The following is a 140,284-nucleotide window of genomic DNA, read 5'->3' as shown; positions in this document are numbered from 1 at the left end:
TGCATTGACTCTCCCTGTCCTCCATGCCCCAGCAGGGAGAAGCCAGGCTGCTATCTGCCTGCTAAAGACAGACAGTGTGGAATGGGAAAGCACAGCTCTGTTGAAGCTCAATCAGCATATAATATTCAGACATCCCAGCTCCCCCAGGGAATGGCCATATCATATTTCCCTGCCATCCTGAACGAAGCCAGAGGGATTGGTCTGAGCCCAACAAGCCAAACACAGCTCTTCTGTCACCTGAGGCACATTCTGCCCATGACAGCATCCCTGGCACAAGCCACAGAAGTGCCTGGGCAGACAGTGCTGGGGCTGTTCTTCAGCAGGGAAACAACCAGACCTCACCACCCTCCAGGGCCTCGGGAAGCCCATCTCTTCACCTGGCTCTCCCAAAACAGCATTGGAGTAGCCTGTGCACTGCTGCAATGAGAGCAGCTATTTATGCAGACAGCTAGCTCTGCTTATGGTGTGGCTTGACTGGATGGTCACTGAGGGCTCTCGTATTTATTAGCATGTTTTAAAAGACTATTCACTGTGCTCAGCTTGTTGGAGGGGTTTCAATCCTACTGTTCCTAAAGCAAAAGACAGTCCCCCTTAAAAGCAAGACTGAAGGCATAATTGATGCTACTAGTATCCCCATTACTCTAATTCCAAAAGAGTAACTGTGCTTTTGTTAATTTATTAGCCAGTGCCATTAACTACCATTAGTTAATTATCACACATTAATTGTAACTGGGATTTCAGATGATTTATAGTTTTGATTGCTTATTTTCTTGTCAGTGGTTTCAAAATCTCATCCAACCAGAAGTGAAAAAGTTTACATGTTATACCAGGGATGGCTGGATCACTTTGGCACCGGTAAGTGAAGGTAATGAGGAAGAGTCACTGATTATTTCAAAAACAAAGAACAGATGTTCCACATATTAAAGAGCTATTATGCTAAGTGTCATTCCAGTGACTTGTGGGAGTGGCACACTCATTTGACTAAGATTAGCTGTTCCAACAAGGTCATTTATGCTTTAATGTAATTAGTTATGCCAGTATTGATAAAGAAGAAAAAATACAACCTGGCAATGAAGCATCATTACCTCATCACAAGACTATCTCCTTGAGTTCAAGCTTTCTCAAAAATCCCAGTAGAGTTCAGCTCACATATAACACAAGATTTTCTTCCTTCCTTTTCTGTGCTGCAGGACAAACGGGGATGTGTCTGTTGAACCCAAGATCCCAATAAGAAACCAGAGGGCTTCAGAAAAAATGTCCTGGGAAGCAGCAGAACGCCTAGAGAGCCCAAGAGATCCTTACCCAAAACAGCATCTGGGAGAAACAGCTCCATGCACTTAATGACTGAAATTATATTGACTCCAATTACCCCTACTGTAACTTGGTTAACTTTTCCTTGGGCTGATGCACCAGGCGGGACTTTGGTCCAGTAACTAAAAAATAAAGCCTCATCAGATTTGGCACTGGTTTTCTGGGCTCGACCCAATACAGCTGTCACGATCAAGGGGCCTAGTGTTCCTGGGAGCTGCTGAAAGGACACAGATTTTTTTCTACATGCGTATTACTAAGGTTGAACCAGAAGCCGTGCCAGCCTACGCTCTAGAGGCACGTTTTTGTTGGTGTCACCGTAAGAAACACCGATGCAAAGTCTCAACACCTGCAGACCGTGCAGCCAGGCAGCTGCCGAGCGCGGCCTCCCCCGCAGCGTGCTGCGGCAGCCTCACCCCCTCTTCGCCCCTTCTCAGCCTCTGCCCTGCAGCAGCACCCCGAGCAGCAGAGCCAGGAAGCCTATGACTGTCCCGCCCCGGTCTGCACAGAGCCAGCGGCCTCTGGGCTGCCACCCTGGAAAGCCTTTCCCTTCTACGAGCGGGCGAGACGAAAGCCCCGGGCCTTCTGCCCGCGGCGGGAAGAGTCAGCCCGGTACGCCGGCGCAGCAAAGGGCAGGCGGGACCTCACCGGCGGTGAGGCAGCCCAGCCCCGCAGGCGGGCAACCGCCGGACAGACGGAGCCACCGGGAGGAGCGCGGCCGGCCCGGAGCGGCCCCCCCCCCGCGCCCTCCAGCCGTCCTCCGCCTGCCGCCGCCTGCCACCCGCGCCCCTCGGCGGCGCGCCCACCGCCCCGCCGAGCGCCGGTTTCCGGCCCCGCCGCCGGCCGCAAGCGGGGAGGCGGCGAGGAGCGGCAGAGCTCCCGGCCCGGGGCTCTTGGCCGGGCGGTGCCAGCGCCAGGGCCGGCCGCCCCCTCGCGGGCCGCGCCTCCTTCCTCGCCTGCTCCAGGAGCGCAAGGTAACGGACAGCAGGAACGGGACTTGTGCATCCGCGCGTGCAAATGGCTCGTGCGACCTGCAGGAAACCCGTTCTAAAAGCTTGCAACGTATTCAAATAGCCTAGCAGTAAGTATTCAAACAAACAGCTGTTTCAAGAAACCCGGCTCCGAATCCACCCGCTCTTCTCCCCAACGCGTGTCAAATCTCCATCAAATGCTTGCCACCTGTTTCCACTTCACAAGCAACCAATCCTTGTTCATCAAAGTAACAAAGCTGTTTTCAATTTGAAAGCAACAAATCAAAGTTTAATTATTTTGTCCTTCAGAGCTTTATGCTATCTTTCACGAAAGCTTTTTCAGATACGAAGAACTATCATTGGCTGGCTTAAAAAGGGAATAATTGACTGACAGCTGAAAAAACACTTCTAAGGACAATAGTATTTGTCAGTCTGGTATTTTTCACTCTAAAGACAAAACGCATTTTATCAACACCCTGAAATTATTTTGTCAACAAAATTCATTTTGTAGCATTACCTTCATCTGTCAAGCTGACAGAACATTCTCCAGAGTGTTTTAAAAACCATTTTTCTAACACAATTAATTTCTGCAAAATTAAGTTTTGCCTTTTAATCATATGTGGGGGAAGGTGTTGCAATACATGCACAGGAAGGTGTGAACAGCAGCGCCATTACCTCATGCACAACCAGAAAGAGGCCGTGTGTACAAAATACTTGCCAGTAAAAGATTACACCAGCCCAACACAAGTTGAAAAGAGGTGCAACAAACCAGCTAGCTACATGTAGACAAGAATCCCGCTTGAGTCAATCACGCTTTTACAAGTCACTTGATCTCACTGAAAACGTTTCAAGGAGCTTTATGTAGAATACTGCACAACAATTAGAGAAAGGAGTGTGTGCATACACAAAACAAAGCATTATCACCCTAAAACAAGTAGCATCTACGAGATGGTTCTATCACCCCATGGCAAGGGTGACATGGAAGATGTACCAGTACCCCACACAACGGCAATACGTGCAGCTAATGGAGAAGGACCTTTTATACACTTGATACATTAATGCTGGTAGCAAACAAGCGCTGTGGTTCTATGCCATATAGGGGATTTTCAACAGGAATTTTTCCAAATGCCTCCCTGTCACTCAGACACCAAATTCTGAAATATTTTCTATGTTTCCTCTCAGAATATCTTGACTGCCTTTCTACTCGAATTTAGACTTCTAGCAGATGTAAGTGGACAATTTTCCTTGTGCCCATTTTGTTTTTTGAGAAAATGATCCACAAAGAGGTCAAATAACTTTCCCAAGGCCATGCATTCAATCAGCACCCAGTAACGGAATAAAACCTAAGCTCCCTGCCTTGCAGTGCATCCCCCTAGGCAACAGTATGAGGGAAAGTTACTCACGCATTGCCAGAATTACACATGTGTGTGCCTAGATGAATAATGAATAAGCTCAGATGTTCTCAAACACCATTATGTCTGCATTTGTAGGGACAGAAAGCATCCCCTTCTTCACAGATCACACATGTTGCATTTTGAAACACTGAAAATGTTAAAGGAAAAGTAATTTCTGAAGCTTTAGAAATGAATTTATGGGTGACTGAAATACATTTCCCCAGAGCTGTATGACTGTGAGACATTCTCTGAAATCAGCTGGTAACTGGAGAAAAGGCTTGAACTGAAATGTAGGTCTCCCCAGCCTTCTAGCCCTCTATTCAGGAGTGCAAACCCACAGATGCTCACAGGTATAAATATGAGAGTTGATCAAAAAAGTCAGATGTGAATTTATACTATATGCTAAGAAATGCTGATAGCTGTTATTCCTGGAAACACAACGTTCCATCAAAAGTCTCTCTTTAACGTTGTTTCTACATCTTTTACCAGTTCCAATCATAAGCCTCAGTCTCAAAAGGTGAACTCAGGGTGTAAGCTTCTGCCTCACACCTTGGTTTCATTTTTCTAATGTTCTGCAAAGCACTTTCTGAATTCCTGGACATGGATCCAGGCTGAAGAAAGGAAAAGCTGCTCAGCTTCAGTAAGGAAAAGCCAGAACACCTGCACAGGTTTCAGAGCAAACACAAATTCTTTCCAGGTGTGGCAGTGTCTGTGCAGTTCCTTCTTTATGACTTGCTGCTGCTGTTGTATTGGGTTTACGTGGCAAGGTTTTGGTAGTGGAGGGGCTGCAGGGGTGGCCTCGATGAGAAGAGACCAGGAGCTGCCCCCGCGTTGGACAGAGCCACTTCCAGCTGGCTCCGAGACAGACCCGCCCAAAGCTGAGCTCATCAGTGACAGTGGTAGTGCCTCTGTGATAACATATTTAAGAAGGGGTAAAAACTGCTGTGCAACAGCAGCCAGGAGAGATGAGTGAGAAAATGTGAGAGAAACAACTCTGCAGACCCCAAGGTCAGTGAAGAAGGAGGGGGAGGCAGTGCTCCGTGGTGAAGACCATGGTAAGGGAGGCTGTCCCCCTGCAGCCCATGGAGGTCCACACTGGAGCAGATGTCCACCTGCAGCCCATGGAGGACCCCACACAGGAGCACGGGGATGTGCTTGAGGGAAGCTGTGTCCCTTGGAGAGCCCATGCTGGAACAGGCTCCTGGCAGGACCTGGGGCTATGGGGGACCCACACTGGAGCAGGTTTGCTGTTCCTGAAGGACTGTCTCTCATGGGAGGAACCCCATGCTGGAGCCGGGGAAGAGTGTGAGGAGGAAGGAGCAGCAGAGACAACGTGATGAACTGACCGCAACCCCCATTCCCCGTCGCCCTACACCACTTGGAGGGAGGAGAGAGAGGAGTTAGGAGAGAGAGGAGTTGGGAGTGAAGGAGTGAAGTTGAGCCTGGGAAAAAGGGAGGGCAGGAGGGAGGTGTTTTCAGTGTTGTTTTTCTTTCTCACTATCTTATTCTATTTTTAATTCACAATAAATTAAATTAACCTTCCCCAAGTCAAGTCTGTTTTGCCTGTGATGGTACTTGGTGAGTGATCTTCCTGTCCTTATCTTCACACAGGAGCTTTTTCATCTTATTTTCTCCCCCTGTCTTGCTGAGAAGGGGGAGTGAGAGAGCAGCTTGGGGGGCACCTAGCAGCCAGCCAGGGTTAACTCACCACAACTGTTAATGGCTGAGCTGGAAAACTGGAACCTCAACCCAGTGGATGATACAGCTGCTTCTCTCTTACCTCTGTGCTGCCTGCTGCGTGCCCCAAGAACTCAGACCTTCAATGCCCACTCACTGTCATGGAGTTAAAATCTGATACATCCCTTCCCTGTCCTGTCTGCGCTGGGGTTTTGTAATCACTGCCACTCAGCCCCTCTCCCATCGCTGTCTTCTTACCAGCTCCCGACGCTGCTAAGGTTTTTACAGTCACAGTCACATGAGTTAAATAGACTTGCTGCCTTTGGGCTCCTTTTTGACACTGAATCATTAATTCATTAATCTGTTTTTCATATTTCTAAATAGAAACAGACATGACTAGTGTGCATGATCAATACTGTGTTCTCTCATTCCTCTCAATTCCCATCATTTTGGAATCTTCTCTGCTTTTAATCTTAGGTGTTTTTAATAGGAATTGGTTTTGTGAAGAATTTGACACTTCATTATGGCAACTGCATGCTAATAGACTTAATAATTCAGATCTGCATTGGTCACTTTTAACTGATATTACACATTTCAGGGCTGCTTCATGACTATGTTCTTGTGAACCAGTAACAGCTTTGGCCTTCCCCGGTGATCTCCCATTGTATTACCAACACCCAGGGACTGCATCTGTCAAGACTCCAAATGTGGCCTGGAAAAAGAGTGAAGATCTCCTTACACTGATCTTGAGAGCATTAGAAAACACACTGTAGGTAAAGAGTGAAATCCAACAGTCTGCTAGAGCAAGACGTAACAGACCTACCAACACAATCAAGCAATAAAGCGCACAGACATGTCAGGAGCACACATAGTGCTGTGCCAGAGCAGCATAGCTACGACGCATCTACTGAGTCCTTAGAAATGTTCAGCATGGCACACTGAGGGGCCTTCTGCTGAAAAAACAACAGTAATCCTGACAGTAGCTCATCGCGGCAGAAGAGGCAAATGCAAGTCCCACCCTCAGAACAGACTGCACAGGCTATATTCTGACTGAGTTCATAATTGTTAACAGCATCTTTATCAAATCGTTACTATTATTTGATTTGTATAACATTTTCTGCAAGTCTGACGGCCTTTACAGCATTACTGTTGGTGCGGGATCACTTTACCCACATCTGAAACAGGAAGAAGCGGCTGTACGCAGCTAGTAGATTAGGGAAGCACTGAGAAGGGATATCCTATCCATCAAAACTACAGTAGAGCTTCAGACAGAATGTAAAGCACTGTCTTGGCACCCAGCCTGGACACCACACTTCACAGCCTGACTCGTCTAGAAAGTGAACCAAGAAGCCCTAATGGCTGTGACTGGTCAGCATTTTGCAAATTGGCTCCATCCAGAGCCTGGAGCTTCTGCTGCTGCAATGCACACACAAGGAGCACTAGCGGGGTTTCTGATCACAGATCTCCACTGGGTAAGTGTATCCAGCTGTCCAGCTTGTGAGGTCAGAGCAATTGCAGAGCTAAGGCAACAAAGCCCCAAGCTGCCAGTGCTGTAGACGGAGTGCCCTTGCACATGCTAAGAGCATATGCCAGCATGGCACTCAAATAGCAATGGCCAGTGCTTTATCAGGGAAGGAGATGCACTTTCATGTTGTATGAGAAATTTGGATATCAACTCTCAGGTGGACTTGAATTAACGGCGCAATTCAAAGGGGTCCCAGTGGTCCTCAAGAAATAAGGACATCCATGTATGATCAAGGACAAGAATGAGAGCACTGGGTGTTGTTTGCATCTCAGGTATAGCATTTCCACAAAGACAAACCATCACATGGTACTTTACAAGTTGTTCTTCAGCACCTCTCCATAGTCTCTGAAACCCCAAAAGGCAAAGAGGCCCAAAGGCTACAGAGGAATGAGATGGAGAGCTCTGAGGCTGCCAAGAACCCTGTCCCACTTGACAAAGAGACTCCTGATGCCAAGAGGAGGATTCAGTGGAATTAGGCAACAAGCATACCAAAACACAGATACAAGATTAAAAGCAATAGCATTAAGAGAAAATAGCTTCAACGGCTGCACAGCATTAATTAGTCCAAAGGCAAAAACTACAGAAGGCCACAGAACTCAATACATGTCTGTGGGGTGGCTCACTCCACGGGCTTTGGGGGTTTTCCCAGTGACAATTCTGGCCACATTGAATGCACACATCAATAGCACAAGAAGCCACCAGAGTCCAGAGTGCTTTCTCTCGTGATCTGTTTGTTCATTTTGCAAGTCAGTCTTGTGTTTTTGTGTGTTACCACTACAAGCCCTGTTAGGTCTGTGAGATGAGAGCAGGCTGGGAATGAAGCCCAAAGGGGTGTCTGAACCTCAGAGGTCAGAAGTATGGACTGCACTGGGTGTCAGCAGATGTGCTCAGCAGTGCTGACCTGCCCAGGTGCTGGCTGGCCGAACCGACACCATCAAAGAGAAAAGGGACTTAAAAACCATTGAGAGCCTGAAGCCCCATCACTGCTCTCTCTGGGCACACACACACTGTAACCTTATAGCACCTCTGCACTCCAAAATCTTTGATCACAGAGGACACATCAGGAGAGAAGCACAGAGACACCCCTCTTGGAGCAGGAAAAGAAGGCACCAAGCTCTCAGAAATTGAGTGCCAATCTAGACCCTTCCTTTACTGTGAAGATTCATCTGAGCCAGCACCACTTCCATTACTGCCATGCAGGGCCCAGATGTGCACACAATTCATCATGGGCACAGGTATGCAAAGGGCTTAGGTCTGTTACTAGGGCTGTGAAGTTCTCCACACTTACCCAGGGGTAGCCCAGGTCTGCTAGCCCAGCAGCGTAACGCGCTTGCCCCAGCCAAAAAACCCATATTAAAGCCTGCTTACCACAAGCACCTGCAGTGTGCTGTATAATTAACTTTATGAAAGCTCCTACATGCCAGGCATAGCAGGGTGGAAACGGTTCAGAGACTGGAGCAGAGTCACTTGAATGCATAAAAGCAGCAGGAAATGGTGAGATGACATGCTGGAATGAGGCTCAGAGTCCCTGTCTTTGAGGTGAAACCCCATGCCTTCATAAGGGAGGCATCTTTTCCTGGAAGGCAGCCTAACTCTTGCGCAGATCCTCAGCACAACAGCTCCCAGTTTTACCCCTTGTAAGTGTAGAGAGCTCTGTTTTACCCCTGAACTCTGTGATTTCTCTTGAAACCAATTGTCCTTTCTGTTAGCATCATGTGCCTTGGGGCAGGGCTTCTAGTAGAAAATAGTTTGTGTTATTTAAAACATGGAAGTTCACAAAATTGACTTCAAACAGCCCAGAGAAAAAAGGCAAATGACATATTTGCTGCAAATTCCAAAGAGAGAAAACCACATCTCCTGCTTTTATGGTAACAGGAAAACCTGAAAGAGACATTAACAGCTCCTTTAATCATGATTACAGAAGATGTCATTCTCTTTTCCTGTAATGAATGAACACATTGGTAGTTGGCCCTCAAACCCTCCTTAGCTGAATTACAATTGCTCTATACTGGATTTCAAACCAGAATGTACAAAGCCTGCGTTTCCTTTTTGTTGTTGCTATAGTAAAAGTCTAATGACCAGGGCTGCTCCTCTTGGCACAGGAATTTGCTCTGTGTAAGAGGTTATAAACCAGCCCAGGTTCAGCGCACCCAAAGAAAAAGCTGCAAAAGATGAGCTAGACAGCCCTACCCTGCACCTCTCACTCTGTCCTGAGGGGAATATACTGTAACTTAAGAAGTCTTTCCCAGCTTTTACTTTGGTGGCTTTGGAAAGGGAATATTTTACCCTGAGTCACAAAGAACCTACTCCATTTCTCTAAGTAAAATGGCAGAACATTATACCAACTTCTGTTTACCCACTCCTGCCTGTGTTTTCAGGGAGTACAAGTCACCCCAGACTCTGCACCACTACCTTTGCAGTGTAACAAGTTCCCAACAGTACCATGCGAAGACAAAGGTAGTGAACCAGGGGTGGCACGCAGAGTTGCTACACCCAGCAGGGATTTCTGGGTGTGAGCCAGAGGCTGAGAGGAAGCAGCACCCACCTCCCTGGCACTGAAGGGCATATGCCTTCCTGCAGCATGACACTGTGGTGTGTTGACCTTGGCTGGCCACCAGGTGCCCACCCAGCCGCTCCATCACTCCCCCTCCTCAACAGAAACAGGGCAGAAAATATGACTAAAGGCTGATGGATCAAGATAAGGACGGGGAGATCACTCAGCAATTACCATCACAGGCAAAACAGATTCCACTTGGGGAAGATTAATTTAATTTAATTTATTGCCAATCAAAATAAAAGTAGGATAATGAGAAATAAGACCAAATCTTAAAACACCTTCCCCCCACCCCACCCTTCTTCCTGGGCACAGCTTCACTCCCAGATTCTCTACCTTACCCGCTCAGTGGTGCAGGGGGATGGGGAATGGGGATTACAATCAGTTCGTCACACGTTGTCTCTGCCGCTCCTTCCTCCTCAGGGCCAGGAGTCCTCACCCTCTTCCCCTGCTCCAGTGTGGGATCCCTCCTACAGGAGACAGTCCTCCACGAACTTCTCCAATGTGAGTCCTTCCCATGGGCTGCAGTTCTTCACTAATTGCTCCAGTGTGGGTCCCTTCCATGGGCTGCAGTCCTTCAGGAACAGGCTGCTCCAGCGTGGGTCCCCCTCAGGGTCACAAGTCCTGCCAGCAAACCAGCTCCAGCGTGGGCTCCTCTCTCCACGGATCCGCAGGTCCTGCCAGGAGCCTGCTCCAGCGCAGGCTTCCCCTGGGGTCACAGCCTCCTTTGGGCATCCACCTGCTCCGGCATGGGGTCCTTCACGGGCTGCAGGTGGACATCTGCTCCACCATGGACCTCCATGGGCTGCAGGGGGACAGCCTGCCTCACCATGGTCTTCACCACAGGCTGCAGGGGAATCTCTGCTCCGGCGCCTGGACCACTGCGTCCCCCTCCTTCTTCACTGACCTTGGGGTCTGCAGAGTTGTTTCTCTCACTCATCTCTCCTGGCTGCTGTTGCACAGCAGTTTTTAGCCCTTCTTAAATAGGTTATCACAGAGGCACTACCACTGTCACCGATGGGCTCAGCTTTGGGCAGTAGCGGGTCTGTCTTGGAGCCAGCTGGAACTGTCTCTGTTCAACACGGGAGCAGCTTCTGGCATCTTCTCACAGAAGCCACCCTCACAGCCACCCCGCTACCAAAACCTTGCCACGTAAACCCAATACAGATACCAACAGAGCAGCATGGCCCCAGCATCACTCCTTTGCTCCTTTTGGCCCCTGCTCCCTCCATGGCAGATCATGGAGAATACGAGACCCACCAGGTAAGTAAAGGGGCTGAGAGGTGGATCACACAGGATAAGTGCCTCTAACTGATACACACACCTCTGGCACTAGCTCCCTTGTCATCTAACTCCAGGAAGTATTTATTAATGAAACTCTCCTGATTGTTGATTCATTTGATTGTTAAAGCTTGTGGAACTCGTACTGTTATTACTCATTGTTATTAATGTTCACAGCTCAGCCTCTCTCTTTCCAATATGCTCCGCAGAGGAAATCGAAGGCTGAAGCCAATTGTTACAGTAAATGAATGATGGAGCCGCTTGAGGATAGGAGTAAGCCTGCTGCTCTGGGACTGTTGCAGGTTATTGGGAGTAAGTTAATCTTCACACACAAGGACTGCAAAATGAGAGGCTGTTTCAGGTGGGTTCTCTGGTCTATGCACTGCTTCCTCAGTCAAGTCATCAGTGAGCATCAGCCTAACAAAGCTGTCTGTGCGCAGGGCCAGTACAAAACCAGGCCCAGTTTTGATCTACATGCAGAAACAGGTCTGAGTTCAGCAGGAGCATGGCCCCTGCCAGATAGGTTCAACACAAAGACTCAGACAGATGCTACAGGCAACTCAGCACAGCCTTGCAGAAAACACATCTCCATATGACTGCACATACAGAAGAAAAGCAGAGTTGGCTATCCTCAGAAAGTTTTCTCCTCTCCTCTCTGCAACTGCTCAATCCTCCTAGAAGGCCTAGGACAACACGAGCAGGGCACAGCAGGTGGTAGACCAGAGCTCAGGAGTGCTGAACATGCTGTGTAGAGGGGGAACAGCACACTGCTTGCTCCAGTACTCTCCCTCTCTTCCCCTTCTCCAAGCCTCCTCCACCTCTACACAGCCTCTTTGCTACATGATGTTTGCCAATTCTTGCACCACATATAAATTCCCCAGGCCAAAATGGTGTCTGGTAGTTGAGATGCTTCTAAATCCTCAGTAGCGTTCTTATGCCAGCTTTCCAGAACAATATGTTTGTCCATGTTATATCTTCGGAGTCTACAGAGCCGTCACATACCATATTCGACCTATTATTCATCTCAAACAGAGAATTCTGCAAAGCAAGAGGAAATAAAAGAGACCTTAATACAGCTTTACTAAAATGGAATTTGCCAAAGACTCATAGAAAAATGGATTTAATTAGGGCTGCTAATGGGGAACAGTTTGTTCCTGTGATTTAAAGCAGAAGTTAGATAGTGTCTATAATTTCAACATTTTAAATTATATATAGGGGGTTATTTCTCCTTTCTACCTTAATTATAAAAATCCATCTTTATGAATCACAATTTTGAGGCAAATAAAGCAAAGGCAGCAAAAATGATGTTTTATTTAATAAAACTTGTAAGAACTCACAAAAGAAGCAAAAGACACTTCAGTATGGATAAAATAGACTTACTATAGCAAATAATAGTTGCAGACAGTCCTCTGCGCACTACTGAAGGACAGCACAACAAGGTTAATTTTTTACTTGGGAAAAGGTGTGTATAGGAAGGTGTGTTCTGTTATAAAAAATGAAACTGGGTATGGCTTTTATGCAATAACGGGAATGTCCTCCATTTAATTTTGCAGCTAAGCAGTCTATTAGAGTTGCAGGCATTAATGGGCCTAACGTGCTACAGCTAATAGTCCCATATTCTAGAAGTCTCTGCTACCCCTTCTTACATTGATTACTGTCAGAATCTCTGAATTGCCTGAAAATTGTTTCTCCAGATAAAAGGGCCAATAGATCTTGTTAGAACCACTCCTCCCGAGCCTCCTCTGTCGCCTTTGATTTTATTTAAAACTAACAAATGTCGCGTTTGTGAAATTCCTCCTGTTAGCTGGCTCTGACCAGATGACCTAAGTAAATGAGTCTCAGAATTGTAAAGCACTGATTAATTTAATAACAAATAGCCCAGACAACTGACTAGCAAGCTAGGCCTAGCTGCCGTCACTGCTGCAGATTCTGCACTCACCATAATGCATTTTAATACTGCACCTCGGATCAGAACGGAATCAATGAGTGAAGTTCAAATGTGGCACATTTCCTATTTCCCTGACAGCTTATTTCATGGATCACAGGGACCAAAGTACAGCTGCTTATTCAACAGAGGAAAGAATGAATCAATTTTCATTCTTTAATATACTGTGTGACCTATTCTCTGATGCTCTATCCTTTACAATGGCTCTAGCCTTTTCAAGGCCTTCAGTTTTGTCAGATAGAGAAAATTTAAAACAATGACAAAATACCCTGCCCTAGGTCTGCTTCCAACTGACTAACTGCTCTGCTGGTAATAAGTCCAAATGAAAGATATTATGTCACTCAGGTTGAATTAAACAAACTATAATCCTATATCATTAAAAATGAACCAGTCTCCTGGAAGATTTCTGTGATTTCACTCCAAGTTCCCCACGAAAGGTGCTGGACGCCACAAAGATTTTGATCCTCATCTGCTCCAGTTTTTTCCCCTGCTACAAAACATGAAGGAATAATGTGACAAAATGGCAGCCACAGCAGCAGCAGCTGGCTGAAAGAGCAGGCACTGTGCTGGGGAAATCCTGCACCCGTCTGCTCCCTTCCTGCCTGCACAGACAGCTCAGGCCCCGTGCTGTCGCTCAGGGCCCGACGCAATGAGCTGCAGGCCAGCAGGGAAGCCAGACGCAGAAATGCAGCACCTCCTCCCCACCCGTGGTCCCAAAGACCAAGCCACGCCAAATGGGGAGACCAACGTTCTGTTGCTCTGCTTACCCCACCAGACTCCCTGAAGCTAGCAGGTAATGTCAGCAGTTCTTTAGGCACTGCTAATTTGGGCAGAATTAATATACTGAGATGCATCATTTTGCAATTTCAGTGTGAAGATAATTTTTTTCATTTAGAAATATCCCTAGGTATTGTGGTTTTAATTACCCTCTGTGCGCCTTGTGTCTTGCCTTATTATTTATCCCCAGTTCACAGGTGATACTCATATTGTTCTTGTCATTGATAACTTGGTTCCAGCCTGGGCTTTCTTACTGTAATAATTTTTCAAAGAAGGAAGGTCAGATTCTGCAAAGGAGAACAGAGCACAAGGGCGAGTGCTGTAGCCACCCTGGGCAGCCATGGGCACCACGACCTGGAGATGCTGGCACCCCAGAGCCAAGGCAGCAGGGCCCACTGCAGCCATGCCAAAGGCGGTGTGCATGAGCCTGGCACCAGGACAGAGAGGGACAGCTGAATTGCCAGCTAACTGATGAACTGGACAGCAGTGTGTGAATTGGAAAGCTTGGAAAGGAAGCACTCGGAGACCTCCACAGGCAAATGGATTTCTGGCTCTCCTTTCTCAAACTCTCCTTCCCCTGTCTCATTGTACTTTATGACTGGGACGAAGGTGAGAACCCATGAGGCTTGCCTGGCCTTAAGACATAAAGGTAATAAATCAGGCCTTATCAGAATATTATCTAGAAGAAGCAGACATATCACAGCCAGCTTTACTTGCTTTTCTCTCTACATATCCAGTAGTTCAATTCTAGGGCTTTCAAAGCATGTGGATTTAACAAATATCAGTACTTCAGGGCACATGGGCAGACAAATTGCTTTTTCCAGTTCATAAGATGAATCTGGGAAGCGCATGGGTCACTAAACGGTTGCAACAAATGTTCTAGTCCAGCCCTGTCTTTAAGCAGGCTACGAGCTGTAGCAGAGGTTGCTGGTTTGATTTGTTTGCCCCTGAGAAATTAATTTTCCTTTTTCATTTTTCTGCCTTTTGTGAAGGAAGTCCAGGACACGTCACGGCTCGTAACACCCCAGCAGCAGCAGCTGTTCCACTTGCTGCTTTGGTCTAGAAGCAAACAGGATACTCAGCTTGTGGAGCTGGTGGCTGAACTGTGAGCTCTACAGTATCTGCCATCCCTCCTTCCCAGTGCTCTCTGGGGGCAGCTGTTCAGATGATGAAAAGTAACTCAGAAGAGCTGAGAACAGCAAGTGCCCTGGCTCAGACATACAGCCCTACCCTCCCCCTCTCCCCAGATTATCCAGCTTTAATACAAAGATCTGCTCTAGTTGCTCAATAATGGAGCAGTTCTGAACATTAATCAATTCTTCTTTCCATCATTAAGCTGCCCTTGAACCCAGCAGTCCTCTGGCCCGAGGACACAAGAGGTGACAGACCTGAGGGTGCTGCCTGACCTGCTTTCCCTGAGCTCCACAAGAAGCCAGCTCTGCACAGGCACGGCACACCTCCCACTTCACCCCTTGCACACATGAATTGAGGTGCACTGTGTCTCAGCAAGAATATTACTGCAGAAGGTCCTTGTCCCAGCAGTCCTCAGTGGTGGGGATACAACAGGAACCTTGTAGCTGGACCGAAATTGTCTCCCCTTCTCACCACAGACATGTTCCCTCCACACCAGCCTGCAGACTTGTGGCTATCTTCACCTTTTCCATATAAGAAGATCAACTTTTCCTTCCCAGTTTTATCAGACTTAGCCCTCTTATCCCCCATCCCTCTCCTGAGCAGACCAGCTGCCCATGGACTGGCTGCTACCAGTGCTTGGTTCACTGGCCTGGTGCTTTTGTCACCCAGCCAGGATTGTACTGCAGCTAAACAAAATATCTGAATTTCTCATTGATCAAGCATTGGCAGACAGTTCTGGAGGACAGTGATGAGGGATGGAGGCTGAGCAGCCAGCAGCTATTGTACAGTCAGCTGCTGAACAAGTGGATTTTGATGAGGTTCACCTGATTAGCTTTGGGTGCACGAACGAGAACTGTGTATGCGGTGCTGGGCACATGCTGTCATAGGGGTTAGTGCTCTGCAATCCTGTCACTGGGACCCATTTGTCCCCTAACTATCAGAGAGGATGCAAAAACTGCCCACTATGCTCTGTCAAAGTAATGTTCAAAATGGAGTTCTAACAAGACCTTTTCCCTTCAAACAATGTACAAATTAACAGTCAGCAGCATTTGAAAAATGGCCCTGATCCCTATCTGCATGGGGAGTTTGTTCCCAGTGCAATGTGCCATATTATGACAACAATATATTCTTCAAGTGAGTGAAAACTAATGAATAACTAACACCCTGACAGTCTTGCTATTACTGAGTGCTTAGGAGTTGGGTAAAACTGACAGTGCAAGATGAATATGGCACTAAGACGAGATGTTACTTTGCATGGCTGGTCAGGGGAATCCAGACTTAATGGACATTACAGATGGGTTAATTCTAAACGCTGAATTTGATTCTGAGCCATAGTTGCTCTCTGAGCAAATAGGGAAGGCTTAATCACTTGGACAACTGAGTCGAAGGTGGTAGTCCCATTTGTGAAGGAAACACTGGGAGCGTGGTTCTGGGAACAAAGGATGTGAGTTTGCCTGTTGCCTCTGCCTCCCCAAAAGCAGGCAGAGCCCTCTGCCCGCTTCGGGAGGGTCCAGCAAAACTCAGGCAGATGACTCACCTACAAATGCAGTCAGGAAGGCGGGACTGTCCCTAGCAGGAGGGATCACCAGAGCACACCAAATGTGCACTAGCCCCTGTTTTCACAACGCAGGAATCACGAGGTGCCAGTGAAATTATTCAATACAGGCTGAAAGAGGAAGGGCATTATGACCCCAGAATTGAATGTGGCTCTTTGCCCTGAACACTGTGAAGCCCAGATGTATTCATGGGTTTCAAGAGGCTTCAGAGACATTCCTGGAGCACAGCCCCACCTGCTAGTTCAGTGCAATGGTCAGACATAACCACTACTCCAGAAGGACTGCGAGCAGCATCTCTGAGGACCGCAAGCAAGTAATAATGTAATCCACACTCCGTCTGCTATAGGCTTTTCACAAACATCTGCTAATGGCTGTGGCAAAAGAGAGGCTCTGAGCTAGCCAGTCCCCCATGCCACACAGCTTTCTCTCAGATTGCCTCTATGGTGGTGCTGGGGCTCGTTCAATGGCTTGTCCTGGCAGCACCCACCTGCAGCATTCCCTAGGCTCAGCAGAGCATCACCATCAAGGGGGAATCTTCTGTGTCTCGGTTAGCTCTGCCCATCCCCAGTGTAAGACAAACTGTAGTGCTGCGGGATCTCCCCTATGCCTGCAGCACCAGATGGGCTGTGTCACCAAGGAAGGCTTGGCTTGCAGCAGCAGGCAAATATCATGCGTTCCTTGAGACTTGACATGGCCGCATCTTGTTTCCACCCTCATTCCCTTCAGTTTAAATGCAATCAAGGACAGATCTTCTCTGCCCTCAGAAGATATGGAGCAGGTCCTAGTCTGTACCTCTTTCCAGGAGCAGAGACTTCAGATGATAACCTTGCAGTGCGTCAGCCTGGTGAAATTGTGGTCACAGTGATGTCAGGACGTCTCTGAGCCTCTTACCCCAGGCACAAACCAGGAGGAGCCAGTTCCTGCAATCACAAAGTTGAGCCATATCAGAGGAAAACTAATCAGCTTGCTGGATGCCAGCAAATTAAATATTAATCTAACTATTGTGAACACAAAAATGTTCATCTTCAGATATTTTCTGGCACAAGTGCCAAAATCAGAGTGGAACTAAGGCTTTATTCATTTTCCATTATCAACTTATATAAAAACACTCAGAAAAATGGGCAATGATGTGCAGAAGCCACTCAGCACAGATAATTACAGTGTAAGTTCAGGCAGCTAATCACTCCTAGAATATGCTTCAGATCGAGATAACTCTGACTGGCTTGTTTCCCTGCTTTGTTAATCAGACAGACTCTCAGCTTTGCCCAATGGGGATGCGGCTCCCAGAGTCAGCATCTTTAAATAACAATAGGGCTGTCTGGCAGGCATGGAAGCTCATCCTGCCAGCCAGCAGCAGGATGGATAGAAGGCCTCTACACCAGGAAAGCAAAGCAGCAAGAGGGAGGGACACAGCAGAAGCAATGCTGGGAGGTGGGGCAGGCAGCCCCGGACAGGAGCAGGGAGAGGTGGAGGAATGCAGCACAAGGCAGGTGTGGAAGCAGAAGTACAGAGAGCCATAGGCAAGGACACACCGAAGAACTGAGGAACAGCTGCAGCTGCAGGATGGGGAGGAATGGCTATGGGAAGGTACAGTCCTGCAGCCAGCCTCTCCTTGCAGGGCAGCAGCTCTGGTCTTCACGGCGCTCAGGCAGAAGAGCTGCCAAGGCTGCCCGCGCAGCAGCCCTCACGCACGGCACCCACACCCCATCCTGACCATCACAGCCGGCCGAGCATGGGTCTTCCCTGTGGCCTCTCTGTTGCTGTGCTTTAAGCACTGCGCTGCCCATCTTCCCAGCTGAGCCCCGACAGGGGCAGGGAGAGCCATACTGGAAAGAGGAATGGCAATGTGGTCAAGAGGAAATAATGGCACTGAAACCAAAGGATTCTTCTTCAAGGGAATCCACTCCTTTGGACTGTGGGAAAGAGGGGATTTTCCACAACCCTTTCTCTGGCATGTCAGGCCCGACCATCCCAGTAGGTGCTTTACGTTCCAGTTTCAACAAGGGCCTGACTTTTCTGCCGGTGGTCACAGCAGCAAGCAGGAACGGTGAGCTCTTGCTCAGCATGGGGCAGATGCAATGAATGGGTCTGTGTACAGGTGGTGAAGGGGGCATCTACCTGAGCCAGAACACACTCAGCTGCAATCTGGATAGTTTTGCACTCACCAATGTCTGACCACTGTATTTACACAATGGAAAAAATGAACTCCCCTTTACAGTTCTAGTGGATCACCCTTATGTTCTCAATCACTAATTTACATGGGCTTTTTGCTTGGAACTTGGACAAGAATTATTTTTATAATAGCATTCATGGATATTCTCTCTTCTGCTTAATTATTAACATTGCTGTAGTAAATAAGGGGTGTTTATGAATTCCATCAATCTCAACAAACCTTTTTGTTTGTAAAGCACTGAGACATTTGTAATGAAGAAGCAGGATTCACTTTTGCTTTATTTAAAGGAATGAAATGACAAATATAGTTCTATGGATGCTCTTGCACCGTTTCTTAAATTTGAATGCCTGCCAGCAATTATGCCTGACTTACAAGCTGCTTCATTATAAAAACCTAAAAGATAGGAGTGGACTGGAATAAATCAGGACTTTAAAGAGCTCGCATGCCCTTCAGCAACACACAGGTTTTCAGAGATGGCAGAAGCTCTATTAGTTAACACAGTGCTAAGTATTCTGTTTTGAAACTGCAGTGTCGCTCCATGTCAGGAACTGTGCATCAGCCAAACTCTTCAGCCACGTCTCTGAACACTGCTTCTCACAGGCTCTGCTCACAGCAGTGGTAGAAAGCTGCTTTGGAGGGAAATGCAGAAATTCCATATTTACTTCCCTTAGCACATTCTATGTTCAGCCTTTCTTTAGTCATACCGATGGGCTTGTATTCTGTGGAATGCTGGGTGCCGCTATTTCTTGTCCTTAAGATCCCCATCAAACAGAATGAACAGGCGAAGTGCCAGCCACTGAATTATTCAGTGTGGTCCCCAAGATTGGCCTCACCATTGAAAATGCATCTCTCTAGAGACACACAAACTAAAGCAGTAGCTGTTCCTGGGTGTTACACATACCAAGACATCTCTCCCAGCTATTTATACATCGTACTGCTAAACGGGCATTGCCAGGGTTTCTTCTTCTGATTCAGTTTGACCCTGACAAACAGTAGTTTCCCTGAGACAGACATGTTCTCTTCTGTCTTCTAAATAATCATCAACCTTTTTTCCTTCTTGATTTAAGAAAGCCATGATCTTTGGGTATGTGCTACTTCGGATCCTAGGGGCTCAGCACAAGCAACTGAGCAGCATAAACAACTAGAGCTTTTGTCGATGTAAAATGAAAATGACCATGTGCTCATTCTGGAAGAAACTGTGGTATTAGAAAGCATAGGTTTGACAAGACGAGCTAAAACCTACACTCTTCAGATTCCAGTAGGCCTATGCCATATTAATTATTTATCAAGATGTTTTCTTAAAGTAGTGTCTTTGTGCCTTTAATTTTCAATTCCCCTAATGCTATGAGGATCTCTGCTGGCAACGCATCAATTATTAATAGAGTTAAAACAATATTTGTTTTCCCCAAATACATTTTGGAATGCTGTCCTCATACCAGTTAGGTTTTTCTGAAACTTTAATGAGAGTCTGTGATTTCCTCCAGACTCATAGCTGAGGCACAGACTCGGCTGGGCCTTTGATTTGGCTGTCGGAGCATGCATGGCACTGCATCCTTCACACTGTTCATCCCACTGGGGCTGGGGGAGTGATCAAGCTAAACAGCTGTGATGAGGGAGGAGAAACAGCAGCAGGTCTGTAATTGGGAATTTCGTTTGCTGAGTTCAGAGGTTCTGTTGTTCTAGTGACTGTTTTGCATTTTCTTATTCCAGCAGCTGTCCCCAGGCTCAGTAAAGAGAGCCTGTGTTTTTCTCAGTTTGGAATACTTTTCTCCTAACAAAGAAAACAACAGTGCAGTTCCCTCAATCTACAAGAAAGCCATTTCAATTCAGCAAAAGGATACTTGAAACATCATATTTTAAGAATTTTATGCAATCTCAGCCACTTCTCTCTCTGCCAGGGAGCATATAAAAAATTAAAACCCCAAATACTGCTTCTTGCTTTTCTAGGCCCTAATTATAAATACATTTTCGCAAGGAGGAGTCAACTTAAGCCTAATATTGTGTGAAATCTCATAATTTCAATGCAGTCTTCACTTGATGTGGATTGGCAATTGGAACTGTGGAATCAATTTTTCCCATACTTGAAACACCCAAATGAGTATGAAATGTGTTGCATTTGTTCCATGCACGTCTACAGTTCTGCACTTTGCTTAGAGTGGAATGATCACTCTGATGTATTTTTTATAACAGAGCAATGTTTCCTCACACTTTGATGTTTCACGTATGGAGCTATTATAACCATTTGCCATTTAGATGCATGATCCGTGGCTAATCTCCAAAGCTTTGATGCATGCAATAATTATTACTATTGATGTCATTGCACCATATTTAAAATATGAACATCTCTTTGTAAGTCTACAGCTAACAGAAGATGGAAGCAACCAGTCCACACCAAGGCTTGAAATTTCCTGTTGGTAAACCTCTGAAACATGTGTAAGATGACATCCTGTAACCTTCAGTGAGGCACTGACTATGATGAATGCAAGGGCTCAGAGAGCAGGAAGGTGATGCAACGTGTGCTCTTGTCTCTGTGCACAGTGAACAGCTCTAGGAAATTAAGCCCTGGGGTCTCCAGATTCCACATTCCGACAATCTGCTCTTGATGCTTGACCCTGAACTCAGCCATATGGCATGTTTCAGGCAACTCCTGCACCTAGGGCTCTGAGTAATTTTATCTGTGCAGTGTATCACTGGCGTTCAGGAGCCTGGCATTCATTCAAACCATGGTTTCCAGACCTGGCTAAGCAGAACAGCTGGAAGTTCCCTGGAGCTCTCCACTGGCCTGCCATGAAACCTGGGGCTGGAGAGATTGTTAACTGGGGAGTTGTCACGAGTGTTTTTCATGAGGGCTGCAAAGCAGTGCGAGTCAAACAGCATCTCTCTTGGTCTAGTTGCTTTCACACATTGACATTTAACCAGAACTGCCTGTCCCGCACAGATGCACAGGAACATGGGCATGGGGAGAAAGTGAAAATCCCCAGAGAAGTTTGCTACTTGTGCATAAATTTTGGGTGTGGAGGAACAAATGTCAAGTTTGTAAAGTTTAAAAGATGCCTTGACCTCGCTTTGATATGCTGCAGTGGAGTTAAGGTTTCTCATGAATTGCATCAAAAACTTCTTTTCTGTTCTCCTGGAAACTCTTCTTACTCTTTGGCTGCTTCTTTAGCTTTTTGGGGACCATCTTTGCAACAACAAAAGCCAAAATGGTCAGTGGCAGCAGCCTGTGATGACCTGGGGACCAGTGCAGAGAAAGAAGCTGCCACTGGATTATGACAGAAGAAACAGACCCTGGAGAATCTTTCTGGTGCAGGAGGCAAAGGGAGAAAGTTGGAGTCCCAAAAGACTGATGGACCAGTAGCAGAGGAGTTCAGGACAGTTTGTCAGGCCAGTACCACACAGTGCAGAAAGCTGCATTTCCAAGCATGAACGTCTCTAGGCAGGGAGCAGTCTGACAGATTCACAGTGTAGGAGTCACTACGAAGGAGACGCTTTAATGAACACCTTCTCCAGTACCTTGATTAGACTGTGCAGAATTATGGCCTGCAGAGAGATGTGCACTGCTACCCCAGTGAGCACAGGTAGGGTACACTGGCAGCCTGGACACCTACTGTGCAGTTGTGGCTACGTGGCCAATCTCCCACAGATGCCCTGGGGATGGCTTGCTCTTCTGCGCAAGCTGTGACAGGAGTGGATGTTTTTCATGGAGATGAAGATAAAACTACACTTTGGGAAGCAGTGACTGTGACACACCTGCAGGGGAAAAACCAGAGAGCCTCTCCCACCAGACTCCTGTGCATAGCCTAGAGCCCCTGCCTGTGCTGGAACATCTTCTGGAGAGGGACCTCCAGCCCTGCCAGGCAGACACTCACTGCCGAACTGCACCACATCCCTCAGCCTGGAGTCTCAGGGAGAGTCCCTGCTGCTGTAAAAGCATCTCATGTAAAAGTTGGTCAGTTTTAGCAGGCTGAGTCCGAAAAGCAGAAGTGCAGTCACCGCGCCACCCTAAGCCCTGTTATCCTCTGTCTCTCCTACACAATCTCACAACAGAAGTGCTGGTTTGCTCTCAAGTCTGGGAGTAGTTCTTACCCAAGATGGTAACAACCAGTCAGGGCCAACCAGCTAACTAACTGGCCCACTAACTAACTGGCCCTCACATCCCACACACAGAGACACTGAGCAGATGTGCCGTGTCTGAGGTTCCACAGAGTGCTGACCGTGCAGGCGGACCCAGCCCCATAATGAACACTAATACTTTTTTCAAGTTTCAGCTGAATTACAAGATAAGGAAAACTAACAGCGCTCACAGTTCCTGTGGTCTTATTTTCTGCAGTAGCCTGAACGTATGTTTATCATTACAGTATATCTAGAGCTCATCTGTTCTTGCAGACGAAATGCAATGTAAAGCAAACACATTTAACAGTCTGCAGGAGAATACCACGGCTCACACGGCACAACCCCAGACTGGGGAAGGTGAGTCCCTGCTGGGGGAACACATGTGAAGCAGCCGTGCAACTTGCTGCCTAATTACTTCTGATGCAAAATTGGCTTCACATCACTGCCATGGCCAGGCACAACTTCAGCCAACTGCACTCTGGGAGCACGCAGTGCTTGCACCAACCACGAGTTAGGCCCATGGGTGGGTTCATCTTGTAAACCCATCAACAGTTCTCCAACATGGATTACAAAGTGGTTGGAACCTGCATAGCTTAAATCATCTGGTACTTTATTTGCTATGTTAAAGCACAATTTGCCCCACCAAGCCCCACAAAACAGGTGTGATTCCTTCGTTTGTTCTAAGAGCACTGGGAGGTTTAGCCCTGGTCTTCACACTCCAGCAGCCTAGGTAATGTTACAAAGCTGAAAATGTACAAATGTGTTGGCCTGTTATTAACACTTTCAACTTGCTAAAACATACTTTATAGGTCTCTAATTACACTGAAGCAAACTGCATTAATATATTTAGTTAACTGTTCAATTATGCTACTGGCAACCATTTCTGGAAAGTCAAATTTAACAACTCTGAATATCTAACTAGTAGGAAAAAAGTTATGTTTTGATTGCACATGAATGTTAACGGTTAATAAATTCTCAAAGCTTCTATATCAGAATAATTTTGGTGTGCAAAGACTCATTTTTGTATCAAGAACCACTATTTGCTTTAATTATCTTAGCATAATGCCGTATCTACAGAAAAAACGTATTAGAAAATAACAACAGAAAATAGACCAAGGTCTTCAGCATAGAAAGTCACATGGGTCAGAATGCACTGGGAAGAGTCTGCTTGGAGCATATAGGACAAGATTAGTTTGATTCTGAAAAGTAGGTGGCTTAAGCGACTAAGCCCAGCCTCTTCCCGAGGACACCTGGAAGCAGCCTGCAGTGTAGTGTGGCTTAAAACAGCCAGCTGACACCAAGCTAAAGTTGTTACCCTGCATCTCCTTACAAAGAAAGATGTGCAACCAATGAAACTCTGGCTCCTGCAAGCCAAGCCAAGAGCCAGGGAGCCAGCCTGTCTGGACAGGGCATGCCCTTGTGCCTCTATGCAGTGAGACAACCTTTCTGCACTTCCATAAGAGGTGTTAATTATAGGCTGCCTTTGCCTCGCTCAGACTCCACTGGTTGGTCTGACATGTCATGTCTGAGCAGAATTTTCATTGATTTTATTACGTACAGCCAGTGTTTTACATGGGAGGATCAAGAGACAGAAGACAGAGAGTGATTAGCTGAAAAAGAGAACAAAAGCAGAAGGCCAGCAAGGGCAGATGCAAGGATCAGGAGTCGAGGGCAGACAAGAGCATAAGCAGTTAGGGAAGAGAAGAGGCTCTTTGGAGCCACAAGCCAATTACACATAGCAAAGACATTCACAGTTCACTGGCTGGATGGTCTCATCTCGCCTCACAGCCTGACTCAGCCATTGTGATCAGAGCCATGGCCTTTACTACCTCTGCCTCTTAGGAGGTGCATGTGGCTGCCCTGCTCATGTGGTCGCCCTGCTCATGCAGTCCTGACCTGCTCTGCTGGCTGCAGAACCTCTCCTCCCTGGGTCCCTGGTGACTTAGGCAGCTGCTGGTAATTCAGGAGCTGAGCCCTCCTATGCAAACAGGCTACAAAAATTGCTCCCAAAGACATTGGATGTAGTCAACTATCTGGAAGAAAATGTGAATCCATGCAGAGAAGTGGAACCAAAACTCTATGCAGGTCCTGACTGAGGAAAACCTCTTCCCTGGCAGGCAGAAATTCCTTTGTTGGCCTCCAAAGGCAGAGCTTGCATAGCTCCTGGAGACCCTAGTGGACACCCCGGTGCTCCCAGTATCCATCACACCCTTCTCAACTGCTTTTAGATGATCACTGTACATGCCCTTCCTTTCCTCTTCTTTAATCTACCAAACTAGAAATATTGTCAGTGTCACAGTTAGTCCAGCTATGCTGTATTGTCATTGCATCACAGGGGCACAAACCAGGGAGACAAGTGTAACTTATTCCTGTATGAACACTGTCTAATGTTCTTGCCTGACAAACTGACAGCACAGAAGACAAACATGACAAGAGCTTGCTTTACAGATCACTTTATCCCCTTTCTAATTAATGGGGTTCTGGTGGCAAAATTACTGAACTCTCCAGTTCCAGCTTCTAGGCAGTACCACTGCTCTCTTGATCCAAGACTGAGCAAAATTAGGAAGTTTGATATACTCCTTAGCAAAAGCTCAACTGCTCATCTTACCAGTGTGCAGAGCACAAAAAAAGTGAGTGCAGGGAACTCGATTCACAGCTGCTATAAATCTTACGAGGTCCACTCTTGTCTGTGGGGTTGCTCACTGTGGAGCTAGCCCAGCACCACAAAAAGGCCTTCGCAGTGTTCATGTATTCCTATTTCACTTCCGAAACAGATGAGCTGAATGCAGCATCTTGATCTTTAGCTGGTGACAAGAGACTTAACATGCTTCAGCAGGATGACACAAAGAGTTCCCAGATGTCTTTATCACCCACCAGGGCACTCCATTTGATTTCCCCAGCAGAGATCCTTGGTAAATCTACATTGTGAAGCAGAGACCAAGTTAATCTAGAACTGAATCAGGCATTTCATTCTGCAATACAGCAATACAGATCAGAAAGCACTAGGAAGGAGGTTAAGCAAAGACAGAATCTCTCTGAAAGAGCAGTATCAAGCCCCAAGCCTGTCAAGACTGAGTGTTGCCTATTCAGAACACCCTGTGGTCACAGCAGGTGTGCTTCTGCCAGGAACAACCACCTCACAGAAGCTCTCCTTGGACATGAGGCTACTTCCCAGCCTGACATTTGCATATCAGTGAGATATCTGCAAAGTCTAATCACAGTTTTAAAAATAGATGAATTCAAGCATCAAATAGAGTAAGTTCAGAATGCAGATAATTAGTAATCAAGTCTGGCCTGCATTTCATCCCATTCTGGACCTGGCAAAGAGACCCTCAGAGCTGCATGTAAAGATGACATGGTCACCTGAGCAAATCTGCAAAAGAACCTCTGGGGTATTTAAACATTCAAGTGGCAACGTAGCACAACACAGTCTTGTTAATATAGACTACCAGCTGCCCTTCATGATTTGGGTTGTTTAAAATAAAACAGAAGTACCAATGGGGGGCACTTTTCATAAAAATATGTTTGTGTATCTAAATGGCATGTAATAACGTTCTCTGGTATAACACTGATAACACATTAACCCTAAGTGTATGTGCCTAGGGTTACATTTCCAAACAAACAGTTCCAAAACAACACTTCATGTAAATTGTTTTGAATTCACTGAAATAAGAAGCACAACCAGTGCAGGGTCACACCCGTCCCATCTCCTCATGCTCAGTCCTCCTGCGTGTATCATCGGTTCCTGGATGGAGCGGTGGGTGGGCAAGCAGCACTGGCTCAGGACACTACCTCTCTGCCAGATTACAATCTGAACACATCATCTCTTCTGGACAGGGCTCTAACAAGCCCACATTGCCACTTGAGGGCTAAGGATTATGGTGACAGGAAAGGAATTACAGCATTTCCAAAGAAAAAAGAGCCTATTAACCTGCTGCAGAGCACTGAGCTTTTTCCTGTGGCAGACAGTGCTGTCCCTGCTTAGGAGTCACAAAAACAATGGAAAAATCCCAGGAATGTTTTGCTGCTTTCACCTGGAAACTTGTCCCAAAGTCATTTCTCAATGCAAAAACAAAAGGACACACAGGACTTTTATCACTGAAAGATGCTGCCTCAGATCTCATTCTACCCCAGAACAAGTACAGCTGAAATATATGACACTTAATTTTTAGGCAGCAGTGTCAGTCTTGGCTTTTTAACTCACTATTCAACCTTAACCTGCTGCAGGAATCAGAATGAACAAGGCTTGCTCAGCATCTGTGACACTCTCCCACTTATTAGCTGCCCAGGTCTTAGTGTGCAAAGCACAAAGCCGTAGGAACAAATGAACAATCCTCCCTGAGACGGATGCAGCTGAAATACCCATAATGAAAATTCAATGTTGAAAATGCTCTGAACTTATTTTCATTTTTTCAGGCTTACATTGAAAATCATTATTATTATTATTATTATTATTATTATTATTATTATTATTACCAAACATTTGACTTAATTTTTAAATGTGACTATAAAACTGAGAATAATGATGATATTGTGTTGCCTTCCCCAAGGTGGGCATGAAAGGTAGAAGGTTATGTATTTAACTAATGAGGCTGCAGATGGGATGCAGGTACCCACCTAGCTCCTGAAGTCTAAAATGGGACTCTGGAAAGGATCCAGCTATCCCTCAACTTGAGAGGAGAAAAAAGAATTTCAGCTGTTACTGCCCTGGTGACTCTGTCAACAAATCAATGGAAGAGCTTCAATATCTACCATGAGAGCTTCAAATGCTGCATCATTTCTCCATCCTCAACAAGCTACTAGATAGCTTCTCTGTCCTCTGATTTCAGTTCCAGAGAAGAAGAAATTTCTTCCAAACAATGTGATAACACAGTGGCAGAATAGGCTTTGCACAAGAACACCCTAAGTCCTTATCTCTTGCCAGACTACAGAGATGGTGTAACGTCTATGGAGAAGTGACTGTGCATCCTAGATGGCAACAACTACAGTCAGTGCTTAGCAAAGACACAGAAAAAATGGTGAAGGATGAAATGCCATGCATGGAAAACTGCAACTACCTTTTCTTACTACCTTAGGTTCCTCATTTTTTTCTGTGCAATCACTATTACATGTGACAGTGACTCCTAGCACGGTTAGATCATGGCCTTCTGTGGCCAAACACTGTACACACATACACCATGTGAAACTGTCTTTACCACTGGAGGTTTATATTCCACCGGTCATATTTCTTCTGAATACCAGAACAGAAAACAGCAGCTGATGCTTCTATATTAGAAAGGTAGGGCTTGTGACAAAACAGCAGCCAGATCTTCATCACTTTACTGCCTATGAGTACTTTGGTGCTTGTAAAACTGTCCCTGCATCACATCTCCAGACAGAGTTCTCCTCATTTTTCCCAGTGAGGCCAGAAAACGTCTCAGGACTAGGTTCACAAGAGCTCTCTCCAAGCAGTTAAGGAATGAAACACCAGCATCCTTTTTCTCTACTCAGCCCTCCCTCCCTTTCTGTCCAGGATCCTTTTGGCCAACTACTAGTTAGAAGAGAGCCACGTTCTGGGCAACTTCAGGGATAAGGAAAAGTCCCAACTTCTTGCAGCAAAGTGCCAGAGCTGGTTATCATCTGGATACACAGAAGAAATATCTGTACAGTACATAAATCACCTGTCATCATCCTCCCTGGAAAACTCATTATTATAATAGTCTAATCATTGTGATATCCACTAGCATTACTCCCACTAACATTAATCCTGATTAGTTCATCTGGTATTAATGTGGATGTCACAAGTACTTCCACGTGATTTTCCAGGTTTGTTGTGTGCTTAAGACCATCCTGGTTTCTGCTTCAAGGAAAGAAGTTTTTCATTCATCACCTGTAAGACAGTCAGGCACCAAACTCCCAGGATTCATTAACTAAGCTGATCCCTTCCCTTAGGTCTCCCAGTGTCTTCCTCGCAGTGAAAAAAGTACTTCATACCCCACCATTGTGCAAGCTCTTTGGTGTAAAGGATTTGTGTTTTCATTTTGTTATTTTGTGTACATTCCACAGAGCTGAGTGCAACATCAGTGCTCAACACTCAAAACCAACCTGTCCACAACTCTGGAGTCTCAAATTCCATCCATATGTAGGGTCAGTCTTTTAAAGAGAAGGGAGCAGCTGGGGTTTCCTACATGTGCTCTTCTGTGTCTGTGCTCTCCCCCTGACAGTGGAGTGGGACCAGCCTGCAGGCAGGTCCCACAGGCACCAGACATTTCATGTCAGCCTGTGGCAGGTAGCACAACTGCTGGTGAAAGGCATATTCTCCTATAGTAACAGGAATGGGGATAACTCTGTCTGCTCAGCCCAGGATCTTATCACAGAGCCAAGAGTTTTACTACCAATTCCTTCAATGCTCTTTTACATTTCACTAGCTCTGTCTTAGACATGGCTGGAATACAAAGCAGAATTCAACGTGAAGGAGCATCAGCTAATCCATGCTGCCCTCTTCAGGAGCTGCTATTAAACCATTACCGGGGTGCAGCACAACCCTGCCGGGCAGGGAACAACCTCGACTGGTTTTCATAAACAGGCACATCAAGAACTGCATTTTAGCAAAGGTGAAGCGCTTCTCAAAAGGAAAGGCTTTTTCTATGGCACTAAACGTGCTCGTCTTTGGCTCAGGCTCATAGGAGCAAGAATCAGCTTTTCTTCAGGAAGAACATGCACCCAGGAGATGCAAAGGAAGATGAAGAGCAGGGCAGCAGTGGCAGTAGCTATACCCACTGCCTGTAACTGGGGGAGCAAACAGATGGAAGGAGATGAAGGGTAGCAAAACCCATACTCCCTGCTTCACGTTCTGATGCAATGGATAGGATGCGGATGGGGATTCCCTGATGGCACATGCCATCACACCCACACCACAGTGAGCTCAGCTGCTTGATGACAGTCACAGACTTGAAACACTGGTGCCGTACTACTTCAACAGAGGACTTTATAGCTCAGGAAGCAAAGCATCCAGTGACAAAGCAGTTGGTCCACACAGCGACAGGAGTATGTTGCCCTGGAATCAAAAGGATGGGCATGTCATACACAGCAGAGGAAGAGTGCCAGGAGCCAACGTGCACACTTCTCTGGGGCTTGTCCAGTCACAAACTCCTGAAGTAGGTGTGGAGAAGGGGTGAGTATCAAACAACAGGGACATAGCAATCAAAATGCAAACATTAATAGATCACATGAAGTGGGAACAAGGGAGGATTTTAGCATTATATCAGTATGGAGAAAGACCAGAAAGAAAGTCATTGAGAGAATTTCAACTAGTTACATTTCATTAAAGAGCTAGAATTCAGCACAATGAGGCTGTGTTTGAAAGGTACAACTCCATCTGGGAAGGTCATGGCCTAGCATGTGCCGCAAAGGCCTGCCAGTAATGCTGTCTCGGTAAAGGGCTTTTAGCTTCTTCCCATTACACAGGAGGAAAAAGCTAGACCCATCATATCCAAAGCAGCTATCTGGAGGCAAGCTATGGCACATTTCAGAGATCGTGTGTTTATAGTCCAATGATGTTTAAATCTTTTGCTCCCATCTGCCACCCAGGGACATCTTTGCATTTTGCTTTTATTTATCACCAAACTCTATTCTCATTCCAGCCCACAGAGGCTGGTGAACAGTGTTTCTTTATTTTTCATTCCAGAGGATTATTACTTATGTTGAACCCATTTGTCCCCCTAACAGAGATGTAAGATGTAGTTCCCTAGGAATTCAGATGTTATTTAAAGTTCTTTTCCAATATCCAATTTGCCTTTTATTTATTTAGGGAGCTATTTCAGCAGGAACCTTGCTGTTGAGAGACACCACGGCTTGTTTACAGTGCTGGTCCTGAAGGCGGCCAGGAGCTGGGGGAGTCAGGCAGGCAGCAACATTACAGATTAAAGAAGTAATTACAACAGAGAATACAACATTAAATAAAAGCAAAAATACCAAAGACAAGGGAGGAAAAGGAAACATAAAATTGGAAAAATACACTGGTGCTTAGGATAATCACAGTGCAGGGACTGGAGTAGGCTCCTGAGCAAGCACTTCCCAGCCAGACATCACCTCATTTCAGAGTATCTCTCCCTGCGTATGTGGCTGCTAGCAGGGCTGGCATGTCACCTTTCCAGAGGCTATGCACTGAGGGGATGGCTCCTGGACCACTGTTCAGCAGAAGGGCTTGTCTGGCTGCAGCGAGCCGTGGGGCTGGTAACTCCCAGCAACAGACACATGAAGTCCTGACTCTGCCCGACTCTGCTCTGTTGCAGACACACTGTGCAGCCCTGGGCAGGCCCCTTCACCTTCTCTTCTGTCAAAGGTGCTGGGTGACAATGACACTCCTCACTGTCTCACAAGAAAGTGATATACTTGTGACCCTCTGGAGCTGCTCTGAGCCTGCCTGCCAGGAGAAGAGGGACTGAACAAAATCTTGTAGCCAGGCATTTTCAGGCCCCCTTGCAATACAGCTCGCAGCCAGACATGCAGCAAGGAAAGGGACTGGACTTGGTCAGGTACCAGGGGCTGAGTAGCCTCATTCGCATGGGACTTCTCTAGGCATAAGGCTCCTTGTACAGAGAACTAGCCAGGTCCCTGTGCACAGCATCACGCTGCCAACCGGACACTCCCTCTGTGGCACTTGCTTGGCAGCACCAAAAAAACTGCATTCTCCTTAACTGTAGGGGCTTCTGAACGAGCATTAAGAAGGTACATCCGTGCCCCAAACACAAAGTAGCTGCCAATTATTCCCGCTGCTGTTAGTTTCCTTTGGTCTCACTCTCTGATCATTTAATGGGAAGTAGATTATGCAATAATTGAATGTTGGAACCAGCAGCTCCCCCCCCACAGCAGGGGATACACATTATTTACCCATAAAAAACATTCCAAGGGTTATTACCATGTAAACTGTGATTAATTAAATTCACAGGAATTATTGCTGAGGCATGTAAATGGGAAGATTCCTGGAGAGGAAAAGCTGGGGAGCTGGCTCCATCCTGACAGCAACACAGCCATGGAGTGAGAGGAAGCCCTCAAATTACCTCCACGACTCTTCTGCTACACAGGGAGCAACAAAGCGTGCAAAGGAATGGGAATGGTGGAGACTGGAGCCAGTGTCTGCTTAACTCATTCAAAATTTCCATCTAGAAAGGCGATAACCTCCTGATCATCTGGGGTCCTCCACGCTAGCAGGCTGCTATGCCCTTGCACAGGCATTAAGAACACTCACCAAAAAGTGCATAGACTTAGATCACCATCCACTGTACAAAAGCCTTCATAAACACTCCCAGGCCCTCACTGTCTCATAGAGAACTCGGAATGGATCCTAGAAGCTGACTGAACCTCTTCTTCCCCTTTCTTCCTCCACTCCCATCAATCAGCAAAACATCACCAGATCAGGGGCTTGCCTACCTATCTCCAGTGGCATCTGACATCCACACAACAAGGCACTTCTCTCCTGTCTTTAGATCTGACTTCCACTGCTGGCAATACAACTTTCACTGCAAGAACCAAATGCATCACAGCCTAAGGTTGCAGTGCTCTCTGACGAGTCAGAGGCAAATTTTAGAGGTAAAAAAAAAGAACAGTAAAAAATATTGGCCCCACGTGTAAACCTACATCATATGCAATTTCTTACCTAAAACGTATCAAATTTAGGGATAACATACACATGTAAGAGTGGCCACATGAGTTCAGACCTACAGTCCATTCAGCCCAATATCCTGCTTTTGGCAACAGACAGGAGAAAATGTCTAGAGAAGAATATAAGAATTAGAAAAGCACATAGCAGCACAGCCCCAGCCTCTAGTGAAGTGCATACAGTTTGGAAACTTTCTGAGCCAGAGCGGGCTGGGTCTTTGGTATTTAATATTCATAGATGGATTTTTCTTCCACAATTTCGTGCTTTCATTTTTTGAAACTTTTAGCACCTACAACATCCTGGCACAAGGAATTCCACAGCTCCAGTATGCACAGTGTGAATAAGTATCTCCCTTTTTTTTTTTTCTTTGAGTTTGACATATGTAGCGTCATGTCCTTCCCTCCATCCCCAGCTCCTTCATGAACAGAGGCAGCGAACAATCATTCCTTCCTCATCCTTCCTATTCTGCATGATTTTATACACATATATTCCATTTAATCATCTCTTTTCCAAGGCAGATCTTTCCTCATAAAGAAGCCATTCCAAATCTTTGATCATATTTGTCTCTCTTGTCTAATGTTTTCTAGTTCAATTCCTTGCTTTCTGAAATGGGGGAACAGCACTGCATAAAGTATTCAAGGAGCGCAACACCAGGAATTTATGCAAGGACATAATCCTGTTACCTGTTTTGTTCCTTCTCTAAGAACTCCTATTATGTGATTTACTTTTATGACTGAGTGCTACACCAGCATTTCCATATAAATATTTATTACAATCCCAGGTCTCATTCATGACTTAACAATCACCTCTGTACTCATCGCTGTATACACAAAATTAGGATTGCTCCTCCTTCTGCTCATCACTTTCTACTTCTCTACACTGAATTACATCAGGTCAGTCACTCACTATATAGGAGAGTTTCCACAGTGCTCTGCAGTGAACACCTATTTTTACTACCTTGAATAGCTGAGAATTGTCAGCAAACACACAGTCATCGTTCATCCTTTCTTCCAGACCATGTATGAGCATGTTGAACAGCTGAAGCACGGATCCCCACAGGATTCCTCTGGTGACCTCCCTTCACTGTGAAAACTGGCCATTTACTCCTATACACTTTTTAAGTTGTGTGTCCATCTGGGGACCTGTCCTCTCATCACATAACTGCTTGCTTTATTTAGAAGTCTTTCACAAGGGACCTTGCTGAATTCTTTTTGGAAATCCAAGCAGAATACATAAATCCAGTTCTTCTGTCCCGCATGTTTGCTGCCTCCTCCAAGAGAACTCCGAGAGATTTGTGAGACATGCCTTCCTCTACAGGAGTCCTAAGTCTTCAGTGTGTCACATTTACTCACGTGCTACTGACTTCATGCGTTCCAAAAAGAACAAGGCACCAATTCCTCCCCTGCCCCATACTGTCTCCAGGTTTTCCCCGATTAGGTTACAATGACTGGTGCACAGGGAGTTTTCCCAAGTGCTAGCTTTGACATACCCTGGGAATATTCAGCCAAATGTTCCCATGAAATCCTGTTTGAAGCTGCACTGAGCAGCACAGGACAACTGGGAGAGGTGCCCCTACTCCTCTCTGCGGAGGTGTATATCAGAAAGGTGAGAGGTGGTGCAATGAGGGGAAGGTGAGCACTCTCATCCCACGTGCATGATGGTGCTCCTTCTCCAAGGGCACAGGAAAGCTCCCTGGCTCTAGGGTGCCAGTCTGCAACTCTGCCACTGGCAATGGGCTGTTCATCTGTGTCCACTCACAGCTCTTAACATCCCCTGCCATGGGGACTCCTAAAACCAGCTTCAAAACAAGGGGTTCAGTTCCACACTCAGAATAGCGGCACAAGTGCAGCAGACAGCAGAGTGAAATAGCATGTGTAACTTGGGAGCCATTTCTCACAGACTTTGTTTAATTTCTTAGAGTGAAGAAGGCAGAAGAATATAGGATTCATCACTTTAAATTCTATATAGTGACAAACCAGCAAGTGCATTTAACAACCGAAATATACTTTATAGACAGTAATGGATACTGTTAAAGTGTAACCTCGTATTTGGATTATCAAAAGCAGAGTCTATCAATTTTTGGTTTTGTATTAAAGTTGTTTTTTTCCATCTGTTGAAAGTGGCTCTTTGTGATTTCACAGGGCATTACACTTTATGTGTCTCATTTGCTGCACCCAAAGGAATTTCATTCTGCTACATTAAAAAATACCTTGGGATGCTGGCTAAGCTTTTAACTTTCCAGAACACGCTGTTCCATGTCTGTCTCCATCCCAGCAGTTACCTTCTTTGAGTGTCTAATTTATACATCCATACATATATGTATATAATGTAATTCACATGTCAGATTGCCTTTGTGACAATGACAATCCTGTCTCTATCTATCCCGTTGTGCCAAATCCATGGTCACCAGCCCAGCTTCAACCATATTTGTCTGGAAGGGATACACCTGATCCCTGAAGCACACTTAGATCTGTATCGGTGCTTTTGCTTTTCTGTGCACTACGCACCGGTGGAGAAAGGGGAAACTACACCCAAGTTCACTTTGCTGCAGATGTCATACAGGTGCATACTGCACACATGGATACATGTGGGTATGCTTTCACTCTCATGTTACTCTTACTTTTTTCTTTTAAGGTAAAGTACAGGCCATTCTTGCCGAGCGTTACCACGCCAAAACAGGACTACCTCTTAGTAGAGGATCATCCCAATTGTAGCACCATGACTACCATCCATTACAAGTCACATCACAAAACCCCCTTCCAAATGCATCATCTATCCTTCCTTTAAAACCACGGCAACCAAACACCAGCAATTTTGCCTCAGCAGTAAGCCTGGTCTCCCATTTGTCCCAAGCTCTCAATGTCTCTAGGTCCCTGCACACTTGCCGTTCCTGTTATTGTCACTATATTGCATTGCGTCAGATCTTGCTGTCATTAGATCGGTATTCTGAAGGATCTTGCTACAAAGAAATTTGAGGAAGGCTTAGTATATTGCTGAATCTAAGCTTCCTACTGGGTCTTCCCCAGCTGCATTATTGCTTCACAAAGCTGTTAATGGGAACTGATGGTTTGGCTTGGTAGGTGACTTCAACCTGCTGTGCAACACACACTGCAAAAGCAGAGAAGGGGCTAGGTCCTGCACAGCTGTGCAATCTGCTGGACTACCTTTTTAGAGCAGCACTATAGTCCACAGTTTCCAAACACAAGCTGCGTGTCAAGCTTGGGACTAACTAGGTGACTCATCATGAAATGTAGCCCACTCCCATGATGATGCATATTACATTCCTTTTATAATCATTATGGAGAGAATTTCCAGGGCAGAGGAAGCTGCACAGCATTTTCATGTATTGTTACAACGTGAAGGGATCCAGAGTGCATGCTGCTTCTCTTATCTTCCTTGCAGTGACCCAGAAAGTTCTCCTACCCAAGAGCTCCAGCCTGCTTGAAGTGGAGACTTGCTCACAAATAAAGGGAGGATGTTCCTTCTCAGAATGTGGATGACAATACACTCATTTCTATTAATTCTTCTCACCATGGCAAGTAGCTGCTCACTTTCAGAGCACAACAGGAGCATGACCTGACTTTGCAGGATGCCAAGCACTCCCACCCTGCCCAGACTCTCTGTACGCTCTGTGCGGAGCTTTGCTAGTACCGGCACCAGACAAGGTGGGTATGCAGCTGCTCAAGAAGAGCCAAAACCAAAATTCCACCCTGTGTCAAGTGCAACATCTTGGAACTAGCCAGGAGGAGAGCCAGCAGAGCAGCAGGGGATTCTGCCACTGCACCAAGCGTCCTGCTACAATCTGCTTGTACAGAGAAAGAAAAAAACCTGTCCAGTCTGGGAAGAACGACAGAGAACAATGCTCAGAAGCAGCCCCTGATTCCTGCTGGGCACACACAGAGCCACAACAGAGTGGAGCTTCAGTTTTTCTGTCACGATTCAAGCAGTGACACCAAGCTATATACAAAACAGATTGATGCCGGGCATCATAGGCAAAACTGAGAAGTCTGAGCTCGATGTGTTTCTCTCCTGTATTTTCTCACAACCTCCAATATTATTATAGTGACGCACAACACCAGAGAATATAATTGCTGTAGTGATTACTTACAGCCATTACATTAAGCTTTAAAATGCTCCTTTCAAATTGAACAATGTTTTTTCAAAGTCAACAGCTGGTTCACAGCTTGAAAGCAACAGTTAAGATAAATTAAATAAAAAGGGTAATAAAATCACAGACTAAATTTAATTTCTGAAGCACATGCAAACTCCAGCAAAGCCTTTAAAATATCTTTTAAAAACATCCACAGAAACAAAAGTCAATACAACCAACAATTATACTGTGCTCATTAATAAGAATGTGATGTATAAACACAAATCACTCTGTACACTTCTAACTATACTTAGAGCACAAAAACAAATTCATGCAGCATTTATAGCCCTAGTCTGGGGGATAAATCAAACAAAAGTTTCAAGTGAGATTTGTAAATCTTGGGGGGAAGAAAAAAAAGGTTTTATATATATATATTCTTCCTCTTAAGGCACATACATACATATAAAGTGTGATTAATGAAAATGACATGTCCCTGCCCTTAGGATAAAAAGGTGATCTGGTGTGTGCTCAAGATCAGTACAATGCTAGGAGCCTTTATTAGCTCTTGAAATGCACTACTGGAACGACAGGCAAGACTTATATTTCTAGAGTGTATGACTTCATTTAAATGCCAAGAGACTTTTCTCTGGCCCGATCTTCTGTTTGCCATTGGGAGAATGCTATTCATAATTCAAATGGCCTCTGCTTGGCTAGCGATGAAGTGCCAAAGCTACACATCCATTCGGATGAGGCAGAGAAACGTAAAGGAGCCATGCCCTGGCTTTCTTCCACACTCCTGTCAGAAAAGCTTTCCACCTACAGCACTGTTCCAAACAGGCTGACTAGTGAGCAAGCTGTCTCTTTGCCTCCATCCTTTATATTGTTGATGAGCTGTTCAGCATTTTACATCCTATTGCACTTGAAAAAGAAAATGACATAAGAATCAAGAATACATATTCCACCTTCTTTATCACAACTGGGTTTTTGTGCCGTATCAGAAAGGCTGTTTCTCATCAATGCTCGTTAGCAAGAAGAAATATCCCAAATCGGTGTTCCTTGTACCTCTTTCCCGTAGACAGATAGATTTGGCATCACAGTTCTACAACACACGTGTATGAGACAGGTATATTGCAACAAACAGCTATATTCTCTGAGTTACATACCATTTTCCTTCCTTCCTCGCTGTTTGTCCCTTGCAAGCAGCAATAAGGACTACGACAGAAAGCAGAGATTAGCCAGTCACTTGCTCTAGAAATCAGTGGGACTACCTGTGTAGTAAAAACTGCACCAAGTACACATCCAAAAGAATGAGATGAATATGTGAAAGAGGATGTACCTCATTATTTTTAAGGAGAGGCATCTCTGTGAAGGTGGATTACACCAAATATTTTCCTTCACTTGGTGCACAAGCAAGATTTTGGCAGGCACTCAGAACAAGAGGACGTGTTGGCATATATTCAGTATGTGATTCACCTCACCTACATTTATCTGCCAAAAAGGCAAGAAGGTCATCTAAGCTAGTCTTTTAGCTTCCTTCTGAGCCTGAGGAGAGAAACAGATGCCCACAGAGAGCAATTTTTTCCACTTGTTTGCCTACTCTAAGTATCCCATCTTGGGCTGGGATGGATCCCTCTCTCTCAAACAACTCAAGAAAGCCCAGAGGATTGGCTTAGGCTGGAGACCTAGTGGAATCTGGCCTAGTCTAAACTTAAATCACCTACCTAGGGTCCAACTGAGACAACAGAAAGAATACTTATTGCCATAAAGATTTTTTTCAAGATTTGTTGTAAAGATTTTTTGTTTCTTTTAATGTTGAAGGAGCTGTCTGAACATGTTTGCAAATATGAAGGAGATTCAAGTTGATATAAGCAAAAAAAAGAAGTAACTGAATTTTAAAAATAGTCTAACTTACCATAATTTCCATACAGCAAAGGTAACTAAGGCTACATATGTAAGCAATACTAATACTGACTATGTCCCAGTTGCAACTCAGCACTGACACATATGTCCCAGATGGATGTTACATAATGTTTTTGGAAAAATAAGCGTTTTCCAGTGATTTCTGAAAGTAGAACTGAGTGTGCTGTTATAGCCTGCTACAGAAAGAACACTGTGTGTCCTACACATGCTGCAATGAAATGCATTCCAAAATGCCATGTAAAATGTCACCTTATCTCACTTAAAGTTATTCCATCTAGTAATATCAGAGAAATTACGACAATATGTTGTTCTACATGAAAGCACATGACAGCGCTATTTGTGAGACCTGGCAGCTGCCACTCTCAGCAGAGCAGATGGCAGTGATAAAAACACAATGCAGGGAACAGGTTGATAAAGACATATCCGTCATTACACTTTCGCTGTACAATTACACTCAACTCCAAGATACAATCGAAATGCATGGCTGTGTCACTCTTGAGCAGGAAGACCTTGCCTACCTGAGGAAAATAACTCTTGTATAACAATTAATTCTATACATATTATTAATCAGAATCATTCATCTCCTGTCCACAGGAGCAGAAAAAGCAGCCAGGAAAGACATGCAAAGTCTTTAAAGTCTTATGTGTTCATACTTTAGTTCTCACAGGGGGAGAGACAACCATTCATCCCATGTAACAGAAAATCAGAGTCAGCCATGGTAACAAACACTCTCATGGCAATCATCAATTTACACTCCCATCTAAGGACCAGAGGGCACCTTGCCTCCCATTTTCACTTTTTTTTTCTTTTTTGGTGGGGGTGGTGGGGTGGTGGTGTTAAATGAGTATATTGCTCATGGAAGGTACCAGCCAACCACTCCTGGAAGCAGAAAGTCTACTTACCCTAAGGCACCCATGGCAGGGCAGCAGCAGTACCAGCCTTTCCTCCCCTTCATCCCTGCCCCAGGCAGAGAAGGCCACTGCTAACACTGACAGGCACTTCTCTGCTGTGATGGCCAGTAAAGGCATACACCACCCAGGGCCATCATGAAAGCATCTTCCTGATGCAGATGGCTGGAGGGGAATTGATTGCCATCACCTCATAGAACCACCACAATCATAAGCAGCAGTCACTACCAGCATGGAGCCAGTAACCCTGAGGTGGCAGAGCTTCAGGTGCCCTCAGCAGCACAGCGGCTAGATATCAGTCCTGCAGGGAGACCGTCAGAGCACCAACATGAAACTAAACAGCTTTCTCTCACTTTGCAGAATGAAGAATCTACAGATTCTAAGCCACTTCGGCTTAGATCAACCACTGGAAGTACTGATTCAGAGAACAAGGATGCTAAACAATATTCATAGCCTGTTAACTGCATTAAGACACTTGTTTATAGTAAGGCTTTCTTTTTAAATGGGCAAACTAATGAAATCAACTAGAATTTTAAGGTCTAGCTGAAAATCTGTTAGCTTTTCTAACAGAGAATCTAGACCTGGGGTACAAACATAAAATGCATGTATAACATTTACTTTAATATATGACCTCCAACCATGATACTTTTTTAATGTTGATTCCATCCTTGCTTATTAACTAATCAGAGTAATTAACCGTGCAGTAGTTTTGAGATGTCTTTAAAATAAACGAGTGTTTTTAGTACTATATATGTTCTTACAAGACATTAGTGGAGACTACTTGTATTTTCCAAGATAAACAAAAATTAATTTCTAACAACATAATAATTAATTATATGCAATGTAAGACTAATGTACTGGTAATTAACATGACAAAATATAAGATGGCTGATACACAACCAATAAATACAGCTAAATGCATGTATAATTGAAATAGTTAGGAATAAAGATTAGCAGGTTTTAAACCTTTCCATACTCAGAGGAAGAGCTGCTTTCCTAGGAAAGCAGTGTTCATATCTGTCACTCATTTTGCTTCTACTAGAACAAAAGATAGTAAGCCTGATAATAACCTGTTAAAATATTCTACCTGAAATTCTTATCTAAGATTGGCTGTACTATTACATTTAAATCTTGTGTGGTTTACTGTGCAAGTTATACACTATATCCTGATACAATTTCAAAAATTTCAGTTAGCTTAGGAAACAAATAGTTTAAAAACTAGCATCTAACTAACTAGTTTGTTTTATGTAACAGTATATAAGTCTAATAAAGAGAGCAGAGCTGACAAGAGTTGGAACCCCAAAAGACAGTTATGAAGTATAAATTATCAGAAGATGATATTCAGCTGCCCCATCTCACTCCTGCAGCACTCAGAACTTGGCACTTCCCATGAAAGGTGGCAACACTGATCTTAAACACAAACTGCCTACACTAATACACGAAGGGAATGACTCCTACGATAGTTTGAGAAATGGAGAAGTTAATTTATACCAGAAACCTGACAGCTCCTAACTCCAACTCACAACTGCAATTATTATTCATTATAAAAATACCTGGTTGTTAAAAATGTGACTGCAAACCTTGGATCTCTGCAAGGTCCACCTCACTCCTCATTCCCTGAACTGGATAGGCTTTATCTTGCAGGTTGTTTTTGAACTTTTATGCTTTCCGCTTGCAAAGGCATCATGAAATTCTGGATCTTTGCTCACCTGACATGACTATAGAGCCCTCTTCTTTAACAGCCCACTACAGTTACTGCTAGACCCTCTTTCCTTTGCACAAATAATTGGCCAAATAATACCATTTAGAGGCTAACATGTTTTCGGGTCCCACCTTTACATACCATAGAGACACAATTTATGCCAACCTAATGGCAAGATACAGTGTAAGCTTAGTAAGATGTATATAAAATTAATATTTCTGAAGAGAGAGGATTTATAAAATATTGTGACGACCATCAAAATGTTATGAAATGTTGCAAAAGTTTCAATGTAACTTCCATAGTTTCACCTTGGTTTACGTTCTTCTTTACAAAATGTGAAGGAGATATATCAAGAACATAAATTTTTCACTTGTTGCCATAAATTTGTTTTTATTTAAGAGCAACTGCAGTAACTCTGATGAGCACAATGTAAACTCCATCTTAGGAAGCCATCACTGCCAAAAGTCACAGTGGAAGGAAACACTAATTCTTGGGAGAGGTCTCCCCGTCAAGCTGCAACAATCACTTCAGGACTGGTCTCATCAACTGTCAGGATAAGGGCAGAAGTCCCACAGAAAGTGTCTTCCGATGACTCTTTCGCAAAGGACAGGTAACGAGGAAACAGACCACCTCCCTTGGTAATTCCAGAGTGCCAGGCTGCCAAAATGGACATGGAGTTCCTGAGGAGCTGAGTGGCAGCCTGAAGTCCTGACGAGATGGAAAATCTTTGGTGGTGCTGTCGTGCTCCTGCAGCAATTGTCCAAGAAATTACTCAGTATAAGAACACACCTCATAAGAGCAACAGAAATGACCTGAGTCACAGCGCACCTGGGATTTGAGACAAGGTGGTCCAAAAGCAGAGTTTCCTCATGCTCGAATCCCTTTTTGCCCATTCTGCTAATATATTGGACAGGCAAGTGACAGAAGCCACCAGAGAGCTGCCATGCTTGCATGCCATTGCTCATGCTGGCCAAGCACTGCAGAGATGCTAGAATTAGACCCAGGACGCTCTCCCGACTGCTGTATGTGACATGGTGGTGGAGAGGGTTTCATCTTTAATAAAAACTCCAGACAAAGTCAACCCATCTGACACTATTTTGCCCATCAGCAGTGCAAGTAATTTACACGTCCCTACTTGGGTTTATATATTTGGGGCATCTGTTTAGTTTTTATTACTTCTGGCCCTGGCTCCCACACTCCTTCACAGATCAAATAACTGCTTTCCCTATTTGCTAATTCCAACAGCTGGTTATTACTCACCAGATTCCTGCTATACTTGCCTGGGGAAGAATCATAAATAAATGTGTACAAGCAAGCAGATGCTGTCATTTTAAAAATTGATCCACCTAGTAAAAATGTCCTACTTAGGACTCAAGTGGTGAATCACTGAGCATGTATCTTGATGTCATTTTAATAAAATGCAAAAACAATTGCAGGACTTTGTTCATTAATTCAAATTAGTAAATGAGGACAGAGTGTTATAAAAGAAAATATTACTACAAGTAAGTAATGAAATTCTGAACAGGCCAAACACCTGCTCTTTCCAATGAAGACAAGGGCAAGATAAGATACAGAGCTTTTTTTTTTTTTTTTTTAATATCTGGTGTAACTAATCTCTTTTCCACTAGTGGCAGACAAGGTAACGTCAAGTAAGAGTGGGTCCTGGAATCTGTGACTGTAAACAGAAGAGAGAAATACAGATGGTTTATCAGACTTTATTATCTCTCTTAATTGTATGCCTGTTTATTTGGGTTTTTTTAAATAGGTGATTTCTTTCTGAATGTCAGTGCTAGGAGAAAGTGAGCTGCCTGGAGCATGTTTAAAAACCACACAGAATATGAAAGAGAACAAAAAGTGCTTTGCAGACTATACTGCAGGAAGCAGCAGGGAAAAAATCTTGGTACCAACTTTTCCTCCATGTTTTAAAAGGGACATCTTTCTGCAAGGTTAGGCAATTTGGCTTCTACAATCTTTAAAAAATTTACTTCTGATGAAAACAGCACAAGTTTCAGCGATGGTGGCATAATCCACAGGGAAATGAAACTCATTTTCACATCAATTTCTGCAGGTTACACAGATGACAAAAATCTTTGTTCATTGGCAGCAGGAATTAAATTATTTCTTGTTGACTTAAAGTGGAAATGTCTAGCGCTGAAGTCATCCACTTCCTTGGTCAGACAGCTCACAAAAAAGAGTATCCGCATTAGTTTACAGACATTTCAAAACTAGTACACATGTACTGCAAGGTTAATTACTCTGATAGCAAAACTTCCCAATCCGTCTTTTGCAGATCTTTTGGGGTTTTTTCCAATAAAGACAATTTCAACCAAATTGCTAAGATGTGGTATGATATTAGGAGCTTTTAGTGGATTTTCCTCCTAGACTAAAGGCCAAACACACTACAACAAGACTTAATACACATCTGAAAACCTATCTTTATTAGCTTAGCAGATATACAGCTCAGCCCTTTCAAGACTATTGATGCTGTATCAGCATTCAAACCATTGTACCAAAATATGACTGACTAGAAATAACTGTCTTCCAGCGTATGCTCAAAGAGAAACACTGAACCTCCCCGAATACCCAAACCCTAAAATCTACTCCCAATTGGTTCTTCACCTACAGTAAAACTGATAAAGCTCATCACAGCCTTAATGCCCCACCATTGCGCTAGAGATTACATGTTCAGAACTTGGTGTTATTTAAAATACCAGAAAGAAAATCCAAATCTTCAAAATGTAATTTGTGAAAATATTCCTAATATTTAAACTAGGAAAACTAGAATTTAGTGAGAATTGTACTAACCAACTTAAAAATGAATAGAAGTTAATATAAATGGCAATAAAACTGGCCAGTCCATAAGCGCAAGACTAGCAACACTTGCTAGCATCATAAATTACAAAACACTGAACACAAGGTCTAACAAGAAGTTTTCCCTTGCCAGTTAAATACTTTCTCCTAAAGCAGCATATATTAACATTTAGCAATCAAGGAGCAGAAAATTCTAAATGAAGGTGCTAAAATCACAGAGTCACAGGACAGATTTCAGGTGCCAAGAGAAAGGCAGTTAGAAGACAGAGAATAGACGGGCCAGCATGATAAGCCAATGCATCAAGTCTAAAGTGTGACAGAGGAGGAGGAAGTAATTCAAACAAGACAGCTGGGGAATGGGGCAGAGGAGAGTCACAAGCAGCAGCAGCAGCAACAGGAGGACTCAACTCTTTTTTTTTTTCCAAAAGCACTTAGTGACTGAGCATGGGACAAAGAGGAATGAGCATTCTCTCAGTACAAAAGGTGATGATTTTAACTTTTTCTGTAAACGTAAGCTTTTGCATCAAGTCTGAAGATTTCAACCCCAAACAAGTGACACTTTTTCAGGAGTTACAAATTCCTCATTTCTTGTTATGTTGCTTTAAATTTTGGTTCATGATGTTAAGACATTCCTCCGAGTTGCTGAATTTTAAGTAAAATAGTATTTTCTTTGCAGTCAAGTATGAAGTACCGAGAACACGTTCAGGGAACATTATCAAAGCAAGCTGGGGCTGAAAGATGCAACGCAAAGCGTGTTAGAAGATTGACATGCACATTCCATACAGGAAGCATGTCTCAAGCACAGACTAAAAGCATGCAGCATAAACCACCAAAAGAATGTCGCCTCACAGCAGCGTTCATGTTCATCCCTGACGCTTCTAGGCTCCTCTCAGGTTACTCAGATCAGCACGCAAGGTCCCAGACAGGCTTTCTTTCTAATGCTTAAGATCAACATTGATAAGAGTATCTCCCCATCTTCCAGGAGTCATCAACTTGTTAATAGCTGTCCCACTTTTGGAACAGAGAGATTTCCAAACTGAAACCAGCTATCTTCCTCATACCATCACTGTATGGTTGACATGTAAACTACAGTAGAAAGAAAACTACGTTGGATTTACACATTCCCCTTTAATGCAAACAGCTGCATCAATCCTACAGTTACTGAATTCCAGAAGACTCCCCAGAGAAGAGCCGAAATGACACTACCTAGACTGACTTTTGGTGGTATTACACTGCTCACGGAGACCTGGGCTACGGTTTCACAGAGCCTTTAACCCAGCAAAAAAACAGCAATGCCACCGACAGGAATGGCTCCACTTCCTTCGCCCGCCTAAACCCCCCACCGCCCCCTTCTTCACACCTGCCAAAGCACACGCAGTTACGTGACGAACCAGGCGATGAGGCTGATCTAGGCCAAAACTAAGCTGAGAAAACGGGTGTTTTTTAACCTAGCAGAGGTCCCCGTTCCGGTTCGTTACGCGGCTGCATGAAGACGTGCAGCAGCATAAGAGCACGAACGCCAGACAGATCGGCCCGGCGTGAGCGGAACTGCTCCTTCCGTCCGCCGCTCCCTGGAGCGCCGGCTTACAGCAGCCAAGAAACTCCCAACTACGACAACGTGCTCTGAAAAACCCACGAAGAGCAGTGCAAAGAAAAGGCGGCACCACCCGAGGAGCCGCAGCTCTGAGGACGAGGTAACGACGCCCGACACCAACGCGCCGACGGCACCCGGCCCCTCTGCCGCGCACCCGCCAGCCCCGCCGGGCTCACCGCGGCGGAGGAAGGGAGCGCGCGCGGGGCGGGGCGGGGGCACCCCGCCTCTCCCGCCAACGCCGCTTCCTCAGCCGCTGAGGCGGGGTCGCGGGCGGGATCGGCGCCGCCCCCGAGGCCCGCCCAGGCCCGGCGGAGGTGCGCTGCTATGGCGGCGCCCGGCGGCAGGGAGGGCCCGGCTGCCGGCTCCGCGGCGGACAGCGCGCTGTGGGCGGAGGTGCGGGCGCTGCTGCCCGGCGCCGAGGAGGGGCTGACCTTGGCGCTGAGCGGTGAGGTGGAGGACTGCATCCCGCCGCTACTGCGGCGGGCCCGCGGGCTGCTCTACGGCGCGGCGGGCCGGCCCAGGGCGGCGGCGGCGGCGCTGCGGCGCCTGGGCGACGTCCTGCGCGACTACTCCTGGGAGAAGCTGAACGCTGGGCCGTGGCGAGAGGTCAGCAAGGCCTGGCGGCAGGTCTACGCCTATGGCTGCCTCTTTGGGGCGCTGGCCGAGGTCGCCGCCGGCCGCCCGCTGGCGCCCGCCGTCCGCCTCTGCGACATGGGGCTGCTCATGGGCGCCTCTGTCCTGGACAACGTCCTCGCCCGCCTCGTCCGCGTCCTGCAGGCGCGCCTGCCCCGCGGGAAGCGCCGCGCCGCGGCGGAGGGGAGCGCCAAGGTACCGCCCGCGGCCCTGAGGCGATCTGGCCCGCGCGGCCCCCCCGCCCCCCTTGCCCTCGCGGCCCCGCCCCCGCGGGTTCCCCGTGAACCCCCTTCCTCTCGCTCTCCCGCCGCCGGGGGTCCCCTGGGTTCCACCCCCGTCCCCGTCGCCTGTTCCCCCACCACCGCCGCCCCGGGGCCGGCGTTCCCTGTCGTCCCTCCCTTCCCCCTCCGGGAGTGCGCGGCCCGACGGGGGGGGCGGCCGCGGGGGCCTTCGCTGGCAGCTGTGGAAGGAGGATGTCTGTGTTCCAGAGGGTCCGGATTGACCCCCGTCCAGTGCCAGTTGTGCAGCCAGAAGATGAGCTTCCGCACCTTCACTGCCCTTCGCTGGAGCATTTCAGAGACAACTACCTCATTCCACAGAAGCCTGTGGTCTTAGAGGGGATTATGGACCACTGGCAGTGTATGAAGAAGTGGAGGTGAGAACGAAGAGTTTCTGCCCTCTCCTAATAAGGGCGAGGATTGTTTTCTGTGTCGGGTATCTTGATGCTTGGTAGAGCAGCAGAGACCTTCACAGAAGATAGGTGCCGTCGGCAGTGACTTGTTGGCAGCACCTTCCTGCTGCGGTGTTGTCTTTGCTCTGTAGAAGTTGCTCCATAAATGAGGGCAGTGCATCAAACCGTCCAGAGCATTGCACGGTGGGGAAACCCCGAGCTGGCCGGGACGGCGCTGGAAGGCAGCCCGCAGCCCTGCTTCCTGGGGCCGTGCTGGGGAGCGCACTGGCAAATTGCTGACTGACACTCTGTTGCTCACCTGGAAACTAGACGAGCACACGTTGCTAACTGTTCTGGTGAGCTGCTCACATCTGAAGTGGGTCTGTCAGACACAGATCAGCGATTTTTATGGCTTGGAACTTGCTGATAATTAGTGCAATGGAAAGTGGGTTTCAGAGATGCGTGAGTAAGCGTGATTGGCTTTTTCATTCACAAGTACAAGCATTGATGTTTGTTCAGTGTTGTGTTTGAGCATTGAGTTTCAGATGCCGCTATTCAGAAGCAACTAATAACGTGCCGCTTGTGTAATGTAAGCAATGGAGCCAGCATTTCCAATACTGTGAAGTGAACATTTGTGAGATAAAGCTTGATTCCTTAGAGAAGGGGAAAAACCCCTCACGCTTAGTTTGAGCAATTACTTTTGTTCCACAGCCAAGGGTAAAATTGACAGTAACTGAAGACACTTGTTATTTCATAGGGGTTTTATTCTTTTTTGAGGGAAGGTATGCCACTGCTTAACTTCAGACCCTTAAAAAGATGAACTTCTCCATTTAGTTAATATCATCATCAGTGGAGAGATGTATACCACCTGTCAAAGTAATTCCTTTGACTTTAGCCAGGATGGATATTATTGGCACCTGTACACAGAATTTGGCACTGACAGAGAGCTGATCTAGCATTAATGATAAAAAGGTAAAACATTTTATTTAGCAAATGTGGCGGTAGGCAGCAAAAAGATTAGCTATCCCTAGGCAAGAGAGACCAACAGCTTAAATCTGCTCAGCTCATTAGGAAACAATAGTTAGCTGAGGTAAACAGGGGTTTAAAACAAAACAGACAATTGTGGCATAATATACACACAAGTTTGACTGCGTGTTTCCTTGCTGCTTGCATCCTTTTCTGCTGCCTTTTGTCTCTGGTTGGTTGGTTTTAGAGAGAAGAATCTCGTGGTAGTAGAGTTTTATTACTCTAAAAGATTGATTTTGATTGCCTTACATTCAAAGTTAGTAAGAAGAGCAGTATAAAAGGGTAATGGAACTTTCTTTATTTCAGCGTGGACTATTTTTGTCAAGTCGCAGGGTGCCGCACAGTCCCCGTGGAATTGGGTACCCGATACACAGATGAGGAATGGTCTCAGAAGCTCATGACTGTTAGTGACTTCATCAACCAGTATATTGTGAATGAGGTCTGTTGATTCTTGGTTTTTTGCATCTCCAAATACAGCAGTGTGTTACTGGTACAGAATTTCTGCTTAGAACAAACATGCTTAGAGGTGATGTCAAGGGAGAGGGGTATGCTATAAGCTCAACTCTGAATTAAATGGTTTGACATATTTTCAAGACCTGAAGCTACAAATAGTTATTGCAACAATAGCTAGGTTTGATTTTTATGTATAATCAAATGTACAGCAGCTGGAATTTGATGAATAGATAGATAGCTTCTGCAGCAAAAGCCAGAATGGTGGAGTCTAAGGATAAGGGATCCTCAGCCAGGAGTTTTGTTCCTCTTGATTATTAAACTGCTTAGTGAGATCTAGGATGAAGACCCAAATTCACATGCCATCAGGTAAAAAAAATAGAAAGTTGATTAGCAATTGAATGTCCTTTTACTTTCACAGGCGAGGGTCTGAAGCCCTCGTTTCTGTTTCCTAGTCTCCTGGCAGGAAGGACCATGTGCCATTGCAAATTGGTCCACGGTGCAGCCTGGAACAGAATGTCAAGATACTTGCAGGGAGTGACGGTGAATTAGCCTGTGTACCAGCAGGGTCTAGCTATAAAGATGCACAGCATTGTCACAGGATTGACAATAGAACTGTCGAGACTGCATAGGATTATAGCTAGGCTTCTTCCAGTAATTTGAGCTAGATAATTTGTTGATCGTGGGGATATATCTACACTCTTAAAGTTTCAGTGTAGCTCTAAGTTACTATTTCAGAAGACCCCTTATACTAGTTAACTGTTAAAACAATTCTAGTACTGTGAAATAGGACATTGGAAATGGATGTTACCTAGAAGTAAATTAACTGACTGAGGAGTTTTACCCTGTATGTCACTATGCATTTTTTTTTTTTTTCTCTGCTGTAATTTCAGAACAGTGTGGGATACCTTGCCCAGCACCAGCTTTTTGATCAGGTAAAACTGAGTGAATGTCTTTATCTTTCTGCAGACAAGCGTTCCCTTTGTAGCACAAGTCATCTCTGAGGATGTCAACTTTACTAGATGGAAGGGCATAGGGAGAATTCACAGTATTTCTTAAGCTTCTATTCCCATGATTTGAAGGAACAGAGGGAGGGGTTTATTCCATTGGCTGAAAGGCATGGAAACAAAACCCTTTCAGGGGTGAAGACATTCAATCTTGGTGCTGTTTCAGTACAATGTAGCATATACTTATAGGGATATCACCTGGAAAGCAGCATTTCCCCAAAGAATATGTAAGTCAGGGAAGAGATTTGGACAGGAAACGGTCTTCGGTGGTGATATGTTCACCATATTCTGAAACGTTGTACCAGTTAACCAGAGATTAGGCTGCTGGGAGTTGTAAAAAGGAATCTCACGGAGAAGCAAGCTCAGTGTATAAAAGATCATCTGCTCCTTTTCCATGAAGAACAAACCTGCTTATTCTTGGGGGTTTCTCTGGTTTCTGCTAAAGCAAAGGGTCTCTGAAGAATGAGAAACCCCTTTCTCCCACCTCTCCTTCCAGCAGAGTCTGCTAGCTAGGACAGAAAGTGTGAGGACGTTTCCTGCAGATTCCTAGCAGTTCAGCTGCTTCTCTCCTGCCTTTGCTGGACAAGCAGGTCATCTGCTTTCTTTATGTCAAGCCTTGTTCCTCTGTTCTATGAATTACATACCTTTGGCAAGTCAGCACATACCTTTTTTAATGTTTTATTTCTTTATGGGAGTAGATCCCAGAATTGAAAGAGGATATCAGTATCCCTGACTACTGCTGCCTGGGGGAAGGCGAAGAAGATGACATCACCATTAACGCTTGGTTTGGTCCAGAAGGCACTATCTCACCTCTTCATCAGGATCCCCAGCAAAATTTTTTAGCCCAGGTCTGTATTCTACTTGCTCTACACATGCCATTAATGCTATAGCTCAAAAAAATTCTTACGGTATATAAGTGTTAGAGACAAGGGTAGCAGACAACTTGATGAACCATTGAAGGATAGAGACTACGCAGGTATTATTTTGCTATTCTATTGCATGTGTCACTACTGCAACTTAATGCTCAATGTAATCTTCTAGGCCACAAGCACATTTTATTAGTGTTATCATTATTAGTTTCTTCTTTTCTGTTCTATTAAACCATTCTTATCTCAACCCATGAGTTTTACTACTTTTCCCGATTCTTCTCCCCCATCCCACTGGGTGGGAGGGGAAGTGAGTGAGCGGCTGCGTGGTGCTTAGTTGCTGGCTGGCGTTAAACCATGACAATGACGCAGAAATAAGAGCTAAAGGAGTATATGGAAGCTGAGCAGTCACTCTGTGTGGGTGCCTCTGCTTCCTGATGTGAACTGCACTGAAGACTCAACCTCCTCCTTCTCAGTTCTTCTAACTACTTTCTAGCTACCTAGAGCCCAAATAACATTGCATCAATTGGGTGCCTTAAACTTCAAATTTAAAATAATTTGGTTAAAGGCATTTCCTGGTACTTTGAATTCTTAGCTGCTCCAAGGGAACAGGTACTTGAATTCCAATAGTCTGGTTTAACTTTTTACTATACCAGTCTCTGTTTATTACTAACAAAGATAACAATGTTTCTTGTAATCGGGTATATTTTACTGTTAAATGCCAGCTGTGGCTCACAGTTCCCAGTCATGTGCAGGTTAATGACAGATGGAAAACATTTATTGTAATGTATACAGGTATTTGGAAGAAAGTATATCCGTCTATGTTCTCCACAAGATTCAGAAAACCTGTACCCACATGAAAGCCAAATTCTTCACAACACTAGTCAGGTAAATAGTTGCCTGAAATTTTAATATCAGTAATGTTACTTTATCAAATCATATTTGAGTAAAGACATTCTACTGATGATTGTTTTTGTTTTTTATAGGTTGACGTGGAAGATCCTGACTTAGTTACGTTTCCCAATTTCAGAAAGGCCGCATTTCAGTCCTGTATTCTGATGCCAGGACAGGTTCTGTTTATTCCAGTTAAATATTGGCACTATGTACGATCGCTTGATATCAGCTTCTCTGTCAGTTTCTGGTGGTCATAGCTCTGAAGCACGCATAAAGTCTGTGAGCTTTGTAATAGGAATTAAAAATCAGAAAAAGTAGCATCTGGTATCTTCTCACAAGAGAATTCTTTTTAAGCATGAGAATGTGAGAATGTTCTTCCCTGTCCAGGGGTTTGAGGTGGATTAAAAAAACCCAAAAAATAACACACTCTTGCTTCAGCATGGTGAAAGAATCTGGATGGGTAAATGGAAAGAAGATGCTACAGCCACTTTATTTTTGTGGATGCTTCTAACATGAACTCCTCATAAAGAGCATCTGTTAGGCCATCATCTTGTATGTGTGTGTACATCTGAAACAGCTCTATATACGGGCACTGCCAGGACTCTGCTTCAAACTGTATTTGGAACATCAGGTTGGTGTTATCTTCTACTTGGATTTAATAACAGTAAAATTTGGGAGTTAAGTAAACAATGAGGGATGGTGTTACCCAAACGTTCAATATGAAAGATACTAATCTCCTATATGGAGAAAGTTACTGGTGTTAAGGCCTAGGAACGTAATTGTAGTTAATCCATAGTTTAATTGCAGTTAAATAAACTGAAGCTTAATCATACTTTGATTAACCGTGAGCTGAACTGCTGATACTCTGCCTTGTGCAGTGTCACACATTTCTACCAAGGAAAAGATATGCTACCATTCCATTCTGGTACCTGGCAGTATCTAGTCCTTGTCTTTTTTTCAAGTCACTCTTAAAGGAAAAAAGCATCCTTACATAAAACTGGCAAGGGAAGTGCTAACACTAAAAACTAAAAGAATCTGAAGATGGTAATTTTTTTCACCACTTTGCAGGCAGAAGCTGGCATTGCCCCAAAAGTCTTGTCCTACTCCTTCCCAATCGTTTTGACTATGGGAATATTCCTTCTCTTATTGAACACAGCTGCTCGTGACCTGGCCTTATGTCAGATGAACTCTTCTGTGTCTAAGAAGGGACAAAAAACAAGCAAAAGTGCTAACTGAAAGTGTTCAGACTCTAGCCCTAGATCAGATATTCAGCCAGCTGCCTCAGTGAGGAGACCTCAAGCGCTGCATGGATTTTTCACCTACTTGAAGCCCTGTTGCGTTTTCATTTGTGTAACTGAAACTGTACGAATAGGGAACACTGTTGCTGAGAAAGGCTTCTGCTAATAGCTCTCCTGCATAGATCAGCTTGCAGGACTGACTAAAAACATTGGCATCTTTCATTCCCAAACATGCACTGAGAGTCAGAACCCAAGAATATGGAGAACTACATAAACAAAACAGCCTCCAAGAAAGCTGTGCAGGCATAACTGTGAAGAAGGAGAACAGGAAGGTCAATGATTTTTTTTTGTAAGATCCTTTCATTCAGGATGTTCGTTTTATTGTAAAATCCGTAAAACTTCAGGAAAAAGTAAGTACACTGAACAATGCACTGTTACTAATGAATACAATACAGTCCGGCTATTCTGCGAGTGGGGAAAAAAGTTTTCACTGAAAGCGAGTTTTACTAGCATCGTCTAGTGCCAAGAATGAAGCTCTTCTCTGCTCTCCCTGTTTTTGATGGTGACTGGGAGTCTATCCGATTCATACCTGTAAACAAAACAAAAGGAAGGTTAATGAATGACACAAAAAAAGGATAATATTGTATAACCTCCAGATTTTTAAAATGCTTTATATATTCCTATGTTCTTGTTCAGAATGTCCAATTTCCCTGGCTAAATAGAGGAGTTCCAAAGAGATTGTGCTCCTCTTGGAAACTCAGTATTTGCAGAAGTCTTAGTGTCACGTGTTGTGTCTGTCCCCTACCTGCCCAGCCCCATCCCCTGCAACACACTTTAATGATGTTAGAAACAATCTGCACAGGATCTGCTAGTGACCATAAGGCATAATCCTTGCACTTTCAGGGCTCAGTGTTGCCCATGTATGGTGTACTGTCTGAAACATACAACTGAAGTCAGAAATAACTAATATTCGGCTACAGTTATAAATAATACAGGCAGTGGCACTGAATATCAGTCCATTCTCTAGTATTATTACACTCAATTTTTTTTTTTTAAATAGGTTGCTTGGTACCTGGAATGTCACAAGACCAGAAATCATTACACTGCGGACAGCGTGGTTCAGTCTGAGCTCTGAAGTACTTTCTGACACAAGGTAAATGCATTCCAATTCCACAGGATTCACATATTTGGCTCTGAAATCAGAAGTGTTGATAAAAAAAAAATCTTTCTAACCTGTCCTTCAGCTTAACATAAAGTTGTTACAAAGGGCAGCAGATGTGCAGTGCTTTATTCCAAAGAATGGTTCTCACAGTACAGTTGATGGATACTCGAAAGTGAAAGGTGGTAAATGATAAAAAGAGGCATTTTCCTGGAAGCTAGGAAATACTATTTCCCTATACGGACAAAATTTACCTTGAAAGACAAACAACACTGAGCTATTTGGGTGCAATAAAGGAAACCAATTGGGATGGAAAAAGTAACATGGAAGTATGTTAGTTGGGAAGAGGAGAAGATGCAGGGTCAAGGAGCAAGAGAATGCTGTAGTTTTGGAATAGGAGTTCAGGCTGTAACCACTTACGCAAGACTAAACTGCCAACTTACCAGCTGTCACAATACAGTGCTTTAGCATGCTATATATAAGCATACATGTTCATTCTGAAGTCCAAGACACAAGCAATTCCTGAACCAAAATTCCAGGACCAAAGATGAATGTGTGTCACATGAAGACTGTTGTTTGTAAGGTCCAAATGTAAGATAGCTAACTCTTAACTGTTACGCCTATTTAAGGATAAGGGGTTCATCTCTAGCCTGCTGGCTTTGGAAAGCAAGACAGCACAATCATGTTCCTCATTGGGTGAGTTTGCTTTCTCCAAGTTTATACTTGGAGATACTGCTCCAAGACAAGTTTTTTTCCAAAGACAGAAGATAAAATACCTACACTGGAAAAAAAAAAAAAAAAGGGGAGGGGAGGCATGTTTATATACATGGGCACCATTACCAGATTACAAGACCAGAATTTTTCAGTGCCTGCCTAATTACTCAGAGTAAAGTATCACAAACTTCAGCTATGACCACATAAGTACATTGGCAGATACCTACTGAGGTAATAAAACAAACGTTACCTGGATGGCAAGGCTGTGACAGATGTTACACTTCCTTGCCACATCTTGGTAGTTGCTGAGAATGTATTGTTCCATCTCAATTATGCAGCGAGTATGCAGAGTATATTCTCCATTTCTCTAAGGAAACAAGTGGCAAGACTTAATTTAATTCCTTTTACCTTTTTTGACTTTTCTAACCACCTGCTAGCAAGCATTTGGCATCCACTTTTTTCTGCCATCATGAAACTAACATGCTGACACCGATATAATGCAAAACTGAAATACTTTTGAAGTAGCAGAATTCACTTGTTTAGAGGATGAGAATCAAGATCTCACACCTTTAAGAGGTCTAGTCCTTAGAAGGTACAGATGAGCAAGCATGCTCTCCTTAAAGACATGCAGTTTTGGGACCCTCCATTTGCATGTTAGCAGAAATTCTACTGGCTTTCAGCAACTTCTAGGCATTTACTGCTTGAGGTATCTTTGAAAATTTCTGTTAAATCACTCTAACGTAAGTAAACATGTGGCAGCAGGTTGGAGTTCTATGATGCAATGAATCCTGGAGAAAAGGGATTGAGGTCTCGCTTCTCTTGGCAAGCAACTGCAGTGTCCATGCAGCAAGCTAATCTCAATTTCTCCCTCGTGAAGTAAAGGAGATTTAAAAACATGCACAGTGGCCCATGCATTTCTGGTACAGGAGTTTTCAACATGTTTGCCCTCGCTGCTTTCCAGGATATTCTAAATGTAACTAACAGCACTGATCGCCCTACAGCTCTTGCTCCAAGTTTAAGTATGCCATGCTGTTGCGTACAAAGGATGTCTGTACGTTGCAATGCAGGGCTGTACACACATACCCACCTAGCTCAGGTACAAGAAACTGAAACCACATTGACCTGTATAGACCTACCCAAGGACTTTTTCCTTGTAAATGTATTACCCCTTCTGCAAAAATCACTGCAGCAGCAATAAGCACAGGCCCTACAAAACCATTTTTGCCATCGTTCATTAAAGAACAGCTCCGGTTTCAGCCATCACATCCCTAACAAAATAATAGCTGGACCTATTAAAATATGAACACTTGAAGACACAGCAGTTACCTCAGAGAGCCACTTATCCTCCACAAAAACTTTCAGCACTTGTTCCGCTTCCTTTTTCTTCATTTTCTTTGTCTTCAGTTGGTCAGTCAAGTTTAAAATATCTGTAGAAGAGGCAAAGCCATTTTCTGATAAGATGATTAGGTCCATCTACAGAAAGAAACATTTTCAACTATTAAAAAAAACATGCTATTAGATAGACACATCTTACAGTACAGTGCAGCTTTTTTACCATCCATACATATGAGATATACTACAGTATATGGCTTGAACCAGGATTGTAGAACAAAGGCCAAAAGCTGAAACAGTCATTGTTAGCTTGACAGTTTTAATCTTTGCCAAGAAAACATTTCCACAAATAGACCTGAACAGTGCTGCCTAAATGAAGCTGCATTCAGAGACCCTTGAGCATACTCGGGGGTGACAGTTCTGTTGCTTTTTACCTGCTTTTTGTCAAGGTTCTTTTGAGGGAAAGTCTCTGACTACTAAAGTAAGTTTGTCCACTGTGGAGTCATTAGTACTGCGGAACCTACCTGGCACTTGAAGGTTGTAGCAATCACAACTGAAAATCCTGAAGGTGTTTGTTTAACTAAAAGCAGATATGTCAAGTCACTAACTCCAAGGAGCACTCCCTTATTGCTGATTTCAGTTTACCAATAACTGACTTTCAACAGGGAATCATTACTTGCATATACTCCCATCCCCACCCTCCCATTCAATTTAGGATAAACTTAGGTAAGATGGCAACTAGTTCCTAAACCACATCTCCATTCACTTCCATTTCCATTCATTTTAAGATGGTACCTTCACAAATAATGTTATTTACTAACTAATTACTGACATACTTACTGTTTTTCTGAACAATTCTAGTTCATTTTCTGTATAGTCTGATGCCATTTTAGTTATTTCAGTTTCTGCCAAATTCACCTACAAAAAAAATACTTAAACTGAAATCAAAGTGCCTTTGTATTTCTACACCATAAATTGTAAAAGATCCTCTGGGCTAAAGAATACATCACCTTACAATTAACAGAAACGTCATTTCTTTAAGTAGCATGAAAGTAGCTGTTCCTTAAAGATGGCACTCGATGGTTCTCAAGTCCCTTCTTTATAACCCCTGATCTTCCGGCCAGATGTTCTCCATAGCTGCCTCTGCCCAGTCCAAGCTCTTAAACAACTGGGCCTCCCCGCTACAGAATTATATAGAATATTAGTTCTATATAGTAGAACTAACATATTACACCAGGATACTGTGCTGGACAGTAGCACTAACTATGTCATAATACACTTTTTTGTTTCACTGTGAAAAACAGTCACCTATATTTCATATTCTTATTGCACATGCTGCTGCTATTTATTATTAGCTTAAGTTAATTGGCAAAATGACCCAGAAACGTTAAAAGCAGCAGCTAATGTTAGAATACTTCCTGTATGGTCTTTTGAAATTACTATATAACCTTCCGTCTCTGACATGCACATTGCAGAACATCTAGGTAAACGTTTTATAGGCCATTCCTTAGCAACTGTGTAGAAAAAGAAAACTAATGTTGGAGGGCTCTCTGTGTTTTCTAGTTTAAAAATTCATCTTGAGAAAGAAAGTCTCCTGTGAAAAAGAAATCTCACTTCAGCACTTAAGCAATGTTTATGCTAAATAAATCAGATGCTGCTGTAGTCCTTGCTGCCATGTTCCATGTCCACGCACCTAGGCCGTTGGCAGTTTATCCTCCCACTTCCCTATTCTACAAGTAGCTTCTACAGCAGCTGTCAGCATAACAGTGGAACAGCCCCGCATAAACCACACAAGACACTGCTAAGAGTAAGAAGCCTACTGGCACATGCAGCCTTCAGTTCTAGATTCTCTCTGTTTTCTCTAAATATCAGTTCTATTATACTGTAGGAAAAGGACCCTAAGGTAAGTCAATCTAACATCCAAAGATGGCAGTTAGGGCAGCCTTATGTTTATTATGCACACATACAGCTAGATTTTTTTTGCCCATTTACAACTGGAAGGTGTGCAGACCTTTTACTGGCACGTTATTCAAAGGTTAATTTTAAGTTGGAGACAGGGACGCTGAGGCTCCCTCTGCCATCCGTGCGCTGGTCATGAGAAGCCAAACCACGCGATGGCAGCACATCACATACTTACTAAAGCATAATGTGCTCTCCCATCACCTTCTGACATTCCTTTCCGGATCTGCATAAACAAAGGCTGTAGATGGCTGTTAATGGTACTGATGAAATCATCCAGTTTATCATGCGCGTAGTAGACTGAAGATAAGAAAAAGCACATACTCAGAAAACCCAAACAACTACAGATCAGGCAGATCTTTTTATGTTTTATCTGCTGAAACATTTTTTTCCTGGGTAAAAGAGCTAAATGTTAGTGAGGCAGAATTCAAATAGATCTGCTACATTCAGCAGACATATAATTTTCTTGTGCTGCTGACTACTAGCCTTCAGAGAAGCTCTGCTCCTTCAAAGTCAGAGTTTAGAGAAAGAGTCCAGACATTCTGCCTCGCTGTATGGAACCCACCGCATTAATCCATTAATTACAGTGACTTGAACTAAGTTTAACTCAAAATAAAACACGACCAGGAAAAATTATTATGCACAATACAAAAATTACTTGCATGCTTTTGTTTACACACAAGGGATTCCTTGTTTCTTTGCGTTCTGTTTCACAAATTAATGGCATGTAAATGATCAAGTTACATACCAGAAAACTTAAATTCTAGCATTGTAGAAATACACGTAATATCTTGTGTCATGTTCTACAAACAAATTAAATACTAGCAGAAGTTCTATCATAGGCATAATCAAGATGGACTTTGGAGTCATTCTGTAGAAGCATGTGCTATGGCTTTTGCTTGCACAGCAACAGCACAACGCCCTCAGGAGTTTCCATCCAAAACAAAATGACGTCAGTGGCAAAACTCCAGTTGACTTCAGCAGGCTAGGGTTTAAAAAACAGTTAAGTAACAGCTTATAACTTTAGAAAAATAATACTCAAAATACTAAAAAATACTACCAGTTATCACTAACTTAATACTATTCTCAGTTACAAGAGGCAATCACTTGTGTAACAGCATCAGACAGAGGTCCCACTCTCAAAACCCCACTATACTTTATAGCATAGCCCAATGCAAAAACATCAGTCACAAGAGGCTCCTGCCCAGAAAGTTCGTGATTCTGATATGTAAGACTCCTTAAGTGAAAAAAACCCAACAAACAGCAATAGCAATAATAAAGTAAATATAATATTAAAGTAAGTATAATTTTGTCAAATTGTCGTGCCACCTGCCTGGCACCTGTCAGCAGGAAACACTCCGCACACATCAAAGCCAGTGAGCATTAGTGACAAATCTCAAAGAGGGCAACAGAAGAATATTCTTTTGTACAACAGCTCTAACATTTTAATGTGAGATGAATGGCTGCTCTAGTAGATCTTCTGTGAAAAAAAGGGATATAAACTCTCCATAAAAAATGAATGGGGGACAGACCACACCAAAAGCTGCACTTAACAATTTTAACATCTAAAAAGTTGGTCAATTTACAATTCCAGTCAGAAGAAATGATAAATGCCCTTTACTATTTGCAAAAGATTTAACTTACCTCTCTGAAACAGTTCTTGTACAGGCAGCCATAGCGAATGATCGGATAGAAACAGGTTATTCAAATACATTACTACTGAAAAACAAGTTATTTACTGTCAACAGATTTGATGAGAAATTAGATAAACTAATGTGATCTTCATTCAGTAGGTATCCACAATCTTTGTATTCTGACTATGCAGGTACAGGAATCTCTTTGTCCTTTTTTCTTCTGGTAAAATCTCTCAGAGGTGTCACTACTACTTCGAAAGACTGTATTTAAGAAGACCTTGTTGTAACATGAGTATGTGAGATGCATTCTAGAGCCAGGACTACCCTACTTCCAAAATACTGGATTAAACTGTTTGAAAAGTCTTAATTTCCAATAACTTTCCCTGTAAAATGTAGTACCTTAAAAAAAAACCCAAAACCAAAAACCTCAAAAAACTAAGACTTAGTTACAATTTCTGTAAATTATTTTTTGTAACAGAAAATAAATAATTTCCTTCTCTAGGGCATAAAATGCAATCTCAACTAATACTGTATCACAGATATACTTACTGTAATGTGTTTTCAGTCACATAAAAATTAAAGCAAATTGTTATTCCAGTACTCAATTATGAACACAACGAAGTTCTTCATAGCATTTAAAACCAAGTATATGCAGGAACCAGGTATTATTCTTTCTGTCAATAAACAATTCTCAGGCTTGAACACTTAATAAAGATAGCGTGTGACAGCATTAGAAAGAGAGCTCATTATGTGTTACCCTGAGAACACTGCTTGGGAGCCTTTTCTTTTAGAATAAATTCTTTCAGTTCAATGACAGATAGCAGATGAGCAAATAGGAAACAGTGAACAGTAAATAAATGGAACACAAATACTCTGGGGTTTGAGGTGGGTTTTTTTCCTAAATTTAAACAAATTCTTAATAATAAATATTTTCCACAGAAAAGCTGAACAGATTCGTCACTGAAGATAAAGCAGAGGTGCTCAGAGAAACTGGAAACTTTTCTGAATGTGCCTGTATGCAAACTACCAACAGCAGATTGCATAACAAACAAACTTACACTCTTGGTTAATTATCCCTTTTCAATAGGCACTGTTTTAAATTTTCTTGCTTAAAGACAAGCGAACAACAGGAATCTTTATTACTTAGATTAGCCTGAGATGCCACAGCTTCATGATAAATTTAAAAATATACTAGCACCATTATAAAATTAGAGCTCCCATGTTTACAGCAAAAGCCTACAAATAAGCTGAGTGAATGCTTGCTTTAAAATAAAGAGATTGGACCTTTACTCATATAAAACCTAAACACATAGTTATATCTATGTACTTCAGCTTCCATGTTCTCTGTAAACAGAAGATTAAGTACAATTCTAGTCTGCAAGGCAGCATTATGAAAATGTCATGTTTTTCTTCTACTTTGATAACACTGAGCAGATGTAATATAAGCTACTGACAACCGGTGTTGGTATTTATGGCTGATTTTCAAGACCAAACTGTATTAAAAAAACTAGTAACTATGCAACAGCTTTTGGCATAGAGTTAATAAGTTTGCAAACTTTAGAATTCAACAAAAAACTAGAACAAATCATGAAGAATAACATGACAAATTACTTTGGATTTTAAGTCACTGGTGCTCAGTTTTCATTTCACAGAAGAATAAAAGAAGAGTAAAACATTCAGAAAAGTTTATTTCTTTAAGGAAAAAAATGTGGTGGAGTTTGGGGGGGGGGGGTTTCCCCCATTTTCTTCAGTTACTCTCCTAGTACCACGACGATTAATATAATAAGAAGCTCCCTATCAGGATTTGAAAATGCTGCCATCTAACTTTATTATAGCTAGAAAAAACTGAAGCAACAGGACCATTACTGGTAAGAGAATCTAAAAGCTTGTTTTACAAACTTCTTTAAAAATGAAACATTCTTAATTACACTTCGCAGCAACATGTTGTACAATACCTTTTTTTTTTTCTTCTGTTTAACAACATCAAAACCAAGCCAGAACACTTCCTTGTATTAGCACAAGGTATTATACATAAATACATAAAACCAGGCAATCCCTGTCTCAGGGAGCTTAATGACGTTTGAACTATGGACTAGACTACGTCATTCACTGTTGAATTTTTTATATGTATCCTGCTTTACATTATTTTAAACTCTCATGAAACCATTCACATTAACCCTCTTTCTACACATACATCTATGACAGCTGTTTCAGCCTTTCCATGAAAAACAGAATCACTGGGAAATAAAACAAGTTGCTGCTTCTAGTAGCATATTGCAACACAACAATCTAGACCAAAACCAATCAGTCTACAAAGGAGTTTAGGGAAGGAAAATAGTTACTCAAACAGCATAGATGGATTTTCACCAGCACTGCAGTGTTGATACATTTGAAAAGTTCTAATGAACTTCAGTAAGGACTCACAGCCAAGACTTCAGTTTTAAAGTGTAACCACTAGGCCACCAACACCTACACTCTGCTATAATGCTGGTTCAGTACAACTTGAGACTGACATATCCCATCTTTTTTCAGTCTTTTTAACACAGGGAATATTGAATTTTGACCCAAGGCATATAGTCAGTCTTCATTACCAGAACATCTAAATGAGTACATTTTATGTTTCAATCCAGCTACAAGGCATCTGATATGCAGCAAAAAATATTTAGCAGAAAATATGGGCTGCATTACATGGGACACAAAAATAGATTTCTTCGTTCTGACCTTAAATTCTATGGATAATTAGATACAAATCCACAGTAAAAACAGCAGAGTCCCTGTAGAGTGGGTAGCTTTGTGACAAGATACAAGAATACTACTAAGCCTGGCAGGAGCATGGCTTCCAGAACTAGTAATAGGCAATATGATGCAGGTGAGATGGGAGAAAGTACAGCCACCGACCAGAAAACCTCATCTCATCCTCACCAAAACACTTCCTCAGCATTCACTTCTCCCCCAACACGCAAGAAAAATAACTGAAGTGCATTTACTTAAAAGCGTTCACTACACTATAGCAAAGTACTGCTGAGGAACTGTGTGATCTCACTGTCTATACTCCCACTGATCTTCCCCAGTCCCTTTTCTGTTGGTGCTTTGTGATATTCTTCATTGTCTACACAAAAACGCCTAGTTTGGGGAGCCAGGAGCCATGTTTTATTTTTCTAGTTTTGACATATTTGATGCACTATAAAGCGAAATACCAAAACAACAGTACAGTGGATTTTTCTGTTGTTTTGCAATGCAAACACTTCTCTGATAAAACAGATGGTTATCTGCAAATTCCACCACAGATAAGAAAAATTCCCCTAAGCTCTAGCTGAACTTTGCAGACAAGATATAAGCATAATAAGCACACTGGATCACATACAGGAGCAGCTGCTGGGGCTCTTCCTAGAATACTAAATACCAAAAGACATACAAAAGATGTAAAGCAAAAACAAGCAATACTTGTCTATTCTATGAATCCCTGTTTCTCTTATATAGTTTATTTAGTGGGTCTTTCAACAGCCAAGCATGAAATATATTATGCTTAAGAAATTGGTATGACTGTAGACTAAAGTGGCACTAATGGTTATTTTCTTCTGAGTTCAGATACCAAACCAGTGAAACAAAATACAAAACATAGTTAGTCAAAAGCCAGTCTGATACAATGAACATTAATGAATGGTTAACCAGTACACTCCTTCTGTACATCCAAATAGGCAGGAAAAAAGCAGTTTTCTCTCATTCTTCTATTTTTCTAAACTTCCTTTCATGTATGGACTGTATCAGCCATTTTTCTCATGAACTGCACTGTAACTTAACATAGAGTTACATTTTATAATTAATTTTATAAATACTACCTAATATAGTCCTTCAGTAAATACGGCCATTGGTTTGAAAGGCAACCTGATTTTGTCCTTCCAAATCATCCTTAGGTTCATCAAAAATACAGCAAAAGAAAATATATCTGTGTTTTTCTGTTAATCTTCTGGCCTTGAAGAACGTTGCAAGGAAAGCACTTGTGAACGACCATGTCTTTGGAAAATAAAATGCTGGTCACGAAAATACCCAATATTGTTATATTTAAATATTCGTCAAATGAAGATGTGCTGAATCCAAGAAAAAATAGATAAACTCAGAAATCTATCAAAGGATAGAGAGCACATGAATCTCAATATTTATGTCATGATCTGTTTAAAAAAAAAAAAAAGTCATTCTATTACAGAGAGAAATGTGTTTTCCACGAGAGGGGCACCGTATTTCCAGCTGCACTATTCAGAGTAACGTAAACCCAGAGCTTCAGTTATTAAAGAACTTCAGCTGGCTTGGAAGACAGCAGGAAAAATAACTACAAACTCTCCTATTTTTACTGTTTCCTGATTTCAGGCTGGGGTCAGGGTCAGATTAATAGTCTATGTATTGTCTTGTAAAGGGATCCAACAATAGCCAACTCAGATACTACCATTTCCCTGACTACACAAACAAAGGAGAAGCCAGCTTGCACCCACAGACAACACACAAAGCCACCCAAGAAAGGATGCTGAGAATGTTGTGGCACCTTAGCTATTCTATAATGCTAGAGATCTGCAAGATGTCTTTAACTTTGCACTTAAGTTTTTACTATAATGTGTTTCATAACTGGAGAAGCCATAACACAATGCAGACAGAAACAGCATGCACTAAGGGATTCCAGTAAAAAAGTATTAGCAATTATAAGAACCTTCCTTGACAAGCCTGCAGTTTGTATCCTAACTGAATTGTACCCTTCCTAGTGGTCCTACACAGCACTGTGATAGACGTTTGGAGCTTCTCCTTCAGAGCTGCATGCAGATTTTAGCATAGACACTTGTCTGCTAACATGAAGCATGCAGGTGATACATGAAAAGTAAAAAGGTACCTCCTGGCCAAAAGGCTTAGGATTTTGAAATAAACCAGAACAAGAGAATATGCCAAACACCAGGAGGGAAAGTTTTCAGATCATTTTGCTCAGAGGCTGCACAGGCTGGTTACTATATGACTTGACTTCACTTCATGCAGCTCTTTTATCCTTCTGTATTTAAGGAAACCAATGTCATGGATAGGAGACAGCCTTGTTATGTAATGCTTACAACCTGCAAGAGAAAGGAATTAATTCAAATAAGCTAGTTTTAGTAACATTAGCTTTGATCCGATTTGAAAATTATTGTTCAGATTACAGTAAGCAGTATTAAGATGTATCTGAAGAAAACTACATCAAAATCAGAACGTCATCTAGAAACAGTCCAGTCAGGCTGAGCATAAAAATGCTATTGCCATGACCTCGTAAATTGTGATACTGTTAACTTTGCCCCTAACAAGAATGGGGTTGTCAAATTGCCGGTTCTTTTGCTCATAAAACAAATGTGTTCCATTCAGTGAGTCAAGTTCAACATCCTTTTGCCTCCCAACATGACAAAAAGCTTTCCTAGGTAGAGCATTTGATAAAACTTTAACAGTTAAAACTCCCACACTGTATCTGTGTAATTTCACAAACTTTTCCATTGCACATCAATGGTCACTATGCAGAAAAAATATCAAATACTTGGTAGGTAGGCAGCAGTTGTGATGGAGCCATTTTTTTCTAAATCATTCTATTAAATAAACCTTCCTAATGAATAGTAACTCTGTCAGTTCTTACTGCAGTACCGCTCACTGATCCTGCATACTGAAAACGCAATCTAGCTGTGAAGTTTTTTTTCCTTAGGGTTCTTTGTTCTTAACACACAATAAACTCATTGTAGTCATGCTATTGGCTTAGGCCATCTCTAGCATTTATGATAAATTCTTTTACAAATCACAGCAGCTTGGTTCTCACAAATACAGGAGTCAACCTGTAAAAAGCAACGTTATTTTTCCACGCTTCCATTTTTTCAGTTGGAAATTTGGGCAGGTGATGAAATAAGCTCCTTTGGCTCTGGAGAGTTTGCAAACCTATGGAGTCTGTTTGACTCCTTTTAACTAAGGAAAATACATAAATAGTGCCATTGCCCAGAAAGGACTCCACTTGTGGCAACAAAGCAAGATGGAGTTCACAACAGGTTGTGTGCATTGGCGACTACAGTCCCCTCTCTCTTAACAGAGAGAAAGAATAGTTAGCAATACTGATGCTAAAGTTATCATCCCGGTTAGCCACCGGCAACTGAATAGTTCGATTCCCCTGCAGTTACTGCTTCAGCTCTCAACATTCACACAGATATCCTGAACTGACTAAACCCTTCAAATAACTGTTAAGACGGCTTTTATTGTTAAAGTCATAAATACTAGAGAACTAGAAATAACTCGAGACATACATTCAGTGCATATTAGATCTCAGAACGTGTACTTTAAACAACAGTTGCTGGAGTTATCTGCCTTTCAATAGTAATGGTTTAAAATCACTGATTTGAACAGCATTTGGGTGTTTCCTTTTAAGTGACACTTTTTGTTCTTACACATTCCTTGTCCTTTTCAATTTTGTTCATAAATAAGGGAAAGATGAAAATAGAGGAATTTTATTCTTTTACTATCTTCAGGGAAACAGCAACTGGCACATCTAATACCTACTGATTAACTAGTGCTAAACACATTGTTCATTACAGCTTTATTTGGGTTTGTGCCCAGCACATTTGCAAAATTAGTGAAGATGAAATACAGATCTCTGATCTGTAAGCAGATCTCTCAGAAAAATCCTTATCGAGTTGAGTACACATGTCTGTACTATTTAAGTTTGAACATCAACTTCAAACAGATTTGATAGTATGCAACCAAATTTTTCTTACATGTGCCCTAAAATTCAGCTTGGTATAGCACATATTAAAACTAACCAGCTGACCGTGTAATCAGTCAGATGTGACAGATTTACTCAAGATGGGTAACAGCATATGCTTCATATATTCCAAAGGAAATCTTTCCAATTAGGTATGAAGAAAAACATCTGGAAATTTCAGCACTATCGGTGTCAAAAATTATTTTTTTTTTTTAAAACGTATAACCTATAAAAAACATCTTTGCTAAAATACAAAGTGCTCTGTATGAGTCTGACCTGATTAAAACTTAAGTTTACTCATTGCTGTGTTATTTTATCTTTAGGAAAGAGAGAGAACAGTCACATCATTAAGTTTTTAAACTTTTTTTTACATGGTGTATGGTCTTCAGAAATCTAATTGTTTGTAAGCTGCAGCAGGAAAAAAAAAGTAGTTCTTCCATCTCCCTGCTTTTTCTCTGAAAAAGAGACACACCTTTATGGATTTCACAGCAGCGCCTGTGTAATTTCCTAGCTTCTGATCCTTCCATTATCCCATGAGACATCAGGACCTGCAAGAACCGTCGATGAGCGTCAGTCATCTGAGCTGCCATTGCAGTATTCCACCAGGCTTCAAATGCTGCAAGAGGTGTAAGCTGGAATTAACGCATGTGTTCACGCAAATTAAAAATACACAGTCCAAGCATACGTAAGATTTCAATTAAACTCTCTAACATTGCATCAGGGGAAAAAAGGCAGATCCCCCAGGTTGTGCTCAGAATAAGGACAGTGACTAACTCCAAGGTTCTAGGAGAAGGATGCAAAAGATAAAACTCCAACTAATTTCAGCTACAGAATAAAACAACGAAGGCATTGTGCTATCGTACCCCCAAACAGAAAATAGTAGGGTTGTACGTGTAACAATCGACAGAACAAAATCCTCCTCCAAACGTTCTGAAGAGCATCAGAACCAAAGAAAAGCATCTCAGGAAATTCCTTGGCCACTGCAGCCAAACAATCCTTAACCGTCCACGAGAAAAAAGAGGTTTCCAGACTCCCAAACTCCTCCAGGCCAAAGGACCGCATGACAGACCAAACCGAGAAACACCGCCGTGCACTGACGTTCCCGACGCCTAGCACCCCGCCTCCGCCCCGCACACCGGCGGTCGCCGACCAGCAGGCCCGAGCCGGCCAGCCCGCCCCGGGGACACCGCCCTCCGCCGCTCCCGCCCGCCCAGGCCGCCGCCAGCGCGGGGGACATGCCGAGGCGGGCGCGCCGTCGGGCCGCAGCGCGCTGGGAGCTGCCCACGGGAAAACGTGAAACGGCTCCCGTGTCAGCGCGCTGAACTCGCGGCAGAGCGACCGGCGGCCTCCGGCCGGGCTCCGGCCTGCCCCGGCCGCTGCCGCCGTTTCGCCGCCCGTTCCGCCCTCGGGCCGCAGACCCGCCGGCGAAGCCACGGGCAACCGTCCGAGAAAAGGCCCTCTCCCCGCCACCCCACCAAGGCCTACGTCCCCCCTCGGCCTCCGGCCGCTCGGGCCCCCCCCCGCCCCGCTCCGCTCCACTCCCCCAGGCCGCCTCACCCACCGGCCTCCGGCGCCGCTGCAACACCGCTGCTCGACAGCTCGGCGATCGCTGTGATCGCCTGTCATCGATCGGCTCGGCAGCGGGCCGGGCCGGGGCCCGGCAGCGCCCGCCCCTCGCTAGTGCGGCGGCCCCGCCCCGCGGCCGGGGAGGGAACGGGACACACGTCCCGCCCCCCCCGCCTGTTTTGCACCGTCCCGAGGCGGCCGGCGCGCCTGGTGCCGGGGCGGCGGCAGAGACGGGCGCTCCCCGCGGCTCCGGAGGAGGTGGGCCTGGCTGAGCCCCGGCCGGGCGCCGCGGTGTTCGTGCCCCCGCGGTCCCGCCGAAAGCCCCGGCGGTGCGGCGGCTGCTCCTCCCCGCCACGGCTTCGCGAGCAGCCAGGCTGGGCCCCGCCTGCCCGCCGTCCCGCGCGGGGCCGTCGCGCCTGCTCGGCCGCCTCCGCCCCGCGTAGGCGGCGCCGCGCGGGCAGCGGGAGGGGAGGGGCGGGGCGTGCCCGCGCGGCAGACAGGCGTTTCCGCCGGGCCGCGCCGCCGGCGGGGAAGTGCTCTGCGGCGCGGCGGGGCGGGGCGGAGCGGAGCGGAGCGGAGGACGCGGGTCCGGGGAGCGCGGCGCCCGTGTCGGGGCGGACGCGCGGGTGCCGCTGGGGCCGGGACCACCCGGTCCGCACCGAACCGAAGCCCGGGCGCGGGAGAGCACCGACCAGGCAAGTGTACCTCCGGCGGCTGCCCCTTCCCCTCCCCGCCCGGCGGAAGGACGGTTTCCTTCTCGTTACCTGTGGCTGAAGCGGAATTTGCGCGGTTTACGCTTCGCGGCTGACGCGGTGTCTGCCGTTCTCCGCACCGATGCTGAAAACGAGCTGGCTTTTCCGTGCCGCTGGCGGCCGGGGCGGCAGCCTGAGCGGTTCCGGGAAGGCGCCGGGCTGGCGCCGGACTTGCGCCGGCTGGCGCGGGACGGGTTGGGCGGAATTGCAATTACTGCTCCCAATGTCCCTTGGCCTTGTCGGGGTCCGGGGAGGCGGGGGAGCGGGAGGTCCCCGGGACGCGCGGGCTGCCGGGGGGCGGCGGGGAGCGCTCGCCCCAGGGCCGGTCCCCGGACATCCCGCGGGTGCCGCTCGGCTGCGGCTCCCCCCTAGGGGGAAGGGCTCTCTCGGGGCGTTGTCGCCGACAGAAGTGCTTTTCCTTCCTTGAGGCCGCTGAACTGGGGCGCTACTTTAGAAATAAGCGAAGGCAGAACGGGTTTAATTCCCGGAACGTCCCGTCCCGCGGGCAGCGAGGCCCTGCCCGGCGGGCGCGGGGGCACCGGAGCTCTTCCCGCGCTCCCTTGGAAAAGCCGTCTTAGCCGGGAGCCGGGAACGGGCCGAACCGCAGAGCTGCGCCCCGCTCTCGGGTCTCCTTCTTCAAACACGACTGCCAGCGTGTGTGGGTTCTGAGATCGCTTCAGACCAGTTTGTGCTAAACTCTCAGAACCCGGGGTTCAGAAATGGGGATCAGAAGTGAGCTGTTGTAGTCGTTTTAGTTCGGACGCTTCGTATTTTCGGCAGTTTTTGTCAACGTGTCCAAATTCAGCAGTTTCCATAGTTTCTGTCGGTTCTGAATTAGACAATACCTGAAGTTATCTTGCTGCTTGCAGACTTAGATTTGCAGTTTCTCAAATTATGTGAAAGTACTGTATTCCTTATAGGCCCAAATGACATGTTATTATGCCCTTTGCTGGCTTCTGTCATCTCAATATGAAAATACGTTGGAATGCAGAAACCTCAGCTGAAGTCAAAAATAAAAATTGACCAGTTTCAAGTGTTTTAGAGAGAACCTGTCTGCTCATTTTGAGAGGCTCTTTTCATGTTTATGAGGAGAGGCTTATCCAGATGTGCCCTGTCCTGCTCCAGAAATGCAGATATCATTTGTATGTTGTTGCATGTTGTTGCATAAAATTACATTAATGGAAAGTATCTCAAACTACACGAAGGAACTTGTGGAATGAGAATGACATTAAAATATTAGTAAAATTACTCATTTAAAAAGAATTAAAAAGAATGTCTTTCTCCTTTAAAATCCACCATTCTGAAGTTAAATTCCTTCTTTAGCAGTCATACAATGGTGCAGGAAATATTGTGCTAGATAAGCAATAATATGTGTGTTATGCCCTTTAAGATAAAAAAATGGGACAAAGCCTCCCAACTAACGAATCTGTAATCTAAGGACCTGGGCATGGGTTTGAGTTTCTGCTTACCCAATGCTTTCCACTGTAGCAGTCTCAGTAAGAAGAGACCACATTAACACAGTGGTGTATTAATTGAATGGCAAAGAAGCACATGGGAGTGGTTTACTCTTCAGTTGAGATAAAATTCAATAGTTCCCACTTTGTGTTATCTTTTGGCCCTTCATTGACCAAAGTTGCCATCCTTAATTATTGGAACTTGGAAGTATCTTCCAGTCTACCCTTTAATTTACTCCTTAACACAGTGTACAGGACTCTTTCCTCAGCTTCCAAATTCTTGTGAAAACCCACTTTGTATGAGACACCTACGCTTTTCACCATACACATACTTTGTGCAGTTGCCTCTGACAGTCATGTTGCATGTCAAAAAATAGGTATTATGATTTATGTTCCTGTAGGTCTGCCACTTTGTATAGGCACTTACAGAAAAAGAAATAAAAGCAGCAAGAAAAAAAGATGGAAATTACTCCCTCACTTTTTTCTTTTCGAATTTTGATACAAAATCAGTTGATGAACTTTTGCTTTGCTTTGCTATATACGGCTTATCTCATTTTAGTCTGCAGTTACAGCCAATGTTTTAAACCAGAAGGAATAAGACAAGATGTACTTTAATTTTTAAAAGAGCCAGTTTTAAAACAGGGAGTGGTCCTTTACCTGTACAATTGCAGCAAAGGTAAAATAAGCAGTCTTACATAGAAATTTCTGTTGCCTGTCTTTTGGGCATGAGTTACTCTTTGAGCATAACAGTTTTGCAAATTACGCCTGTAGATTAAATGTGACCCTAGTTTATTTAGAAGACCAGACCAGAAGTCATTATTGTTTTCTTGCTGGTAAATGAAATATCTTCAATCATATCATATTTTTTTTCAAGAGACAGAAATGATAAATGATCAAAGCATGTAACTTGTGCCAGTAACCACATAGACCTGCTTCTAGCCCCAATAGAGATTTCTTTCATAGCTTTGGGGAAGTCACTGATGTCTTTTACACCTTACTGTCCTCAAATATATTGGGATTACTAGGTTTGCTGTGATTTTAGTTTTCTCTATACGTGTTATATACTTTTTTAAGATTGGTATTTCATTATCTGATATAAAGAAAAACTTAACAGACAGGAAAGCTACTGTCATTTTAATTTTCTCCCTTTGCATTGGATTTATAGTCCACTATTATTAAAAAAAAAAAAGTTTGCAGTTTCATTAGAGGATGGGTTAACTCCATTTTCATCAACATGTACAGATCTTTTCTCCTGTGGGGGAGATATTTTTGCTCTGCCATCTGCTGATTCATACATGCTTATGTGATACAGGATTCTCTGCCAAAGTTTTAAGAGTTTCTTGGAACTCCCGTCATGCGACGGTATTACTTAACAATGGGCTGGAAAGCAAACGCCGCCTCTCTTGAGAATTCCAGGAAAAAGGAGGAAAAGAAGAACGATCTTTTTATGCTGGAGCAGTTTGCTCTCTTTTTTCTGAGCAGCAGCAAAGGCACTTGTGTTCTTTTCAAAAAATTTATTACTGTGCTCAGTCACATTTTGTCTGTTTCCAAAAGGTGAAGAGCTCAAAATGTGAAAAGCTCAGCTCTTGAGTAATAGTTTTCTTGAGCATTTATGAGAAATAAATCCTTCAAGTATGTCCTTTATTACTAGATGAGCAGTAACTGCCTCAGAGAAAGTCACAAAAGAGTTTCCAGTCTAATCTTCTATTTTCACTAGCAATGTTCTTATCCCTTAACCTCTAAGATTGAAATTTTCCATGTTTAATCTTTGGAAGCTTGTTTTAAAGAGTGGTCAATCATGCATGTGAGAATGGAAGAAATACAGTATCGTTAAACGTGACTTTTCTGACAAGCGCAGAAACTTGGATTATGAGGTAATTGCCTTGGAGCTGAATCTGACATATGGAAGTAAAGATTGATCATAAGGAAAGCGCTAGTACTTCTGAGTATATCGGGGGAAAAAAGTTTCTATTGCTACATTTCACAATAGTTTTGATTTATGTAGATAGTATTTATCAATAAAAGGTGTGGTGGTCCTTATTTTAAAAAAAAGTTATTTTTCTGTCCCTTAATCAACTGAGAGAGTGTCTGGCTGTTGCCTACCTTGTGTTTATTCTATTTGTATTTGACAACAAATATTCAGCAGCTGTACTTGAGAATCTTCACAGTTTGAGAGGAATTATTTCAGGGGATATGGCTTTGATAGCATGCCTTTGAGGCTGCACAGCCTTACGTGTATACAGCGCCCACATGCATACTTCCAAAAGGTCATTAAATTTTTCCTAAGCTAGTCACTTAAGTTTATACCACGGCAGAGTTGCTGATCCCTCGCCAGTTCCTTTTGTCTAGCATGCTGGTGAAACTCAAATCTGTTAGAAGTGTCAAGGGTTGTTCTGCTCCTGTAGCTGGAGCAGAGGGTATTGAACCACCATCAACAAATATGTTTCAATGGTCCCTTCTACTTCAAAATCTAAAAAAACTTCTGCAGAAAGCCCAACACCACTCTCCTGCTAAAGGAGATCTGAGGAGTTCTCTCCTCTTCACTCCATTACACAGAGAGAATCGTGAGGTTTTGAAATCAAAAATAACGTTCCACCTGGGAACTTTGCAGATGTAAGCAGAGCAACTGTAGTGCGCAGGTAGTAAGAACACTGTGTCCAGACTTGGAGATTAGAAAATAGCAAGAGCATGAGAGGGAGGGACAAAAGGGTTGTGTATTAACAGACAATGGGCTGCTGAACAGGTTTTGTCCCTCTTTATGCTGAATGCAAAGTCATGGTGGTTCCGTATTAGTTAGCATGACTTTACCTACAAATTTACCAGAATTTTAAATGCATCACATACATTTCTAGTGATATGAAAGCTGATAGCCGTATCTGATCCAGAATATGATCTTCCACGAAGTGGCTACATTGCATCAGCAAAAGAATCTTGGGGAAATAAGTTTCTGGAAAGTCTTAAATTAGTTATTTCATCTGTTTTCAGTTTACCTGCGCAGCTTTGCTATGCTTAAAGAATTCTAATATGTAAAAGCTGCCCAGTTTTCCTTCTCTGAAGTTGTGCTGGTTATGTAATGATTAGGTATGTGGTTTACAACTTCTTTCTAATTATTTACTATTTTAATGAATCTGCATTCTGTTGAAGCAAGGGTCAGAGGTCCTTGCAAAGAACTTTTTCAAGAGGATAATATTGTTATTATCTAGGGTACTGGTGATAGGACTCGGAAAATGTTTTAGTCAATAGGTCAGGCGCACTTCATTCTTAAATTCTTTCAGTCATCTGAGTGGAATCATAGGGCTTTGGTGGCATGTTGATAGTCAACGATTTGGTCTATTGCTTATCCTTTTAATATCTCATGTACTAGCAGCTTTGCTTTTCTAGTGGCTAAAAGAGTGGGTCTGCTGCCAATGTCAGTTTAGTATCCTCTGTAATTAAAACTTTGCAGAAAAGTCTTCTGGCTCATTTGTATTATCCTTATTCTTCTACACTTCTTGTTCCATGAGCAAGCTTTAGGAAGATCAGGCACTGCAAGGGATCTGAATCCTAACATCTAGCAGCGTGGTAGGAAGAACTACACCCTTACCTTAACTGGGGCACTGATGTAAACTTATAATAATGTTTTCTGTTGGCATAGCTTGTCTTACTGAACCTGGCCAGTGTCAATGATGCCAAGACTCCTAAGTGCTGCACTGCATACCCTGTGGACCCTTTTCTTTTCATATACAACAAATGAAGGTACGCTTGTCAATGTTTTAAATTATTATACTGAAGTTTTATTGACAGCATTTTCCCATGACTAATAGGCAACACTATTATCGTTAATTAACTAATATAAAATGTGTAACTTCAAATGTCAGAAATATCCATATACTGGAATAAATTCTTAGAATTTTTTTTTTCTTTTTATTGACCTTTTCCATACGAGCAATTAAAAATAGGAATTTGCAGGAAGGAGAAACTGAGGTTTGGGAAGTCATCTCCCTGCTGCCTCATTATCTAACCTCTGTTGGACACCTTGCTGCAAACAGGGTGGTCAGCAATGACCCAGGGACATCTCTGTAGAAATCCCGTAAGAGTAGAAAGCACTAGTCTCTCATTTGTTTATTTTCATAAACACCGCTATTGGGCCATGCGGGACCTGGAGGGAGCTATGCTCATGGCATGGAGCCTGTAGATCTGCTGTTAAAGGGCATCTGTCAATTTGCGTTCTCCAAAGTATGCAGAGTTATTGAGTTGGAAAATGTAGTTGGTGGGATTTGAACAAATCATGCAGGCACTTGCTGTCAGACATTAGGTGCCCTGACTTGTGCCTGTACAGGGGCAGATGACTGACATGTGATGTCCTATATGTTCTTCATACACCCTTCTTTTGGTCTGGCAGGATGCGTAGCTGCAGACCAGACAAGATATATAAAATCATGTTTTCCGACAATGCATTTTTATTCTCTGGAAAATGAATCTTACATTTTGCTTTCTGTATTTTTTAAGTTGTTCCACAGTAGTCTACAGTTTTGTTTTTTCTAAAAGCAAACCAAAATAGTTGAAAGAAAAATAGTCTGTCTCTAAAAAAGAAGGTTTATTAGCTACTTTCTTATGTACTATGAAATAGTACAATTGAATTAATGAGAAGGATCAAGGTTTGCAAGAGTGCATTGGCTGGGTCATCTGATCTCGGTAATCCCACGTTCTGTAAATGATCTTTATCAAGGTTTAATTTTACAGTTTGGGGTTTTTTCCCCCTAGTTAACTGCATGTTTTAAGTTTCTTCAGCATGGTATTCTAGTTGAGGATTAAAAAAAGAAGTCCAGTATTTCAGTTCCCTTTTTTAACTACATGAACTGAAAACAAACTCTGTGCTGTACGTGGTTTCAAAAGGAAATTCTCAAATATCTGAGGTTTTAAAAAAATACAGTGTAGCAGAGATGGAAAAGAGAGAAGGTCACAGGAAGAAAATGCAGAAGATAATTTAGACTTTAGAAAGAGATGAGGACGCTGACAGGCAAGATAAAGTAAAGCTGCTAATCATCAGAGCTTAACACAGCAGGAAGGCCTTCATTTAATTGAAGTATTCTTGAAAGTGTAAGATCATTAACACGTTGAAAAATAATGACATTCATCTTTAAAGGGCTTAAAATGTTAGTACTTCTTTTAAAAGTGCATCTTAAAGTGAAAAAAAAAAAGAAACAATAAAAATACAAATGGCAACCAAATATAAACAGCAGCAACAGGATAAATAGGTAATGTTTCTTTTAAAATAAATGAGCATGAGCAGCGTGACTGTTACAGTATTGCAGAAGTTTAATTCTTGGGTTTTTTTGAAGAATCCAGGACTATGCAGAACAAAGGGGAACTAAATGTGGTGCTGCCATCCAGAAAGGACATAAGAGTGATAGTTCTTATCTACAAGATAAATAGCTAGCCTTAGTAACTAAAACAAAGCAAAAAATTTTTTCTAAATATTTGAACACTAATGAAACCGTGAGCTGCAGTCAGTTCTAGGTTTATAACCAGTCAATATACCAGACAATTTCAATTATAATTTTTACAGAATTTTAAAATGGTTCCTTGACATTGCCGTGCATCCTCATTTGCATAAGTGAGCCTCACTAAGGTTATTGAGCTTACTCAAGTGATTAAGGACTGCTTGGTAGTCAAGTTTTGTGGGAGGCCTTTTAGAAAGGCAAGTGAAAGTGATGTGTGGATTTTAATGAGGGTGAAAGACCGTACACTGACAGTACTAAATAATTAAGTGTTTCTTTGAGTTGGGTTTTTACCGAAGTACCAGAGCAGAGGGTACAGTAGGTCCTGTTGTATGTTATGTATCATGTCCACTAAAAGGCATCTGACCATCATGTTTATTACATTTGCAGATACTGTACTGTATCAGAGTATGCAGAAGTTATATCAGAATAAATAACATAAGTGGCCTACAGAAAAGTGGAAATGTAGGAAGGATAAAACGAAATTACGTGTTCTTGACAACAGAAGTTTTGCTTGGGAGGAATAATCTGAAACTTAGGTACCCATTGGAAGGAATAAGCCTGTGAAGCAGCTGTAGCTGAAGGACAAGGACCTCACAGGATGTGAATTGTTGGCAACTTAATCTTGAATTTGCACTGTAAATGACAAGAATGGGGAGTTAGTAATGTGCTGGGCCATGTAAACAAAATTGGCCCCTGTATAATTGCCAGAGGAACCTTCTAGCAGAATCCCTTGTGAAACTATCGGAAAAATATCAATTAACAGGATTCTTAAAACCAGCCAAAGCTATGCAAAATGTTTATGGGGAATTGAGATGTAGAGCAGGAGAGAAGGATTTAGATCTGTACAACTTGTACAAGAAAAGGGAGTTACTGTTAATATTTACCAGTAACAAACATCAAAGAAGGCAAAGAATTGTCTGAGATGATAAAAGTATTAGCTACTTCTGACTGCTTCATTTAGAAATGATCACATTCCAGTACCACGTTTGGCACACTGTTAGTCCTAATAACAGCATGACATTACTGTCACAAAGCTCCTCCTCTTCTGTTCCTTGTTTCACTCGTGTGGAGTGCATTGAAATAATGGAAAATGTGGCTGGAAGGGATACCGAGGCTTGTGTATTCCATTTCCCTTTCCAGTTTTAACAAAGATATTTTGACCAATGTTTTCTGTTTTTTTTTCTTAAATACTGCCAGTGAAAGAGACTGTAAACACAAGCACTGGGAGTGCAGAGACTTTGGGCTTTTCTGTACCCTCTCAGTGCCTGGAACAATGTGACTCTCAATCTCTCCAGGTCTCCGAACACTATCATAACAATGAAAAGAAGATGGAATAGGAAATACTGAGTGAAATTAAGAAAAGGTGTATACTAGAAGGAAGCCTGTGACAGGAAGATCTTCTAGACAATGGGGAACTGCTCTGGGGAGGCAGGGAGGCAGAGGGCATGCATTTGGGAAGCTTAGAACCATTGCAGATAAAGCATGAGTACATGCCTGTAGGCAGTGATCTTAGTCTGACTCTGTTAATTACCTGCATTTTGGCTTTTGAACCTTCTGTATTAACACATGATGCTGTTTTATAATTAAATGTTGATGAGTTTTACATAGAGCTATCAGAATCAGATTTTCTGTGCGTGGAAGACTGTGTTGGATGAGTTGTGCCTTTCTATTTCAATATTACTACTGCAGACCTGCTTCCTCTTCAAGACTGTAGATGTTGTCTCCAGAAAGGTAGAGACATTTGGTGACATTGTCGTGGTTTAACCCTAGCCAGCAACTAAGCACCACGCAGCCACTCACTCACTTCCCCCCCACCCAGTGGGATGGGGGAGAAAATCGGGAAAAAGAAGCAAAACCCACGGGTTGAGATAAGAACAGTTTAATAGAACAGAAAAGAAGAAACGGATAATGATAATGATAACACTAATAAAATGACAACAGCAATAATGAAAGGATTGGAATGTACAAATGATGCGCAGTGCAATTGCTCACCACCCGCCGACCGGCACCCAGCTAGTCCCCGAGCGGCGATTCCCCGCCCCCACTTCCCAGTTCCTATACTGGATGGGACGTCACATGGTATGGAATACCCTGTTGGCCAGTTTGGGTCAGGTGCCCTGGCTGTGTCCTGTGCCAACTTCTTGTGCCCCTCCAGCTTTCTCGCTGGCTGGGCATGAGAAGCTGAAAAATCCTTGACATTAGTCTAAACACTACTAGCAGCAACTGAAAACATCGGTGTTATCAACATTCTTCTCATACTGAACTCAAAACATAGCACCGTACCAGCTACTAGGAAGACAGTTAACTCTAGTCCAGCTGAAACTAGGACAGACATGCATCTCTTTCCATTTACCCAGAATGTGAAAAATAACAATGCTTTCACTTAATTTATAGGGGGTTGGTAGCTCTGTTTAGGTGGAAAAGTTAATATTTCTGCTTAGTCCAATTTATTCTTTTGATTCTCTTGCTTCTCATTGTGTGCTGCTGCTCCCTAGTTATGGCTGCAGAACATGTACGGCAGTTTGCATGCTTCAGTGACTATGACAAAGAGCTGGTTTGTCACTGGGAAGTGACTGCACAGACGAATTGCTCCAAAGAATTCCTGCTCTACTACAGTCAGGAACTTTTTCATCATCCGATGTAAGTGTTTAATAAGATGTTACATTATCATTGTTGGAACCTCATGTATCCTGTAGCCATTATCAGCTTTGATTCCCTCCCTCTACCATGGGTTTCTGGGACAAAACATAATCCAGATTATTCTTGCGAGGAGGAAAATGGGTTGCTGCAATTAACAGCACGCTCTGTTCAGTGGTCTGCTCTTCTGCAGACCTCTCTGCACTCTTAGTACAGAGGAGTGATCAAGTCCTATTTGTAGGGGTGGTAGGGCTCTCATAAGCTTACCAACCTTCATTTCATGCGAAATTTTACCTTCAGGAGAAATCCTACCTGATTTGCCAGTGTGTAGCCTGTGTGAAAGGTGCTCTGCCCTGGAGCACAGGTGACTGATTACCTCTGCACACAGTTTAACTCTGTGTTCAAGCAAAGACTGTTGTCCCTGTTGTGCAGCAGGGCCAGTCATCATCTCCTACAGAGGAAGATGCATCTGGGCTCTCCTGTTCCTCTCCATATGATTTCTCCACCCAGATATCCAAATAACCTCACTTTGTAGTAAACCTGTTCCTATACTAGCAAGCTGTAAGCCTGCTTCTTCAGAGGTTGAAGTGTGATGAAGAGTGTTTTATTTTTTCCTCTTGGGATCAATCCTTAGCCTTTCTGTCAAGTTTTTCATTTGTGTGATACAGATATCCAAGGGGTGTTTGGGGAGGGTGGGTTGTTTGCAAGTTTGGGGGAGCTTGGTTTTGGTTTGGATTTATTTGGGCCAGACATTTCTAGGAACTAAGCTTGTTTGTCTCAGGTTTGATGAGCTCTACACATTAGGAAGCTTGATTTCATCTTTTCAAGAAATAGTGTGCCATACTCTCTAAATATCACATAATTTTCTGTCTGTGTTTCAGAAATACATGTGTCCCTGAGAACGGAAAAGACAGTTCAAGGTGCACTTGCACAATATGGCCGGATTATTTTGTATCAGGCCTCACCTATATTCTAGCTCTACAGTTCAATGGGACTGATATGTGGAATTACAGTGTTACACCAGCCCTGGTTGGTAAGAAAGTGTTTACTTTGTCACCAGGACATCTGGTTCCAGGCTTTGCAATCCCAGCTAACTCCTCATTCATGTAACTGGAACAGTTTTTCCTTATCAGAGCTGAAAAGTGCCATGCTGGCTTAAATGCAAAATCTATTTGGCTTAGAAACCTGATTCTGGAGTAGATTCTTAAGGAAAGAGTATAAACAATGGGGCAAGCAGAGGCTGATTCTTCTTCTAGCTATACCCTCTCAGCTGCCAGCCAGCAGCAGTTTGGGGGCTTAGATGTGTCCTTAGTCCGTTTTACTTTTGGCTGTAGAATTCAAGGATGAAGAGGAATGTGCTGCTTCCAGTTTCTAGAAAGACACTAGGCTATCCCTACTGAAATTTCTTCCATTCCTGTCTCTGTCGTACTCTGATTTTTCAGACTAGTTGAATCATCCCCTCTAAACAGAGATTTTTATGGTAATTGGTGTTCGGTTATAACAACCAGTGATAAAAACTTAACGAGACTGCTCTTTCACAGGACAGAGTGTAGATACAGTTTATGTCTCTCTGTAGGCACCTAGTTTGTTTAGAACAATGTGCTTGTTCATAACACTTGTCACCTCAAACACTCACAGAAATCATTCACATACCTTAGGCAGGCATTCATCTGCATCGCTGAGCTGGTTCTTTTCAGAATACTTAATTGTCGCTGCTGCTTATCAGCAGAATAAGCAGGAGCCTGCTTCAGTTTCTAAGAGAGGGGTAGCCAGGACAGCTTGGCTGCAAAGTTGTCAGAAGCTCTGTGCCTGCCCCATGGCACAGCATGCTATTGTGAGGGCACAGGTTGTGCCCATTTTTCCAGGCTGAAAGCTGCATCCAGTGCACCTCAAGGTTGAACTTGCAGTTTGTTCAGCCAGCTTGAAGATTCAGTGCTTGTGAATTAATACCTTGCAGTTGCTCTGTTTTGGCCTCTATATGCTTGTGCTACAGCATAGTGGAAAGGGCTAAATGCATTGACTGCGATGAGATTCTGGTCTCTGGTGAATGTTTGTCTCTCTGCTTCTCTCCATCAGTGCTTTGCCATTGTCTTGTTCTCCTTAATTGTATTTTTTAACATACAGTTAAGCCAAGGGCCCCCCAAAATCTTGCCATTGAGAAAGTTGAAAATGGTAATTTCATTCTGAGCTGGGAGGAGAGCTACTCTCCTCCTTCCATGCTCTCTGGACAGCCGGTCATCTATGAAGTGAAATACTGGAGGAAGCAGCACCCGACAGAGGTAAGAGACAGTTAGTCTCTTCATTTTCTGTCTCTCTGGAGCTTTCAGGTTTAAAAAGTCCTCCGAAAAGTCTTGAAACCATTTCATGAATAATGGTGTAAGGGCCAGCAAGGGCAAGTCCCACAATGTTCTTGATCACACAATTGCCACAGGTCACATTGCCCCATGGTGCTTCAGCTGGGCTTTAAAGGATTGAAACTCTTCTGACTGCCACCCCAAAATGCTCTGCTCTTCACAGTAGACAGGGCAGAGATTGAAAATAAAATGCTTTTGTTCCCTGAACTTCATTTGCTCCTTAGACATCAGAAAGCTGGAGTCAGTTCATGACTCTGTGGCACACTTGAGGCATTTCAGACACCCTTTTGAACAATCCAGCACTTCAGAGCTGGGCTTCTTCTGGAAGGGGAAGAACATGCATGGTGGCATGTTGCAAATACCACCCGCTTATGACAACAAAATGCAGTATCACACATACCAGTTTAGGTATACAGTCATTCCTTTGCTCATTTGTGAAAGGTCGCTGAAACACGTAACACTATTGTTATTTAATTGCTGTCACTAACCCTTCACCTCATAAAGAAATCAAAGTGAACTTTCTCACTTCCTTTTCAGGTTTCTGTAAAAGCAATTAACTACCAGGCAAAAAGCTTTGAAATTACTGCAAGCTCCTTGAGGAGAGGCTATGATTATGTCGCAAGTGTAAGGTGTAACTATACAGACTACCCGGCCAACTGGAGTGAATGGAGTGAAGAAGTTGAATTTCACTATGGTAAGTATTGTAACAAATAGCAGCTTGATAAAAGGATGGTACAGTTTTATAAACCGTATCATGGATATATCCCCACTGCTCTCCTCTTAGAGGAGAGTTATGGAATCATCATCTGCATCCTTTTGAATGTATTGTGGATACATCTGTAATGGCTTCCAAAGAGACTAAACATAAAAAGCAACTCCTGGGCAAATTAAGGAAGATAAGACCAAGGAAGTTGGATTGTTTAGCCTTGTGAAAAAAAGGCTGAAAGGGGATGTGTTTATTCTCTATAAATATTTTACGAAGTAGACACCAGGGAAGGAGAAGAGATATTTAAACTAAAGAACAACATTGATGTAAGAGCAAGTGGGTGTAAGTGAACAAGAGCTATTTAGGCTGCAAATTAAGCAATACTTTAACCATCAGAGGGCTGAGGGTTTATAAAAATCTCCAAAGAGCAACAGAGAGGGCAAGAAGCATAGCTGCACTACGGTGGGGATGATAATGCCATTCTAGGGACTGTGTGACAGGTTTGTCCCCAAGAGCTGACAAATGGCTTCACAGTACATGTTGGCTCTCCCAGCTCCTAATACTCACAGCAACGGACTGCAGTACCTGCATTGATCTTTCAGACACGCCACACACCATCACCACTGGTAGCTGTATATGTTCTGTTGTTTGTCTGCTGGAGGCTTTATTTTACATTCTCTGAAGGAGTATTTTTTTAAGGTGCAAAAGAAGAGCAATGAATTTGGTATTGCCAGTACTTGGATTTATATGCACATACACATGTAAATGTGTATGTTTATTTAACAGATTACCAAGTAACAGCTGAAGACATTCTGCAGATGGCTGTTCCTGTATCCTGCATACTGATCATGGCAGTATCTGTAACTTGTTACTTCTGTTTTACCAAGTATGTATCATACTGTTCACAGGTTTTATAGACTAGCAGTTTGCACAGATACCAGTATTGCTATTGATTAGCTGAATGTCTAGTAGTACAGGAATCTAATGTTTTGGTTTTCCGCAGCACCTTTATCTTGCTATAAGCAAAGCTTTTATGAACACGAATCAGTTGCACTCTGTCATTTTCTGAATAGATAACTGAATATTCGCTATTAATCTTACTAGAATGGGCCGCTTGTAGCATCCAAAACAGGCTGCAGTTACGGGGTTTGTCAGTTTTGGACCCCAGCCTTTGCTGGAGTTCCAGTAATGATGGTTAAATATCTGTATTTCTTTTAAAATTTTTTTTAGTGGTAATGTGAAAGTGGGATCCTGTCTGGTTTGCACACTGTTTCAAACATGATTAGAAGAACATGTGACTGTGGTTGTGCGGAGCAGTCATGCACCGAACATATAAACATCGTAGCACTAGTTTAATGAAAAGCAGCCCTTGGAGATGCACAGAACAAGCACTTCCTGTTGCTGCAGTGCAGATGGCTGAGAGGGAGAGAAGAGCAGAAGAGGGAAGTGTACACTGGTAAAGCCAAAATGCAGTCAAAGCAAACAATTTTAATGCTTCCCTTGCAGAGTGAAGAAAGAATGGTGGGATCAAATCCCAAATCCAGCAAAGAGCCATTTGGTTGTAAAAAATGTCAAGGTAATTTAAAGGCTTTGCAAAAAATACCTTTTCCTGATCACTGGAAGTAGAATATGTAATAAGTGCTATTGTCTGGCTAGTGCAGGGGATACTAAACACAATTCACGTGTCCTAAATCTCATTTGTATCTTTATTAGTTTTCAGTTTTGTGCTACATTGATGAAATTAAGTTCCCTTTCCATGACTTAAAGCAGAGTCATATGGAAAATCAAATGTAAGTAAGATAAAGGGAATCACACACACACCCCCCTCTTTACAGTACAAAATAGTTTCCTATTACATAAACATTAACTGTCCTTTCCTTTTGACTTCCAAAAACAGAAGTTGCAAGAACTGTCTGGCTCAAAGTAATATCAGAAGTGTTGAGAAATCTTCCAGTTGCCACAGCAAGCCTGGAGACTGGTTTCCAAAAGGCAGCAGTGCAGTTTTAACACCTGAGACTGTTCTGGTTGAAGAGTCTGTAGAAATCTGTGAATGTTTAACAGACATTGAGGCTGAGAGCCAGGAAGAGACTAGTGACCAGATCACCATGTTTGAGCCTTGTGAGAGCAGCGTCAGTGCTTTCAGAGAGCACGCTGAACACAATGATGCACTAGCTAGCATGTTTATTGAGCTCCTGGCAGATGAAAACAACGTGCAAGACAATAAAGAGCCAGACGTCATCACAGGTGAGAATAAAACCTTTGAGAAACTTGAGTCAGAAAATCCATCACAGCAAAACCCAAAGGAAAGTGCAGCCAAGAGTCAGCAGCCATGTCATACAGTCTCCCTTTTCACCAAAGCCTCTCAAGATGACTACAATTGTAGTACAGCCAGCAAGAAGTCAGAACAATCAGAAGAATCCTTTGAATCTGGCTATCAGAGCTCCAGCATAAATTCTGCTTCTCTGGATGCAAGAGATCTTCAACATATGGTTCATCAAAGCCTTTTTCCATGCAGTTCTGAAAGTCAGCATGACTCATGTGCCCTGAGCCAGGAGTCTCCAAATAAACCATCCTTTGGGACCAAAAAAGACAGAATAAGCAACGCTGCACACGAGAGTTTTGATACCCTTATGTCTCCATCCATGGGGCTGTGTAGCTCTGCATACAAGAGCTGTGACAGCCCTTTGTCTCCATCTGTGGAGCCCTGTGGTTCTGCCTATAAGAGCTGTGACACCCTTATGTCTCCAGTGGTAGAGCCCTGTGGTTCTCCCTACAAGAGCTGTGACAGCCTTATGTCTCCATCTGTGGAGCCCTGTGGTTCTGCCTATAAGAGCTGTGACACCCTTATGTCTCCAGTGGTAGAGCCCTGTGGTTCTCCCTACAAGAGCTGTGACAGCCTTATGTCTCCATCTGTAGAGCCCTGTGGTTCTGCATACAAGAGCTTTGATATTCTTGTGTCTACATTCAAGGAACCAAGTAGCTCTGCATATAAGAGCTTTGATACCCTTATGTCTCAGTCTATGGCTAACAGTAGCCTGACTCTGTGTTTTGAAAATGTGTGCTCCTCACCACCTTTGACACAGTTTGCAGAGACACCAGAACTTAGCTGCAGAGGTCAAATTTTTCGACCCCCTAGCAATCAGACACGTTACACCAACTACAGATCTCCCTGCACTGAGCTTGATTTTCAAAATGCCTGTTCAGAACATACTAATTTTCCATCTTTCTCCATACATGCAAATGATAGTGCTTCAGGTTTCCTACCAGAGGAAGAAATACATAAGCAAGTAACATACCAAAATGTTCAAAAGAAAGCCAATATAATTTCTTGCCCCATTGGACCTCAACCATCTGGTTATCAACCTTTTGATAATGTAGTTAAATGTAATGGTACGTACTGTGACAATGACAGTGAGGTTATCTCTAGGTCACTGTATGAACCCTTCATTTGTCTTTTGTGCAACAACCTGAGAGAAACACCTCCAGATACCATAATCTGTGAACCTGACCAGAGGACAGATAACCACGTATGTTTGATTGTACAGGGTTTTGACTGCAGCACTGTTCCAGGTTTGGCCTCTAGTGAGAATGTCACACAGACCAGTGATGGCAGCCTTTGGATCATCAACTCTAATGAGCTGTCTAGTGATACCAAAGATGAAAATACCAGCAGGGACAAACAGCTATTGCATTTGTTAGAACTGAGGTGTCAAGATTTTAGCAGCAGAGAAAGAACTATAAGGGGCACAAAATGCAACAGCTTTAACTATACTGGTAAAGGAATGCAAGAGAGCAGCAGTAACAGACTAAATACTGACTGTCACTGCCACACGCACAACCACTTGAGGAAACCTGGAAATGCAGGGGAAAATAAAGAGGTGATAAAGCATGGGGTAGGCAGGAGGTGTGGCTCAGCAGCTAGCTTACCAGAAGAATCACTGGACAGCATTGGGCTAAACTTAGAAAGAAAAACTGCAGAGCCCCTGGAGCTCCTGGTCTCAGGCAAGTTGTCACCTCCTCTTTTTGTGGATAACTCCTGTCCTTCTGATTCTCACAGCATTCACAGTGAGGGTTCCAGACTGGCACCTGCAGTTAAAAAAAGACCAGTAGAACTGTTGAGGGAAAACAACAGGAAGAATGAGAAAAAAATGAAACTTGTACAAGCCCTCGCCCAGGAGGACAACTGCTACATGAAGGTAGCCTAGCCACACTTGCCAAGACTGAACCAAATGTGTCATGGGAAATAAACCATGTGGCAAATTGAAATGCTGCTTGTTCTTCCCGTCTTGCCTGAAGTGAGGGCTGCTGCAGTTCAGACATGGATTCAGTGGGTTGTAACACTCACGCCTGCTGCAGGGCTGGCAGTCGGTATGTGATGCAGGCTGCTGGGGGACAGTAGGGGTTAGCACCGAACAATTGCAGCTACAACTCTATCAGGGGGGCAAAGCTGGAGCTCAAGTTTCTCTGGCCTCGATTGTTCTCTAAAAGTAAGCAGCAGCTGCATAAAGGAGGAGTTCTTAGTACACCTCCTGTGGTTATTGCCCTGGCCCTGTATGTTGCTCGGGAAGCACACAAAGGTGATGTGGAGGATGCTGACATGCCTGGAAGTGGGACGTAGGTGCAGGTCAAAGGGGAAGTGACTGACTTGCGCTGACAGCATCACACAGCTCCCATAATTTATTTGAGGGAGAGGAGGAGGGAGGTCCTGTGTGCCTAGCCCCAGCATGGGTTATATGTTTGTATACTTGTTCAATCAAGACCTGAAATAAAGATTACTGTCATTTGGGCTTAAGCAATGCTATTGTTGATGATTAGTTTCTTATTCTGTAGAAGCAAGCAGAGTTATTTCATACTTCTACAGCTGTAAATGGAAGCAGACATTTCTAAGCAGTGTTTTCCCAGAAAGTTTATCCAGTTTATGGTCAGACTCCCTAAAATGATGGAACATTTTTTTGGCTTCTTATTCTTGTCCAGTCAGAATGGGAATTATGCCTGCAGCTTTAAGGCAGCATATACTTCCTGTTGGATAATTGTTCCAAAAGTTTTACACACAACTGAACTAGGGCATTATAATTTATTTTGTTGTGGTGAATTCCACCCTAGTATGCCAGCAGTGGCACAAAATAGTTAAGAACCATTAAGTAATTTTATGTGTATTAAAATATACATGTGTACTCTCATTATTTAGAGAACCCTATTTGCATTGCCCTTCATAAGGAAGGAAACAATAATGCTAAGCACAGAAACTGGTTTAACATGTTTTGTAAGTAAGATTTTTGTACTGCAGATCTCTCTTCAAAGTTCAGGTTGGCCAGGTAGTCGAGGTATCTATGCATCAATTTTGCAGTGGTAAAAAAGGGTATGTAAGCCCTGGAAGGAGACCCACAGTGAAGTGTCTGTATTTAGATGTGATAGTTAATATTTGTATAGGCACTGGTTTGTAGCACACTTTCACTAAGGTGGTGGTTAGTGAAAGATCTTACTGCTTGTAGCTAAGGTGCTGATGAACATGTTTTTTATTTGTCTTTACTGAAAATATCAGGTTGAATTTTATTTTCACTTAGGTGAAGTTTAATTCTATCAGAAATACTCTTTCTTTGCCTAAAGGCAGTCACTGCTGTAGTTAACATCAGCACAAATGGGAGGGCTGGTAGGCAGACAGATGAAGAGGCTTTCCAGGACCCATCAACCAGACCGGCACTGAAATGGTGGAACAGGAAGATGCATAGAGGCTGTGGTCTGCCTCATGGGTAAGCTGACTCACTTCCCTAAATCCAGGCAAAGTCAAGTTTAAGCAAAATCCCACAGCTAGTTACTGCAGCTACCCAGAATGGGTTACTCACTGTTTACTGTAGTAGCACAGGGCTGTTAAGGGAGATGCAGGAACACCAGTGGTGCTTTCTTCCCCTTCTGCTCCTGCACTCTCCCTTGTGCTCTTTGTGAAATCCTCCTGGAAGGCTTGCACTTGGCTGGAGCAGCCAGGAGACATCTGCTCGGGCTAGGATTGGAAAGCTGTTTGTGGTAGCACTTCTCTGCTGAGCCCCAGCTTCATTCTGCCTTTCCCTGGCTTTTTTTCATCTACATAGCTATGCCCTCCTGCCTGCTTATTTCTGTTGGATGGCTTTCTGTGCATGGGTATTCTTCCCCTTCTCTCCCTTCAGTATTTCTCTGGTGAAATCAAACTGTAACTCTTTGAGAAGGGGGAGCCCTGTGCCTATGCCTTTGCATAACCCAGAACTGGTGATAAACACAGGGGCTGGCTGGGGGGCTGGCCAGCTCACCCCCTGTCCTGTGGTACGCACAGTGCATGACTGCAGCGGGAGCCAAGTTCATGTTCTGTCCTCCGCTGCCTCCACTTTTGCCATTTGGAGCTATTGCTGGGTTTTAAAACACAGGTAGGTTTCAGATGACAGGTTTCTGGCCTAAGGTGATGATCTGCCCAGAGTTTGTGGGAGTTCTGACTTTGGGCTGGCTCCCAGGACTGCCAGCGAGGTGTACTGGCCTGAGCCAAACCTCCCGGGGACCAGCCTGTGCTTGCAAAGGGAGCTTACCCTCCCGAGAGAGGAACTTAATTCCTGAAGGCTGGGACCCTGCAAGCATGTCCTTTTTAGCTAGTGGAGGGCTCCTACCAGGACAGAGAATTACTGATTGTAGGAAGTGTATTTTCAGTGTTTTTTCAGTTTGTTTTGTAAGACTGCAGTGCAAGTGGAGGCTTGTGCCGAGCATTAGCCTAGTTATAATGCTATTTATTACTCACTCAGAATCACTCCACCTCCACGTCTTTCTCACCTGGCTGCCTACCAAGAATTAGCAACCTGACTCACCCTGAGTGAAATGGGTTCCTGAGAAAAGCAGGTGTATTCCCAGTTCAGGAGAAACTAGTTCTGATACACTGCTTTTCCTTTACAGAGAATGCCACAGCCTTGCCTTTTTTTTTCTTGCTCTTCTTTCTGAACAGTGTTAGCTTCTTGGAAATATGCACCTCTACAGAACAGCTGTTGGCAAATTCCTATTGATCACAAGGTTTGTCATTGCCTGTGGCAAACTAACAATAACCACAAGACAAGGGTGAGAGTAGTATGGAGCAGGGGCTTGAGGGTGTGGGGTCAAGTTCTTGGGGGTAGGGATAAGTTAATTTAGGGTGAAGTTAGCTTTTCAAATAACTTGTTTCTGCTTCTTGCTTTGGGACCCTGCATTGTTCAGGCAAGGGTGCAAGGATGTCCAAGTGCTTATTCATCATGAGCTACAAACTTTATCTAAGAAAACAAGTTCTTTTAGGTTTTGCATTCTAGCAGTGACATGGCCAAAGGCACAAAGGGTGAGAGAACCAAATGAGGGGGCTGTGACTTCCAAAACCCTGCTCCCTAGTGTTTACCTCTGACCATGGAATTATGTGGCAAAACTCCTTAGTGAATAGAGACTGAGAGGACAGTTTGGTCTCTCCTCTTCTGTAGAAAACTCCTTAGGGAGCATGATTTGTGCAGTTTGTATCCTAGCTCTGACAGAGGTGCTTCCAAAGTGTGTAATTTTGCATACAGTTGCTTTCACAAACAATAGGTGGTTTTGACTAATTCTCAGGGGATCTGTGCCCGTGCAATGTAGGCATGTGTGCACGTGCACACAGATCATTCCCCCCACCACCACCTTTGCAGATTGCTGAGTACAAGGTCAGCCCCAGGCTCCCACATGGTGATGCATCACAGTCACACGTTACCCGGAATTTTAATTTTTTTCACCACACTGCTATGACTGAGGCAGCCACGTCATGCTGTCAGCTTTTCATCAGATGTTGCAGCCACAGCACACAGCCCTCAAGGCCCCTCTGACTAAACTGTGGTGATGAGGTCGGAAGCCAAGCAACAGCTCAGTATGAACTTGCTGACAATGAGAGCAATGAGACCAATGAACTGGTCTGGTTTTCAGCTGCAGGACTATTGTCTGTCAAACGAGGTTGCTCCAAAACAAAGGAAAAAAACAGCCAAGTGAGGAAGAGGGCACTTTTCAGGTACCTCACTAACACACATAACCAATGTTAAAGCTTACTAAATTGCTGTACCTCGGTGTGTTTTCCTGGAGTACCTAGTAACAGCCATCAGCAGCACCACTGGTTTACTAAGTCCTGACTATTCTCATTCCTTTGACAAGCTGAGAAAGCAATGTTGAGAGGAACTTTACATCTCTGCTGTACTCTGGCCAAAGGTGCTTTGCTCCGTTTGTCCCTTGTGCTGTCCTGCTTCCACCGTGTCCCTTCTGTGGTTTTCTACAACATGGAAATTTCCACACAGTCACCTTCTACCCCTCCAGCAAGACTGCAAGATGAAAAGAGAGGGAAAAACTGGCTGCAGCCCTAGATGAACAGAGTGGGGAACTGACTGCTGTGGCACATTTAGCTGCACAGGGGGAAGGAGCAGCTGTTTTCTTCTTTTTTTGCTCTTAGCCAGAATACTTTCTACAAAACTGACCATCTGTGCAGGAGACATAAAATTCTGTATTCTGAATGCAGAGAGGCAATTGTAATGGCAAGAGTTGGTATAGTACCAGCCTGTGACCCACAGCCTGTCTTTGATAGAGGGATGACTGTGCTAGACCTGCCGCAGTCTGTGGAGTGTGGCAGGCATCCTGAGGAGATCCTGTCCCGGTTCAGTGATGGATCAGTTGCTTCCATGGTCCTGTCTGTGCTCCATTGTATAAGAGCAGGGCATTCACAGCAGTGTGGTGTTTGTCCTCTGCTTGAAGGTTACCAAGTTGGTGACTAATGCAGCACTGGGACTTTCCTACTTGCTGCTGTTTCCCCAGCTCTTAGACACGGGGGAATTTGCCATAAGCTGAAGAGTTTGAGGTTGGCTGCTTCTCCCCAGCTCAACCACTGCTGGTTTCACTTGCAGTGAGCCACCCACACAGCAACAAGAATTGTAACAGGGTGAGAAAGCACTGGACTGCCTTCTGGGGGTAGAATTTCCACACCTGGCTCAGGGTTGTAACCAGTCCCCAGTTCGTGTCTTGATGCTGTAGAGAGCTGCTGTGAGAACCAGGTCTGCACTGGCCATGGTTGGCCCTGGAGTTAGTGCTCTTGGCCCTTGGTGAGTAGCCAGCAGAGGCTGTGTCTGGCAGGCTCTGGACTTGAAGGTTATGCAGGGCTGTTCATTGCTGGGTGGGGTGCTCCCCCGCTGCCTAGCTGAGGTGCTCCAGAAGCACACAGTATGCTCCTCCACAACATGAGGGAGGCAACAAAGCTGCCAAGTGCCGCCTTTCCTCCACAGGGGCAGGAATTAGGACCCATAGTTTAGCATGTGCTACCTATTCCCTGGCTTCATTCTGAGTGGTGCTGGGCCCCTGCAACAGACACTTGTCTGGAAGGATCAGGGGTTCTTCCCACTTCTGGTCAGGCCACCTTTGCTGTTCTTATGACTTGTCTTAAAAACCTCCAGCTGTGCTCCCCAGTGTGAAGGACCAACACATTCAACTGCTGTCCATATTGTCTCTCTTTTGCATGTTATCTGCCATTGTTTTAGCTTCTTGCTGCTCCTAGCACATCACTTTCCAACATCCACACATGCACAGTGGCAGGGTAGGGAGTGTGGAAACTAGGCTATGCAGAGCTGGTCACAGAACAGCAACCAGGGGATCCAAGCAGCTTCCTTGTTCGAGCAAGAGCCTCACAGCACAACCAAAGCCACTGTGGAGCATGGAATCCCCCGGCCCCTACATTTTGTAGGAACAACCTTCAGAATCCTTCTCTTCTTGCTGAGCACTGTAAATATTTACCAGTGCTGATTTGGATGCAGATACACCCATGCGACACGATTTCATCACATTAGTCCCTGTGCTCTAGTAGAGCCAATAACCCCACATTTTGGCCTTTTTAGCCTCAAACAAAACAAGCTCCTGCCTTCTGCCACCTTACAGTGAACTCCTACCAGCATCATAGCAAAGCCACAGCTTCAAAACTTGGACTGCCCCAAGAAAGTCTCATGAAACCTTTTGGCTTCTCTCTGCAGAAATGTATTTTGAAATTTTGGAAACATTGGTTACTTTGGAGCAATCCGTTTCTGTGAAAATCCTGTTTATCTCCAATGTTGCTAATATGCCCCAACGTATTTCAAGGTGCTTCTCATAACTCTACCTGTTTCTCCATCCTGCACCCCCATCCCGCCTTTTCTCCTGAAGACACGGTACATCCCTGCCAGTGATGTGAGAAGCCACTAACTGCGTTAGCACTGCATGTTCTGTGGGTTTGGGATGGAGCCAGCAGTGCTGCTGGAGTCTGTGGTCTGCCATGCAATCATCTGCAGCTCACTGCTTGCCACATGGAGGCAGCATGTAATGTGAGCCATTAGCTTTGAAAATACTTCCACGGTCAGAGGTTGAAAATAGCTAGTGTGTTTTTTCGCCCTATTAGAGATGCCAGAAGCTGCCCAAGGCACACTCAATTGCTGCACCCAGCCCCAGGTGAGGAAGGCCTGCTGTAAAAGCTTGTGGCCAGGCAGCATGGGTGGGGCATGCTGATTTTTGACAGCTGTGGTAAAACAAGGATCCAAGAGGCTCAGGTGATGCTCTTGCCATAAATAGCTGTATGCCAGCAGCAGAGTTCTGGTCTTTGTGTATCCCTGTGAGCAGAGATCTGGGGGTGAGCTGATGGATATTAGCTCTAGATGGGTCAGTTTCTGCCAACCTGCATGAAAGGAGCTGGGAGTTCTGCTAGCACTGCTGACTCAGGTGAGTGTTGTGGGAACATGTGATGGACTTGCTGAACCCATGCAGACTCAGTGCTCTTTGGAAGCACAAACATAGAAGTTGTGGCCTGGGCCCAGTCTGAGAATGGCTGCTATCACCAGGAAGGGTGAAGAGAATGGGACGCATCAGCTGAACAGACAAGAAAAGGCTGATGCTTAGTTTATAAAGCTGCAGGAAACCAGCTGTGGGGCAGGGCTTTGACAAGTCTATGGAGGGAGAGTACTGCCTGTGGGCTATCCAGAGGATTCTATGCTCTCGGAGGGGTGTGGTGTGGAGGCTGTCTTGGGGAGAGCATGCTTTCCTGTGGGCTGAATATATACAGTGTAGTGAGGCATCTGGGGAGATGCTCTGGGCACATTTTGCATGGTGCAGATGAGGGTGGTGGGTTTGAGCCTGAGCAGAGCTATAGGTTTCTGTTCCAGATGGTCAGGGTTTGTTCACAGGCACAGTCATTCCTGTTTCTGCTTACCAGCATGTGTCTGGTGATTTCCCAAGAGAAGATACGAACTTCTGTGTGATCCCCTCTGTGTGAGCAAGACGTACACAGTCAGAGCTCTGTGAAGGTAAGCCCTCTTCCTCTGGCAGGAGCCAAAGCAATGTCCTCCTACTACAGCCTTCATGCAGAACAGGTTCAGGCTTGATGTATATTGGGGAAAATGAGGCTGAGACCAATGTTGGTGGCTACAAAGAGACAACTGGCAAAGGCAAAAGGGAGGCAGGAGGGCAGGGTGCTGGGGTCTCTGTAGGTGGCACTCAGCATTCCCCAGACCAAAAGCAATGCACTCTTTCCTCCTCTGTGCAGCATCCTGTGTCAGCTCACAGGCTGCCAGCTGGGGGGCTTGTTTTTCAACCTGCTGCTTTGCTGACTAACACCTCTGCTTTCTGCCTGGCTCATTCATGTTTTACCCCATTTCCTGAGCTTTGAGGTGGTTTCTTCTATTGCTTTCTCTTCCAGTAGAACACTGTTACTCATATCTCAGCTGTTCTGCCATTTTTTACTCATTACTTATCGTAATGTATGATTATCTTCCTCCTAAATGTCACCAGCCAGTAAAGGTGCCTTTGACCTTAGAGTTATACCAGGTCTGTATCTTTGACAATGCTGAGGGTATTGTTTTAATTCCATTGTGACAGGAAGAAAATATAGAGGTAGTATTGTTTGTGTGGGGATTTTTCCCCACGTTGTGAACTTGATAACTGCAAGTATCACTAATTCTCCCTTCTAGAGAAAGGAATTGTCAGCACTGATTGTTATTTCCTCTGTGTATATTTATTCTGGCTGATAAATACATACAGATGTTGACCTTCTTCCAGTCATCGCAAAATGCTTTTGGGTCATCAGTAGCAGAATCTATGAAGCCTGCCCTGGTGTGCCCGTCATGCTTCTTGGTGAATATTGCCACTGTGGGCTGGGCTGAGATTACAGCTGGATGAAAGTAGTTGCCTCTTACATCAAATCAACATAAATCCATGGCAATTTAACTGCTTCAGGTCTCCAAGTGCTTTACCTTGATTGCTGGATTCAGCTGCCCTGAAGTGCTGTGAACCTCAGGTGTAGAGGAGTCAGTGCCCACTGAGCAGCACAGAGTAGCTCTAGAACTGTGTGCTCTTGGAGATGGTCACTGCACACTGACTTGCTTTGCTCCATGCAGGAGGTGTATCTATGTACTGTGCTCCAGGTGGCAACAAGTATCAGGGCTCCTAGAGATCTTGCATGTGTGTCCTACCTACATCATGGCTCCTCCCAGGCTGGATATGGTGGATACAGTCCCTCTTGGTCACAGAGAGATCTGGTGGGTCACACTGTGCTGGGCTTACCAGGATTGAAGAGCTAGGCGTATGTTAAGCTTTTGCTCTGCAGGGGCAAGGCTACTTATTGCTCTTCACATTGCAGCACTCGCACAGTTTCACATGTGCACATGCATGTACTTGCATATACACACATGTATAGGCACAGTGCTAGATGACAGAAGAGTCAGTCTTTAAGTTTCAAGACATCCACGCATGATGAGCTATTTCAGCCTTCCGCCAGGCCCTTAATGCTTCTCTTGGCTTTATGCTTTACCAGCAGTGAGCATCACAGAAGGGAAACTGTACACATCTGAATTCTGGCAGTCAGTGAAGGATAAAATTACTTAAATTAAAATAAACTATCTTGGAAAAGGAAGTTCCAACTGCCACTGATGCCCTTTCCTAGGGCTCATTACATACCTTCAGTCCTACCTCTCTTTCCTTGTCTCTACAGTAAATTCCTCCATGCCCCTGACTCACCCTGTGAAATACAGATGTTTTGGACCATTCAGGCCAGGGGGCTATTGAGTATGCTTGCCAGGTAGTTTCTGGTAACTGGACTGGCCCATGTGCTGGTCGTGCACTGTTGTAACATGCATGGAGAAGATCCCATTACTTAGCCCAACAGCTGTTCCTCATTGTGTTTGGAGTGGAGTCCCTGTAAGAGAGACCAGCTCTTCCTTCTGCATGCTTTGTGGATCACTTGCAGGCATGGTGTCAGGCCCAAGCTTCTCAAAAAGACTTGTCTCAGCTGATGCTGCCTATGGGTTGTGGAGATTGTCACTGCTGGGTGCTGGGATAGCATGGGGTCAATTAGGCTCAGCAGCTAAGCTAGGCATTTCCCAGGCAGTTAGTAATACCTTTCTCTTGTGAGGCTAGCAGACCAGGACAGTGGTGCAGCTTTTGCTCCATGGTTACACAGGACTCGCCAAGTTGTGCTAGCACCATTATTTGTGCAGAGGAAGGAGGGAAGGGAGAGCATGTGTGATCAGTCCAAAGAGTGATAGTCTGGCAGGCACAGGCCACATCACTTTTAAAATGTACAATAATATGCATTTTGGTATTACAGAGCTAATTTTTAAAACAAGAATGCTGGTGGTACTCTAAGACCAACTGCTTTATAAATTTAAACATATTGCACCTAAATGCCTGTTTTTCTCAAACTTAACTCATTAAAAATGAAAAATCATTTGTTGCACTATTTTCTGTATAACTGCTTAGGGTGCATTTACCCTGTGTGATTAGCCTTTTGCTGTATATTAACTGAATCCCATGTTAGCTTTTCTAATAATTTTGGTTTAGACCTGCTGGCCTGCTTTATGGCCCAGAATACCCTACTTCCTTTCATAAAAACTCTGGCATGTTGTTAACATCCTTACAATCTCCTGGGAACATCCCCTGACATAGCGACACCTCACCTTGTTCCTGCCTATATATCAGCAGAGAAACCAGAGCTGCTCTTTTTTGCACTGTTATTAGCTGTTTCCTCGTGGCTGTGTATTCATTGCTCCAGACTGGGATCAGCAGCCTTTTAAGTCTGGATTTCTACTTTTCAAACAGATGTTATGTATGCTGGAAGCAGTAAGCTCCTGGTTATTTTTCAAATGTCTTATCGGTACATGAGAGAGAGAGATGCTACTGAATATGGACCTGCGACCTACTGCCTTGAGCATCTTCTGACGATCTTATGCCCTCTGTGGCCTGCAATTGCTGCATCCTTGCCTAGATGAGGGATGAGATTTACTTTGTTCTTTATCTACTGTAAAAATGTATTGTACTTATACTGACCAGCCATGGCTCTCCCATATCTGTAATTTCCCTTAGAGCTATCTGAAGAGCCCTGAGGTCTGGGTAAGAGCTGGCCCCTACTGGCTGTGCATCTGCTGCCCCAGGCAGGCTGGCTGGGTTGTGCTGTGCTGTGCCAAGTCTTTGCCTCTCTTCTTGCTGTGCAGTGGGTGCAGTAGGTGCAGTGGGCTTTTCAGCTCAGCAGGTCTTGGGGCTGAACGTAGACGCTGCCTACCCTGCACCCAGCTGCTTTGTGCCTGCTTCACTGCTGCAGTCTCCTCGGGTTATTCCACCTCCTTGTTCTTTACCCTCCTAGCCAAGCTACGCTGTGTGTGCCAAGTCCCCTTCGTAGTGCTGCTCCTTTCCCTCTTGCCCAAGGACGCAAGGAGCATGAATTGGGCTCCTTGCAGCCCCTTTTAAGGTATGTGGAGGTGAGTTGACCTACCCTCCCTCAGTGTCAGCCTTTCAATCTGCAGAGCCCCAGCCCAGACACAAGCTGCAGGCATGAGATCAGGGTAGGGGTGAGCCCCTCCACTTGTGCAGGAGCCAGAACACCTCCCTGCCTGTGGTCTGAGGATTGGTGCTGTTGCCCTGGTCCCAGGGACTGTTTTGGGGACAGGTGGAAGCAGAGTGCAGTGGTACTTGGCTGTCTCCGATGTGGTACATGCTGTACTATATAGTTAGGCTTAACCATTTAATGCCTTGACATTGATGTCTCCCCACTGCAAGGCTCTAACTCCACCAGCCCCACTATGACCTTTAGATCTGAGGCTTTTGAGTTGTTATCTGCTCTCCCACCTTTTTCTCACATAAGAGTAAGAGAGCAGAGCAATACAGTAATAAATGTTGCGTGGGTGTTTGGACCCAAATTCATTGCCTCCTCTGCTCACCACATCCTTCTATCGGCACAGTAATACTGATACAGTGGTGACGTCAACCACCATTTATCACTGTGTATTCCAATACACTACAGCCCTTGGTTGTGCACAAGTGGGCTTTACTCTTACTCAGTGCCTACAAGATCCACCTGCTTTCCAGCTCCTGTGCATGCAGTGTCTGCAGTCACAGTAATGATTTAGCCAGGCTGGCCATGGAAGTGTTGGAGGGCTGAAATGGACAGCTGAAAGGACGGGGCAAGGTAATATCTCTGTTTCCACTAATTTTCCCTGCTGCTAGTTTGTTACTGCTTGATATCTGCAACTTCACTGTAAATCTTTCTTATAGCTGACGTGGCCCTTGTGCCGTTGCTGTCATTGCTGTTGGCCTCTACCAGACAGCTAGAGAATCATTCTGTCTCCCTGTTGCTTTAGCTTTGTTATTAGATGGCAGTGTACATTGATAATGATTTTTTTTTTTTCAAGAAGAAAGCTTGTGTTTGCATATAACTGGTGGGCTGAGAGACTTCCACTCTTTTTAGCTTGGGTGTAGCTATGACATTTATTTTCTCATGCTTGGAAATACCAGATTTTTTTTTTTAATTAAACTGAGTTCTTTAATTAGTCATTTTTTGTTTCATTGGGGTTTTTTTTGTTTTTGTGGAAGTTTTGTAAGTGCATGTATTTCCTGGAGACACTGCAAATTGAGCTTAGACTGCATCCATCTTTGGCAGCATATAGCACCATATTTCCAGATCATTAACAAACATAATCTTTGTAAATGTCTGTGTCTATATTGGTCCTATTTCCTATTCTCTGTATATTAAAACCTTGTAGCATCGTTTACATGTGCACACCTATATGAATGGCTAATCAGCTTTATTACTGTGCTCTTGCACACTGTTCCCTAGGATACTACAGAGTTTGCAGCAATGGTGCTTAGTACAATGCTTGACATTTTTTAAGAATTAAGTAACTGTGTTTCAAGGATGCATGAAGCTGTCTCAGAGTCCCCATTTCACAGAGAAATTGAAATGAGGTGGTAGAAAGGACTCAAGGCCTGGTTGGATGGGGCTTTGAGCAACCTGGTCTAGTGGAAGGTGTCCCTGCCCATGGCAGGGGGGTTGGAACTAGATGATCTTTAAAGTCCCTTCCAACCCAAACCATTCTATGACTTTTCTACTGCCAGACAGGGAATAAGTTCTTGCCTCTGCTCATTGCCTGCTGCCATTCTTCCCTCCAAGTGAACAATCACATGAGCAGGGTGCTGACAGATGGAAGCAAATGGGAAGAGTGTAACAAATGGAGGGATGTAGGAAAGGTGGGGGTCTTAATCATAGACTGGGATTGAAGCTTGCAGAGGGCCTGACTGGAGGAAGCTTCAGAACAGGGGCTGCTGTACATCTCTGTGAAGCCACGAGGTCTTCCAGCCATCAAAGACCACAGAGACGCTGCTGCAGAGCTGCATCTTTCCTAGCTCTTCTGCACACACATCCATGTCTTGTCATAACAACCTGAAGCACAGCCAGGAGGTCAGACACACGTAGCACCGATGCTCTCAAAGGTAGCAGTCCTTCTCCATGACACTGAGGTAGGAGAACTGTGTAAGAAGTGAAGAAGATAAGCGTTGGACTAATCTGTGGGCACTGGCAAGGGTAAGAGATGGGGCAGTGGAGTCCCAAGTGAGGAAGTATTGTCTCGTTGCTTCACCTGTGTTAGCACATCCTACTGCTTTTCTGTCTTATTTTTGCTACTGTGCTTTTATTCAGGAAGCTTCCTTCTAGATTACAACCTTGTATGTTAACCTCTCTCCAGTGTGTAATGGGAGCCTCTGATACCTCCATGAGACATCTTCCTGATGAGCTGCTTGGGCTTGTTGCTTTGACTTTTTCCTTTTCAGTCCTTCCTGTCCCATTGGATTGATGGTACTATTCTCTGAGCAGAGGAAGGAAAATAGGGAAGGCACTGTAAAGAAACCACAGTCCAGTAGCTAAAAGCAGCAAAGACTTCCTTTGCATTGCTCTGTCCATTTAGGCAGGAATTGGGGTAAAATGAGGGAGCTACAGAAATATCATGAACATAAAACATTGGGGGCACGGCCAGTTGGATTCTGAAACAAGCAGTGGGTCTGCAGAGCTCTCTGAGGGCCCAACCCTTCCTTCCGCTGCTGAAGAAGAGGCAGCAAGTTGCCTTTCTTGGCCTTACAGGGTGGCCAAGACTGTGGAGTGTGACAGTCACAAAGCAAAGTGATGCTGAGATGGGCTTCTGCAGCTGGGCACAGTACTAGATGGCACTAGTCTGTCCTGCAGTTCAGAGTGTGTGCTGGGTTACAGTCAGTGAGAGGGCATGAAGGCCTGAGGAAGAACAGCAGCAACCCTGGGGACTGTGCGCTCTCTCAGAGTGGGAACAGGCCCGTTTGGGCAGGTTGTTGGCATGCTAAGCTGGGGGACCCTTGAATATTCTGAGCCCAGCAACAATAGGTTCTAGGTATTTTGCAGGGAGAAGGACAATTTAAAAAGGCAGTGGACCATCACATGTATCATGTCTGTAGGGCTAGTATCCAGTTCATTTGGCACAGCTCTTTTATTAAATGTGCTGCAAGGAACAGGTGCCTCTGCTAGGAAGTCATGAGCAGGTGCTGCATCAGGAGACTGCCCATCTTGAGGGCATCTGTCTTCATGGTGCAGCCAGTCTTAGCATGAAGTCAGGTGAGCAGGCTTCAGATGGCAGGATAACAGGGTGCCTTCCTCAAAGGAAGGAGAATTTGGAGCAGAGCAGTGGAAGGATGAGTGGGACCACAAGGTGGGGTTAGACAGTGGGCTGTGTCTTAGTAATCAGGGACTGAACCACCAGAAGTAGTGGTAATGACAATAGTTATTATACAGAGAAAACTTGGAGAACTGGGACCAGACGGGTCAAGAAAAGATGTTTCCTCAAGGAAATGTATGATGCAGAAAGAAGGGCTGGAGTGTGGGGAAAGAGTTTCTTCCTGCCACTCGCAGCAGGCAAGGGATACTAGCAGGGTAAGTAATAAGCCTGGGGCTCCTTAATGAGCTGGACCATGTGCTTCATCTGCAGGATACGTTTGGCAGGAAAGGAGGGGCAGCAGCAGCAGCAACATGGCTGCTCTCACCACAGGGCTGAGGTGCTGCAGCCATGAAGTGTTTGTGGCACCTCCTGAGTGAACCTTGCTGATCTCATCTGCACACTGTGGTGCCTTGAGAGCAAGTCTCTGAACTCATGTGGGGCTGCAGGGGCTTTTTGGTGGCTGCTAAATTTATTTTGCTTTCATTATTTGAGTAAACCTGGGAAATTTTTAAATACCACAAATGTTCCCCAAGTGGGAGAGCCCTCACTGGCATTCTCTCTGCTGACTGACTGTTTGCTGCTGGTGGTGGGGGAGGCACAGGCACTCCAGGACCTGGGTCCTGCCCCTGGGTCAGGGCAACCCCCAGTATCACTACAGACTGGGGGATGAAGGGATTAAGAGTAGCCCTGCCAAGAAGGACTTGGGGGTACTGGTGGATGAAAAGCTGGATGTGAGCCGGTAATGTGTACTCGCAGCCCAGAAAGCCAACCATATCCTGGGCTGCATCAAAAGCAGCGTGGCCAGCAGGTTGAGGGAGGGGATTCTGCCCCTCTGCTGCGCTCTGGTGAGATCCCACCTGGAGTACTGCATCCAGCTCTGGGGTCCTCAGCACAGGAGAGACATGGACCTGTTGGAAAGGGTCCAGAGGAGGCCACAAAGATGATCAGAGGGCTGGAACACCTCTGCTATGAAGAAAGGCTGAGAGAGTTGGGGTTGTTCAGCCTGGAGAAGAGAAAGCTCTGGGGAGACCTTACTGTGGCCTTTCAGTAAAGGGGTCTTATAAGAAAGATGAGGACAAAGTTTTTAGTAGGGCCTGTAGCGATAGGTCAAGAGGTAATGGTTTTAAACTAGAAGAGGGTAGACTCAGACTAGGTATAAGGAAGAAATTCTTTACTGTGATGGTGGCAAGACACTGGCACAGGTTGCCCAGAGATGTGGTAGATGCCCCATCCGTGGAGGCTGGATGAAGCTCTGAGCAACCTGATCTAGTTGAAGATGTTCCTGCTCATTGCGGGGGGGCGGGGTGGACTAGAAGACCTTTAAAGGTCCCTTCCAACCCAAATGAATCTATGACCTGCACCAGGCCCTCCCAGGAGCTCTGGGTATCTTTTGGTGGCTGCAGCTTGTTGCCCAGTCTTCACCCATATCACTTTCACAGGTGTCTCTGCAATCTAGTGCAGGGGGGTTTGCAGAGTTCTGGGTCTCTACAGAGACACTCCTCTGTGTCCAGTCACTGACAATGCTGCTGCTCTGTAGTATGGTATATGGGCCTTCCCTGCTCTCTGTGCCTCCTTGCAACTTACTGCCAACACAAGTATGTCCCAAAAATAATACAGGTTGTTTCTCCAAAGCCTTGTCCCCAGGCAGCCTAGGCCATTTCAGAATAGCTTGAGAAAACAGTGCTGAAATCTGTACCAACAAGTATCAACAGCCAATACTCTGCAGGGAGCTCATTTTAAGTCTTTCTGTGCACATCTGTGTGTTTCTATAAATGTCAAATACTGTGAAAACACAGACTTAAAGTGTTATGTGCCTTGAGGTCCTGGTCTTGGAGCAGGGGCTGTGGGCTGAGCAGTCATTTGTATGTTGTGCTGTTTCCTCATATTGTTGTAAACATCCTGCTGTCCTCTTCTCTGAAGGCTTTCCTGTAGGTTCTCTTCACTAAGCTGCATCAGTACAGCCTTCCCCAGAAGTGACTGCTGTACATCATTCTCTTCTGTGCCATGTGGGAGGCTGTTATTTTTTTGTCTGGTCTGCCTTCCTGGAGTCCCTTAACTATATTCCATCCAGCTCTGGATGGTTACATGGGTAGGCCAAATCCATGAGTTCTCGCAAGCCTTGCTCATACAGACCCACAGTGACATTCAGACTCTATTTGACTAACTCACTGTACAGATGTCTAAGCCACAGCAATGTTACTTCTCCTAGTTGCAAGCCATTTCTAGCTGCAGGAAACTGATGAATAAAAAATGGGTTAGCACTTACCCCAAGTGTCTTCCTGTTGCATGGATGGACTGAGGCTGCAGTCACTTTGCTTTCTCTGTGCACATGCTGCTGGCAAGGAGCAGAGATTTCACTGACCTGGTTTATGGCCAGCTGGCAGGGCTGTTAGTCATCCCCCCCCTTAGCCCATGGAGTAGGTACATACAGGAGAGCTGAGATGACTTGCCTAAATTAGGCACTTTACTTTTAGATGTTTAAATGAAAGCAAGATTAATTCCACCTCAACCCTCAACATATGAGTAGATGACTGAGCTGAATTTTCAATTGTTTGTTTATTTTTTTTCTTAATGTTTGGGTTTGTGTTTTGTTTTGTTTTGTTTTTTCCCCTGCCCAGGACATCCAGTCAGAACCAACATGAGGAACAAACTGTGGCTCCAGAGTATTTCCTTCTTCCTTTTATTCCAGTACAGTAAGTTCCCAGATATCTCTTTTGGGCTGTACACCCACAGGATTTATCTTGGTGACCATTGACGCAGGCTCTGCGGAGATGTGCATGGCACAAGGTTGCCATAGGACAGCAAACACAAGATAGGGTACCAGGGGAGATGGTTCCCTGGGATAAGTTACAGAAGAGGCTCCATGGGCAGTGGAGGACAGACACAAGAAGGTGCAGAGCTGGGCAGAGCTCGGGCAGACTGCATACCACTCGAGGGAGCAGCCCCAGTGGGGAGAGTGCAGAGGTAGTGCCTGCCTTGCATTGAAATATCTCCTCTTGACATTAGAGTAGGATTTCCCACCCCCCACCCCCCAAAAAAAAAACTTTGCCAAAGGAAAGATTCTGATGGCCAAGGATATCCCCAGGGCTTATGGTCAATGTTGGCAGGCCAGCCAGGGACACTGGAGTGAACCTCTCCTGGTCTAAGCCCCTTTGCTCAGGATGGCACTGTGCAGACAGTCAGTCCGCCTTTCTTGCTGGTTCCTACCCACCATGCAAGCTTCAGCTGACTCAGAGCTGACTTTCTGAACAGGTCAGCTAGACAGAAAAAGACAGTGACAACAGTGTCTGCAGGGAACAGGTGCAAGTTTAGCATTTTAGGTGCTGCTTCTAGGCAGAGCATTGGACCTGCTCCAAACCTAAATTAGCAGAAAAGATAAATTCAGAGTTATATCTTCCTGCCATACAGGACCATTGTGATGTCTGATCTGAATTTTGTGTAACACAAGACGGGGAATTACCCGGTACTAATTTCAGTTTGGACCAAACTAGATCTTACTGTTAAAAGTATTTGGTTTTTGTTTCTGAAGCTGCCAAGGATGGACAATTCATCCAAGATCTAACTGGGTTTAGGACACTTAATTATTCCGTTCCCAGAAAAAAGCTGTCCTCTTCTTAATTTTTTGTTAACATGTTCTTGCCCAAAGATACACTTGCAGCTTACCAACTACCTAGGAATAGTAGTCCATTTGACTGATTAACATAGTAGCACAGGGGAATGCTAGTTAGCAATGCTTATTAATACTTGCTGCCCTATCTAAAGGAAGGCAAGGGGTTTATAACCCTGTTTTTGTAAGAGAGTAAAGTTAGGCTAAGGGAGAAAAAGTATCTTGTTCAGGACTCTGGAGCAAACAGTGTTTGTACCAGGGCCCTCTAGAAGAGCCTACTGAGGGCTCAAAATGAAAAGTTAAAACTTAATGAAAATTTTAGAACAAAATTCTGAAGTCAGTGTGAAATGAAAAAGTCAAAATGAAACAAAGTGACAACCACATAATTTGAATCACAGTTTAATAAAGCATATGTACATGCTTGGGGCTGGTCTGTTGCAAGCATCCCCAAATTTCTTCTGTTGCCATCCTGACTCTTTGGGGGGGGTGGGATGGCAGCACTGGATCTTGGACATAAATCGGAGTGCTGCCCAGAGTTCATGTAGGGAGAGTGGTGTGTATTCTGATGCAACAGGACTAGGAAGAAACTTTTGCGATGAGTGAAGTCAGTGGGAAAAGTTGAACTTACTCTGGCCTAGAATTAGGCTGCACCCTCCACTGGATATGCCTACTGTGCATTGTGACTGTAAATGCAGAGACAACTTGCTTGTGAGGGCTGTAATTTGATCTGGAGGGTGGAACAGGTGTTTCTGGTTCATCAATACACACTTTGGCTGTGTTCCATTTTGATTGTTCTCTACAGCATTCTCTTCAACTGTAAAATCGGGCTTTGTGGTTGTTGAGCGTATCAAGTATGTCTGCTTTCATCTTAGGCAAGCAACTCTTCTGCACGCAAAGCATGTTCAACAAAGGGAAGGTAGGAGGCAGGGAGTGCAGCTTCTCTAACCAGGCAAGCAGCAGAATGACAAAAGGCAGGTGAACTTGCAAAACAGTTAGCATCAGAGGATTTGGGTGTCTGATGGCTGTGAAGTAACATGTTCCCATCAGGCTGGGGGCAGCTCTGCTGGTAGGGGAGGACCCATGCTTGATTTAAATGGATGTAACAAGCTTGAGATCTTCCCCTAGATGATGACAATTTTATTCCCATCAAAAAGGGGTGATACTGTCCATGCAAGAGATGGATAGTTGCTACAGTAGGCGTGGTTTGCACCAGCATAGCATGCTGCATCTCCTACAGGCCTTTCCTCACTCAGTTACTCCTAGTGTAGTAGCAGTGGATCTTGTCAGCCCAAGATGCTGTCAGAAGAGGACTCACAAATGCAGACATTTCTCGCTGTACTGCCATCTTCCCTGCCTTGAAATCCAGGGAGATAACTTAAGTGTGTTATGCACAGAACAACAGTGCTTTTGTACGGCACATATCAGATCCTAATACGTGAGCAGAGCTCCTGCAGAACAATTAGAAGAGCATAAATGCTGCTTTGTCACCACTTTCAAATTAGCTAATTTTCTTAATGACCAGCATAAAGTCTACAATTGCCTCTCAAGTTCTCTTTAGAAGTCTGTTTCAGTTTAAGTGATTAATAAATTGTGCCTATCACTTTAGTATGAGAATGATTTATGGAAATTATAGTAACTACAAACCTGCAATATTTTTTTTGCCAAAATTCCATGAAAGCGTATTCTGAGCCTCTGGAGCAGGACATGAAAAGTATTGATGCTGCAGACATCAAGCTGTAGAAAATAGTATGCAGAGAGAATGGTACAGAAAGAATTACTAAAATACCACTTTTTTTTTTACATGTGCAAAGTGCTGTGTAGATGTCATAAAGAAAACGACTAGCAAAGAACAGCACTCAAGTTAGGAAGTGGTATCATTAAAACGTTTGAATATGCTGCTGTTTCTGATTGGGTAATCATGCCTCTTTTTATGTGCTACATAAGCTAGGACTCTTGCAGAAATAATATGTGACTCTGCTGTAGTGACTGTGTAAGAGGGGACAGAGATAAGTTTGAAAACTCAGTCACAATTTGGGCATTTCCTGGTATTTTGGCATGCCATTTGCTGCCCCAGCATTTTTTTTAATAGGTTTTTGTTTGACGCTTATCTTGCTGTTGATGACTTGCCTCCCTGTAGAGATGGAACACACCTTATGCTCCAAGACTGGAGACTTTGCAGGGGGCTGGCACAGAGTGGTCTGTTCCCTTCAGATTTAGTGGGAGCCCTGAGGACTGTGTGTGTTGATATCAAGTCCCACTTGCTTCATCATGAAGTTGATATTGTGTTTTCTCTTTCCAAACCTACAGCTACGCGTTGTGAAAACCTCACTTGTTTTGTGGACTATGTACAGACCCTGTCCTGTATCCTGAGAAATGACTGGGATGCCAGTTCATATAACCTCACTGCAACATGGTATGTCTCAGTAGGATGAGCAAAATGCAGCAGCAGGAACTTTTAACATGGCCATAGCACAGCGGTGTCCTTCTGTCCTCTTTGTTAGGCAGAATTCTTGTTCTTGCTGCCGTGCTGGTTTTTTACTTGGTACTTCACACTCCAGTTATCAGCTGGCTTCTCCCCTAGCAAAGGATCCCTGGTTCCTGTGTCCAATGACTGCACTGCTTGCCACTGACTGCTACACTGACTCTGGCTTCCTTGGCATTGTTTTCTCTCCTGCGCTGGGAATACCTTGCCCTTTGCTGCTGTTAACAATAGACTTTCACTCATGTGCTGGCAGGGCTCACGCAGCTTGTCCAAGCCCCATATGGCTGCTGTTCTGCCCCAGTGAGGAAGTGGGTGCAATCCTGGGCTGTACAGCCCCGATGAGCACCTTTCCTTTCCACAAACACTTCAGCATCACTTTCCTACTTCTCTCAAAGATGTTAAGCTGAGCAAATAGAACGGGGGGGGGGGGGGGGGGGGGGGGGAATCTGTCAAAGTTCAAAGCTAAATTGTTATTTGACCATGTTGCCTCTTTTTTTTTCTTATTAATATCTGTGCCTGGTGGTTCAGCAACAGATTAGTCCAGCTGCAGCATGTGGTAGATGTGGACTTGTTTGTTTGTTTTGGTGGTTTTAGGGTTCCTGAGGAAGATCCAGAAAATACTGTGGCTGCCTGCAGTCTCCTGCAATTGTCCAGGAATACCAGCCACACACAGTACATGTGCACTGTGGACATGACTGAACTCCTGGCAGATATCAAAGTCCAGGTGGATGTTACAGAGATAGCTCATAGGCAGCATGTGATTTCCAAAGGCTTTTATATGGCAGAGAACAGTAAGTACAAAAATGGTGGATTTGATAAATGCTGTCTGACCTTATGTCTATCTGCTAGGATAGTCTGGGCAAGGAGTAGTAAGCGTGGCAACCAGTGGTGGAGGGCTGTTTGGTGTGCACTTGTTGACACAGAGCACTGTGCTCTTATTGTTGCTATTGTAAACTACAGAAACACTTATGCTTGAGGCTGAGCTTAGAGCTGGCTTGGCCCCAGCCTTTTTGTAGGGAAATTCCTTTTACCTGTGAAGCAGTAGGTGATAAATTTCCACCTTAGACCAGCCTTATACCTAGACTTTGCAAGTGTTTGCTCTTGGCTAGAATCTAAAGGGTGGAAGGAATTGCTTTAATTGCAAATGCCACAAATGTCATCACAGGAGTCCCAGGAGGTTCTTGCAGTGGACACCTGAACTAACATGACATTATTGTAGGTGGCACAAGGTGTCCCAGGCACAATGGAGGTAGTACTTCCCCTTTGTGGGGCAATTCCTAACCATCTCTTCTGCATGACAGGAATATATAGTTGACAGTCATATAGTTGACTTGGCGTAATGCTGGTGTGTTCTGAGTTGTGCAGCAAACTGTGAAGAAAAGGGGCAGTTAGCTAGGCAGACAGGTACCATGCAGGCATAAGAAAATAAACTTTACATAAGAAGTGTCATCTTTTTGACAAATGCCATAACATTTCAGGAAAGCCCCTTGCCCCCACTGACAGACTATAGATGCTGGTGCTTTTCATGTCTCCTAGATGTCTCCATAGACCTTGCAGACTAGTGCTGGAGTCTGTGCATTACTGCTTTTCAATATAAGAAAACACCCTGCAGGGGGTGCAAAAGCTTGCTTTTTAGGCACTTATGACACAGGGATTTGCACTGGGTTTATGCAGTGTTCACTAGCCTCAGCTTTTCATGATGTCTCTGTCACATTGAGGGGGATTTCCCTAACTGTGCAAGTGACCGTGACTACACAGAGTCCTCCGATGTCATGAGAAGAACAAGGTGCTCTATTCTTTACCTCTGCCAGGAGGTATTAGCCCCTTGTGCTATCTCCTGCTCCTTAGGTGATGAGGATGTTCAGAGACAGACAGAAGGCATATTCAGAGAAATGTGGGCCTGACTTCACTATGGTGCTGAGGTGTGAGGTTCTGTGTGTGGCTCAGGACTGCTCAGCCTGAAAGGCAAGAATGTTGTTGATGTCCTGTGTAGGAGGGCTCACCCCTACTGGGGCAGTTTTGCTCCCTACTCACTCTGCATTACTGATACCATGCTGGGCCACCTCTTGTCTGCAGTAATGTTATGAAGGGTAACACCATCCTGTCTTCCAGTCAAACCACAGCCTCCGTTCAATCTGACTGCTGTGTTCTCAGAAGGTTACAATATTTCCTGGGAAACCATCTACCAGAACTCTCCTTTTTACTTTTTGAATGAGGAGTTGGAATATCAGCTGCGTTATAAGAGAAGGACCGACAGTTGGGAGGTAAGTGAGATGTCAGTTTACCATCAACTAGCATGTACCAGCAAAGAGGAGGCCAGCGTGACCAGAACAGGAGTGATGGTGTGGAAGGAGGGTTTTCAAGGTTTAGAAAAGTTGTCTCTTTGCTTGTCTGGACTGAAAAGAGGCAAAACTGAAAAAAGAATTGAGAAGTACTAGACCTGTGGGGGAGGCTGATAGTTCATTTGCTTCTCGTGCTGTCCTGCATGGAAGGATCCCCCAGGGCCCCATGCATCTACTGGCCAGCCAGAGCATGGCCTTATGGAAACAACATGAAAGCAGAGGAGACTTACTTTGCAGGGCTCCTCACTGTGCAGCAGTGAGGGTAAGGTGGGAGCAGTTCTGTCCAGGCCTGAGTGTTTGGTGTTTAATCGTTCACAGACTCGGAAGACTAAAGCTGTCCATGAAGATAAACGGACACTGGTGATCCTGCCACGGGAACTCCAGATGAACACTGAGTATGAGTTCCAAGTGAGAGCCAGACCTCGAGAAGACACTGGCTACCATGGATTTTGGAGTGAATGGAGTCCTCCACTGATGTTGAAAACCAGCCCTGCTGGTACACACTACCAGCTCTCCTTGCCCTTCCAGATGCTCCAGTGTCAGAGAATGCTTCCAGAATTCTAATCAAATCTAATTAATTGGAACAAATTCTAAATAGTCTAGTAAAGACAGGCATGTTTGGCTTGCTTACTGAGTACATGAACCCCAGGCCTGGGCTGATATGTGCTGTCTGTATTGACCTTCTCGTGGTTGTGCAAAGCCTACCTTACAGCATGGCCCATGGGGAAAGAGTTTGTTGGGGCTGGCTGTAGGTTTGGGTGCCACAGCAGGAGTGCAGTCTCTAGCTTCTTTTCCAGTGTCAAATGTCCAGGGTCCTGCTTGCAGCTTTTGGAAGTGGGGGAGATCTAGTACAGATGCCTCCACTACTGGGGCTTAGTATTGCCTTCAGCTGAGAGGACAATGGATCCTGCTCTCAGGGCTAAGTTCCATGTCTGGACTCTGATGTTTGGCCATGCTGGGCATGGGTGTTTTGTTTGGTAGCCACTACTCTCAGTGCACAGTAAGGTATGCACAGAAGTACACTGGTGCTTGTCGTGGTGCAACAGAGGCTATGCAAATAGGGAGTCTTTGTTCAAATAGAGCAGGGCAGGATGACTGTGTCATCAGCAGCACGTACTGAGCTCCCCTCCTCTCACTGATCTGCAGCTTGAACTGAAGCATTACATGGCGCTGTGGCAGCAGGGTCAGGATCTGTTTGCTAAGGGTTATCCGAGTTCTGGGTCTCAAAGGTGCTCCTTTCCATCACAGGTAGAGAGCAGCCAACAAACACTCATATAGTCAACACCTTTTCTTCACATGTCTCTGGCCAGCTGCACTCTGTTTTCACTTCATGGATCATCTGTGGAGGTGTTCTTAAACCAGGAGGAGTCACAAACAGCAGGGGTCTTTGTAGCAGGGAGTTGTCCTGCCCCAAGCATGTTGGCTGTCAGTCTGTGGTGCACCTAGGCCATAGGGCAGCTGATGCACTGCTCCTTTCATTGATGCAGTATTCTCTGAGCATCCTCATTCAGACCTCATGTCTGGAGTGCTGGACCTCAGGTGACAGCCTCAGTGTCCCTAAGAAAGTCTGGGGTAGAAATTGAGGGTGTCTCCTCACCATCTCCTGCTTATTGACCAGGGTAGAAATGCAAGGTGAGCGTGAATGACTCTGTCTCTTTCTCCAGCAGTGACACAAACAGCAGGCATGGGATGGCTGCTGCTGTTTGGTGTTGTCGTGGCCATCACTGCCTCAATCACAACCTTTCTGGCCAAACAGCGGAGGTAAGAATGCTTCAGGAAGCTGGAGTAAATGCACCTATTCTGTCTCACTAAAGATGGGGTGTTCACATGCAGCCTTCTTTGCATCTTGTATATCCATTCAAGGACACAGCTATGGACCCGTGAGGGCCAGCAAACTATGGTCTCCAGCTGGTGTACTGCCAAGAGTGCCTTGTTTTCTCTGGGGGTCTGCTGCCATTCAGCTGGTTTGGACAAGACAATGGCACATGGGGACTGTGCAGGGGCCACGCAGCCTCCTGGGCTGTTCTTCTGGTCCTGTTTGTGCTCTGTGATTGCCAGATGGGAGCAGTAGCCAGGGCTGGGCTGCCCTTTGCCAAAGCTGATGCAGGGCCCTCAATGAGATCTGGGGGCCTCTTTCCTTTTTTGAGTGTTACATGCCCTTGTAGAGGGATGGGGTGCATGCTGCCACAGAGGAGGGTGCTGGGCTGGTGCAGCAACAGGGCTGGCACAGCCCATGGCCACAGAAAAAGTGCATAGGGCAGAGTTCTAGCCTGTAGGTGCAGGCCATGAGCCAGCCCATCTTAAGGGGAAAAAGCATTTCCAGCACCTGGTGCTTTTCCAGGAAGGAAAAAATTGGAACCTCTTTCCTTAGTGTGAGTATTGTGCACACAAGTCCTGAGGGCTGAGGCCCCACCTCCTGTGAGGTTCACAAGAAAGGCCATTAGATGGCTCTGACAGCGCAAGGCATTCTTGGATCCTCAGTCACTTGCTAGCTTGTGAGGCTGGGCAGGCGGTTTCAGCTGCTTGAATTGGATCTGGAGATGCCTTGCTTTGCATCTGTAATGTGTGCTTAACCCCAAAGCCTTTCTCTTTTCTCTTCCAGCTTGTGGAAGAAGATGGCTTGCATCCCAGACCCTGCTGCCTTTTTCAAACCTCTTTACCTGGTGCATAATGGAGATTTCAAGGTATAAATGGCTACACAAGCGAGTGGAACACATGACAAAGTTAAACTAAAGGGTCCATCATGCTATCCTGGGCAAGGGATTCTCATCAGGGCAGTGGGAGGGGGAATCTATCTCAATGGAATGCCAAATGGCTCCAGATATAAGGACCAGAGCTCTCCAGTGTCTATTCTGTGCCACAAAGGCATTTGTCATGTTTGTGCTGCTTATTCCTTGTAGGTGCTGTCTCAGTGGGCAAGCTGAGCTCATGTGTGATCTGTGAAGCCTGGGAACCTGAAGGGAGTGGACAAAGGGATACCAGGACAATAACTGGGATTTTTCCAAAGCTCCAGTCCCATGCTGCCATCAAGGCCATGGAGCAGACTTCAGTGTAGAGCCAGATCTCTCACTCCAGCCTCTGCAGTGACATGAGCTCAACATTAAGCCTTGTAGTTCTCTCTGAAGAGTCATTCATACAGATGATAGCTAGGTGTATCATCCTGGAAAGGTGGCTAGAGTTTTGGGGGCAATTAACTGCTGTGTGATAGTACAGTGCAGCTGCCTCACTATGAAGGAAGTGGCTTTGAGTAACTTTACCTAGCCCTCCCAAATTCTCTTCCCATTTAACACCAGTCAAATTTGCTCATCTAACAAAATGATTTGCGAAGATGGCAAAGTTTGCTGGAGTTCTCAGGGCACAAAAGTAAAAGACTATTGAGCATCCATAAATAATCATTGTATTAAGCTGAAGAGCAACTCACAATGCCATTATGATACTGTAAAATTGCTGGCATGTGAGTGCAGACATCACTGCCTCTTTCTGAACAAGTTCCTGTTGTTACAGCAGCACTGATTGGAGACACTTCAGTGTCTGCTTTTTGTTTCTGCTTTTTCTTAGACCCTCTGGGAGAGGGACACCAGCTGGGCCCTACTGATCTTCATGTACTTTCCCACTCCTGCATAGCTGATGTTTGCAATTAGGTTAAGCAAGTAGTCCTGGATGGGTGCTGTTCTAGCTGAAGCCTGCAGTGACTGTCTCCCTTCCTGCCTTCCTCTTTCAGCCCTATTATGTCTTCCCATATCTGCACCAGAAGGGTACTTGCATTCTCTTGCGAGGCAGGTGGCCCTGGTTTCTCTAAGGGAAAGGAACCAGGACCAGGTGGACTCAGTGTGGGAATTCCTGAGAGTCATGGGCTAGAGCTCACAGCAGAAGGGAAGGTACCCTGCATGCCGAGAGGGTGAAGCCATGGGGTTCTTTGTTCTGTGGAATTACATTCTCAGTAGTTTCTAGTTAGGCTGTTCAGTGCTGCTGGGAAGGGAATGAGTGTCAGTTGCTAAAGCTGAGTGAGTTTTTAATAAATTTGCAGATTAAAGCAGCAGTTGCCCGCACAGCCACAGAAAAACATGCACAGGCAGGGGGTGTCAAGAGGATGTGGTGACATCACTAACAGGTGAACAGACTCGTCATTTTTGGCTGGCAAGAAACCAATTGTTGTAGGGCTCATTCAGTTGCATCCTGCCTGCATCAAAGCAAGTGGCTAGGTTATGTGTGTGAATAATGATCAGCAAATTACAATAGTAATGCTCTGCAGACAACAGTCCTGGATTGAGTAGCAGTGAAAATGTTAGAAGAAAAGTTGAGACATGAGAAGGGAAAGCAGAAGAACATTGCTTATTCTTGTGTGTACATGGGTCTTTTGGTTCATGTTGGGTGGGAATTTGCAAAGAACTGTCAAGAGGGAATAGGAAATATTCTGCCTGCTTAATTCTAAGAAAGATTTCCTGCTGTTTCTTCAAATAGCCTTTTGCACCTGAGGTGCCTTTCTGTCCATTACAGCTTTAATTAGTTCTTTGTAGCTTAGGTTAAAAATAAATTAAAATAGTGGTGCTTCCTGCCATAATGAAGACTTTTCCATGCTCTGTGTCAGAGGGTAATAAGCTGTGTCAAGCTGTTCTCTTCCCAAATACTTTGCTCATGTCTAGTTACAGTGAGTGCAGTTTGGGACAGGAGTCTGATACAGTTAAGGCAATCTGAAGGCTGTGGCAACACCCAGCTCTCATGCAGCACTCTGTCAGAACCCTTCACAGTGTTTATGAAGCTCAGCATTGTTACCTATTTTATACACAGCAGAAAGCGGTGCACTTAGAAGAGCCTTGACACAGCTCAGCCATCAGGCAAGTGTCAGATGGAGCAGAACCAAATCTTGAATCTGTGCTGTGTCCACCCTCTGGACTGCGGAATCCTCTAGTAGGACTTACTGGCATTCACTAGTGGCACATGTCTAAAGTTTGCTGTGATCTGAGTGTCTGATTCAGTGACTTCTTCAAAAAGAACAAACTTTTACTCTGTTCTTAGATCAGAGAAACCAGAGGTGCCTTTATTCCCAGATGTGACTGAATGCAAGGGGCTTGTGATCTAGAGATAATGCATGGCACAGGGCAGAATGTAATACTAATGGTGATACAGAAGGGCAAGATTCAATGTGTGGCACTCCCTAATCATCTGAGTAAGTGTTATCTGCAGCAGGTGGTGGCTACAGCTCTTTGAAGTCCCCATTCCCTGCCTACCCCTGCTTCCTTCTCACTGTGATAGGAAAGGCTCATCTGGAGCATGGTTGCATACAGGAGATTGGGAGAAGCCTTGCCCTGACCCCCTTCCCAGGGAACTGAGGTGAGGGAAGTGACAGAGCAGGACTATGTGTGTGTTGGATGCAGATGCAGCACATAGAGCTAGAGGCTGACCATCCTTCCTGAGAGAAGTAGTGTCCAGGACAAGAGGGCAGGGGAGACTTGGTGGCTTTGGTTTGGACCTCTGGCTGATGCAGAAAGGAATGCTGCTATGGGCAGTGGTATTCTTTGCAGCACAGAGAACACTGCAAAGTCATGCAAACCTCTCAGAGCTAATTATTTTCAACTACTTGAGTCAGTTTGCCTGCAGCTGCCTGTGTCTGGTAATAACAGCATCTCATACCCTGCTATTTTGGAGGAGTCAGTGATTTTGGAGTTTGACTTTGCCTCTAAAAGCATAAGAACTTTGGTCATTTCTGTGGAACCTCAAACCTGATGATACTAACCTCTCTCTCTCCTTCCCCACCCCCCTGCCCCCGTATGTCCTTTTATGCAGAAGTGGGTTGGTGCATCCCATAAGAAAATGACCCTTGATTTATTTGAATGGGGAATAGTCCTTCCAGAAGTCCTAGAAGTTTACACCATGCGTCCTTCCAACAGCACCTCACGGGAAGAGCTGCATGAGCTGAGAAAAGATCTGCCTTGCAGGCCCTGTGTGTCTTGCCTGACTGCCCCAGGTCAGGATAGCCAGTCTCTGCTGTCTAGTGTGAACAGCAGCAGTGGGACTCAGGACCGGTCATATGGGCATTTGTCCATTGATACTGTGACTGTGGCTGATGAATTTACACCTTGTAACTGCCAGTGCAACTGTAACCGTGTGTACAGGCGACATGAGCATACCATCAAGGAAGATGATAGTGCTGGAGAAACTGGTTACCCCAAGGTTAACGTTGATGATGAAGATGGAAAGATATCCAGTGACTTGCATCTGGCTGACCTGAGCACGCAGGACAAAATACTTGCTTCAGGCTCTGTGTCCACAGACCACCTGAGGAGTACAAGTGTCCCAGCCCACCAGCAAGTAGAAAGGGCTCTAGAAGGAGGGATGGGGAGCATCCTAGAAGCCCTTTGCTTGCAGCCTAATCAGTGGGAGTTGGAAAATCCAGGTTCTCTACCTTCTCCTGATGGTGAAAGTGTTTCCTACAGTGAAGGCTCCTATGACTTCTTCCCTCACATTGCAAGGCCTGGTGATAGTTACCCTATGATCTGCGTAGACTTGGACACTATCGACAGTGGCTTTGTGGACTCAGACTGTGGGAGTCCAGTTGACTGTGAATTTGAGCAAAACAGTCAGACCAACTGTGGGTCCATCCCTCTTGAGCGGGAGGGGGAGGACTTTCCACGGAGCTATGTCAAGCAGTGGGTCTCCTGTCGTTCTGATGGCCCTGTCAATGGGACACAGACAAACTAAGGACCTAATGTTGCCTTGCAGAGTGTAGGGCCTTTTCCATACAGTGCCAGGAGCAAAGCCTTAGCAAAATTCAGAAGAGAAACAAAGTATACTTTGCGTAAGCTCTATTGCACAAAACTGAAAACTGTTAGGTCTGTAGAAATATATGCCTATTTCTATTGCCACTTATCTTGTTCATGTGTCAAACTGGATATGATTGATTTTTCTTTTTTTTTTTAAGAATCCTAGGTCAAACCCCCTTATCATGGCAGAAAAAGCAACTGTACCCTTTAGCTTATGCAGATGTGTAAATTTTTTTGAAAGTAACCTTATGAAGAGTACAAAACTTTAAATTATTTTCCCCGGTATTCTCACATGATTTGAGAGTTTGGATGTACATGGAATCTTGAAAGCATAACCCATGGCAAGTGTGTTTGTTACATTAAAGTTCCCCTACCCTTTCCAAACAACACAGATGGTGTTATTGTTCCTACTAATATTTTTGGCTCTTTAAACCCAGCTGTAATAGTTTGTTAATTTTGGAGGGTCCCAGCCCTGTCCATGGGGCATGATCAAAAACAATTCTCATATGATCATCACAGAACTGTGTGTCCAAGAGACCAAACACAACTAAGGTTTCAGAAAGACTTTGCCTTTCCAGGTGGAGTCTGCAAATGAAAAGTCTTCAAAACACACAATTCCAGAGAAACACTTGCTACCAGGGCTTTCTACTGAATCAGCATTTCTCCCAGCATTTTCCAAGCACATTAACTGAAACATTGAGCAGCTTTTAGAACTATGCAGAAATTTCAGAAATGTCCTGCCTGGATGTGCCTGCAACTCCATCTTCTGCTTTGGACCTGGTCTGCTGCAGTTAACAGGTCAGTAGCACAAAGTCTGAGCAATTTCTGCTAGCGAATAAAGACAACTATGAAACTGCTATTTACACTGTAACTGTGAATATGTTTCCATCTGACATCTCTGTATCTCTGTTTTTTTTAGGATAATTGTCTTAAGTTACTGTAATACTGATATTGAATGTGGAGACCTACATCTTGTGTAGGCATAGTGCTACTAACCCCTGGGCTGCTTGGCTCCAGAAGATCTTATAATGAGAGAACCTTTATGGTGTATGTTTCCAGTGTGGTAATAATCTGTTGTTGCTGTGATACCAATAAACTCTCTTCCCTCTGCCCCATCTCTTACCCAAGACTTTAGCCAACCCCACAGCCCCCTAAACAAGAGGGAGCACTATAATGAAGAGAAGCTGTTTCTTTCACGGGTGAGTGCTGGGAGAGTTTTTTCTATGCATCCACATCCCTGGTTTGACTGTTCAGAACAGCCAAGGTCTCTACTATGTTGCTTTTGAACCTACAGGGCTTAGCTCTGCCCATGTTGTTATTACCCCCTCAATATACCCCTAACTCGACGGCTTCCTGGGCACTGCTCCAAGATACCACTTTTTTTTGGTTCCTTCCCTTCTTATTTTCCATTTTGCTTGTCATTTTCTGTGATAAGTCGTGGGAGGTATTGTCTCTGTGTGCTTATGCACCCTCCCTGCTGTGCTGCAAGTACCCTGCATGCCCTCCATGAGGCAGCAGAGGATCGAGCTCGCTCCACCACCTTGTTGAGCTGAGCCCGCCCCGCACTGGGCTACAAGGTCTGCTTGTATGGTGCTTATGTCTATGCGAATGTGTACTGGGCAGAAGCATCGCCGATGGCCTGTAACACAGTCTTCTGCAGCTTCGTCCTGCAGCTATTTGACCTTCAGAAACTACATTGTGGAAACTGGCCCCAGGCTGCTTAAGGGAGGAGGGGAAACTTGCCTATCTTTCTAGGGCCCTTTCGCATCTCGGTTTATCACGCTTGTTTCTGTTAGCATCGTTGGCCCCAGAACTGCTGAAGGAGCTGTTTCTGTTGCTGTTATGCTATCTAGCTGCACATCTGGAGAAGGTGGTGGTTTGGTGATGTGTTGGGCTGGAAGTTGCCTCTGGTCACCCTAGGAGGCAGACTTCATGGGCAGAGAAGAGCTTGCTTTGATATGCAGCATAAGGTTATTAAAATAAGGGAGACTGTTCCCTTTGAAGTAAGCTGTAACAACTAAGCTTTTGGCCAATGAGTTGTTGACACTGTGGATGTAGAGGGTTTTGAGGTGGGTTTGGGTTTTTTTTTCTGTGGCTCCTAGCAGCAAACTGCAAATGTCCCTGACCTAGCAATATCTAATTTGGAAAAACTGTGTTTCCCCAGGAATGCCAGGGCCATTGTTAGAATTGCAAGTCCATGTTTTGTTAGTTTTTGGGAGGCCTCCCCTGCTCTCAAACAAGCTGCCTGTAAAAGGTCTCACTCCACCCTTCTGTGACCTCAGTAACCCACAGTGGCAGATTCCTGAACAGCAGGGTGAAGCACAGGAAAGAGTTACGATAATAGTGTGGTAAAGGCATTTGACATTTAAGTGCTTGGCCAAGCAGGCCTGCTTAAAAGAATAGAGTTTGCATAGGCTGCTTAAGCCCTTTACTGCAGGGGAATCTGCTTAGCCACTCCTGCCAAGCTTAGGTAACCGGGTGATCTAACCTTAGCCTACCTTGCAAAGGTGAGGTTAGTCATGCGCTGAGCAGTGAGATGAGGTAGTAAGAAGATGCCAGCAACACCACCCATGTAGACAAAGCCCTTAGATGGCTGTGGTCTGCTGCACTTTGCACAGCATTCACAACCATCAGGGGCATGATAGCAGAATTAAGATGTTGCACTGACCAGAACAGTGTCCCTTTACTGGGTGACTTGATAAGCAGAGAAGGGAGGTCAAATCTCACAGATTCTTGAGTGACAGTATGCTTGGCATACAGAAGTGGTCCTGGACTATAGTACTGACTATCTGCTCTGATAGACTAGCAATGTATTTACTAGCCAAGCATAGAACCAGGTAGACACAGAAATCCCAGTTTATCTGAGTCTATCTGAGGCTACCTCAGGCTCAAAAATGTGCATTACTGCAGAAGCCAAGGACTGCAGCACAGATAGAGCAAGTGCTGCATGTCCCTGTAGCTTCCACTGTAATGTGATGCTTCTCCTATTTACTACATTTGCCTCTATAGTGATCCAAAACCAGAGGAGATAGCAAAACATATGCATTTGGTACTGGGTTCACAGTAGGCAAGCAGTGGATGTCTATCCAAATGGAGCACTTTGAACAAAACCAACCAAACAAAAAAGAACTTCAAGGTAGATGCAACTTGAAACAAATCACCTGGTGAGAAACACTGTTCACCTGATAAAAGCTAATTGTGGGACAGGTGTAAATGGGTCCTAGAAAACATAAAACAAGGGTCTGAGGGGCCTTTAGAGCAGGAGTTCAGTTAGTGGTCTTTGGGCTGAGTGGCACTTGGGATATGGGGGAAGTATGAAAAAAGGCAACTAGTAGAGATGTGTGATGTTCTTGTCAGAAATGCTGCTCTGTATTGTGGAATAGTAATAGGGAAGGAAACTGGGAAAAGAAGTTTGTGCTTTGCTGTTTGAGCCAAACTGCTGCTGCACTCCTGTACCGATCTTTCTGTTTGGCTATGTAGGCAGAATATGGTAAAAGCTGTGGGTCTTACATGGCTGTAGCATCTTTATGGTGACCTGCAGCAGTAGGCTGGGAAGATGCAGGGGTACAATTTGTCTCTACAGGAGACAAGATGTCTTCTGCTGCAGCAGGTGAACTCCAGGCATCTGGACAGTTCTGAGGCAGCGGGTGTTACTTGCTTAAATGACATGCTGAAGGCTGCTTGCATTTTAGGGGCTTTCTGTTTCTGCTCCTGTTCAGGATTGTTGTAACTGTAAAAAGCGTAATATACATTTAGATGGGTAACCATGGGGCCTCTTGGGAGTTGGCAGAGCCTTATTGGATGGGGAAGGCCCAAAAGCAGGTATTGAGAGAAGCACCATAACTCAACCTGTAGTACCCGTTTGGAAACGTCTGTCTCCATTTCTGCATGGCCCCTGCCTTCCTGTCTCTTGGCCCCTAAAGCTAATACTGGCAGACTGTTATTCAGTCTGTGCTTTGCCTGCTTCTCTCTTCCCCTTCTCTGGCACTAGACCCATGTCCGTGACTGACTTGATGGATCCTGGCTGTAACACTACCACTGCAGCATTGCAGCTGGGTATGGAAAGATCCGTTCCTTATACACTCTAGGATTTGGACATGGAAGCACTGCAATGCTTGTTTGCCTTTGCTTCCAGAGTTGCCCCTTTGAGTACAGTGCAGCAAGACGCTATGGAAGAAGTACAGGACAGGGCAGCTCAGGGATGCCTCAGGCATCTGAGCACAGTTGGGCAGAGGCCTTGGATGGAAGCAGTCTCATCTCACATCTAGACAGGGCTAAAAAACAGCTTTAGGTCACTTAGAGAGCTCTTCTGTTGGCCTTTTTTTATACAAGTGTTGCAAGAAGGTACTTTTATATTCAGCAAATTACTTGGCCTTTTAAATGTTAACCCTTTAACAGAAATTCCTCGGTTTCTCCATCACTAATGAGTAAGTGCAGATGCAGCTACTTTACCTCAATCTGATAATCTGAGCAGTTTTTTATTGGTTCTTGAGATTATCTTTAAAATCAGGCACAGTAAGCTCTGCTTTATTATGCCACTGCTGCTACTGCCTGATCATCAAACCACACAGCCTAAACTATCAAGGGACAGAAGCAGAACGAAAAGTGAAGTTTCCTTTGAGCTGGTAAGACAGTTTAACATATTTATGTGCTATGCCTGCCAGTAAACAATGATAGGATACATCTACTGAGCCAAGATATTGAAAAATAATTTTTTTTTTACTTAAATGTGGAATTCTATGCTGTTTCTTGTATTAGGAACCCAGAACAAGAAAATCACCAGAAGGGTCTTTGCACTTCTGTTCTGCTAGCTTGCTGAGCACAAAACGACACTATTGTGTTAAGTCTGATATGGATTGTGCTAGAAAGACACACCATCTTGAACAAATGATTTTTGGGTACTCTTCTCTGATTGAAACAGGTGAATGTAAATGAATCCAGCCAAAATAGCCCTTAATATTTGGGACTTTGCAGACAAAAATCTGCTTTTTTAAATGTATGTATATATATGTGTGTGTATGAATATTGCTTTATTCCAATAGTCATCCCTTGTAGCAGCTTTTTTTCAGCCTCTGGGATCCAAGTCTGTCAAATCTAAAAGTACATAGCTGTTCATTAGCATCAAATTGTGGAAAAATGGCTCTCCAAAGATGAAGAGAGAAAAAGACTGGTTATATGGGGTTCTCTCTGATAATCTGTGCAGATGAGGAAATCCTACTACTACTTATTCTCCAGCAGTTCACATGCTGATCGTGTGAGTCTACTATGTGCACTTGACATGTTTCTGTCAGACATGTGCTTAGAGGACTAGGTATTCAGAGGTAGATAATCTATCATTAATTTTTCTTAAAGGACCTACAAAATATTTTCTTGTAGGCAGGGATGATTGAAGGAGTGCCCACAATAAACAACCACACTTAGTAGCACAATGGATCACTCTGGAGAATGTGCACTTGCGGCTAACCTTAACGGATGGAGGGATGTGCATGTTGGTACAGACACACTATTGCTGTCACTGGTTTACTTCATAGGTGTGAGTCAGTGTCCTGCCTTTCTTTAGTGCATTTTGGTGCTGCCTCTGGAAGAGGTTGAAGCAAAGGAAGGGATTATGGCCAAGGGAGGGCAGGTCATCTATTGACTAATGGCTAAGATGTAAGGAGTGGAAACAGGGTGTTCAAGGCTTCAGGTCTGCTGTGCCTGCTCCCACTGTGCACCACTTGTATCTTGCTATGGGACGGAGAGTGAGCAGACCATGTTTTGGAAAAAAATCAGAGCCTGAAGCTTCTGACTTCCTCTGAGATTTAGGTGAGCATAGCAGACCATATGAGTGAGCTGCAAGAAGAAAAATTGCACTGACAAAACAATCTATATAAAAGTTGATGGCAGAGGTGGAATAGAACCTAGGAGTCCTGGCTGTCTGCTGTGGGCTGGCATATAATATCACTACATGTATCAAAGGGTACTCAAGCATGTTGAAGAATCTTATGCACACATCTCCACATGAAATTGTTGCTTGTGCTCTTGTATGACACCTCAATTTCATGTTTTATCAGGCCTTTGTGAAGCTGATCTTGTCTGTCTTGTAGTCATCCAAAGGTCCTTTTTTGTGTCTGTCACTGAACCCATTACATTTCTCTACACAATTTTTCTATCTCCTTTTCTCTATCACATCAAACATATCTTCTTGTCCCCACTTTCAAAGTCACTGACAGCCTTTCCTTGTCCTCTTGCCATCTCTCACTTCTTTATCAAGAAGTCAACTCTCTCTATGCTTCCACTTCCCACTAGATCATCAAATCAACTCCTCCTAACCTTCCTCCATGCTGCTGCTTACATACTAAAGGTGCTGCCTACAATTGTCTTGAAGAATGAGGTTGAGGTAGCTCAAGTCTCTTCTTAAAGCTCTGCTTTGCCAAGTTGCTAAAACCCAGACGATATCTAGGCTACTCACATGCTGAGACTGTGCTGACACCTTCTTGTATTACTTTGTGTCTCAGTGGTATCTACCAAATAATTTATTTTACCCTATAAATTCTTAAAAGCAAAGGCCACCTTTATCATGTGTTCTACTGGACCCCGAATGTGGGGGTTAGCCAGAACTTTGAATATGGATTTCTGGTAATACAAACAGATACAGCAATAACAGTCGATCACTTGTCTTTCTGTTGATAAGCATTTGAGAGCATTTGGAAAACCTGTGTTGTACAAATTCTTGTTAAAATGACTTGAAATGACTTTTGGGACATGGAGGCAGCTGATGGAACCACAGGAGGGGAGGGGAAGGGCAAGGGCATGGCTGTAAGGCCTCATTTCCTTAAGCAGATAACAGACAGAAGAACTCTGCCCTGGAAACATACAGAAAGGATGGAAACACCATTGCAACCTGCTTGAGACCACCTGGGAACTTGATGTCACCAATCCGTTTCTGGTGCTGAACCAACACCTGGATTGGTGGCAGCATACCTGGTGTATCAGTTCAGGGCCTTCTCTCAGACATGTGGTCTCTTTCTTTCCTGCAGAGTGAAGGTGGTTCTTCTCCCTTCCTCTGACACCTCCCACACCTACAGTTTTCACAGGGCTTTTCTGCCTTCACCCACAACTCAGAAATGTTGCAGAAACTGGGTGTTAGAACAACAACAAAAAAGCATCAAGCAGCCTGGCTAGTGATTTGATTTGTCTTCCAGTCCCCCAGCTGCTGTAATAGTGCCTTTGCTGCTAGCACTGGATATAGGGCATGCCAATGAGATGTTGCCTTGCAATGGTGCTGGCACCTTATTGGTTTCTGCTTGTTTCCTGGCTTGGTAATCAGCTTCTTGCTTTCCTCCTCCTGCAGAAAGAACAGGCACTGTTCAGAGATTATGGTCACTGGGAAAATGATGAATGCCTGCCATGTCACCAAGAAGCCCTTCACCCATCCATTCTCACTGAAATTGAAAAGTGCTTTTGCACTTGCCTCATTTTTGTCCCATTCTGTGGCTGTCTGCTGTCCAGCACCAAGAGGAGCTGAGGTCTGAATTGACCATGTCCATTTTCACAGAATCATAGAATTGTTTAGGTTGGAAAAGACCTTTAAGGTCGAGTCCAACCATCAACCCAACACCACCGTGCCCACTAAACCATGTCCCAAAGCGCCACATCTACAAGTTTTTTTGAACACCTCCAGGGATGGTGGCTCCATCACTTCCCTAGGTAGCCTGTTCCAATGCCTGACAACCCTTTCAGTAAAGAATTTTTTTTCTAATAGGCAATCTAAATTTTGCTACATGGCCTATCAGAACCTTCATATTGACCTACATAAGAGGAAGAGAATTTCACCAAAGCAGTTATTTTCTTCTGGGACTTGCTAAGACAGTTCATCTGTGGTCAGGCTGGGCTATCATCAGCTCAACCTGCCTTAGGGTAATGTCGCAACTCTTTTCCCACAGCTGAGTGACTTGAACCAGGTGGGAAGCACAGTGAGTATGAAAGATGAGAAAAGGCATCGGAGCATCTCTAGGATTCTAGCAAAGTTAGCAGCTATTTTCTTGCAAGGCCAAACTTATTGCAAGCATCAGCAGACATTACTCAAATGACCTCATTAATATGTCTCTATGCTTGCACTTAGCATTTCCCCTGAACACTACAAAATGTACAATTATTTCCTTTCTTTATAAGTGGGAAGTGTCTGGCAGTTACTGAGAAGTGATAGGACCTGTTTGTGAACCAGGTTTTTAGGATGTGGTACTATAGGTTTACCTTTGCAAGGTTGAGGACTGCCGATGTTAAGAGGAGAACACTACTGTGGTCACTTTAGGATGGACAATTATAACTAAGTCCTGCACCAATTTCATGACTTCCATCTGAGCTAAGGATTTTTTATTATTATTTTTTTAAGGTACCTAACCAAGATTTATAGTCTACAAGTCTTGGATCATATGTTTAGGCAAAAGGTTTCAGCAATAAAGATAGTTCCCCTTTGTACAAATTCTGCACTTTGTTTCTGTCTAATTGTATCTACCTTCAGTGCCCAACTACTGGATTCTTTCCATCTTTCTCTAGTAGATTTTAAAAAACCCAAAACAAAACAGACTTTTTTCCTACCTGAAATAATCTTCCCATGTAAGATACTTATGGCTGGTGTGAAGTTACTACTTAGCCTTTCCTTTGGTTAAGTTAAAGAGATTTAGTTGGTCTTTAGTTGCTCATTTCTGAGGAAAGTTATCCAGGATTAAATCATTCTTATAGCCCTTTTCAGAACTATTTTCATCTTTCCAGCAACTGTTGTTTGAAGCGTGGATCCCAACAGGGGAAATGAACTAATAATGGTGTTATGAATGCTACATGTAGCTGCAATAACACTTCTTTTAACTGATATGGATCCACAGTCTGTGCGTTAGCTCCTCTAATTGCATTAATGTACAGCAGACTCTCATTCAGCTGGTTATGTGCTATTTCCCCAAATCATTTTCTGATAAGCCTTTCAGAACTCAGTTTTCCACAGCCTACTTATGACTAACATTCATGGCTTCTAACACACAAATTTGCATTTAAACATGCTGTATTTGTTTCCAGGTGAGCTGGAGAGCCAGGAAATGTCTGTCATGTTTCAAACATTGCAGAACTGGACAAAGAACTTCCTGCAGTGGGGGGGTGGAGTTTCTCAAATTATTATGTGGAAATATTCTGGAAATATATCTTGTCCTATGTTTGTTTGTTTCTGTGCCTGAACAAGTTCTTGTAAGCACATGTATAATTCTACTTAATGCAGCTCTCTCTATTTCATATTTAGTCAGTCTTACTGTGTTTATCACAGGGATCGTATGCAACCCTGATTAGAATGATAAGCAGGAGAGACTTCATGCCTCCCAGCCTCCCTCAGCTAAAGTCAGCTAATGGTGACACTTCCTCTCAACCCCCACTCTGAAGAAGGTCTGCAGCAAAACAGGATATTTACAAAAAAACCCATAAATGAAGAGGTGGTGAAGTGGAACCCAGAAAGATTCCTTTTCTCTTTATCAGTTTTTGAAACATTGTAATTATTTTACTATTTAATTCAGAAAAGGGACACCATAAGCAGGCATAATTATAGGAAAGCTGTTGATATGTGGATGCTGCTGTCTTGCTTTGTGAAATCTGGGACTGGAAGGATACACTTGGGCATGGAGTCCAGCTCCTGCTACTGTTGATTACATCAGATCATGTAATCCCTTCAGTAAAACAATCCTAATAATTGAAATACCACAATCCTTGCTAAGCGTAGGCTCTTTCTCACTGACTCCTATTCAAGACTACTTCAGACCCTTTGTTGGTTAGAAACCACAATCTTATTCTATAGCCAGGCTATACTCATTTGGTCTTGTGCTAATGTTGTACTTAGTGGTTCTCCTATCCTGACACTTCTCCCTCCCTTTTCCCCAGCTTCTTCTGAAAGAGGGATCATAACCCCTGGCAAATTTTGTTTGTTTTTTTTTTTTCTTTTTTGCAATAACTAAGCCAAGCTCTTTCAAGACAGATCATTCTCACAGTCTCTCATTACCCCAGTCCTAGAGCTCGGTTCTGTGTCCATGCTTGTCAAGCAGTGCAAACAGTGTTCCTCCAACATTTTTTGAGTTTTTCAAGTAACTGTTTTTTTCTATATTTATTAGTGGTCTCTGTCTACAAACTCGCTGCATCTTTTCTGAGTTCCAGGCTGAGTCATGGGCTCCTTAGAGCAGCACACTACCTGCAGAGGTGCTGGGCTCGTTTGCTGGGTTAAGGTAATGGCAAATATTGCAAACTGAAAGCGTCTTTAAAAAACACTGTACATTGCTGAGTAGATCAGGTCAGGATTCTTCATATTAAACTTTGTTTGCTGGAAAATCATAAAATCAGAGAATTTTAATGAAAATATCATTTAAAATGAAAACTTCATCAGGAAAGACTTCACAGAATGGAATTTCTGGTTAAAAAGAAAGAGGAGTCCAGCATAACCTTGTAGAGAGATAGTGTTCCATATTGCAGAAGATACACTTCAAATATCCTTACACCATCCTTCAGTAAATTAAGTAACGACTAGGCCCTAAGCATTCTATATCCTAAATGAGTGCTTTGACCAGGAGCGTATCAGTTATTCCCTCTGTTTCTGTCTTTTGGAGGTTGGTTTTTTTGGTTTGGTTTTGTTGTTTTTTTTTTTTTTTTTTTTTTTTTACAGCAAGGAAATACTTATGAGAAGGAAATATGACCCCAAGATTCCCACACTGCAGATGAGCAACTAGGTTATCTGCCTGGAATTTTAGCTTTTTGTGTTTGTGTGTCTGAGAGAGAGAGAAAATTATGTTAGGTCTTTATTTTGTTCAGATACGAAATGGGTGAATTTCTAAAACAAAAAATCTGTAGGCTAGAATGGTTTTTGTTCCTGACCTCACACCCTTTCGCACTAGCTCAGGACAAGTCCAAGTGGCTTGAAGAAAGGCTCCCTCAAAAGTTTTGTGACACCAGCAGGACAAGCAAGTGTTCTTCTAATGAAGAGAAAAGGCAGGTGCAGAAGACCAGTTACTCAACTCCCTCAAGATAAAAAAGAACCATCATTAAAGGCAGGCAGCAGTGTTTGTGGTGTAGGTGGCTTTCAGCAGGTGACTACTGGTGGTGGACAAGCTCATGACAGAAAAAACTATTGAAGCCTTGAATATGCAGAAGTTTTGTCTGGTCTGGGAGGCCCCTGAGCTGCAAGTATCTGGAGGCTGAGAATGTTCTCAGAGAAGAATATCTATGCTTCCTCTATTGCTACGTTTTTCTCTAAGCATCTGGTTTTGGTTACAGTAAGAAACATGATATGGGGAAATATGAACATTTGTTCCAACCCACTGAGGCTCTCTACTGCTCTTAAAATGTCATAAATCAGATGCCAAAAAATGCAGGAAGAAGGAAAGATAGAACCCCCCCCCCCCGCCCCACCCCTGATAAAATCGCAGGAATTAGATTTCCTTCAGGCAGCTGGTGCTTTAGATTCCTGTGCAAAGTACTATTTTCTGCCATGAGAAGAAGAGTTCCTATAGAAGAAATAATATAGCTGAGCTGGTGCCCTGTCTGACAGAGTCAAGGTCAGCTTATGTCAGGGCTGGCAGAAGCATGTAGCTAAAGCTTCAACCTGCTGATACAAATACTGACAAAACTGCTTCTAACAATTGTTCTGTTTTAGATACTGTCTGGAATGGGAGGAGATGTGTGGCAGCTGGGCCTCCAGCTGTGCATTACTGCTGTGCTGCTCTTTGGTGGAGGAAGAGGGAAAGGTAAGAGGAGATCTGGAACAGGTCCAATGTGGGAAGAGAGGCACATGAATGTGCTCATTTTTCATTCACAGACCCTAAAGTATGCAATGCAAGATCTTGTCACTGCCCTTTCCTAGTAACCAGGACAGCTGGCTGGCAATGCCAGGCCTAGGGAACTGGGCACATACTGGACGAGCTGGGCAGCAGAAAAAACGTAGCCACTGCCCAAGGTCCCTGCCCTTATATCTTACACTCATCTCATGCAGTGAAGTGCAGTACAAGAGAGGAAGAATGTCACGAGGAAGGATAGATGAGGTGTCAGTAAAGAAAGCACTAGCACGCAATGCATTTGATATACCGAGCAAGGCTTCATCGGGTGATACATGAATGCAGCTCTGGTCTCCTTCCTCTGCAGAGCTCCCTGGCAGCCTGAGCTGCCTGAATAACTACGTGACTACTGTGAGCTGCACGTGGGCAATGGAGGAGCCCGTAGGCAACGGACCTTTCCACTTGCATTTCACCAAGTAAGAGATGCACACCAAGAGCTGTCTGTGGCAGCCCTGGCCCTGGCATGGGCAGGAGAGCGCAGAGGAGCAGAGATGGGGCCTGGCTGTGGGCTTTGTCATCCTCTGCAGCAGAGACCTGTGGCACAGCTAGCTCTGCCACCTCATCGCCCCATAGAGGGAATGCCTCAGAAGCTGCTCCCTCTGCACCCTTTTGTGGGCCCACAGCCTTGGGGGTGCAGCAGAGGTCCAGCACACATGACTGTGTGATCTCATGCTGGCTCAGGGCAGTCTGTCTATCTGTCCAGTGTCCCCTTCAGGCAGGGGCCTCTCAGCACAGAGAGCCTTCCCATCCCTGCCTCCACTCCCCATGATGTGGGGACTTCCAGAGCCCATCCCACAGGAAGCTGCCTAATCAATTTCTAACCACTTCTTGTCTTGTTGCCTAGAAATTAAACCCTAGTGGTTTAATCTAAATTAGTTAATATATATACACACGCACAAAAGGATTTTGAAAGTCCGGTGAGATATAAGGTTTAATAACAGGTTTAGAGTATTATGTGAATAATTTTTCCTCTAAGAGAAGAAATCGGGTGAATAGTTTGCTAGGTGATAGGATAATGAGCATTGTGATATGCTAACTTGAGATGAATGTGTTTTAGATTATGTAATAATGTTGTCTTGACTACCAATAATTATTACACGAGGGTAAGCCATGCTGACATTAGATGCTTCATATGTTCTGGTAAGGTTAAGTCAAAAATAGCCTAACTCTTAATGACATTGGATTTTACATCTATGAAAAAATGCCAAGCTGATAAACTGTGGTATCCCAGTTTATTGTGGGTTCACATGCAACATGAAATACTTGCTAATAAATGGCTACATTAGATAATTTAGTAATAGAAGACTGTTCTTTGGAGCTATTTCCCCAAGATGATGTTCTCTGTCATTTGTCCTGTTACGCTGTGCTGAAGCTTGTGACTATTAAAAAAAAACCAAACACAAACAAACAACAAACCAACCTCTGACATGTTTTGCTGTCAGTACTGGTTTGTTCGTAGCAAAAGAGGCTTTAATGTACAACTTGTTAGCTCTGTGCTGTGCATTTGTAACTAACTGTCCACCCACTCCTACCCCCCTACACCAGCTGCTTTCCTGGCAGCAACACACGGCAGCGCTTTCACTTTCAGAGGGAGCAAGGGGCAGTTCCTGGGAGGTTTGGTGGTCTCAGCAGTGAGGTTATGAAAGGTGTCTCCCTCCTCCCTCTTCAACCCTGCTGCCCAGCCAGCTTCAGCATTGCTTCCTCTGCTGTCTGCACTAAAGAGGTTCATGTTCTTCCAGAATGCGGTGCTGTGCTAAGCTGCTACCCATCTTTCATAAACTGAAAAGCACTTAATCATGTGACTTAAAAGAAACTTTCAGCCCTTTTATTCTTCCAGCCTCTGGTCAAAGGGCCACAATGCCAGCTGCAAACTGACTGCCACAGAGAGCATGCAGAATCAGTACCACTGCACAATCCATTTAGCCAGCCAGATCTTGGAAACAGATGGTTATAGAGTCTCCCTCCAAGGCAACTTCTTTGGACGTAATCACACGTACATTACCTTTCCAGAGTACAATCCCCGCAAGCACAGTAAGTATGAACCAGGGCAGCTCAGAGCTGAGGCTCTGCCTAGCAGCTTTGGGGTAGGTCTGATATGCTCTCTAACAAAGGGTTACTCACTCTCAAAGACAGCGAGGGAAAATAATGGAAACAAGCCCCACTGCCCATCCCTGGAGAGTGCACTATGTGGACTTCATCAATAAGGATGCAGTCCCAGTGTCTCTCCATTCTGACTTTTCCAGGACTTCAGAGGGCTGGCTCTGGAGCACCTTTCAAGTATACTTTTCATCTGCATCATGTTTTCTTGTGCCGTGGATAATGTACAACTGGATTGCCTCTATTGTTGGTTTTTTTCCTAAGAAATAAAGTCATGAGGAATCAAAGTCATGGATCTAATTCAATGTCCCATGGCCTGGTACTTCAGAGAAATGCTCTAGTATCTGAAATCTCAGAGACTGTCTATATTAGTGGTATGTTGGAAAAGCAGACCATGACATCTGGAGTGGTTCTTTGCTTGCAGGACTATCCCTGGGTCTATTTGAGTTATCATTAATTTATGTCAGTTCTGTAGCTGTTCTGACCTACCCCGTAAGCTAATTTGGTCTACTGCTGGTCTTGGTATCACTCTTTAGACCCAGCTTTATCTTCAAAGACTTCAGTCAGCCTAGTATCATGCATCTCCTTCTGTAGTGTTCATGTCCCAAATATTGTGAAAAAACCTACCTCTCTGTTTGCAGTAAAACTTGATCCACCTTTGAACGTCCAGAGCAACGCCACTGCCAGCAAGTGTCAGATATGGTGGAGTGTGCCTTGGTATCTCGTTGACATTCTTCAGTATGAGTTGCAGTATAAGGAGTACAGCATGTCCTGGGAGGTAACTGGATGAGGCACACACTGATACTGCCTTGCTCTTTGGGTGCAGTGGCCTTGCCACTCAGATCAGGGCCTTCTGGGAGCTGGCTGTTTTAAGCTGGCCTTCCTGTTTTCCCACATCAAGGCTGAAAGATTTTATATAAAACATCAATACTGAAGATTGCTCAATCTTCTTCTCCTGAACCCTGCATTCAGAAGTCATCCATCGTCATGTAGGCCCTCTTCTTGCATCCAAGAAAAGAGGATTTGGAAAAGAAAAGCGGGGCTGGGGTGTGTGTGTGGGGACAGGAGTATTTAAAAGATCATCCCTTTGCCTGGCCTTGTTAAGAGAAATTCTTTGTAATATTTTGCAGATCGCATTGAACAAGACACCACCCAGTTCACTGCCACAGATAGAAATTGAAGCCACAGAGCTTCGCAGTGGCATTGCTTACATTGCACGAGTTCGCTGCAAAATTTCTGAAAATGAAGATTCGTACCATAGTCAGTGGAGTGAGTGGAGCAAGACAACAGTGTTTCAAAGAGCAGGTACAAAGATTGTTATTTTTACCTTAATTAATGTCTTTTCACGTCCATGGTCCAAAAAAGGGAAGATACCTGGTAAAATGAAGCTTTTCAAATCAGAACTAGCTTCCTTCAAGTTTTCATAGTCAAATCACTTTCCTTGAGGTCTTTAGCAGCCTGTTTCATTTGCATTGCTCGGTCTTTGATTATTTTTGTGCTGATTCTTTTCCTAGGTGTACCAAAACTGTCTGAAAAGATCATAAATACCAAAACTATGCAGTTCTTTTTCATTCCTCTGAGTTTTGGCACGCTACTCTATTTATGTTGGAACTGCAAGCTTTCTTCAAGGTATGTTATAGTTTTTCATTAAGTTCCCCTTGATCTTTATAGCCTGAAGAGGGTAAATCAAGTGTCCTTATATCCCTTTTGCTTCCTGTTTCTGCTGCACAGATTCAACAGTCTTCAAAAGCTCTTTTGACAGTCTTGGGACATGCCGTTCCTTGGCTGATGATAGTTAATGACCCACTACATGATCCTTAAGGAGACCAAGTGCTTTTGTAGCACCCAAACTCAGCTAAAGCTCAATGTTGAGGGTGTCTTGGAGTTAAAGAAATTTAAACCAATGGAAATTTTTTGTTAAGTTCCATGTAGATAAATCAAAAGTGCAAGCACACAGCAATCCGTAAAGCTGGTTAAACTGATGTCAATTTGAAGCTACTTGTGACGTACCTGGCAGTAGTCAGTATATAAAATACCAATACAGGCAAACTACACTGACTCAGATTCAGTGTTTCTTAGGTTCTGGGACCAAGTTGTCCAGAGAAAAAAGTGTTTCTAGAACCTTGGTTCAACCATCCTCTGCAATTTTTTATGCTGGCAGAGCAAAGGTAAATCTCCTACCTCTTCCTTTTCTGCCTTGACATATATTATTTTGCTCCATATACATATCACTCTTAGAGAAACAGAATACATGATAAAATATTTTTACAGGATAGACTCGATAACAAAGGGACTAGGATGTCTGGCAGAATTTCTCTGTCTAAATGTACTGAAACTAGAACTCTCTAAAACATTTCCAGAAACAGTGGTTTAGCTCAAATAAGTTGCTAAACAAATGTAGAAATAGCTCAGTGCATATAATGAGTAATAGACTAGTACTGAGTTTACAGCATATAGCATTCCTCAGAAACTTTTAAGACTACACTTCAGGCTAGAAACTTTAAATGCATGCACAGGAGGCAGACAAACAATTGCATGAGATGTCAGAAACCATGTGAAATGGGCTTCTCGTGCAATCTTTCTAGCGTAAGTGTGGGGCTTTCATCTAATCAGTGTGCTGTATCATCAAGACAGAATACAGAAAAAATTGTCTGTTTTTTTTATTTTAAGTGTTGTTTTCTCACTTCAGGGCAAAAAGCCTCTCCTGCTTTAACATTCCCACACCAGCTGCTTTCTTTCAACCACTCTATAATTTGCACAATGGGAATTTTAAGGTAAGAAATAAGTTTCATTTCTTTCTTATGACCCTCAGTTCATGAGGGGAAGACTTTTTTTCTGGGATTAATCATTCTAGCTCCTGAGCAGGATTACTGACACATGGTTCCGGTCTTCCTGGGAGTTTATAGTTTCTCAGTTTCCTGCCTCCACATACTAGTTACACCACCAGAGCTTCTGTCCAGTTTCTCTGTCCTCAGAAATAAAACCCCTCCAGTCACTCACTCCCTATCCATGCTGAACATGAAAGGTGCACCCTGTCTTTGCAAAGACAAAGCAATACAAGCAGCTTGCAGTATATTCTGGAGGTAAAATCTTGAAAATTTCTTGTGACATCTTGTGAAACTAGCAGCTAGATTCTCTACCCTATTACTCTAACTTTGCCCAGTAGATTTGCACTAAATCTCTGGATTATTGTGCCAAAGCCATATAGAAAGAAGAGTTATTCTGCAAACTCCAACTCTAAGCAAAATGTCCTGAACTTATTGATCCTTTCACTAGGACTGGGTTGGACCTAATGAGGCTTGTAGCCATCTTAGAAGAGAGGAGGCCAGGAACTCAAACAAAGTGACTGCAGATGGAGTTTCTGAGCTAAACACCCAAGAACTGATTTCCCAGATCTCCTTGAAAACTATGGAAAGCACAAATCTGGTTGCTGCAGAAGAAAACTTCGTATTTGCCTCAGGTCCAAGCCAGCAGTATGTTCCCAGCAGGTGTGGAAGAGCAGAAGAGACAGAAGTGAGGCTGGGAATATTGTTTGCACAAAACCATGCTGATGATACAGTTGGCCTGAAAATCTCTGAAATAATTAAAGCCAACCTTGAGACCCCTAGCATGGGAAGGAATTATCCCTCTCACTCACAGTATGGAAAGGGTGACTTCCTTATGCTTCAGGAATCTTTAGAGATAGCAAATGTGTCCTTCAGCAGTAGTGACTATTGTACCTTGTGTGACAATGATACCACAGGTTTGATTTCTGCTGAACTACTGAAGCTCTCCAATGGTAATAGTCTTGTCAAACATCAGAATGATCAGAGTGACCTTCCCTGAGGAATACTGCCTGCAAAGGTTTTTGTGCTGTCCTCTCACCTCCCAACACTGTCTTCCCAAGTGGCTTAAACAGTGACTGTGCAGACAATTACACACATGTATCATTTTTAGGTAAATCCTCAATTTCTGTACTTCAGAAGAAGACTGTGACCAACTCCTCTGGCTAGCAAATACTACCCCTACAGGCATGGCAAGGCCTGACTCTAGCAACATCGGCTGTCTCAGGAGACACTTGACCATGCCCTTCCCTGTATTAACCTCCTGGCAGTAGCAGAAGTCCAGCAACCCCCTAGTCTAAGGAAGTAGTAACAGACCTGCTGTTTTTCCTCAGAAAGAGTTGTTGGAATTCTGTGCCTCTCAAAAGCAGCAATATTTGCAAAGTGCTGAACCATGATTTAAACTCCATTGTTATTTTAAAACTATGTACGTTTTTTCATAAAACCACGATAAACAATTTTTGCTAAAGAGGATAATTTTGCTTTTTAATATGATATTGATGACTTCAAATCGTTCCTTATTTCATCAGAATTTATAATTGCACTATTTAAAGATAATCAGGCAGTGGGCCTTGTTCTTTATTATCCTGAATGGCTGTAACTTTTTATTTTGCAGTAACTAAGCCCCATGTACTGCTTTGATTTTAACAAAAATTTATTCCAAGGTTAAGTGGCTGGGCTGATCTAATGGAGAAAGGTGAAAAGCAAAAATAGCACAAATAAGCTTTATTTAATTACAAAACAGGACAGGCCCACTGCCTTTCCAGGGCTTTTTTTATTTCTCCAGAATTGACAAGTCCTTTGCCTATCTGCTCAACAGGTACAAACTTTCTGAGCTGAATCTCTGGCGGTTTACTTTCTGCCCTAGACACAGAAAATCCTATATATGATTGATTACCCACCAAGCAGACTCCTGGAGTCTTAGTTACATCTCCTAGATGTAAAGGGCTCAACAATTTTAGCAAGCATACTGAAATGTGTGCAAGTGCTTCTACACTAGCTGGCACGTGCATGCATACAAGTCACATTCATTCCCTCCACTTTGGGAGTGCTTCCCTTGTCTCTCTGGTGACTGTTAGCACTGATCAGTTTTGACAAGGCAAAGAAAGATTTCAGTTATAAGTAACAAAGTAGATCGAGACACCCTTCCGAAATACATGTGCTAAGCCAGAGAACTAGTGGGGGAAGTCTTCCATCTGGGAGAAAAGCAGCAAAAGAATAGGGAGTTTACACCCAACTTGTGTGACAGGCACAGGAGGTGCCAGCAGTGATTTGTTTTCAGTGTTGTAAGCAAAGGGCTTTTCTGATATCTGAAAAAATATCCCCTTTCTAGTCCTTTGTGCTTTTTATCTTGTAAAAACTATATTCAAGGGTGCTTTTTATACTATACCACAACCTAATGGCGGGTGAAGAATGTGGTGTTATTGTCATTAACAGTTGCTATAATTTCCTCTGGAGAAGAAAATCCGTAAAACAAGACCACATGCTTGAAGGATTTTGGTGATGCCAAACTTTTAGACCCCCTACTGTGGCTTGATTTGGTGTCCCAAATTTCAAATCTTCGGAATTAGAGTGATGCTTCCTGAAATTGTCAGATCAGTTGTATCTTAAATCTCTCAGATCTTGACAGCCCTTGCTTATGAACGTGTTTGCACAGAAATTGAACCAGTTTCATAAGATCTTGTTCAGCTAACAACATATTCTGTACTGGTAATATTAGCAAAAGGAGAATGGGAACAATTATATTCAGATGTGAGTAAGGAGCTGCAGGTAAGGCTATGGAATGGAGACCACAAAACTTAATGAGATAGAGAAGCAAAAGGAAATAGAGAGATTGAATGTAGTAGGAAATTACTTGAGAGAAATGAAAAGTCAAAGATGCTGCTGTCTGTGTCCATCAGGCCAGGACAGCAAGACTGTAAGAACTGAGTCTGGAGATGATGACAGGCTGATGGTTAAAGGGCTGAAATGATATTGCAGCATCAGTGGTTATCCAGGTGAAACTCTAACAACTTTGAGCTGCTTCTGCTTTTACGCAGCTACTTATAAAATGGGAAAAGTGCAAAGAGGAAAGGTACCATAGAAAATGTTGTTGTAGCCAGAAAAAAAGAACAAAATGCCTCTGCTTTACAATTAGGTCTTTGGAACAATAAAAGCCTCATTTTTATTCAGCCAATGAAAAACTACAATTTTTCTAGAAAAGCGGTGCATAAAAGCCCATTGTTCTGTCCTTTTGCTTTGTGTTTTTGGTTTTGGGTTTTGTTGTTTAGGGTTTTTGTTCAGGGGTTTTTTGTGTCATGCTTGAGGCTGGTATTGGGTTCAAGCTATGGTTTTTCACAGCTTCTTCCAGAATCTCTGAACTATTCTAAGGCTGAGTTTTCCTTCTAAGTGTGAGATATATATCTATATCTCTCTCTATATTTATATATAAATATATATATATAGTGGAAGACAGAGAACTACCATCTGGTAAGGAGACATAATGTGGGCTCTGGTCAAGCCTCTGAAGCCTTTCATTTCCCGTGACTACGGAGTGTATGCTGTATGTATCATCTGCAACCAGAACAAAGTGGCCAGTATTTTTCCCTTTCTTTTCTTCCTGTTGAGTTTTGTCAGAGGAAACAATTTCAGAAGATATTTAAGTAATGCCTGTAAGCCACTAAGGAGTTGAAAATGTTCTGTGACAAAGATTTTTAGTTGTGGGTTTGTTTTGTTTTGTTTTTTTTTTTTTTTTCTCAAAGTGAATAAAGTAGAAGAACTAATGCTATGATTATTCAGAAGTAAATAAAGCAGAGGAATTAATGCCACTTTGATTTTTCAGAAGTTAGTGCCTGAGAGCTTTGGAAAGAACTTTAGTTTAGAAAACACTGACTATATGAATCATTAGGAAAAGCTGGTTTGAAAACATTACAGAAGAACTAGGAGAGGGAAGAACTAAATGCTCTTCCTAGTTCGCAGACCAAAGCACTAAGCCAGTGCTGCTGCTACCACTATCAACAGAAAAGGGATAAGGCAGCTCCTGATTGAAGATATATTTTACAGCTCATAAAGCCAAGGGGGACCAGCATGGTGAGCTATCCCATGGCATGTGAGTACCACTGTAGTTCTGCTAGTGCGCACCCAATAGCTATACCTCTGGTGAAGTGTTGGTGTTCCCAGTACTGAGTGATAGCAGCTGTATCTCTGTCAGACATTCTGTTGTTTAGTCATCTGCATGCTCATTTGAGGGGGTAAGATGATCAGACTGCATGTTTCTCAACCGTATAGGTATCAGCACTGACACAAACTCATTTTGAAAGAGCAGCAAACAAGTCACAAACATTAAGACACAGCACTCAACCTGTTGTGCCCTCGCAGTTAGGATGACTTGTCTTCACAGTGTGGCTTCTAATGCATCAAAGCAAAACGCAAGCGTCAAATAGTGGTGTTTGGCATGCTGAAACATGCCCCGCAGCCCTGAGCTTCAGGGCTCAAGATCACTGATCTGCGAACGCCTGCTCAAAGGTGCAGAAGCCTAGCCTGTGAAACCAATCTTTTTTCCTGAGACTGCCATTAGTCAATGGCCAAATAAAGCCACAAAGCCATAAATCTTTTCCTGGTTAAGTAAGCAGATAGGAGGAGAGTAATTCCAAAGACAAGAGAAACAAGCTTGCTCTTTTTAGTTTACATTTGTTAAATTTGGTTATTGTGTAAACAAAGGACAGAAAATGTTGGTTAGACTCGGAGCAGCACCATCTTACAAACTGCCCAGTGTGAACTCTGTCAGTTCCATCTCCACAGCCCTATCACTCCATCTTTCCTGTATTGCTGTGCTCCTGTGAGTCATAAATCCTGTGCTGCAGAAGTCTTCCTCTATTAGCACAGGCCTTTCCAGACAAGCATAGTCTCTTGAGTCTCTCAGCATCCCTCAGCAGAGTGTATGCTCTTTCACAGAGCCATCCACATGTTCACTCATCTAGCCAGTAAAAACACCCCAAATTGAAAATAATCTGTTTAATCTTCAGTAATTTAATCTAATCTGCAGATCTGTTCCTGCTAGAGGCATAGCAATTCTGAAGACAGAGGTGCTAATCAAGTACAGAAATCTAAACTATTAGTTCTAAAGCAAGAACTGTAATATTTGACAACATACATGTTTATGTACTGGTGATCATAACTGGAAAAAAGGAGGGGATGTTCTTTTTATGCTAGGAAAGGGAATGAACACACAGGGGCTTTTGTTTGTCTGGTTTTAACAACATGCAAGCCAAGGATTAAGTTGCAACACAGAACTACAGCACTTGGATTGCTGCTTCTTTGATGCTCATGAAGCCAAATTAATTGACAAAATCCCCATGTCAAATCTTATCATTTTAGGGCTGGTGAACAGATTGATCTGATCAACACACTTCCTATTTTCAGCGTGTATTGGAGTGCGGCACACAAAATGCTGTGACAGCATCAGCTCTAGATATCATGTGCATGTACAACAGCCCAGTATTATGCGGTATTTGCCTCTGTCTAGAAGTAGTATGTTTATATTCATATAGTACTGCAGGCCCAATACAATATGGCTTTTTGAGCCAAGCTGATTCACATGAAGCCTAATATAGGCAGTGCCAGAGTGCAGAAGTAACAGTCGTTACAGTCTAAATGCAAGTACTGAGTTGTCTTTTGTATTATCTTTTTCTAACGTGGTCTGCCAAATGCTGAAAAAGTTGTAAGCCATAGGCAAGTCTAAATAAAGCATTAGTTTAAGAAAGGAATCAGGGCATCAATGTGGACAGCTCTGAAGACTTTTCCATAACATACTTTTACATTCAAAACCAGACAATAGATGTATTCAGAATGAGATTCATAGTACTAGAGAAAAAAAATTAAGAATGCTTTCACATAAATCAGCAGCATGCCTCACCTGGTTTCAGTGTGCAGAACTGGTTACCCCAACTTTATGAGATTAGTTTTCAATAGCTTGCACAGTGGTTCTGACAGCTCAATATATTGCAGGAGGAGGTACACCACTGCCAAACACATAGGTAATACAACCTTTTGACTCCTAATACCAGTTTCTTCTTTACATAGCTAAAGATCATATATGCCATTTAAAGACTAATGATCCCGCCCATCACCTTCCCTTAGCTTCATGCCCTAAAATCTGCACTGCTGCTACCACCAAACTGAGTTTTTTTGTCTGCTGGAAATAAGGATGAAGTTAGTTATTTAATCAGCATTCTGTGGGAGGGAGAACACAGGATGCATTCTTCCCTGGCTGGGAAATCTTGGACCAGCTCTAAAGAAATAAATGGAGTCAGCTCAGCAATATTTCTGGGGCTAGATAGTCCAGTGACATGAAAGTCACTTGCCAATCTGAATGGAACTTGTGTACATGAACTGAGAAGTCTAGGGTTTGTTTACAATATGCCTGTCTCTGATCTTCTTACGTTTGTTATAGTCAAAGTTTTCCTATTGCTGCAATATAGTTGCTTGCATTTGCAAACTGTGTATTAAAAATTAATTTATCTCTCTGGGTCTAATACCCAAAGAGCTACATGTGATTTTGTACCTGTACCGTCAGTTACAGAAATGCTTTCCATAGCCATATGATTCAGAGACTTAAGTGAGAACACAGCTGGAATACATGTCTCTATGGAGAGAACTGCTGTGTCTAGTCTGTCTTAGTGTCACGGCTTAAAGTGCAACAATAGGCCTTAACTGGCCTGACCAGTCTCACCTGGGACTCACATCCTCTGCCCAGGGCCTGGGAGCTCCATTTTACCTCCATTTAGGCCTGAGTGACTGTCCTGGTTTTGGCTGAGATAATTTTCTTTCCAGTAGCTGGTATAGTGTTATGTCTTGGATTCAGTATGAGAATAACGTAGGTAACACACTGATGTTTTCAGTTGTTGCTAAGTAGTGTTTAAGACTAAGTCAAGGATTTTTCAGCTTCTCACACCCAGCCAGCAAGAAGGCTGGAGGGGCACAAGAAGTTGGGAGGGGACACAGCCGGGACAGCTGACCCAAACTGGCCAAAGGGATATTCCAGATCATATGGCATCATGCCCAGTATATAAACTGGGGGGAGTTGGCCAAGGTGGGGCGGATTGCTGCTCGGGAACTAACTGGGCATTGCTCAGCAAGTGGTGAGCAATTGCATTGTGCATCGCTTGTTTTGTATATTCCAAATATTTTATTATTATTATTATTGTAATATTATTATTATCATCATCATAATTATCATTATTATTTCTTCCTTTCTGTCTTATTAAATTGTCTTTATCTCAACCCACAAGTTTTACTTTTTTCCTGATTTTCTCCCCCATCCCATTGGGGGCGGGGGGGGGGAGTAAGTGGGCAGCTGCATGCTGCTTAGTTGCTGGCTGGGGTTAAACCATGACAGTGACATCATTTGTCTTTAGTTCTGTTTCTGTGTCATTTCCCTGATGGCCTCTGGACCTAGGCTTTAGGTAGGTTATATTTTGGACAGACCCCTTGGGTGGATGTTGTAGCTTGTCTCCAGTCTTCTCTCTGTCCCTGACTCCTGGATGGACCCTGGACTGATGTTGTAGCCTTGTTTCTAGCCCTACCTGCTAGAGAGACCTCGGACCTGTGTCACAGCATCCCTGCTGCTCCTGGACTCCCCCGTTGGAGCCTGGACCTGGGTCACCACCTCACCTTGTCTGGAGTGTCAATGAACCTTGTTACCAGCATCGGGCTCTGCCCACTTTCTTCAGAGCCTGCGGAACTGCCCGCTGGGTGGTGGGGGACTGCCTGTGCTGGGGTCGCCTGGCCGGCTCCCCCTGCCGCTGCAGGGCAGCCCGGCCGGTCTCTCGCGGCTCCCCGGCTCGGTACCCGTGCCCTCGCAGGCAGCGCGCCCCGTCCCGCAGCATGCCATTGCCACCTGCTGGAAGAGCCCCGTTTTCACAGGCTTCCTGCCTGTAAAACTGAACATTGAGATCCTGTAGTGTTTCTAAAATGCTTCTTTTGGTCCACTCTAACCTACTAAATTACTTCTACGTTTTCCCTCAGCTTGGTAATTAAATGTCTGTCATCAGGCTGATGGCAAAGATGCAGACAATTCTTAAAAAAATCACCATTGCAATTCACTCAGCAGGGTAGGGGAGGTGCAGTTCACCTCTCTGAACTATCTTACTCAAGACAACATATTATTTCCTCCAGGAAAGGAGTTCTTCCTTCTATCTGTATTCTTCTGCAATAGTGTGTATTCAACAAATCCCATCAACCCTGTTCAGGAAATTAACTAAGGCCGCACTAGGTACTGGAAGAGAAGAGGTGTGACTGCTTTTACGCACTGGTAAGAAATGCAAAGGGGTAGAGCTACTTAAACAGAATGGCAGGTTTAGAAGTTTAAATGTGGTCATTGTGTAAACTTCAGCTTAATCACAAGCCACCATATACTAAATAAGTAGTTGAGAAAGATTCACAGAACATATCTTCCATAAATTGATTAAACTCAACGTAGATGAATGCTCCTGATCCAACACAGAAATGAGGTTCTCAAAACATTTTGTACTAAAAGTAGGTGGAGCAAAACATCTAAGCAGCTTCCAAGTATGGATCAGTGTATGAAGGGAATGCTGTCTCCACATTCGTGTTTGGGGACCATGGAAATGGGATTTAAATTATGCTTAAAATAGGATGTCTACAGTCAGAGGCAGAAAGGGAAAGATATTTTAGACACCTAATTTAATTGTCCAGATTTTACAAGTGCCAAAGAGTTCTCTCTTCCGTCACTGTTATTGGCGAAAGGCTACATCAGTTACACCTGCTTTGTGAATTATGTTTATACTACTGCTGTTACTTCTGTTGATTTAATTTTTTCCTGCATTTTGCGTAGGACTACCCTCCAATTTTAATTCTCTTTATATGGATTGCTACACACTTTTTATTTTCCAAAGATAATGGTTTTTTTCTTAAAATAAAACTACATTCGGTAGGTAGTAGAGAGATTATCTGTTAACATGGCCCCCACAGCTTCTACTGCTTGCACTGTGAAATGCAAACGCATGCACCACATAGCAAAAATGCTACAGCAGCAATTAACTGCAGTTGTAAAACACCAGTTTACTTTTTTGACAGGAGTAATGGTTTGGGCATACCTAAAACTAGAGTAGGCTTTTTCCAAGCTGTCTCAGTTTAGAGATCATGTGACAGCAGCAGATTAGCACCCAGGACTGCAGAGGAATGTATCTGCACTTGAATGTGGTTCTTGGAAAAATTACAAAGACATTTTCTGGATGATGCTGTTGACATCATATAACCTTGCAGAGTAGGAAGAGACTTGTAACTTCAGTAGGCAAAAGCATAAGATACTCTTAGCAAGGAAGGGTAGGCAGAAGATTTGTTGTATTATTTTTTAAATTTTGCAAATAAACTGGGATCATGGAAAATAGAGACTTCTGGGAAAACATCAATGCTGAATTACGGTATGGCAAGTAGGAGAAACTCTGCCAAGTAGCAAAAAACTGTTGTGTAGCTTAGGACATTAATGCTGTAACAGTGTTCGTGGCTACTGAATGTTTTGTCACTCTGCTGGTTTTTTCATACGCAAATTCAAACAGACCCTCCTGGCCAAAAGGCAGGCTCTTTTCCATTTGATGTGGCAAAATTTTTCTATCATCTGTTCACAGTTTTGGCTCTGTACCTAGACAGTACAATAATAGTCCAGACAGCTGATTGAACAGTTGCATTTATGTTTGTTTATGTCCTTGCATATTTTTATAAGGCTCAAAAAGCATCAAGCCCATCACAGAACTAGTAAAATTTATGGATCACACAGAGCAAAGTTTACGGCTATTTCAAATGTTACAGAGCCCAGAGCTGTGAGCACAAAAAAAAGGAAGGAATGAAGAAGGGCAGACTCATAATAATATAACATGACTATTCAACTAAACTTATGCATCACGACAGTTCTGTTCAGACTCACTTCCTATTCCAGTAGGGCTATCTTAAACTGACAGGATATTCTGATTCATTTGTATCCCTGCTTATCTGGGCTGCG

The 140,284-nt window shown here is 44.1% G+C and overlaps 5 protein-coding genes and 2 long non-coding RNA genes across 17 annotated transcripts; 6 read left to right on the top strand and 1 right to left on the bottom strand.

Moving 5' to 3' along the window:
• The first annotated feature begins 45,358 nt into the window (after window positions 1-45,358).
• KDM8 (lysine demethylase 8) lies at window positions 45,359-50,936 on the top strand. The gene is made up of 7 exons (XM_030002259.2): window positions 45,359-45,901; window positions 46,195-46,361; window positions 47,709-47,841; window positions 48,746-48,787; window positions 49,558-49,707; window positions 50,521-50,613; window positions 50,712-50,936. Exons 1-7 carry the CDS (start codon window positions 45,398-45,400, stop codon window positions 50,874-50,876), a joined length of 1,254 nt encoding a protein of 417 aa, XP_029858119.1. The 5' UTR covers window positions 45,359-45,397; the 3' UTR covers window positions 50,877-50,936.
• Window positions 50,937-51,256: 320 nt separating this feature from the next.
• Window positions 51,257-53,030, top strand: LOC121232609. The gene is made up of 2 exons (XR_005931429.1): window positions 51,257-52,189; window positions 52,918-53,030. It is a non-coding gene; the product is annotated as an uncharacterized LOC121232609 (long non-coding RNA).
• NSMCE1 (NSE1 homolog, SMC5-SMC6 complex component) lies at window positions 52,221-66,754 on the bottom strand. The gene is given in 9 exon segments (XM_030002260.2): window positions 52,221-52,409; window positions 52,412-52,446; window positions 52,930-53,050; window positions 53,981-54,097; window positions 55,057-55,203; window positions 55,903-55,980; window positions 57,200-57,321; window positions 65,870-66,013; window positions 66,261-66,754. Coding segments are annotated over 9 exon segments (999 nt in total). The 5' UTR covers window positions 66,460-66,754; the 3' UTR covers window positions 52,221-52,373.
• A 758-nt stretch (window positions 66,755-67,512) lies between these two features.
• Window positions 67,513-85,141, top strand: IL4R (interleukin 4 receptor). Of its 6 annotated transcripts, none has more exons than XM_041120177.1 (10): window positions 67,518-67,658; window positions 72,804-72,904; window positions 77,148-77,292; window positions 78,171-78,322; window positions 79,414-79,568; window positions 80,181-80,337; window positions 81,136-81,235; window positions 81,856-81,925; window positions 82,063-82,139; window positions 82,247-85,141. In XM_041120177.1, the coding sequence occupies exons 2-10, from the start codon at window positions 72,832-72,834 to the stop codon at window positions 84,552-84,554; spliced, it is 3,237 nt and encodes a 1,078-aa protein (XP_040976111.1). In that variant the 5' UTR covers window positions 67,518-67,658; window positions 72,804-72,831; the 3' UTR covers window positions 84,555-85,141. The 6 variants fall into 6 exon arrangements, with proteins under 6 accessions (XP_040976115.1, XP_040976111.1, XP_029857641.1 ...); XM_030001781.2 differs by having other exon boundaries at window positions 67,518-67,662; window positions 72,789-72,904; XM_041120181.1 differs by lacking the exons at window positions 81,136-81,235; window positions 81,856-81,925; window positions 82,063-82,139; window positions 82,247-85,141 and adding an exon at window positions 79,868-80,051 and having other exon boundaries at window positions 67,513-67,662; window positions 72,789-72,904; window positions 80,181-80,267.
• A 102-nt stretch (window positions 85,142-85,243) lies between these two features.
• On the top strand, window positions 85,244-114,645 carry IL21R (interleukin 21 receptor). Of its 5 annotated transcripts, XM_041120189.1 has the most exons (10): window positions 85,244-91,646; window positions 95,671-95,797; window positions 100,961-101,035; window positions 104,257-104,362; window positions 105,026-105,222; window positions 106,544-106,695; window positions 107,092-107,269; window positions 108,438-108,534; window positions 109,376-109,457; window positions 112,558-114,645. In XM_041120189.1, exons 3-10 carry the CDS (start codon window positions 100,981-100,983, stop codon window positions 113,470-113,472), a joined length of 1,782 nt encoding a protein of 593 aa, XP_040976123.1. In that variant the 5' UTR covers window positions 85,244-91,646; window positions 95,671-95,797; window positions 100,961-100,980; the 3' UTR covers window positions 113,473-114,645. The 5 variants fall into 5 exon arrangements, with proteins under 5 accessions (XP_040976123.1, XP_040976122.1, XP_040976121.1 ...); XM_041120188.1 differs by lacking the exon at window positions 95,671-95,797 and having other exon boundaries at window positions 85,244-86,099; window positions 108,441-108,534; XM_041120187.1 differs by lacking the exon at window positions 95,671-95,797 and having other exon boundaries at window positions 85,244-86,099.
• Window positions 114,216-131,752, top strand: LOC115335529 (interleukin-9 receptor-like). Of its 2 annotated transcripts, XM_030001290.2 has the most exons (11): window positions 114,216-114,332; window positions 114,663-114,733; window positions 123,702-123,769; window positions 125,191-125,281; window positions 125,676-125,784; window positions 127,206-127,399; window positions 128,107-128,243; window positions 128,596-128,770; window positions 128,980-129,094; window positions 130,155-130,239; window positions 130,742-131,752. In XM_030001290.2, exons 3-11 carry the CDS (start codon window positions 123,710-123,712, stop codon window positions 131,288-131,290), a joined length of 1,515 nt encoding a protein of 504 aa, XP_029857150.1. In that variant the 5' UTR covers window positions 114,216-114,332; window positions 114,663-114,733; window positions 123,702-123,709; the 3' UTR covers window positions 131,291-131,752. The 2 variants fall into 2 exon arrangements, with proteins under 2 accessions (XP_029857150.1, XP_029857149.1); XM_030001289.2 differs by lacking the exons at window positions 114,216-114,332; window positions 114,663-114,733; window positions 123,702-123,769 and adding an exon at window positions 117,908-118,159.
• A 1,233-nt stretch (window positions 131,753-132,985) lies between these two features.
• Window positions 132,986-137,143, top strand: LOC121232610. The gene is made up of 3 exons (XR_005931430.1): window positions 132,986-132,996; window positions 134,905-134,908; window positions 135,368-137,143. It is a non-coding gene; the product is annotated as an uncharacterized LOC121232610 (long non-coding RNA).
• The last annotated feature ends 3,141 nt before the right edge of the window (window positions 137,144-140,284 follow it).

Source organism: Aquila chrysaetos, chromosome 25, assembly GCF_900496995.4.
Source record: "Aquila chrysaetos chrysaetos chromosome 25, bAquChr1.4, whole genome shotgun sequence".
In the NCBI taxonomy this organism is placed as follows: domain Eukaryota; kingdom Metazoa; phylum Chordata; class Aves; order Accipitriformes; family Accipitridae; genus Aquila; species Aquila chrysaetos.
The sequence above is the reverse complement of the archived record's forward strand: the minus strand, read 5'-3'. Positions and strand labels throughout refer to the sequence as shown.

What these genes read in the sequence shown, in the direction of transcription:
- KDM8 (XM_030002259.2), top strand. Translation starts at nt 45,398, where the DNA reads ATGGCGGCGCCCGGCGGCAGGGAGGGCCCGGCTGCCGGCTCCGCGGCG. An exon ending in AGCAAAATTTTTTAGCCCAG is followed by an intron (nt 49,708 to 50,520) that starts GTCTGTATTCTA and finishes TAATGTATACAG; the next exon opens with GTATTTGGAAGAAAGTATAT. An exon ending in TTCTTCACAACACTAGTCAG is followed by an intron (nt 50,614 to 50,711) that starts GTAAATAGTTGC and finishes TGTTTTTTATAG; the next exon opens with GTTGACGTGGAAGATCCTGA.
- IL4R (XM_041120177.1), top strand. Translation starts at nt 72,832, where the DNA reads ATGATGCCAAGACTCCTAAGTGCTGCACTGCATACCCTGTGGACCCTT. An exon ending in GGAAGCAGCACCCGACAGAG is followed by an intron (nt 79,569 to 80,180) that starts GTAAGAGACAGT and finishes CTTCCTTTTCAG; the next exon opens with GTTTCTGTAAAAGCAATTAA. An exon ending in TGTTACTTCTGTTTTACCAA is followed by an intron (nt 81,236 to 81,855) that starts GTATGTATCATA and finishes CTTCCCTTGCAG; the next exon opens with AGTGAAGAAAGAATGGTGGG.
- IL21R (XM_041120187.1), top strand. An exon ending in CTTCCTTTTATTCCAGTACA is followed by an intron (nt 101,036 to 104,256) that starts GTAAGTTCCCAG and finishes CCAAACCTACAG; the next exon opens with CTACGCGTTGTGAAAACCTC. An exon ending in GAAGGACCGACAGTTGGGAG is followed by an intron (nt 106,696 to 107,091) that starts GTAAGTGAGATG and finishes AATCGTTCACAG; the next exon opens with ACTCGGAAGACTAAAGCTGT.
- LOC115335529 (XM_030001289.2), top strand. Translation starts at nt 118,067, where the DNA reads ATGCCACTGCTGCTACTGCCTGATCATCAAACCACACAGCCTAAACTA. An exon ending in AACTGCAAGCTTTCTTCAAG is followed by an intron (nt 129,095 to 130,154) that starts GTATGTTATAGT and finishes TTCTCACTTCAG; the next exon opens with GGCAAAAAGCCTCTCCTGCT. An exon ending in TGCACAATGGGAATTTTAAG is followed by an intron (nt 130,240 to 130,741) that starts GTAAGAAATAAG and finishes TCCTTTCACTAG; the next exon opens with GACTGGGTTGGACCTAATGA.